Below are 110,339 nucleotides of genomic sequence, written 5' to 3'. Positions count from 1 at the left end.
TTAGTCTTAGTAGCATCAAAGCTTGGATTGTGGTATAATTGGGTTGGTGACACTCCATCAGCATATGATTCAAAAATTAGGTAAGCAAAATTAGCAGACTCACAATGTTTGCTGCAATTGAAGCAATGTGTTGTGATTTGCATGCCTTGGAATGTTATTTTGTTGTTATGTACCACGACTACTACTAGTACTAACATGTGCTTTAAATGATTTCAACTTCAAAGAAAAAACTTATTATTGAATTTCTATCTTTTTATAACTAATTACTTTTTTTTTATTTTAAATCACTCGAATAAAAATTTATTATATTTTATAAAATTAAATTATTTAATTTTTATATCAAATAAAATATCATTCAACTCGTTAAGTTTTAATCAGAATATTTAAATTATATGAATATTTAAAATTATAAAATGTATAGTTAAAATATAAATTAAACAGAAAAAATATTGGGATTAAATTAATTATTTTTTCTATAAAATTTAATTTTATTTATAGTTTCATTCTTTCATTTAAAATTACTATGAGTTAACTCGATCAAATCTGATTCAATCTATAAATAAAAAATTCTTAGATAGTCTTAATTTATGTAAAGCTATGATAAATTAGGTATGGAGAGACCCATATATATGAAGAGTTTTGTATATACGTATGGTTAGATATTGTAACCATTAATCATGATGAATACTCCATAACTCTCATCATAATTAATATTTAATATTTAATTATTGGATATGTAATAATTATATTTAATAATATTTTTCTATATATATGTAGGATGATCATTTGATCGGTTTGATTTAAACTTATACCGAATTGAATATGCTAAAAATTAAAATTTAGGTATTTGTAAAAACCAAATGGAACCAAATTAGAAGAGAAATCAATATGAATCGCATCGGTGTAATTCAATTTAGTTTGGTCATTTGGGGTTTTTAATAAGCTTTCTATTTTTTACATATTTTTTAAAGTGTTTTAAGGTTCAATTGAAGTATTTCAATCTTAGTTAGGTCTAATCTCCCTATATTATCAAAACGATATAATATTGCTAACTAATCGTGTAATGATCCGGAAACCGGACTGCTATCGGTGCTAAGATCCAGATCGCCTTAAGGTCGCCGGGACCCGTAGCAAGCCTAACATACATCCTGTCATACCTGATAAATCCCATACATGATCAAACAATTACATAAAAACTTTAAACTTTTTCATACACCAAGCTTGACCTATGCATGCACCACAACTCTAAACATAAAACCCCGCACTAGAACCCTCATCAAATGCTCCAATTGAGTCAACATTTCATATGTCAAGCCTTGTTCAACATACCTTATCATTAAAACGTTTACATCAAGATCATGTACAACAGGGATTTACAATAAACACTAGAGCCAAGCACAATACTAATCCTCATTACATCACTTTACATTACATCATTTTACATTTCATTACATTACATGTCCACTAACACTCTATTACATGACATACCATGACCATTACCCTTGCTGACTCCCTGTGCTATCTCTGGTCCTGCAAACCTGGGGGTTAGGGAAAGAGGGGTGAGCTACTAAAGCCCAGTGAGCAGAACAGTAAAACAGTTAATTAAACACATACTTTCATGAAATGCATCACATCACAAACAATTCACATTACGGATGGACTTGTAATCAATAACCCTCTGCATATCGTAACATTTCCAACTGTGCCAGGGGCGATACAGCCACACCTGGTCTTCTCTTACATATACATATCATAACATTTCCAACTGTGCCAGGGGCGATACGGCCACACCTGGTCTTTCCATCTCATATCATATCACATCGAGGGCTAATGGATCATCCAATATCCATCCACATCAACAACATATTATACAATGCATCATATTCGTGAATTCTAATGCAAAAATAGCCTAGTACATATCATGGCATTCGTGATGCATGAACATGCTTAAAAGTTAATTTGCTTTAAAATAAAAGAGTTGTATTCTACTCACCTCTGGCTGACGCTTTACTGACTCTGTAGCAGCTAGCTCACTGCTGACCTCCTCGGTCTCTCAGGTCCGATCCTACGCAGGTGGACTCAAATGAGGGACCAAACATACTCTAACATAACTCTAAACATCTCCCCAAAAACCCTCTAAAACATCACAAAACATTCATAGAAAACATGCAAAGGAAGGCTGGACAGGACACTTTCGGGGGCAGGGCTCGGCGGCCGAAAGTCCTTCCAAAGACGAAAGTCACAACTTCGGCGGCAGGTTCGGCGGCCGAAACTCCCCTCCAGAGCCGAAAGTCCAAACTTTCGAGGCGAGTTTAGGCAGCCTAAAGCTGCCTCCAGGTAGGTTCGGCGGCCGAACCTGGGCTCTCCCAAAGGGCAGAACCCGAGCCTCACATGCACATCCAGCCACCCCAAAGCCTCTCAACTCATACCAACTCACACAAAAGCACGCATAAACATATTTTCAAGCATTTAGGGGCTTAAAACTAGCGTATACCTCAACAAACATCACATTAAGCATACATTTAACATAAAGGGTACATAAACCCTAACATTTTAGATCTACTCTAAACATGCATTAAAACCCTTAACCCCTTCTTAAAACTTACTTAAAACATGAAAGAAGAAGAGGATCTACACTTACCTCTTGAAGATCGAGAGGAGATGCGATCCCAAACTTGGAGATGTGGAGAAACGAATTCCGGAGGTCTCCAAGCTTCTAAAACCTTGATCTTAGCTTAAAATCTTCAAAACATGGTAAAAACTCATAAAAACTCTGGGAGATTTGAAGGAAGACATAAAATCAACCATGGAGGGTCAAGAACTCACCATTGCCCAAAAATGGAGAGAGAAAAACTCGTCCATTTTCGGACATAGGACCTTTTATAGGTGGCTGGCCAGACCACCTTCGGAGGCCAAAGGTGCTTCCACAACTCCACCATGTTCGACGGCCGAACTTGAGGTTCGGTGGCAGCAAAAGGGAGCCACCTTCGGCGGCCGAACCTGGCATTTCCCTTCAAAACTTTCTTTTCTTTCAAAACTCAATTTTCTTTCTTGATCAAACCATAAAAACATGTAAAAACATTTTAGAAAACATTTATTTTACCCTTCTAGAAGGCTTCCGACATCCGAGGAAATTCCAGATTCAAACGGAGATTCCGCTGGAAGATAGGAATTCCGATGCCGGGGTCTAGCCGGGTATTACAAATCGATTCGGTTGGTTTTATCAAATTTTTTCTAATCAAAACTAAATTGAACTGAAATTACTAACTTTTTTGAAAATTAAAACCAAATAGACTAAAAAAGAATATAAAACTAAACTGAATTCCAGAATTATTTCAATTTGATTGATTATTCGATTTGAACTAAATACTATTCACTTATATATATATATATATATATATGAAAGAATAACGATTAGTAAATAAAACGGAGCACAACAAGTATGAGTTAATGAAATGGTGCATACAAGGAAATGCACAAGGAAGAGCTCCAGCGCCTCTTCCCGAGACTATGCCGAACTAATACTAAACTGAAAAACACCAAACTGAAAACACCAAACTAATACTGAACTGGAAAACACTGAATTGATATTGAACTGAAAAGTCACACTTTCCACATGCAGCAAATTACAAAAGAGAATTTAAGTGGAAAACAAATAATTAGTTACAAAAGTAGTTAGCATTCTGTTGAGAAGAACTTCTTGATTGTTCTAGTAGTTTCCACTTTTATATATATAAATTAACACAAAGAAAACAATATACACGAGTTTCTTCTCTCCTCTATTTTATGTTCATGGTATCAGAGCTTAATGATCAAGCTTTTGTAGTAGTCATGGCCAGTATCAGAGACGTGATCCCAATTATAAACCAGAAGGGCTACCTCACTCTGCATAATTCTGATTCTCCAAGAGTAGTGTTGGTGAACGTACCACTTACTGGAGAAAACTACCTGACCTGGAGCATATCGATGCTGATCGCACTGCGAGCCAAGGATAAGGTTCACTTTGTCATGGAAAAACACAAGAAGCCTGAGAAAGACTCTAAGGATTTTGAGCAATGGCAGAAAGTCGACAACATGGTGTTTCTTGGATTCTTAACTCTATTTCCAGAGAAATCGTGGAGGCATTTCTATATACCACGACTTCTCATGAACTAGTGGAAGAATTGGCTCAACACTTTGAAGACAGCAATGGACCTCAGATCTCCTCCCTGACCCAGTGCGTTATAGAAGACTAGTGGGACGGCTTTTATACCTCAATCTTTTATGACCAGATATTACTTTTACCGTGCAACAATTAGGCCAATTTATACAGGTACCGCGTCAAATACTTTGGGATAGTACAATACATGTGCTACGTTATCTCAAAGGCACCACTGAGCAAGACATGTTTTATCCATCTCAGACATCACTTAATCTTCATGCATACTGTGATACTAACCGGGCCTTTTGCATTGATACTTGTCGATCCATATCCGGGTTTTGTATATTCATATGGCAAGCTCTCATTTCATGAAAAACAAAAAAACAGAGCATTGTCAGTTACTCCTCTACTGAAACCGAATATAGAAATATGGCCTTCACCGTCTGTGAGTTAAATAGCTCAACTATCTGTTACGCACTTTCTTTCTCCACCTTCGTAGACCAATATCACTACACTGTGATGATAAGGCAACCTTACAGATAGCAGCAAACTCGATCTTTCATGAACGGACGAAACACCTAGACATAGACTGCCATCTTGTTCGTGATCAAACCAGCAAAGGCTTCATTCAACCACTCCACATACCTTCTCATCTTCAGCTGGCGGATATCTTTACTAAATGCCTCAGATCTCCTCTGTTCTCTACCTTCGTCTCCAAACTGGGAATGGTTTCAATATCCCATTCTCAGCTTGAGAGAAAATAAAAGAATAGCCGTTAGTAAACAAAATGGAGTGCAACATGGGTTAATAAAACAGTGCGTATAAGGAAATGCACGGAAACAAGCTCCAATGTCTCTTTTTTTAGACTATACCGAACTGAAACTAAATTGAAAAACACTAAACTGATGCCGAACTAAAAAGTTATGCTTTTTATATGCAGCAGATTACGAAAGGAAATTTAAGTGGAAATTGAGTAATTAATTATAAAAGTAGTTAGTATTCTATTGAGAAAAACTTTTAAATTATTTTAATAATTTTTGCTATTATATATATATATATAAGTTAATACAAACTAAGTAATATACACGAATTTCTTCTCATCTCTATTATCGTTATTATTATTTATTTAATATTGATACTTTCTATTTAATATATATATAAAAGGTTTATCGTGAATAAAATTCAGTATTATATCTATTCAATGTGAAATAAATGGAATTTTAGTGTGCTTTTGAATATAGAAACCCGATAGGGCTAATAGCTACTAACGTCACTGGTTGGGTGAAGAAGCGATGGGGCTCGTGAATCGTGAGGGAGAAATTGGAATACGTACGACTTTTATTTTATCTATTTCTTATTTCTTATATTTTTTAATATTTAATTATTATACTAAAAGTAAAATATTAATAAAATTTTACATATTTATTTTTAAATTTCTTTAGGTGTTTTAAATTTTACATATTTATTTTTTTTACAATATTTAATTATTAAAATTAATGAAAAAAATTAATTATTAGACCTTTTAAAATATTAAAATATTTTAATATATTTTTTAAATATGGCAATATTTGTTAAATGAATCAGTTTCCAAGCGATCGGTGATTGGTATCAAACCCTACGCATATCAACATCATGAGTCCTTAACATTTAATTTTTCAAGTATTCTTACTCACCAGATATTCCATTACAAAGAACTATTTGATATGTTTGCGTTAAATGCGTCGGAATCCTCTATTGGTTTAGGTGGCAATATGTCAATGATTAGGAAGCTCCGACATTCAAATTTAACATCTGACGTGGAGCCTAGGACTTTCGTTACCAGAATATTCAATTACAACAATCTCTTACTTATTACAAAATAATTTTTCTAATTTCAATTATCACATAATTTTCTTTTATCTATTAGCATGTACAAATTAAATTTTTTTAAAAATATTAATTAATTAATTTTTTATAATATAAAAATAAATAAAAATATTAAATATCATTTACCATTTATATTTCATTCACTTATTTTAAATATTTATTTATTATCAAACTAATTATTTTAAAATATAAATTATTTTTATTTTTTTCGATCATCCAATCAATTCGATTTATTCAATTATAAACTAAATTACATGTTATAAAAATAGCTTATATTTAACTATGATTTGAATGTTAATGAGCCGGCGGTCATCATATTATATAATATTAATAAATTTAATTAAAATTATTATAATTTTAATTTATATTCATATATGTATATGTATTTAAAATTATAAAAAAGTATATTATGTGTTTAATTATTTAAAAATTAATATTAATAATTTGAAAATAAGTATAATTATTTAAATTAAATTTATTTTACTCTTAAGGATTTAATTTAGGTTATTTTCTTAATAATTTTGTTTAAACACAATTAGCAACACCCAGCAGTATTAATGAATGAGTAAATTAAATCCTAAGCAAGAGGAGGAAATATTTTTTAATTAAAGCAACTTTATTAAGATTGAGGTAAGTCAGTAATACGTGGCAGACTGGTTTCCATTAAAGGTTTAATAAAATTTAAGTCAACAATACTGGCAGACAGGTTTCCACGCAGACAGTTTAGCGCTGGTCACACCTTTTTTTTAAATTTTTTTTTTATTTTATATATATAATTATAAAAAATTATCTTTTGATTGAATTTATTTTTTTAAATAGAATTTTATAATTTAATTTATTATAAAAAGAATGATTTTATCTATTTTTTAGTTTAAAATTAGCTGATTTTGATAGTAAAAATTTAAATATTGGACAGTGAAATTAAAAAAATAATAATTAATTACCATTTTAGACATGGAATTAAATAAATTAAAGAAATAGTCTGTTGATCTAACTTACTTTTCATTTAATAGGTGTTCTTAAAATAAATCCCCAAATAAAATTCCCCCTTTCGCGGCTCACGTGATTAATAAATAAATAAATAAATAAAAACATTTGGACAAAGAAGCTTTAGATTTGGTATACCCAATTGATTGAAGAATTCTAGCAATTAGAAATTAGCTAATTATGGTGTGCTAAAAGAATTCTTCTAATGTGAAATTAGGGTAATTCCAAATTAATTATCTTATATTAAATTTTAATTACTTCAAATCACTAGCAAAATAGATTATGATTAAGTGCTACTAAAATCATTTTAAAATTATATATATATTAAAAAATTATTATCAGATCCTTGATTTTTTTAAAAATTACCAATTCATTAATAATTTCAGTATCAATCAATTAAAACATCTCCACACTTATAAAATCAAACTATTTAATCCTTTTATCAAAGAAATCATTTATTAATTTATTTTAAGATTGTTTAAAAAAATTTAGTATAAATATTTAAAATTATAGAAATTAAATAATATATATAATTAAAATTATATAAATTAAATTATATAAATATTTTAAAAGATTAATGGTTTTTGTAATAAAAGAATTAAAGAATTAAATTTTAATTAAATAATTTTAAAATAGAAATGAACTCATGAATTTTCTATTAATTTAAGAATTTATTAGTAATTCGATCATTCTTTCTCTTCTGTACTTTCTAGAAAACTCGACATTCAACATGGAGTTATTTGATGTTGAATGCAAGAGAACTGCACAAGAAATTCCCAAGCAGTACCGTTGCTGATAACCTTAAAATATTAATTAATTAAAAAGTTATTTATTTAGTTTTTATAATATAAAAAAATTTATTAATTAATATTTTAATTAAAAAAATAAAATTTTAAAAAATTTACTAATTAATTTTTTTATTAATTTTAACTATTAAATTTTACATAAAAATATTAATAAATTTTTTTATAAAATTAAAAAAAAAAGTAATTAATAAATTTTGTCATATTAAAAAAACTAAATATTAAATTTCACATAAGAAAATATTGATTACCATCTTAAAATTGTGATAATATTCATTATTATTCTTCCAAGTCTTTGGCCAGAAAATTGCTTGTTTAGGGATTGTGAAGCATGTCAATCAATCAAGTGCACAGTTGGCTGCCACTTCTCCGACCCCAACACACCAGGGTCAAGAAAAAACACAAAAAAAAAAAAAAAAAAAATCTATTTTTAAACCATTTCCTGTTATTTCATGCTTAAGGGTTTCATACTATTAAAGAGTAATTGGGAATTAGAAAGTCTTAACTATAATATTTTATGTATGACTAATCCAATTTCATTTGGATTTGTTAATTCCATACACATTCTACCTAAAACCACTACCCTACATTTTAGGGTTAGATCACAATACCTTAAGAGTGAATACAAAAATATTGCTTTAATAATGTTAAATCAACAATTTCGTTTAAAATCATTATAAATAAATTTTATTTTTTATTATATATAATAATATATTTTTAAAATTAAAAAATTAATTATTAAATTTTTACTTATCACAGAAATTAAATAATATATTAAAAAAAAGGATAATAACACTATAACAGTGTGAATCAAAGAGGGAGTGTAGTCAAATAGAGAAATGTGGAAACCTAAACTTAATTTAACAAATAAAGAAGATTAGAAACAAAGTTGGTCCAGCAATAGTTAGTTGATAAATGGGTACCCACAAAGATTTGTTAATTGCAAATTAAGAAATAATAAAGTCACCATATGATTGATAAACCCTAAAATGAAGATATGGAGAAAACAAAGCAAAGTAAAACTGGTAGGCACATTGGACACAATAATTGCATAATTGATTGAAATAATAAAGTCATCATTTATAAGTTTTAGTCTATCCACCAAATTAGTTTGCTTTACAGGGTCTAATTGGGTAGAAATATGAACATCAAGTCTTTTTCTTCTCCCAAAATCTCTTTCCATGAAGACTTTGAGATTAAAATTTCCATTTGCATAATTCAAATTTAAGCAAAATATCAAATGAGCAGAATTAGAAATCAATATACAAGGAAGGACAAAGTAAGAATTTTCAAAATTCAGGTAGTTTTTATGGACTTTACAGTGATTTCATAGAATAACATCACCTCTTCTTCAAACAATGCTCTGTTCTTTTCACTATTACAGTACCAGAAAAATCCTTATTCTCCTTCTTCAGGTTGTTCAAGGTGAAAGAACTTTACATTGCCAATAATAAGAAAACTGAACCTATTTGACAAAAGCAGACATCAAAGTAATTTCTGTTCAACTGAAGCAGCATTTAAACTCCATTCGTTTCCATGTGAAAAATAAAGAAATGTTTTCTAAAAAATCATTTATTTTCTATTATTTGTTGTAACATTTAAAAATAAATAATATTAATTAATTTATATATATATATAGATGTTAATAAGATTTCCAAATAAAAAAATTAAGAGCTATTTTAAAAAAAATAATAATTTAATTTGGTGGAACAAAACCATTGAAAGGGGAACTTAACAAAGCTACTAAATTACAGAAGACAAAAACACATACACACCCAAAAAAAAAGAAAGAAAAGAAACGGGAAAATCACAACTCTCTCTTTCAAAAAGTAACTAGCTATATATACAATATACAATATACAAACTGATTTATTAACTACATGAATAACAAATTCACAAAATTAAAAAAATCCTCTAAACAAGAAGGAATCACGAAATTACTCAAAAATTGGAAATCAATAAAATCACCTACCCATGATAATGAATCAAGACGTTCTGAATTTTGCATTTCCAAAAGCCTTTGCCACGACATCATAGCAGCCCTCCTCAACCAAACCCATACATGTAATTCCATGTGCTTCAACGTCACCACCCTCTGCATCAAAGTCATCAACCAAACCTCGAAACAGAGTCATCCACCAACATGCCCTGCTACCTTAAATTACAAAGCACGATAACCAAAGTGTATGGTGAAGGAAGGAGCAAAGAAAGGGAGGAGGGGTGCTTGAAGCTGCAAAAGGTGATCTGCAACAAAAAAGGGATAGAAGCATTGACGACAGCATCTTCAGAGACAAGGAGAAACTTGCAATCTTGAAATTCACCTATTGCTATGCGCTTTTCATTTTACACTTTTTTCTATGTCGTAATTATCCGAGTATTATTAGCTTTAGTAAAATATGATCAAAAGAGTAAAAGAAGGGAATTTTAAGATTTCAAAATTACTATTTTTCTAGCTTCTATTTGACTAATTCCGAAATTTAGTAAATTCTGCATGGCATAATCTCATTGTTGACAAAATTAAACTTTGCAGGATCAAATTATTACATTTTCAAACAGCAATGACCAACCTAAAATTTTGCTAAACCTCAAAGCTCATCCTCTAATTTGCCCTTATATAAACTTTCCAAACCTTGTTGTCCTTGCCCCTACTCCGTCGTGTGGAATACCCATTGACAAATAAAAAGAAGAAAAAAGCATCGCCTTTCTACAGAGAATATCCATCTCATATAGTACATTAATAACAAAACAAATCTAATTAAAATTTGTGGAAGGAAACGAAAGAAGGTCGCCAAACAGTGCAAAACAACATCAATAAGGAACCAATCCTCAGTAAAGCAGTTTGTTCTAATTCTTTTCTCTTTCCTTCCTACTCCTAGTTATGACATCTAGACATTATCTGAAGCAAGCATAATCAGTATTTGCTGATTTCCTCCCCCGCCTGCTATCATACAGTTCAATTATACAAAATAAATATAAATATAATGCAGCATAAACATTTATCACAATTTATGTACACACAGTCAGCATATGTGTCTTCTGGTCAATCAATGAATCAATAAATCAATTCAGAGACTGCAAAAGAACACACATAGCAATGCTGGAATGCCAGTTGGCCCACCCATAAAACAATTTGTAGAAAACATAATACAGTTGGTGAATTAAAAAGAAAAAATTTTACACCAATTCTTGTACGTGTTTTATGCTGCCCCAATGGCTTCAGTGGGTTGTACTTGTTACACATCATCATCATCCCCAAGTGCCTGATCTTGTAGATTTTCCTGGCACGAACTAAAGATTTTTTGACAAATGTGTCTGGAGTACTATATAGGAAAGTACCATTGTAAGAACCTGTGAAATAACATGCAAAAAAAAAAAATGTAGATTGCATGCATCATCACCTAAGTTATTTAAAAAAAGAAAAAAAAAAAAAAGGCACTCAAATTTACATGATGCAGGACCACTTGTTAAAGACTTTAAGCCCACATACCATTGAAGAGAAATTTAAGAAATAATTTACAATACATCACTATAAGAGCATGTGAATTAAAAATCCAAGAAAAGTAGATGCATACTTTCCCTGAGTTGCTAAAGAAAACACAGAAGCTGCTCAAATTTACATGGCGCGGGACCATTTGTTAGAGACTAGAAGCCTATACATTTCAGAGAGAAATTTAAGAAATAATTTAACATCAAATTTAAGGTATTTTTTATGACTAGGGCTAAGGTGGGTTGGGATTAGAATGCGACAGACTACTATATACAAGTATTATGAAGGGCTATTAACATTTGTTTTGATATCTTTTTTAAGATTGAGACCAAAATAAAATATTAGAGCATCATTTCTTACTTTTATGGTTCTACATCATTACATTGTCATAAATGACCAGGGGTGAGGTAGAAATCCTTAACATTTATCTGCATGGGGATTCTTCCCAGGGGGCTGTTTCAGGCATTGTTGATCGAGAGCTTGTTTCTTTTAGCTCCTTCATTCAGAATTTGTCAAGTGGACAACAAGATAGAAGAAGAGTTGTGAAGCCATCACTCCATTTAATACAAAATTTTCTGTTCACTGTTCCCATTTACATTGCTGCTTGTTCAATTTTCATTAGTGTGGGTTCCTAACTCTACCAAACCGACTGGTGTCATAAGGACCAACCTTGTCTTTCAACTGCAGAAGATTGCTTTCATGCCAAGAAAGTTTGAAGTTGACTATCAAAACCCATTCATTCGGGATCACCACATCGACAACATGCATAGTTACCTGTTAACTCAAAGGAAGTTAGGTATTTGGATATCCATATATGCATAAAATTGTCAACCAGAATATTTCGAATTTCTTAATAAAAAAGGCAATTTGTGCAAGATATCATATAGATGGTGATAAAATGTGTACCTCAACATTCTCGTTAGGTTCAAATCCCTATAAATAGTTGTGAAGGCAATGATGGGCTGTCTGAACCTATTCTAGGTCAAGAACAGCCAAAGAAAATTTCTCTATAATACAACAGCCTTGGATATGCTCTTTCCCCTCTTGATAAGTCCCTCCATTAAATTAATATAGGTAGATTTATGTAAAGTAATGCCCTTCTGTGTTGATTCTTGAAAAGTTTGCATTGCATCCTTGTACTTCCCTTGAGAACACAACTCATTAATCTGTTCTGAAAAGGTAATAGAATTAGGATCAGATTCTTCAGGAGTCTCACTGGTTCCCATATGTTGTCCTTTATTCAATGGTAATGTCTGGTCTTCCAATTTCCCCATTTCCACAATTTTGGACATGAACTCTTCAGCCTCTTTGATCCTACCTGCGTTAGCAAGTGCACCAATAATTGCATTATATGTATAGCAATCAGGCCCAAGCTTCTTCTTTTCCATTTCTGCAAGAATATCAAATGCTTCCTCAAATCTGCCATTTTTGCAAAGGCTTGATATTATTGTGTTGTATGTAACTGCATCAAGAGCTTTTCCTTTTGAAATCCATGTATTGAATAGCTTAAGAGCCTTTTCAAGCATGCCTTCTCTACAAAGCCCATGAAGAAGAATATTAAATGTAAATATATCTGGCTTAAAAGATTTCTCAACCATTTTGTTGTGGAATTGAAATGCTTTCTCAACTTGTCCCTCCCGGCAGTATCCATGAATAATTGTATTATAGGTTGTCTCATCTGGGACCAAGCCACTCTCCAAAAGCTCATTCAACTTGTCTATTGCTTGATCGGTTTTTCCTGATTGACATAACCCTCCAATCATAGAGTTATAGGTGATAATACTTGGAACAATCTCTTTCTCCTTCATCTCATCCCAAAGTTTTAATGCTTTAGCTGGCTTTTCATCTTTAAAATGTCCCATGATCAACGTGCCATAGCTGACCTCATCAACAAAATAGCCTCGCTTACTAGCAGTTTTTAGCAACTCATATGCCTCATCAAGTTTCTTCTCCCCACAAAGAGCATAAAGAATTGTATTAAGAGTCACACTATTCATCTTCAAACCTTTCCTCCCCATTTCATTCATCATCTTGATTGCTTCACCCAGCTTCCCCACTTTGCAATGCGCACTTATCAAAGTATTATAGGTAACACCGTCAGGTGAAAATCCACTTTCTTCCATCTCCCTAATGATTTTTCCTGCATCATCCATCTTCCCTTCCTTCACATACCACTTGACCATTATGTTGTATGTAACTGCATTGAGCTTCACTCCCTTCTTTTCCATCTCTTCAATCAATTCAAAGGCCTTTGGGCTATTACTACACTCAAAGCACCCATTAATCAATGTATTGCAAGTAACAACATCAGGAAACAACTTTAAATTTTCCATATCATCTCTCAATCTAAATGCTTCATCAATCCTACCTTCTTTACATAGCCCACCAATCAACACATTGTAAGTCCAAACATCTGGAAACACATTATTCCGGGTCATTAATTCAATTACTTGTGCTGCCTCCTTCAACCACCCCAACTTGCAATACCCAGAAACCAAAATATTATAAGTATTCCTATTCGGCAACAACCCCTTACCTTTCATATCCGACAACAAATCCCTAGCCTCATTCAACTTACCTTTCTTACACAAAACATCCAGAATCGTGTTGTAAGTAACGTTATCTGGGGAACAACCAAACTCTCCCATTTTACCAACAAGTCCAATTGCCTCCTCTAACTTGTTCTCCAAGCAATACCCATAAATCAAAACATTGAAAGTATTGGTATTAACCTGAGCACCGAGCTTAATGACATCCCTAAAAATGGCTTTAGACAAAAGAACAGAATGGGAAGAAGGGTACCTGACCAAAGCATTCAGAAGAGTATTACAAGTGAGCATATTAGGCTTGAGACGCAATCTCTTCATCTTGCTAAAAATCTGGGCAGCATAGTGGGGCCTACCAGAGGCAACATATGCCCCAATAGAGGTATCAAGAAGGGCCCTCAAGGTGCGACGGTGCTCAACCCCAGCAGGAGGATGAAGAATGTGACGGTGGAGCACATTGGCCTTGTCGGCGGCAATGAAGGAGGTAAGGAGGGACTTGGCATCGGAGAATTTGTGGTGTGACAGTAGAGGAGGGAGGAGATAAAGGAGAGGAAGTGGCGATTGAAAGAAGGAAGGAGGGAGGTGGCTCTGAGCCCATTTGAAGAAGGAGAGGAGAGTGGCAGGTCTATTAGATAGTGATTTGGAAGAAAGGAGAGAGACCAAGAGATTAGGGCTTGAGGAGAGGTGGGGAATGTAAGGATTGAGATTTTGAAGATGGAGTTTCTCTGAAGTTAGGATTTTTGTTAGGGTTTGAAGGATTTGCGATTCTGTTAGTGGTTGTTGATTTGGGATGATTTCTGGTATTCCTTCCATTGTTAATAGTATTAGGGTTTTGAAGGAAAATTGGCCTGAGAGTCGGACATGAGAGGAAAATTTGATTGAAACCGAGTCCCCAAAAAGAGAAAGAAAAAGAGAATTTGAGAGAGCGGAGGGTGAGCGCGGCATTTGCAAAGAGAATAAGACTATAACTTTAAAATAAATAAATAAAAATTACTATTTGATTCTTATATTATAAAAAATTTATTAATTAAATTTTTTATTTAAATTAAAATATTTTCAAAATTTTAAAAAATTTTATTAATTAGTGTGCTAGTTAATTTTTATTATTAAATATTATAAAAAAATTTAAAATACTTTAATATAAAATAATTAATTATTAAATTTTTTAATAAAACTGAAAATTTATTAATGAATTTTTTAAATTTTAAAAATTAAATAATAAAATATTTAATTATTATTCGCATAATAAACCACTAAAATTGTCTAGTCAAAGTCTAGATTGGCAATAATAATTTTAAAAAATAAAGATACAAATATATATTTAAATTTTTTTAATTGATTCAATTTAATATGTTTTAATAATAATTAAAACATAAAATAATAAAGATTTTAATTAGAATAAATTATGCTTTTATTTTTTTGAATTTTAACATAATAATGATTAACTCTTATATTTTTAAAATTAAAATTTCAAATTTTTTAATAATTAATTTTCCAAACTCCAATTCATATATTTTTTTATTTATTAAAACTAAAACACTTTTCTCCTTTATTTTACATTTGAAAAAACACTTAAATTATTAATAATTTTTGTGCATTCATATTTAATTATTTTTTAACACTTTATGATCTAATTTTTATTCATTAAAATAATTAAATACTTGATAATTTTAAAATTTTTAAAAATAACTTTTTATTTATTTTTTTAAAAAAATTAACTTTAATCATTTTTAAATATATTAAATAATTTTAAAAAATTTATATTTTTAAAAATTTAATTACCCACTAACTTTGAATTAACATTTATGATAAATAAAAAAAACTATAATTTTAGATTTAATAATTCAGTTTAAAATTATAGAAATTAATTCATTAATTATAATAAACTTTAAAAATTAAAATGCTTTTTATTTAATATGAATATCTTTTAAAATATTTTAAATATTTATTTTACACTTGATTTATAAAAATATTTAAGCGGTGAATATTAAAATATAAAAATTATTTTATTAATTATATAAAAATTTAAAAGTTAAAGTGTCCTTTTAACTATTTAAAATAGTATGCTACACCGAATAATTTGTCATACAAACGTGTATTATAGCCACGATATAGCTGCCCACCGCAACCAGCGGAGAACAAAAGGTGATAAAACGAAGAATTCCCGTTCTTTCTTATCTGCTTTCGTTGAAGAGAGATGGAAGTATCTGGGGAATCGAAGTCGACGCCGGCGACAATAAACCTGAAACCAATAGAAGCGACGCCGGAAAGCTTTCAAGAATTCGGTCAAGTCATAGAGCCATCCGCAGATGGCGAAGAGTTCGGTCCTCAAGATGCCCAGTTGGACCTTAGCCAAGGAATTCCTAGGTATATATTAGTTTCAAAAACATCTATCTTGATTATGGTTCTGAAACGATGACTATAACCTAATTGATTTTTGGAAATATCTACAGGTTTTATATTATGCATCTCGAAAACCGTCCGCTTAAGTTCTCGACGATTACTCATCACGCCAGTGTCACCCAATGCCTTGGATCCATTGGAGGCCATTTTTGGTATCTGGGTGTAGCCAAGCCATCGATTTTCGGTTCAGAGAAACCAGAAGGGGGAGTTGAGCTTGTGAAGTCACGTTGTGGGCATTTCTATGCGCCTCCTGCTCCGGATGAAGTGCGGGTTTTTAGGTTCTCTGGGCCTAAATTCGTTAAACTTCATCTTGGAACTTGGCATGCGGGGCCTCTGTTTAAGGGGGACTCCATGGATTTCTACAATCTGGAGTTGAGCAATACCAATGTGAGCTTAATTTTTCTCTCTTATGCATTTTCCATTTCATCACATCACTTCCCTCTAGAGGAACCTTAATGTGTTTAGCACAGATCATCTGAGTAAGCATTCGTTTGGGATCAGGCACATCAAAATTTCTTGCTTACTCTACACTAAGAAGAAACCGAACCCATGAAAGAAAATCAACATTTTTTGACTTACAAGGCTCTAGAAGAATGGTGTTAGCTTGTTTCTGAGGCTAGCTACTTGTGAAAATGGAGTTGTCTGCAAAATTGAACTGGTATTAGGAGCAGCAACTCCAGGCAAAAATTGCTGAAGGGAAAAATTGTAAAGATTCCGTTTTGGTAGATCGTAACTGGTTGATGGACTTTGCTCCGGAAATAGGATATAAAATGAAAGAACTTGGAACCTCAATTTAGCCTGATGATTCAAATTCTATATGCCAGAGGTTTGAATATTAGATGTGCATTTCCAAGGAAGATATGCTTCAGCAGAAAACTGAACTTCTGTTGGTCTTATATCATAAATCCCTGCTTTATAATAATGTCTCCTCTTGTTATCACCTGTCCTATGATTATTTAACTTGAACTACTATAAGAGTACTTGTGGTGAGCTTTAGTATTTGTTTTTCATTTTGCTCTCACCATTCTCAAATTTGGGGTTCTTCAAGGTCCAAAATTCAAATCAATATCATGATAAGCGTAGATGGTCTGGCTTCCAACTCAGCTTAGAGTATTTATATTTCAGGTTACGGACTTGAAATTTGTTTTTTCAAGTTTCAACTCATTTCATTATTTTCTCTACAAAACATTATTTTTTGCATTTCATATATACTTCTGAGAAAGGTTTCATCCATCTTTAAGGCCTTTAATGCTGCTCTATTAGTACCAGAATCCTGCTGGAAACACCTTCCACAATCTTTTCTTTGTTTAAAAATGAGAACATTTTCTAACTTTTAACTGTGTCTTAGCTTGGATTATGGAAACTACTTTGAAACTTGTCTCTTCTTGTTTGTAGGTAGTGGACCACACAACACATAACTTCAAGAATCGAGATGGAGTGGTATTTTCAGTAGAGGAGTAATTGTGCATGTTCTCTCAAGTTCTTTGTACAAATATGATGCATTGCTTATATGGATGGATTATGTATTACAATCAAGGAAATGTGTGTTCATACTGTCTCATTCTCCATTTATGTCTAATACCCTTTGTAGCTTCTCATCTACGATTAGATTGTCCGGGAAAAGTGAATAATACTTGGCGAAATGCATTGAAAATTTGTTGGACTGTTGTTTGCATCTTTCATATATCTCTGGAATTTATGCAGAAAAGTTGTAGTTGCAGATCAGGATGCTGTAAATACAGCAAGATGAGGTATTAATGAAAAATCAACTCCTTGAGTTTATGCATCCAACAATTTTATGTTATTGCCATCTTCTTTGGATATTTTCTGGTATGCTGATTAATAGGATATAGGATACATAGGGTTAGACTTAATAGTTATACCGATTTGACTGGTGTTACGTTTAGTTGATTTAATTTGGGGCACATAAATTATGTTTATAAAAAGTAATTTATATTTTCGTCCTTAAGTTATATGTAATTAACGGATCATTTTCTCTGTATTCTCAGAGTCAAGTGTTTAAATCTCTGAGTTTTGTTGTATTCTCAGAGTTAATTGTTTAAATCTGTGAGTTTTGTTGGATGCATAATAAATAAATAAAATTTAAAACTTTTACAATAATAATAATTATGAATAATAATAATTAATTTAGAGTTACCCCATTTCACCTCAAGCATAAGAAAAAGGAGTTTGCTGATACAAAATAATAGCAAAGCTAAAAGCAGAAAAACCCATGATTTGTTGATTTTTCTAAAGTAGAAAAATGAAAATGAATTGTGATGTGAAATTGAGGAAGATTGAAGTATTTATAGTAAAAAAAATTGAAATGAAATGGATAGATTTTGCAAAAAAATTTAATATTTATGATAATATATTTTTGTTAGTGTTTTGACGGCCCACAAATAAGTGATATTAATTGTAATAGCTTTACTAAATTGACAAAAATAAATTTTGATCTATTTTTTACCTTATTTAAAATAATTAATTATTAATTTTATAATTTTAATATATCTGCCATGTGTATAGAGTAAGCATTTCATCGAATCGACTTAAAATCAAATCAAACTGAATAAATCAAAATTTTAATATTTATAAAAATTGAATCAAATTAATTTTGATCAAAAACTGAATCAAATTGATCTGATTCAATTTAATTTGATTAAATTTAATTGGTTTAAATTTTTAATAATTTTTTTTACACTTTATTTTTAATATTTTAAAATTTAATTAAAATATATTAATATTAATATGATTTGATATGTTTATATTATTGAAATAATATACTATTATCATTAATCGATTCATTTTATATTTTTATTAAAATTAAATCAAATTAAAATAATAAAAAATTTTAAAATTAAAAATTAAATCGAACCAAACTAAAATAAATAAAAAATTAAAATAAAATTTTAAATTAATTCGATTTGATCGATTTTTTTATTTAAACTGAATATTGTTCGCGAATTTATGAATCTTCAAAAAGATATTGTGTAGAAGATATTGTGTAGAATTATACACTAATTAGTATTGGTTTAATATCCATATAATTTATTTATGTGTTGGTTTTTATTAAAATTTGAATTGATAAGTTAGTTAGTAGTATTATGAATGATTTTCATATTATTATTGGTAAAAACAATAACTTTTTAAAAATTTTAAGATAAGTAAAGATATGTTGTCTTATGTAAAATAAATCTACATGATTAAGCTAAAAAATTAATAATAATAATAATAAAAATTTTATTTTACATTATAATAAAAATATAATTTAATAAAATTAAATAATAATAATATAAACTCTCAACAATTATAGTTAATGCTAATATAAGTGTTTAACGATTTTAGTTTAAATAAAACACTAATATAATTATTTAATTAAATTAAAAATTTTAAATAAAAATAAATTTGTAAATATCTTATTGAGATATATAGAAGTATTTTTGGTAAAACAATTATTTTCCTTATTACTTTTAACATAGTATAGATAGCATAAATTATATATTAAATAAAAAATATTAAAAAACTATATTAATTTATTATGATAATAATTCTATTAAATTAATATTTACTTAGATAATTTTTTTTTATTTCTAAAAGTAATATATTATAAAATTTTAATTCTGAATACATTAAAATATTTTCCTTCTTCTTAGTATATTAAAACACATCACCTTTTATTAGCATTATATTAATACTTTTTACAAATCCATTTAATGAAAAAGAAAAAATGTTTTCTTAAAATTTTTTTAGAAATATTTATCCACATTTTTTTAAAAATTTTGAATTATAATAAAAATAATTATACAAATTTTAATAGAAAAAAATTTAAGAATTTAAAATTTATATAAACTCTACAATTAATTTAATTAATAAAATTTTAATAAATAATTAACTTTAAATGTTTTTTATAATAATATTATATCCCAAAATATAATTTAAGTATTTATTAATTTTCAAATATTTAAATTTATTTTTCAAGATAAAATTTTTTAATATCCATAAGCTATTATTATCTAAATAATTTTCAATTGAGAAAATTACCCAATAATTTAATTAAAATATAAAAAAATAAAACTTACCATTTAATTATTATGTTAGCAAAAACTCATTAATTAGTTTTTTATTTTTAAAAATATATTAAACTATTTTTTAAGTTAAAAAATTAATTAATTAATCATTTTATTATTAAAAAAATAATTAATTCTTTTATTAATTTTAACTATTAATTATTTTTTTATTTAATTTTAATAATTTAAAAAAAATCATTACTTTAACCTTTAATTTTATAAAATCAACTAATTAATTCATTTATTTTAAACATTTTAACAATCTTTCACATCTAAAATTAATAGGAAAATTAATTATTATATTTTTTAAAATTTTAAGAACATTTTAATACATATTCAAAAATTTGTGAGACGAATTAATGAATTTCCATGTACACAGGTACCAAATAGTATTTTACCAAAGGATAATTAGGCTGTCATTCTCGTTCTCCCGAAGCAGAAAACCCCCCACCCCTACCCCCTTACTTTGGCCCTGTGTCCCTACACCCGTCGCCGCTGCTGCTCCTCCTCCATCGCCGCTGATTCTGTCTAGCACGGTCACGACGCAGGTTTGTTTGAATAGTTGAGATTTGGTTTCTGTTTTGTTGCTGAAATTGGTGTCTCTCGACTCTTTGAATCGATTTGTATTCTGTCTACGAAATGCCGAGATTTGTATGTATGTATTGAGATTTGTTAAAGTTAGCATATATGTGATTTTCTGATCTTCAAGTCATTGCATTACACGGGGATACGGCATCAGAGAAGAATAAACAACCTAAATTATGAGGGATAGCATTTATCCATTTACAAGGAAGAAGAGCTAATTTTGCAGCCATATGTGATTTGATTTTTACATGTTATGCTCAAATGACAAGTAATTTTTCACATTGGCTTGTCTGAAGCTATTTCTATTTACTATTTGGTGTTCTTCTCCTTTGTTCATTGTGCTTCTACTTGGGTTCAGACTTGTGATTTTAAGTGTAGTTAATCGGGTTTGGGCATGTCGGGCAGGCAATGATAAACAGGTTTGGGATGTATTCAGATAGTCAAATATAATTTCTCACTGGGTTTGGGATGGATTCGTGATTCTGATCGTTTATTTTAAATTTCGCTGGTACCCTATCCGGTATCATTTCTAAGCAGGTCAGCTTCTGTGTAGCTCTAGATGTAGCAACCACCAACAAACAGTTTTTGCTATGTGGTCGCTATTTCTATTCTTTTCTCTAATTTATTTTGGATGGGTTTCAAGTTTTCCAATATAGGGATTTAAAGTGATGCATATACCCACGAAAGGTCCTGTTTGTTTCTTACTAATGGACATTAAGGATTGAGTCTTCTGAATTGGAGAAGGAAAAAATTATAATCAAAATGTAAAATTGAACAGAGTATCAAAGGCAAATTGAACTGCTCTTTCTTTATTATCATTTGTACTACTTGGTTGTGAAAGTTCTTTTTTGGAAGCTTGTATAGCTTGAGCAACATTGTCTTCTGGTATTCAATTGTAAATGTAAAATTTTAACAGATATTCTGGGTTCTGTGGTTTGCTTGTATGCATGACCAAATTTTTTGACACAGTCTGGAATTTTCCTCTCTCTCTCTCAACCATTTTGATAAGGTTGCAAAAGCAGTTCTACTCTTATAGACTCCCTTATGATGGAATTTTCCCCCTTAATAGCAGCTATAAGATTTAAAAAAAAAAAAAAAAAACTAAAATTGTGCCTCTGATGCAGAAGATTGAACAAGTAGTTTTGATAGTTATCTGTGGTGCTGTAAAATGAGTTCTGAGGCTTTACATGCTTTGAAGACGTATCGACAGCTTCTCAAAGCTATTAAGAAACACATTGGCAAGGAAGATTACAAGAAGCATTTCAGTGAATTCATAATGCTAGAATTCCAGAAGAACAGCAATCTGTCTGACCAATCATCCATTCAGCAGAAAATCAAGCTTGCACATGATTATACTTTTCTTCTTAATAGTGTGCACCATCACAAGGTACTGTTCTCTTTAATTGATCTAGCTGTCTCATATTACAGTTGCTTGGTTTTGAGTGGCATTGAAATTTGTTGTTATTAATATAATATCTGGCATATTAGGATTGTTTTCACTACACGAGAGTAACATAATCTAATTCTGCCACAAGGTTGATGGTGAAAAAAAAATTCCATCTCCATGTCCTCAACATAATGAAGAGACTCAGAAACACCATTAATGTTTGATGGTCTATTTCCCCCCCTGGTTTGTGGGTTCCGTAGTTTTTCCTGCTAGTAAACACCTAGTAGCTTTCCTTGTTCCTCCAGCACTATAATTTAGTAATGGAAGTCCTCTTGTTGTTAGAAATTCAATTCTGGAACTGTGTTAATGATTGTGCAGGATTTGTTGTTCTCTTACAACATTGCTGTGGACAGATCAGATGAAATGAAAAGAATACTAGGAAAATCAGCTGCAAGTGTAGGTCTTCAGCTTCCTGATGTTTATCAGTCCTGATATTCAAGAGATTTTGCTCTTCATCCTATTTGATTCAAGAAGTGCAGCTTTCAATGTACTTCAGAACCTGATTGGAGAAAATGTTCCTATTATTAGATTTCGATTGATAAGTTTTTTCTGACCAAACTCAGTTCAGTGACTTCTTGAGCCAGCTCTTGGACTTATTTTTGTCATTTTTTATGGCAAGATATGTTTCTGGTAATCTAGAAATAAAATAAAATAAAATCTTGTAGCTGTTTTTTCTCAAAGTTTGCTTTATGACTTGTCATCTTGTTAACAGTTAATTTCGTGTTCTATTCTACCGGACCACAAAGTGACAGCTGATCAACTCCATCAGATAGTTGTTTCCATATTATTTCTTTAAATCTAATGAGCTCTCGCTCTCTCCATGACCCCACTATTTACCAGAGGTTTTGAAGCTTTTACCATTTGCATGCCCATGGAGACAACCAAATCAATGAATACTTGGGACCATTGTAGAGTTGCTGGTGTGTTTGGTTTTAATTGCAAATAGTTTTCCTTAATCAGTCAGCAACAGTATAATTAAGGTTGAAAAATAATAAAATTAAGGTAAAAGATCAATTCTAGCCTCAATAGTTAATTAAATTTTAAATTTTTTTTTTCAATTAAATCCCTTGACTTTCAATTTTAGTCGAATAACTTATTAATTAATAGAGTCAATTTCAATTTTAGTCGAATAGTGTTAATTAATAGAGTCAATAAAATTAGTAAAGTAAATTTTTTTAATAAATAAAATATTAATTTTATATTTAAATAATTAAAATAAAAAATTAAATAAATTATTTATAAATAAAAAAGTATGAACACCTCAAAACCCTAAGAAAAAAAATTCCAATTTTACTTGAGCTCCATCTCTACCTTCATCATTAATATCCTCAAATCCCTAACAATCTCATTTTCTTTGCCATTATCGTCTACATACCTATCCAAAACACAAAACCCTCACCCTCTTGTTTGGAGGAATGACATCATTTATATGGTGGCAAAGAGATCCATAAGAGAAAACCTACTTCTAGGGCACAAAAGGAATTAATTGATGCTTTTTTTCTATCCAAGGTTCTATTACAACAATAAATACACCCAATTTTGTTGTTTGTTGAAGAGCACCTACTGAACTGAAAGTTTTCATTTTTTCCTTCCAATTTGATAGGACTTTCACTTAAAGAAGATAAGAGTCTTCTTGGAATATTATATTATTTTGAATCTCAATTTTTATTTTGTTCTTGGCTCTAATTCCCATTTTACTATTGAAGTTTGGTTCTTATTTTTGCTGTTGGTTTTACTCTAATTTTCGTTATTGAGTTCTTGGCTACTATGATTTCTTGTTGGATTCTTAGTCTTTCAGTTTTGTAAAATGGGATTTTTGAGATAAAAATGGAAGGTGTTCTTAATTTTTGAATTTTAAAAATTTTAAAATTTTTTAAAAGATGAATATTTTACAGAGTTGTTTGTCTATTATAGTCATGATAATAATTTCGACTTAATAGTACTAAAATTGAAAGTTAAGAGATTTAATTGAATTAAAAAAACTTTAAAGAGTTGATTGACTATTAGTTAATAGTTAAAAGGGTAAAACGAGCCTTTTACCTAAAATTTAAATTAAATAATTTAATTAAATAAATATATTCACGATCTCATGAATGTATTAAATAATGACAGAATTACTATAAGATTTTGAGTTTTTAAGAGTTTACTGATTTGTTCATATTTTAAAAATCATATAATTAAAAGGGCAATATAATCAAAAGAAGAAAAATTGTTAATAAACTTATTGTAATCTTGGTTGAAGAGCTAAATAATATAAATATTTAAAATTACAAGAGTTAAACGGTATTTTTATTTAATTCTCTTTTTTTAATTTTATTTATTGAAGTAAATGAGAAAATTGAATAAAAAAATAAAGTAAGATAGAGAGACGAAAAAAAAAAAAAAAGAGTTGGGACTTTATCTCCAACCTTGTCCCTTTTTCTCTCTTTATCTCTTTACGTGAATTTCTCTCTTTTCTCTGTTTCCCCTTCCTCTTTTTTTATTTTTTCCATGCATTTGTGAAAGTTTTATACTTTTAAAATTAAAGAGTGAAATTTTTTTATTTGCAATTCAAATACTTATATTTTTTAACTTACACTTAAATCATAAAATAAAAAATTAATAATGTGATGATAATATGTCAGACGTGAAGATTAAGTGAATATACCGTGGTGTTGACATCGATATATCACATCATCACATATAATATTATCGACCACTGTATTCTTAAAATTTTAACGGTGTGAAAATTTAGAATTTAAAATATAATAAAAATTACTTTAATTTTTAAAATGTAAAAACACAGAAATACATAGAACTAAAATATATTTTTCTTAAAAATATATCTCCCACCCAAATGTAAAGAAAATTTTCTTCCAAAAAAAGAAAAAAAAGAAAGAAGTAATTCTGAAAATAGCATGTATTTGTTGTGGACTTGTGGATGAGATCCACAACCTGCGCCATTATATGAAAGAAAAATTCATATTGAAGAACTACATTACAGCTAAAACATCTGAAATGTTCAAAGTTTCAGAGACGTGTCGTTCCTAAATCTCTTCTCCTCTGCGACATATTCCATCTTGGTTAGTTTCTTTAACTAAATATAGCAGCAGAACCAAAAGAAGAAGTTTCTCCCAAATTTAGTTAGCAGCAAACACAATCATCATCATAAAAAGGAAGAAGAAGATGGGCGCAGAAACTTTCGTAGAGGTGATTTTGGCCATCATCTTGCCTCCTATTGGTGTCTTCTTGCGTTATGGATGCGGAGTAATTATTTCTTCTCTTTAACTTAATTTCCAGTTCTAATTTGCACAATTCATTTTAAAAAAAAAAATTCAAATAAATAAAATAATTATATTAAATATTTACGAATTTCTAATTATCTAATTTGGATTATTGGGAATTAATGCAGATTGAGTTCTGGATAGATTTGTTGCTGACCTTTTTGGGATATCTTCCAGGGGTTGTATATGCCATTTATGTATTGGTTGTATAGTTAATTTTTGATATATATTTTTTATTTTTTTATTTTTTTTCTAGTTGTGGGAACATATTATTTTTCTGTTCACTATGATTGAACATATTATTTTTCTGTTTGGTTGATTTGTAATTAATGGAGGACTTGCTTGTTTTTAATTCCATTGTATTAAGACTTTCCTCTTGTTTCAAACCTTGTTTTTCTATATGCATTGTGATCTTTGTGCAATGGAAATTGTCATTTGCTTCTTGAATTTCACTCTATTATCCATATCCCAACTAAAGATTTGTTACATCTCCATCAACGAATGTTTATGGGTTGAATTTTTTATAAATACCTTATTCAATTTAAGGATATTATATAATCGAATTTGAGACTGTTTTAAATATTAAAAATAATATTTGGTAAATTTAAATAGAGGTATAAACGAATCAAACTATTTGTGAGTTATTCGATATTCGACTCGATAAAAGTTCGATCGGACTTTACTTGTTTTCTAAATAAGCGGAGTTCGAATTCACTTTTTAGACTCGTCTAATAAACGAGTTGAGTTTGAGTTTAGCATTATTCGATTCATTTAGACTCCCGAGTTCGGTTCGTTTTCAAGTTTATGAATAAGCTCGCGAGTTAACTCAGGCTCGTGAACAAGCTCATAAGTAGACTTATTCGCTAATACCAATCCTATATCCAAAATTGAAGGGATATGGAGGATCGTGGTTTCTCTATAAATGACAACTCTTCTACATTTTTTTATTAATTTTGAGATTGGGATATTTCAATTAAATTAAAAAAATTTAATTTAAAAATTTCTTAATTACATTATAATTTAAATTTTATTGTTAATTTAATTGTGTTTATAATTTAAATAAATTTGAATTATATTCGACTTGTTTATAATATAATCAAACTTAAATTTAAATTTTTTAAATAGAATTTGAGTTAGGCTCGTTAATATAATAAATAAACTTATTACGAATCGAGTTCGAATTGAATTTAAATTTAATATTTATTTTATAAATTGAGTTTAAATTTATAAATAAAATTCGAGTTGAGATTGAAGGTGAACTCGAACTTTTAAATTTATTTTCTAATCAAATCTGAACTTATTAAAATTCGACTCGACTCAGTTCGAGTACAGCTCTAAATTTGAATTATATTTTAAATTCTATTTGTTAGTTATATATTACACTGCATTTTTTTATATAGATAATTAATATATGTATTTTATATTTTTTATAATAATATTTATTTTATATATTAAATAAATAAAATTTATATATTTTATTTTTAATAGTTGCAGTTTTGAAATATAAATTAATCTTTTAACTTATATTTTATGTAAATTATTAAAATAAAAATTTTATAGATCTAAATAGGTTCGAGTATTTTTTAAATAATGATAATAATTAAATCTAAAATTGATTCATTGAATTTAAAATAAATTTTAATAGAATTTAATACAGGTTCAAATAATTAAATCAAAGGATTAAATATATGAACTTTTTTACTTATGCAAGTTGTTATTGCATTAAAAAAAACCCATTCAGCTAGAGAACACAACTCATAAAAATAGTGGCGAAATCACTTTAACACTTTGATATGATTTATTTAAAAAAATATAAATTTAAATATATTTTTATAAGATTTAAAAAAATAAATAAAAAATTATTTTATTTTATTTTAAATAAAAAATTATTTAAAAAAATAATTGAATTAAATTATTTGGAAGTTCTAGCGAAACATCAATTTCAAACGAAGTGCATGAGAAGTGGTCCGCCTTCTCTTTTCTATTTTAAAAATTTTATTTGTTTTTTTAATTTTATAATTTAAAATTAATATTTTCCCTATTTCTTTCTAAAAAATTTCAAAAAATCTTGTCTTTTTTTTTTTTTTCATTAAAAATGAAGACTTGTATTATTATGAATTGAATTAAAAGTTTTTGAAACTAATTAGGATTAGTGAAATTACTAAAAAATAATAAAATGGTAAATAAGTATAGTTTATCTCTCTTAATTTATAAATTCATGACTTTGACTTTTGCTATTTATATTAATTAAAAAATCATTTGTTATTATATAAATACTCTATTCCTCCATAATTTTTATTTATTTTATTTTTTATATATATTAAAAATATATAATTTTTTATTAATTTTTCAATTATATCTATTTTAAATAAATTAATTTATTAAATATTAAAAAATATTTTAAAAATTTTCTTAAAAATAAAAAAAAATTAAATAAAATTATAATAATCGATTTATATGTTTTTGTAATAAGTGGATAATAATTTTAAAATAACAAAAAATGGAAAGATGAATAAAAATTATGAGTGGAACGGAGTAGTAAATAATTAATTATGTAATAAAATTAAATATTAATGATTTATTAAATATTATTTAGATATTTTTTATAATATTAACTATTAAATTATTATGTTAAGTTTTTGGATAGAAATTTGTAGAAGATATATATATATATATATATCAAATTACTAAAATAGTTTTACTAAATGAATTTTATTTTTTACCACATTTTTAGTAAATTAATAAACAAATTATATTTAAAAAAATAAAGTGTCTTATAATAGACAAAAATTAAAATAAATTTATATTAATAAAACAAAAAGAGTATTAAAGTTTGTCTAACTCCAAAAGCCCAAACCACCTAACTCCAAATCCGTATCCATGGGACCTCCGGCCACTGTTGCCATCTTCATTGCAGCCACAATCGGAGAAGGAGAGGAAGAAACCCGAAATCATTGCATGCCCATAAAAGTAATTCATAAACAAACACAATCGAGCAAAGACAATTCCCTCAAGTCCAAAAACGGCAACGTAACAACCGATACAAGCAGAAACCAAAATCCAAAATAGAACATTGCCTGTAAACTTGCCACTTACACTTAGAAAAGCAATTCAAAACATAAATAGCGACAAACCTCATGGCTTCTCAAAAATCTGCGAGAGCGACGATTGCTGGACATAGTGGTTATTCTCGAATTGTTATCGTCAAGTAAGCAGAAATCTTCTTTTCAGTAAACGAAAAGAAGGCTATGAGACTGAAGCTTGCGCTCCATTGCCCACCAACAAAACTTCTTGGTCTCACTCTTATTACTCTTTTTCTTTCTAAAACCTAAAACTTCTCCCCAAAAATGTGCATTTCTTCTAAATTACACTGAATATATGAATTCAATTACAAAATTATTTCATCAAGGAAATTAAAAAAATATGAATATCCAAACTTTAACAAGAGAGAACAAATGAGTGAAAAGGAAATAATATAAGAAAAAATAAAGAGAAAAAAGAGAAAGCAAAGGATCAAAAGCTACAGCCATAACAGAGATAGAAGAAGCAGACAGTAGAAACAAGAACAACAGATTCAACAACATACAGAACATTAAACATTAAATTATCAATAATATTCAACTGAAAATCAAGACGTGTCCACAGAGAAGAGATTGAGATTCTCCATGGCCATTGCTGATTCTTGTAAATTCCTCCATTATTCAAGAACCAACCGTTGTTAGCCATCACTGGTGCTTTCCTTCTTTTGGCTATCTATCTCTCGTTTTGATGGGTTGAGATTACATATATAGAGAACAAAGGTCTAAATAAACTAAATTAATTAACGGTACAATAATTGAAAAAAATGTAAAATTAATGGAGAAATAATAATTTAGTTTCTATTGTTAAAAATGAAAAAAATGTGCAATGTTTATATGATAATGCTATGAAAACGAGTGATTGAATACAAGATCAGAGATGTTATTGGGTATCAAAAAACTAGACCAAGCCGAACCAGTAGGTTTGTTGGACTCTACGGTTTGAATCATTTTGGTTTAAAAATGGTTACAATTTTAAAATGATTTCTCTAGTTCTAATAAAGAAGGCCGGTAACTTGCTGCTTAATAAATAAGGATCACAATAAATTGGATATTTTCGCGAATTGAATCATAATAAAATAGATTTTAATGTTATAATTAAATTTGAGATAAATTCAAATTTAAAAAAATAATATCAGTTGCGGATTTAAATTTTATTTATTAAGTATCACCGGCCGAATCTATTTATATAAATAATTAATTTAATATAAAAATATATATTTTATAATAATATTATAAATTTTTTAATATATTTTTATTTTTTATCAAAGAGAATCGAGAATTGAAAGAGTAGAATAGAGAGATGTACTTTACTACCAGGTTAAAGTCTATGAGTACTTATATATTTTTATTTAAAAATTAAAATTAATTTTTTATAAAAATATTAAAATTTTTAAATGATATCTATTAATAAAAAATATTTTTTATATAAATTATTAATTAAAATATATAAATTAAATGCGTTTAAATAATACTAATTAAATTTAAAATGAATTCAAATCGTTTAAATTAATTATTGAATTCAAAACGTGTTAAAGTATTACCGATATAAATAGAATTTAAATAATTTAATTTTCGCTCATATTCTAGTCATAAACTATAGCAGTTCATAAACTAAAACCATTTGATTAGTTTCGATCCCGATCACAGATTGAACGGTCCAATTCTAATATGGTTCACAATTTGATTTAGATCATGGTTAGGATTGTCAGAAAACAAAATAAATGTATTTTTTAATTGATATATTAATTAAAATACTAATTTTTTTAATATTTTAAATTTTAAAAAATATTTTATTATTAAAAAAATATATTATATTAAATTGATATTTATGGAGCCAAAATAATTGAATTAACTTTATTTAATTTTAGAATAAAAAATTCAGAGTCTTAATTAGACTTAGTTTTAATTTTTATTTATTTAATATTTTTCATATTTTTAATATTTAAAGTATTTTAAAAAATTGGTTAAATCATTTTACATATTAAAACTTTTTTTTCTTAAATAATGAAAAATAAACTGTTTTGTTAAAAATATTTTTAATTGAATACATTTTCCATAAAGAATCTTCTGGATATAAATATTTTTCTAATATAATTTATTTACACTAATTTGTTTGATTTTCGTTTCGAGGGGTAACAAATTGGGTTTGATTCAATTTACCTCGCTTAAAATTTGATTTGTTTAGTGTTTTGGAATTTCCAAACCGATCCGATTAAGAAGGACAGAACCGTAAATGCGAAAAAACTAACTTTAGCTCAGAACCACGCCAACAAATATATAGCTCAAAGCACAGAAAGGAAATTAGGGTTCTTCTCCCTTGCGCAGCTTCTTCATCTGTACATCGACCTCTCTTCATCACTTTTCATCTTCTCTCTCTCAGAGCCAAAATGGGGTTAGATTATCTTCTATTTTATCTTTTATTTGTTATTTTCTATGTTCTTTTTATTCGTTTTTAATTGATTTTTGCATATGCGTATGGCGTATTTGGTGTATTCTTTACAAACTTCTTTCTTTTGATCTCTTTACTTATGTTTGGTTTCTGGGAAAACTGCGGAAAACAGAAGAAAAACACAGTTGCAAACAGCTTGAGTCGTTTAAATTGATTAATATTTGCTATTATATCAATGTCAGTGTGGTTTTAGGCGATTATCCTTCCTAGAAATTAGTCATTTTCGTCCATAGATTTTGATTACTTAATAGTATCCTTCATAGATTTTTTATTTTCATGGCAAATTACATATTCAGTTGAATAAGCTTTGTGGTTTACCTTTTTTGTTGTCTCGTTATTTACTATGGGCAAGTAGAGTCTCATGATATGTGCATTTAATTGCAGGAAAACTCGTGGAATGGGAGCTGCTCGTAAGCTGAAGTCCCACCGCAGGAGGCAGCGGTGGGCTGACAAAGCTTACAAGAAATCCCATCTTGGGAATGAGTGGAAGAAACCTTTTGCTGGGTCATCCCATGCCAAAGGCATTGTTCTAGAAAAAATGTGAGAATTACTTTCTCCCTTTGTATTGCTTAGATTGTGGCCTCATTCATAATGCTACAAATATTCATTGACTTGTGCAGTGGAATTGAAGCCAAGCAGCCAAACTCTGCTATCAGAAAATGTGCTCGTGTTCAGCTGATCAAGAATGGGAAGAAGATTGCTGCCTTTGTACCAAACGATGGTTGCTTAAACTACATCGAGGAAAATGTAAGCTTTCAATGTCTGAAAGGGGTAGAAAGTTTATACAGGAACAAAGTGAAAAATTTTAATTACACATTGAACATCTTAACAATGTCACGTTCTAAATTTTCAGTTGTTCTGGGGAGGAGAATCTAGATACCTTATGCATTATTCCCTGTTCAATTTTAGTACCATTAGTGTGGCGGATTTTTCTTTTCCCTATGTTTTTACTTTAATTGCATGTGCACGGGTTTGAATCCTGCTAGATTATTGTTGTGTTTCCCTTTCGTGCTATCCTGATGAACGTTGATTGGTACAGGATGAAGTATTGATTGCTGGATTTGGACGGAAGGGGCATGCAGTTGGAGATATTCCTGGAGTTAGGTTCAAGGTTGTGAAGGTTTCTGGTGTCTCTCTTCTGGCATTGTTCAAAGAGAAGAAGGAAAAGCCTAGGTCATAGGTTTTATTGAAGAGTTTTCCAATCCATGGTGCTCTTATAGTGAGCATCATGTAATGCAGAATTATGTGAACATCTTACCTCTTAAGTTAGAAGTTGAGCCTGTTTTGCTTGAGAATTCAAAATTTTGGAATAGTAAGTAGTTTACGAGGTGATACTATGTTGGTTTTTGTGTGAGCCAGCTGCAAGTGGTTATTGTGTATGCCTTGGCTGTCTTATTGTTGCTTTGCGTTCTCCATTATGTTCATCTCTAACTTGAGCAAAACTCGAGCATAAAACCACTGAAGAGTTTTACATCCCTAAATAATGCTGACATATTGGTTCATGTTATTCGTTCAATGCTAACTTGTTTCAAAGTCTTTCAAGAATGCACAGTATTACAGGGCTATTAAACAATACTAATCGTTTTAGCGGCTAATGGCTAAATGTTGAAGGGAATAGCATTTAATAATCAACTATTTAATCACTCTTGATAGTGTTTGATTAAATTGATAAATTCTAAACACTAGTTTAGAAGTTGTTGCCCAACTGGACACGTGGTATTGAAGAACAGAAACCGCAAATTTGTGTAGACTTGTGATGTTAAGGCATATTTTGAAGACATCCATGCTAAGATGCCCTGATTATCATCCTGTGTATTCCAGCAAAAGGCTAGAGAGAAAGAGGATGAAGCCCAAGTGAAATCACTAGCTTTTTTTCAGGGCACAGGGATCTTGTTTCAAGAATACCTGATCACCAGGAAACATGTTTGAAAAGGATAAAGTGTTCAACCGATTCTGTAATTTGCGAAAAAAGGATAAAGAGTTCAACCGATTCTGTAATTTGCAAAAAAAGTTGAATTTTTACATAATTAACAGATTGATTTTTGTATTTTTAAAGCTTAAATCTTCTTTTCAAATTAAAGTCTCTCCATTCATTTTTATTATTAAAAGTGTGGAAATATTTTTATAAATGAATAAATCATATACTTGAGATCTTATATTTTAATATAATTAATAAATTAATTTTTATATTTTTTAAAAATATATTTAAATTCCTTTAAAATCACTCCATTCTCATCTATTATAATTAAATATTTTATTTTTTTTTAAAAATACTTAAATTCTCGTTAACTTTTGTCTATACTATTTTATTTAACTAATTTTTAATATTTTTTATTTTTTAATTTCTATTCATTAAAATATTTCAATACTTATAATTTCAAAACTTTCAAAAAATATTTACAATTTAAATTGGTATTAAATAACAAGTAGGTTGTAAATTTTTATAAAGAGTTTTAAAAAGAAACTGTACATTCAGACTAGTTTTGAACATAATATTTATAATACAGTGAACAATATAATTTTAAACGGATTAAATATAGAAATATTTAAAAATTTAGTTTTAAAAATACAAAAATTAATCTATCAATTATACTAAAATTTAAAAATAAAAATATAGACTACACAATATAAAATTATCACCTATATTAAAAAAAATTTAAGTGTTCATAAAAATATTTTAGGTATTTATAAATAGAAAGAATTCTAATTAGAACAAAATGATTATATCAGGATTTAAATATTCGATTTTAAAAATACAGAGGCCGATCTGTTAATTATATTAAAATTCAAGAATTAAAATGTAATTTATTCTAAAAATTATGTCCAGATTTAACATTTATTAGCAAGTTCTGTCAAATAAATTATTATTTATCTTCATGCACAATTCGCACTATAATCATTTGTTGAGATCATCAATAAAAGATAGTTCAATAATACAAAATTATCTTACCAATTTACAGCATATTCACTCAACAGCTGCCACTTCATGCAAGAAATCATATGTACAAATTGGCACAGCTTTTATAATTTCTCTTGTTGATCTCCTATTAAAGAATGAAACATTGCTTCTTCTGCCATGTCAAATAACCCACTTCAGTAGGAGCTGTAAGCTTTTGACAGTCATTCAAGCCCTCGCTCTTGTGCTACATATAATCACCATACTCAAAGAAAGCTTTAAAAACCAAATAATTTTGCAAATTTTCTAATCAATCCTCACACTTCAAAAAGATGAAGATACCAGTGCAACATACTTGAAAATATTCTAGATTCTAAACTATGAACAGGGGCCCTTACTTACTTTGGATGCTGTAATCAAATCTCAGCTAAAATCAATGGCTCCCATACGTTGACTGAGATCATCAACTTGATTTGCCAAACTACCTATATTTTCTTTGTTATTTTCACCAAGTCTATGCACATTATTTTCAGGGCATATCACTCTCATATCTTCACGCTCTTTCAAAGGTTGCTTCTTCTCACATGAGTAGATCTTCCCCTCATTCTCAGCACCCGTTTTACTCAAAGGTCCTGTCGAGGTTCCTGCCAAGCGATGCTTGCCATATCTTGTTCTATTTGCTGATCCACTGGCATTGTTAATACCAATTCCACTTTTGGATGAAGTTTCCTGTACACCAGACTGAAATTTCAGACCTCCATCTTGTGCTAAAACAGCAGAATTTTCCTGTAAATAGAAAATTTCTTCACACAATTACAGCTGTTGATTGATAAAGAATATGCATTCCTACTTATCAGGAAAAAGAAATATACATTCCTACTTATCAGGAAAAAGATCATAAATATATAACTAACCGCATCAAAAAATCCTATCTTTGGCGATGGCATTCGAAGACCTGAAGGTGTTGGTTTTCTTGAAACGTTTGGAGAACCAGTACTTGTACACATTAAGACATTGTTGAACTGAATATCCATGAGCTTGGTTTCATGAATTTCATGGCCCAAGGTTTTACCATACCTAGGCCTTTCAGAATCTGATGCTTTAGAGGAACTAAAGTCAAAAGAAATCTCTCTCAATGGAGTATTTACAAGACTAGCAGCAGAACTTTTTGATCTCTGATTGATAGATGTTGATGATGATTCTGAGGACCAACCATCAATGGAACTGGCAGGTGATATATAAGAGGACAACTTGGGTGTGGACGGTAAACAAATAGAATCACTAGAACTCACCAACTTGGTTTTATTTTTAACCAAGTATTTTAACGGAGCTCTAACGCTTGAGCCGCAAGCAGCCAACCGAGAATCAGTTGTTCTCCTTCGAGGGTTTGAAGGAGATTTACCAGTGAAATCACCTGAAGCATAACAAAACCCCATAAACTCATTTTTTGCAGCAGGCAAAACTGAAGAAGGTGATTTAGTGGATGGCTTTGAACTAGAAATAATATTGCAAGACTCCCGTAAACACATTTTCTTTGACATGGCGATACCTTCCCCTGTAACAATCAAACAGAGGTTGTCACTTATGACAGTTAATCTACTTTCCATTCTATTGGGAAGGAAAAAAGAAAAACGAAAAAGAAGAAGCAACTTTCTGTGGACAAGAAATCTGAACTTTTAAGATCTTTACCGCAGGTAGAATTTGTAGCCTTATTATCCAGTTTAACGTGATTTGTACCCAAAGAAGCCCTTTTGCTGGGAATTATTGATGAAGGGTTAGCACGAGCAGATACCTTTGGAGGCTTAACAGAAGAGGATTTGGATTCTCCACTTGAACCAGCATACTTTGGTGGCTTAACAGAAGAAGGTTTGTAATTGATGTTAATTCAGACATGCTCAAAACTATTCCTTCCATTGTATAATAACACTGGCTACTCACCTATGCATCAACTTGGTTTATGGCTATAACACAAATATTGCGAGTTTCAATCATGAGCAATTCCAGAGATGCATAGGCGAGTCCCCCATAAAAAGTGACACAGCAGATATGAACCATAACAAATTAAAGACAATCATGTCGAGAACTTACTTTTAATCTAGATGAAGAATCTGGTGTTTTCGAAGCTGAAGAAAATATCAAATCAGTACATGAAACCAAGAGCAAATGATCAACACATATACCATAAAGAAGTGAATACAGCTCTTTAAAACAAGCAGTTGACATAACACAGATAACAGAAGTAAATGGACAAGTAAAACAAATTGTAGTAATGGGATCAACTGCCAAAAACATGGATGGTAAACATAGAAAATGGGATGCACAGATCAAATTTTGTCGGTAGACCGAATAAAAAATGTCATAACTCGTTTTCAAATGGGAGACATTTTTTCCCTTTCACTCACTCTTAATGAATACAATTACTTAAAGAGAAGCGTCTCACCATGGCCATTTTGTGTTCCTTTTTCTCTTTTCAGTTTGCAAGTTGAAGTTGCCCTATTGGATGAAGCATCTCGTGACTTGTGAATGGATGCTTTTATATCATCAAAAAGATCAATCTCAAGGCTTGCAAGAGAGTAACAATCACTATTTATAGTAGAATTTGATTCTGTAGACCTCCAAATTTCCTCTTCAAACTTAGGAAAAGGAAGTGTTTCTGGCCTTTTTAATCCTCCATTTATTATAGACAACTCCTCAGCATCCAGAACTCCTAAGGAAAGAGAAAAGAGCTCAAACAGTACAACAATACATTAAATGAATGTAAAATCCCCCGAACACAGATGAAACATGAAATGGTACTTCTTAAACATGGATACCTGCACTTGTAAAAAAGGCACTATCCCAAGCTAAACTTTTTCGCAAATTACCAATTCCATTTGTTGGTGTTAATGTTGATTCAAAAGGTATAGACTTTGGTTCCATGTGGCCAGTCATATCTGAACCATTTTCCCCCATTTTACAATTAAGAGTCTCAAGCAACTCTTCTGGATCCAATACTCCTGAGTCGGTAGAGAACACATCATGGAAAAATTTTAATATTCAGAACATTTGAAGAATTTAAATTAATAAATGCACTCAGCAGGCAAGTTTCTTCAACTATAAATCGAACCTGGACTTGTGAAAAAGGCACTATCCCATGCTAAACTCTTGCGCAAATCACAACCCGATGAAGTTTGTGTAGTATCTCTATCCCTAGTATAGAGTACAGTGGAAGCATCCATATTTTGGTGATTCAGAGTCTGAATAAACCGAATGTCAACCTTACTTCTATCATCTGAAAATTCTGTGAAATTGAAGCATAGGAAAATTAATTTTGGCAACAAGAAAGAGATTGAAAGAAGGGACTCGGTTTAAAAGACAGATGCAAATAACAACTATTGCATTCATATCTACAATCTCCATGGTAAGCAGTGAAAAGCCCACGAATCAGATAAATTTTCAACAATAAATTTGATTTGTGTTTATCTTTGTGATTTCTGGAGGTTAAACTAACACTTGAACTAAAATCAACTTCCTTTTTCACGTGAGAATTGTATCAAACAGTCACAGGACAAGACCCATCACTTGTTTGGCCGTTAGATAAGAATTCATTGAATTAATCCAGAATTCAACTACCAAGACCAAGAAAGTATACATGTTAGTAACATTCATGAAACAATTCATAAAGAAGAAAAAGAAAAGAAAGATACAAGGTTAATTCACGAAAGATTCATTACCTTTGGTTCTTGGTTTAGAGAGAATACCTGAGAATTGAAATTCCTGGAAATCAATTTTGGAGGACATTTTGATGAATTGGAGGTTTCTTTCTTTGAGTTGGAATTTAATAGAATAATCAGAGAGAAAGAGAGAGGGAAAATTCAAAAAATTGAGAGAAATGAAAGAGAATTAAAGAAGGTAATTATTAGTAATTAGTGAAGGATAACTGAAGGAGCGGTATTAGCAGATTCCCTTTTTCTTCTTTTTCAAAATGGAAATATTAATAAATATAAAAAATTATTATTATTTATTAATAATATAATATAATAAAATATTATTTTAATATAAATTAAATTCCGGAAAAGCCAAAAATGAAGGAAATTCAGGCTTAACTTCTTTTTACGTAACTTTTTTTTTTTTTTTTATTTTAAATAGCGGTGCTAAAGTGATTGATTTTGTAGGTTTCTTTTGTCTTTTACTTTCCTTTTTATCATTGATCCATAAAATCTCTATAAAATTTATAAGATTAAGGCATATTTGATGTCAATATTGAGTCGGTTCAGTTTAAAATCGAATTGAATTTAATAAATTAAAAATTAAAATTTTAGTATTTATAAAAATTAAATTAAATCGATTTTGATTAGAAATTAAATTGAATCGAATCGGTCTGATTCGATTCAATTCAATTTGATTTGATCGATTTAAATTTTTAATAAATTTTTTTTATTTTTTTATATTTTATTTTTAATATTTTAAAATTTAATTAAAATATTTTAATTTTAATATGATCTAATCTCATTATATTATTAAAAATAATATACTATTATCCTTAATCGATTTGGTTCGATTTTTTTCAATTAAAATTGAACTGAATTGAAATAATTAAAATTTTTAAAATTAAAAATTAAATCAAAATAAAATAAATAAAAAAATTAAACTAAAATTTTAAATTAATTCAATTCGATCGATTTTTTCATTTTGAACGAATGCACAACTTAAGCATCATTGCGCTCTTCAAACTAATATCTAAATGTTATGAAATTTAAATTTTAGTATTAGTAAAATGAAAAATTAAAGTTAAATTAGGTATTTAATTTAATTTATTTTAAATTTTTTATTATTTAAATTAATTTTAGAATTTATATAAATTTACCATCCTTAGTCCTATTTATATTTAAATTTTAGTTTACTTGTAATTCTAAATAAAGTTATATATCTATATATAAAATGAATAGTCATTGAAAATTATAAATTACTTTTTAAAAAAATTAATTCTTTAAAATTAAAATCGGTTTTTTAAATAATTGTAAAAACCAGGAAAACCCACCTTTTTAAATAAAAATCGATCATTTGTATAAAAAAGATTAACACAAAATTTTTTTGCCTATCTTCCTCTCTGCATTTAGAAAAAAAAAAATTATAATCAACGATAAAATTTATTAATTATTTACTACTCATTAAATGAATTCACAAGATATATTTAGAAATCGTTTGTCGATCAAAATTTAATTCTTCTATTTTATTTTAAATATTTGTCGATAAAAAAATATCACTCAATTATTTAAAATTAATCTACTACTTCTCCTTCACAGTAAATTCTATTTTATTTTTTAGTTGCTAGGAAATAGTTAATGTTTCTTTCAAATTATTAATTATTTAATTTTTATTATTAACTATAGAAATTAAATAATTTTTATTTTGAAATTAGAGATCAAATAGTTAATATTTTGAAATTCTAAGAAGTAAATAATCGTACTTTTGAAATTATAATATTAAATAGTTATATTTTAAATTATGTTAAACAGTATTTGATTTAAATAAAAGAAGTGGCTCAATCAAATTAATTTATAAATTTAGTTTGATTTTTTATTTTTTTATTCAGTTTTTAATTTTAAAAATTTTAATTATATTTATTCGATTTAATTTTTATAAAATAATATATTATTTTTGATAATATAAAGAGATTAGACTATAATCAAAATGCAATATTTTAATTAAATTTTAAAATATTAAAAATAAAATTTAAAAAATAAAAAATTTATTAAAAAACTTAACTGATTAAATCGAACTGAATCAAATCGAATCAGACTAATTTAATTCAATTTAATTTTTATCTAAAATTAGATCGATATAATTTTTACGAATATTAAAATTTTAATTTTTAATTTATTTAATTCGATTTAATTTTAAACTTAACATTTTTATTATTAAGAGCTGAAATAAACATATGACTTATAATTATATTTTTAAAAATGGATTATTAAATATTTTGATTATAGTTGACGGTTCTAAAAAGAATGGATTATTAAATATTTTTTAAAAAATATGGAAATTAAATAATTAATTTTACTAAATTAATCACCCTCAAAGGTGGTAGACTCCTTCAATTGTGGAAATTTTTAATCTAAACAATTTAATTTTGATTAAATTAATTTTTCAAGTTATTGTTGACATTATCAAAGACATGGTTTAGAGAATAATTTATTAATTATATTTTATTTTAAAAATATTTTATGAATAATGTTAACACGTCGTATACTTCATTCACTAATTTTTAAAACTAATATTATAAAACCTGAGCTTTTTTAATATTATTTGATTTATTATAAAATTAAATGAAATATAAAATAAAATAAAATAAAAAACATCTTTATCCCCAAAAACAAAGAAAAACGAAAAATAACATTAAAAAAAAAACTATGAGATCAAGAAGAAAATAAAAATCCAAAATCAAAGAAGCAACAAAGAGAATATATGATCCAAGCCCTTCTTTCCTTTCCCTAATCCCTCTCCTCTCCTTTTCTCTTTCTCTTGACTTTTTCGTTCTTCCTTTCTCGTCTTCCCTTAAATATTCAATTCGCTAAATTATTTAGATTGTAACGACCCGAAAATCGGATCGCTACCGGCGCTAGAATTCAGATAGCAAACCTAACATACATCCTATCACCTGATCAAATCTCATACATGATCAAAATATTAACATAAAAACTTAAACATCTGATGTATATACCGAAGTTAACCTGTTTGCTACATAACTGGAAACACATTTTACTCCTCTAAACGACTCTGGCATTATCAAAATTCTAGATTTCAACGGAGATTCCGTCGAAAGGTAGAGATTCTGATACCGAAATCTATCCGGATATTACATAAATAGAATCAAACTGTATTAAATAAAAATTTTTAATTTAATTTGACTTTTCGTATAACGTTCTAAAAATTTCGATCATGAATGATGTCATTCTAAAAAGTAAATAATACCACTCAAAAAGCACTCGATACTTTTTATATCCATGAATACTACTATTTAAATAATTAATAAGAAATTAAAATATGTCCATGAGTATGGTGAGAAACTCAAATGAAAAATCAATTTATAGACTTATTTAGTATTATTGAAAAAATTGAAATTAAAGTGAAATATACTATAGTTTGACTTTGGTTAAAATTGGCATGGAAAAGTAATTAAATAAGCGGAGAAAATGTCTAAATATGAAAAAATTGTGAGGATAATGTCCAATTAGGGGAAATTTTGGCTAAAATGCACTTATTGATATATTTTTATTAAGAATTAATATGGATTCTTAGATTAATTAACACACATCCAATCCTAGCCATTCAAAAAGTAAAAAAGAAATTCTAGAAAAATAAAGAAAAACCATCTTCTTCCTCATTTCTTCAAGTGGCCAAACCAAGAGGAGAAATTCTTCTCCATCTTCTTCTTCTTTCCTACACTAACTCTCACCCACTTTTGACCTAAAATCAATTCTCTATCCATCCAAGTCCTTTTTGCTAGCCCCAAATCCAAGACAATGAGAGAAATAAGGAGGAAATTAAGAAAAAAAATTGTGTGAATAGTAATCAAATGTAGATATTTTAAAGGTATGTTAAGAGTTTTTTTTTATATAGAATATTTATGAATATTTCTTATAATTTTTATATGAATATTTATGGAGAATATTAAATTAATATGATTTATTTGATTATATTTTAAGAAAAATTTAAAGGAAAGAGCGAAAATTCTAAAGGGAAAGAAAAGGAAGAATAAAAAATTAAAATTTGTGGATGTTTTTGGAAGTTTAAGGTTAGTGTTCAATTTTTCTTGAATAAATTTAAGAATTTATCAATTATGTTGAATTTGAAAATTTACTATCTTGATAGAATTAAATCAAATGAATAACATTTGAGTTATATTGCATGTTTAAAGTTTGAATAAATAATAAAATTAATAAAAAGAAAATTTTGATATTAATTTATAATTTGACCAAAATTCAAGCTATGGACCAAGATGAAATTTTACTACTTTTCTTCACAGGATTGTAATTTGACTAAGATATCGTGATAATAAGAATTTATTAGACTAAGAGAAATTAGACAGAGAAAAATTAGTTTGCTCAAAATTAAGAAGATATCGTGATAATAAGAATTTATTAGATTAAGAGAAATTAGACAGAGAAAAATTAGTTTGCTCAAAATTAAGATTGAACTAAATAGGAAATATTGCTTCATATGTGTTAAATGTTGTAATTGGGTTAAATTAGGGTTAAAAGAAGTCTATTTCGGCTAAAAATGAAATTTCTTATTGGATTAAATATTTAACTAAAAATTTATTAAGGGCTAAATTGAAAATAAGCTTGTGTAATTTAAATTGTTAGTATTGAGAATTCGGATGAAAGTGACATTCAAATTTTATAGTAAAATTGACAACTTTTATTATTATTTTTGTTAATATGCTGCTTTTTCTAAATTAGCCATTTATAAAAATTATAAACAAATCTCTTCATGTTAGAAATTATTTTAAATAAAGAATAATTTTTGTCTTATTTTTACCTTTTACGTAAGTTGCTCTTACTTTGTAAATAAGTGTACCAATTTCGCACAATAGATATTTAAATTTAATTCTAAAAAATGTTTTATTTATTATTTTTCACATATAAACTATTTATTTATTAAATTTTTTTGAAGTGACATTTAAATTTATTAATAGAGAGATTAATTTATAAATATAAAAATTTACTAATAATTATAATATTTAGAGATTAATTTATAAAAATATAAGAATTAATTTTAATTAAAAATATAAAATTTAAATTAAAAAATTATTTTATTAATTAAACAACATTTGAAGGATTAAAATTAAAAAAAAAAAACTAAAATGTAGCTTTACTAAATATTAAAAAATAAATTTTAATTTATTAATAACTTTTAACGCTATTAGAATAAAAGGCTCACTTGATTATTACAGAATAATATAAGAGTGCTTCGGAGTTGGAATTATCCCCTGCAACAAATAAGCTTATCATGGCATTTTCAAGAATAACAAAACATCCCCAGCAACTCTGCAAAACGATTTCGCCCATCAATCCAAATTCTGTCTCCATCAGAAATCTCTCCACCGATCCCGAGGACTTCACCGGAACTATCAATTACTTCATATCTATCTTCACCAAGCAGCCATTTTGCCCAGACAGCCCTGAGTTGAAGAGTCTTGCTCCAATGCTAAATCCCAGAGTCGTTGAATATGTCTTGAATTCTTTCAAAAGCTGGAGAATTGCTTACTCTTTCTTCAACTGGGCCTCAAACCAATATGGATATAAGCATAATATCTATACGTATAATGCAATGGCCTCAATCCTATCACATGCTCGAGAAAATGCCCCGCTGAGAGCTCTGTCTTCTGCTATACTGAATTCTCGTTGTTCAATGACTCCTGGTGCTCTAGGTTTCTTTATTAGATGTTTGGGTAGTGTTGGCTTGGCTGATGAAGCTAATGTGTTGTTTGATCAAGTAAAAATGATGGGTCTTTGTATGCCGAATAGTTATAGCTATAATTGTTTATTAGAGGCTATCTCTAGATCTAAGTGTAGGTCTACTTCTGTTATTTTGGTTGAGACGAGACTCCAAGAAATGCGTAATCAAGGTTGGGAGTTTGATAAGTACACATTGACGCCAGTGTTGCAGGTGTATTGTAATGCGGGGAAGTTTAATGAAGCTTTGGGTGTTTTTAATAAAATTTGTGATCGTGGTTGGGTGGATGAGCACATATTATCTATTTTGGTGCTTTGTTTTAGCAAGTGTAGTGAGGTGGACAAGGCGTTTGAACTAATAGAAAAAATGGAAGATCAAAATGTTAGATTAAATGAGAAAACGTTTTGCATTTTGATTCATGGATTTGTAAAACTATCTAGAGTGGATAAAGCCCTGCAATTGTTTGATAAGATGCAGAAGTATGGTTTCACTCCTGATCTAGCACTTTTTGATGTGTTAATTGGAGGGCTCTGCAAAAGTAATGAGCTTGAGAAAGCTTTGTCTTTGTATGCACAAATGAAATTGTTCAAAATCCTACCTGATGTTGGAATATTCACCAAGCTCATATCTTCTTTTTCTGAAGAAGGAGAATTAACCTACGTACTTGACAAAATCCATGAGGATATGGATTTAGAAGGTCTGACTATGCTTTGCAATTCTTGTTTGAATTCTCTTGTTAACAGTGGCTTGATAGATAAAGCTCATTGTCTTCTTCAGGGTATGATGGGAAAGGCATATGGTGATAATGTCGAGTTACATAAGCTTTTCCAAGATAAAAAGGTATTTGCTCCTAATACAGCTAGTTTTGCTATTGTCATTAAGGCTTTGGTCCCAGCCGGCAAGTTGGACTTGGCCCTTTCCCTCTTTCAAGATATGGCTCAAATTGGTTGCAGCCGTAATTTAGTGATTTATAATAACTTGATTGATGGACTATGCAAGTCTGATAGATTGGAGGAAAGTTATGAGATTCTGAGAGAAATGAAGGAGTCAGGAATTGAACCAACACAATTTACTCACAATGCTATGTTTGGGTGCCTTTGCAGGAGAGGGGATGCTTCTGGAGCCCTTGATCTGGTAAAAAAGATGCGTATTCATGGCCATGAGCCTTGGATCAAACATTATACCTTTCTAGTAAGAAAAATGTGCAAAAATGGGAAGGCAACACAAGCCTGCAAATTTCTTGCTGATATGGTTCAAGAAGGCTTCCTACCTGATATAATTGCCTATTCTGCATCACTAAGTGGTTTGATTGAAATTCAAGAAGTTGATCAAGCGCTGAAGCTATTCCGTGACATTTGTGCTCGTGGGCATTGCCCTGATGTAGTTGCATACAACATACTAATAAGTGGGCTCTTTAAGACCCAAAGAATTACAGAAGCTCATACTATATTTGAAGAGATGGTGATGAAGGGCCTTGTCCCCTCTGTTGTCACATATAACTTGCTTATTGATGGGTGGTGCAAAAGTGGTTGCATTGATGAGGCCCTGCATTGTCTTTCCCGTATGTCTGCCAATGAAAGGGAACCTAATGTCATTACATACACTACTTTAATAGGTGGGCTGTGTAATGCTGGAAGACCTGATGATGCTGTAATGCTATGGACTGAAATGAGGAGAAGAGGTTGCACCCCTAATAGAGTTGCTTTCATGGCATTTATTCATGGTCTTTGCCAGTGTGGTAGGCCAAATGCTGCTCTGGTTCATTTACGTGAAATGGAAGACAACGAAATGGAACCTGACTCTTTTATCTATGTAGCCTTAGTAAGTGCTTTTCTTGCCGATGTAAAGCTCCCTCTGGCTTTTGAAGTATTAAAAGAGATGGTTGACAAGGGAAAATTTCCGGATCTGCTTGATAAGAACTATATAATTGTAAGAGATGCAATACTTAAGTTGTCTAAAGATGCCAGGACTTCCTCTAGTGTTAGAAGTCTTATATCCAATGGCAGCATTCCAAGTATAACTCTCTGAGATTTTGTAGCTGAAGGTGGAGGTACAGGAGATCAGTAAAAGAGTTTTATGCTCAAAGAAATTGTATAACTGCATGCTAAAGATTGGCTGCTCAGAAGATATCTTGTGTGGTTCATATGATTTCACTAATTCTTTCCTTGTCATTGAGGTACATATGTCGATATTTTTGTTACTAATGCTTATTCTATATAACCTTGTGGGAATGTCACTTGTTAGAGCATTGGAGTCGGTTCAAACCATTCCTTTACATAAATATATTTGTCTAGAACATGTTATCTATTAAATATAACTAAATTGAATTTATAAGGTTTTTCCATATGAAAGTAGAAGCATGATACGTTTAGTAAGTTGGTTTTTCTCAATTGAGCTAATATATTATTAAACTACTATGTGCCATGCGTTGTCCCTATTTTGATGAAAAAAATGGCCCCTTGATTCTCATTAAACTGGCAATCATATTGTTTTTTCTTCACTATCAATTAAAACAGCAACGTAAAACTATGAACAATAGCAATCTTTCAGTTTGCCTACCACCAAACGTTTACCTTGAAAACAATCTCAGGAAGAGTTGTTTACCGCAGATCTGTCACCAGATTTCTTCTCAGGGGCTGCTCTGTTGGAGTTCATAGCAAAGCCAGGTATGCATTTGCATCCCCAATGTCAGTTTTGGTTGCAATTTCTTCACAAGGCCAATTTAAAATTTGTGTCTTCCTGGTTAAATTAGATTGCTTTTTCCTATTTAAAATTGTCTTGTTTGAACCTGATAAACACACTTGCATCTTGTGGAGAATTTTACTTTTAGCATTTGTCATACACCTTGCAATTATGAGTAAAAAAACATAATAAAAAAAATAAAGCTCTGCAAGAATCCCTTGTTTGATCAATAAACATTTGGCAGAGATTGTGAAACAATTCAACATCAAACATAGAGAATCTAGGCTGTTTTACAAGCCTTGCACACAACTCTAATCCCAATTACTCTGATCTGACAGAATACTCAATGTGCAACTAAGGACTAACCCCATATTGAATGTGAACCTATCCCAATTTTGATTGTTTTCTTTTCATTTCTCAGTAAAATAGAATTTATCTCTGCAACCAGAGTATTACTGTTGTAAACTTTACAAGAATCAGAGAAGTAACAGCAAGATCTAAGGTTGCTCGCTAAGAAATTGAGTCTCGTTTTCTTCAGAAAATGATGGAATTGCTGCACACTGAAAAGGAGATATTCTTTTTGAGCTTTCTCCTTGATGAACTAGCTAAGGGTGTTTGTTTGTAAGTACCATGGCAAAAAACTGAAAAAAAAAAAAGAGACTTTTTTTTTATATAGTTGTAGAGTTTTTATATAATTGTCATGTTGGGGATAGACATAATCTTGGAAGTTCAGGACCACACATGATTCTTTTCCTTTGGAAGTTCAGGGAGAAACCATCAGCTTGGAAGAAGAGATTGCCAATATCAACTTCAAAGTAGGTATCAGGTTCTCCTTGATATTCTTCCCAAGGATGTTTAATTCTACACGATAAAAGGACTCAGAGGCCATTCCCTATAGCACTAGGAAGGGGTACCCTATGCCACCTCAGGAATAGCCATCAAAGGACACCTGAGAAGCGCTAAAATCAGTAGATCCGTATACAATATTAAACATGATTCATAAGCCTGGAGTGATGTGATTTCACCCTTTCCAAGCAGCTAGACATCTTAATAGGTATCCAGGGATGTATCCTCATGTTTCCTGGGAAGTAAGTTCTTAGGATAGATAAAGGTAACATGGCACCAAGGTTGGGTTGAAGAAGGAAATATGGCACCGAGATTATCCTCAAAAGCAGGAGCTTCACTGACAGATTTAAATCTGTCCGAAATTATTTAATGTTCCAACGTGCTTTTCAACAGGTTCGAGGTGGGGTGATTTGAAGTGAACAGAGACATGTTTGCAACAAATTACCAATGGTGTTGGTGATAGATCTTAGGTTGTCAGTAAATCCATTGGAAATTTCAATTTCAAAAAATAAATCTCTGAATTTTATTCAATTGCCCAGTGGATTTTGCTTCCCATCAGCAGCCTTCCTCTCCCAACATTCTCTCCCTCCCAGCCTTGCTCGTTTGTTATAACAAATCCTCTGTTCGTGTCTCCGTCCCCATTTCCATTTTCCTTCTTTCCCCCTTTTCCTTAGTTTTGGGTTTTCTGTGATTTGATGTGCTTGTTGAATGTCAAACCAACTTTTGGATGTGTACCTCATGCTGGTTAAGAGGCTGAACGCTCATTTTTCTGATTATTATATATATATATGTTACAGGATATTCACACGTTCACGAATATTAATTTCTCATTTCATGTAATTCAGTGTTCTTCCTACAAGCTGGATGGTTGTAGTATTAGCAGGCACCATAGAGGATGCAATTATCATATAAAAGACTATTAATTGGCAGCCCACTATGGTCTCAATTCAAAAAAGAGCTTATAGGTTATGTAAGTTATGAGCCTATAACAAAAATCAGATGTTAAACAGTTTGATACTATAGTTAGTTGGTCTATATTTTCAGTAATTGCAGCTATAATTGCCAATTTCCATTGAATGAGTCATCCAACACATGGCCCGTGAGAACTTATGAGTTGCTTATTTTGGAAAATTATGAAGAACATTCTGCATTTTCATTTTGCATCCTTTTTTTTTTAAAATCTTTTTTTTTAAAACTAAGCTATATTTGTAGTATGAAATTAGTGCTGTGATCGAGTATGAAGTGATCAAGGGTAGTAATTAAGCGATTAGTGCTAATTGAAACAATTGCTTGACATGAATCATTGTGACTGATAACACATTTTTCTTCACTTTCCCCATTTTCTTTTTCACCTATCAGCCAAAAACATATTTTCCACTGCTAAGGTCTTCTAGTCCAATTTCAACCATCAGAATGGCAAGCTATGGAGAGGTTAGTTACCTATTTCTCATCCTTGTTCAGTATATGCTTAATTAAGGTACACTAATTTTAAGGGTCAACCATGATATGTTTTCTAAACTCTTTTTACTTGCCTAGATGAAAAAAAAATATCAATTCAATATCAAATTTAATCAACTAAGACCAAATTTGGGTTTTTTGTATGAACTCCACTGTATAAATGGAGGCATATGATATGATTATTCCTGGAAATGAAGAGCTCTTTTATTTGCTGGTAAATTTTGTATGAAAAGTAAAAGGAAAAATTACTTTTTCACCCCTAAGTTATGCCAAAGTTAGTTATGGCCCTCAATCTTTAGAACTCAACAGTTTAGTTCATATATTTTTGCTCTATCAAATTAAACGTTTTTCCAATCCAATTGTGTGAGAAATTACTAAAATGCTTTTAAAAGTATACTACTTTTCCTCTTTAGAATATGTTAAAATTAACCCTTATGTCTTTTGATTTTCTAAAAAAAATCTACGTTGTTTATATTAATATAGACAGAGGAGGGACTTCTTCAATTTGATGGAAACATTAAAAAAAAAGAAAAGATTAAAGTATTAAATTTTAAAAATAGGGCATATGTGTTAATTTTGATATATTTCATAATAAAAGATCAATTTATCCAAAGTAAAAATAAAGACATAATAATTAATTTTGACTGGTTTTTCATTATTTTGATTATGCTCAAAGAAGAATGTCAAACTAGAATGAGGGCAGAGGTAGTTAAAAAGTTGTATATTGGGAGTCAATTTGCAAAAATCTTAATTTTTCTGTTTGGAATCAACAGTAAGAATTGAATTCTGTTGTTGTAGAATTCTTATTTGGAATAAAAGTTCAAAATTTTATGACTTGAAAATTTTCATCATATATGAAAATAGAATTATAAATGATTTTACAAGAATTTATTTAATTTTTTTTATAAAATTATTTATACCATTTATGTGAAATAATACTAATTTTTCAATGTTTTGTTTATATTTATATGTGCGAAATAATAATAGTTTTTATAGATGTAATCATATTTTAATTTACTTTTCGAAAATACTACGTCCTTCATATTAATTAAATAATATATACATTTTAATTATATTAATTAAAAATGATATTCGCAGACTTAACTTACTTTAAGAATTTTCAGGTTTAATACTCCAATCCCCACCTTATAAAAAAAAATTCAAATGCAGGATGTTGTAATTATTGTATTATATTTGTTTTTAAATTGTTTTTGATAAATTTATAGAAATAGTAGAAGAAAAATTTTAAAAATAAATAAACGAGGGCGTTTTAACTAAGATGGAGATAACCGAGGGGGTTGAGGTTTTTCACTCACCAGAAACTAATTCTTTTTACACAATTTGGGGATTCTGTACCTTTTTTTTTTTTAATACAGTTGATCCATTAAAGAGTAAAACACTTCAGCAAATATTCCATTCAGCTCAATTTCACTTTTAAGTTGGTATTCACTTAAAAGAAGAATTGGGATTCTTGATTAGACACGAGCAGTTTCGTAGTAGTAAGACACGATTGATTTGAAAAACAATTCAATATATATATATATATATATATATATCAGAAATAGAGCTTCTAAAGAACTGGGATGATGCAATAGAAGATAAAATCACTACTCCATATCAGAAAACAAAATTAAGAGAGACAACCAGAAGAATTAGCAATCTGATACTTTCTTCAGCATCCCATTAACGTAAGCACGTGTAAGAGCATCGCAAGTAGAGTAGAAGCCGCAGTTCTTCAACATCTGCTCTCCCCTCTCCTGTCCACAAAACAAATTTTAATTATATTATAATATACCAAACAGATAATGAACTAAAATAAATTAGATTAAGAGTCGAATCTCCCAGAACAAGTTTAACACTTTCATACATCACATGCCAAAATTAACAAGAGAATAGCTAATTCGCGAAAATATGGTAAAGGCATGCAGGCAGGCCGGCCGATCCCAAAACAGCTCCAACAACCAGCTGGATTTATTCATTTACCCTTTGTAGGTAATGAAAGATTTTTCAAGGTTTAAAAACCTTAAAACTGTGTTTGGGATAAAGTTGAGGTTTTTAAAGAGTGTGGTTTTTGGGAGTTCTAGACCTCGAAAAACCTTCAAATTTCAACCCACTAAATAGGTGGGTTGAAAAAGATGTTCTCTTGAAAACCTTTAAATACCTTAAAAAAACCTTCTCCTCTTTCCAAAAAATAAAAAATTATTAAGGTTTAAAATCATAAAAACTTTATCTCATAAAACCATACTTTAGAACATCTTACTTTACTCCATCTCTTTCCAAACAGATTGTTAACAAAATAAGTATGTTTCAGTGACAATTTTGTTTCATAACTTCCAAATGGGGAGCTAGGGGCTCTGGGCTGTGGATAAGGTTTTCACGCATTACCAAGTGTAAATGTCCACAAAAGAAAACCACATATACACACACCTAGTTAACTGCTCCAGAGACTTGCTATTCCAAACCCATAATGCAGGAGATCTCATGCAAAGGGATAAAGTTAAACTACTCCCCAGTGATCCAGTGATCTACAAGCAGCCATCTATTCAAAACAAATATATAAATAAACAAGAAAATCAAAAGCAGTAAGTTGCAAATTTTCTACCAAATGGAAAAAAAAAACCTTACCTAAATTTTTATATCAAATCTGCTTCTTCAAAACTCCAGAAAAAGTGTTGCATCTTCCTCACCATGGAGTGTGATCATTGGTTGACTTTTGAATGGTACAGATACAGTATAGTTGAGCTGGTAATTTACAAGTATTGAACCAAAAATGTTGAACTTTGGAGCACTACCATATGCAGCTTCTGCATCAGAACACTTCTTAAAAACAACTCTGGCACGATTTGTATCCTTATCTACTTCTGTTTCTAACTCTTTTAAAGGCCCAAACCGTCTAAACATCTTATTCAGGCTTGTTTCTGCAGGAACACAATCCACCACAGGAAAATGCATAACAAGTTCTGCTGGTGCATTCTCATCTATATAACCCACTGGTTTCTCTGCTGATAGGTCATGATTGCCATCAGAATACCGCTTTCTAGAGTTTGACATATTAAGAGCCTTATCCTGATTAGCAAGCACAAGTTGATTATCTCGTTTTCGGCTTTTACGTGGTTGCTCTTCAGAACCATTTTGAATAACCCGGTCAGTCCAATAAGTGTCGCTCATATCCTCAAATTCGAATGTTTCAGACAAACCACCAATTGAATGAGATGCTTGTTTCCTTTTACCACCTACTTTCTCATGCTGCTCCACAATTACCGAGTTCCTAAAATCAGAGAAAAAACTAACAATGATGGTCAAGAAACTATATCCTTTAAAGGGATCTTGTGCTGCCAAGTGAAGCTGTGATAGCAATTCATCCAAGGATGAGTATTCTGTGGGAACAATTGTTCTGCTCATCTCAGCATCCTCAGAATGTTGGAATAAAGCATCAGATCCATCCCCAATAAGTCGATCACTGCTTCCGTCTTGCTTCATGTTATTAGACTTCAGTATGGAGGTAGACCCAGTCATCTGGCTAGCGACTCTACGGATGCATTCACCAATCTTGAATGAAGGCTTAGATGCAGTAGTCGAGACATTTGCAAGAGAGATAGTCTTTCTCCCTTCCGCTGTAGCCGAGTCATCAGGAAAGGAATCATAGACCTTCCGCTTCCTCCCAGAAGATGGTGAAACTAACTTATTGTTAGCTTTCCCATCAGGACCAAATTCATCATCTACACAATCCCATGAATCACCCATTAATTCAGACAAACTTCTTTCTTTCTTCCTGGGATAGACAGTATCCTTCAAATTATGCTTGCGCTTGTGATAAGAACTTCTTAGAGCATGTGAAAACTCCTGATCAGATGATATTTGTCCATCATCCTTATAAACAGGATATGTATGCTCAATCACTTCATCTGCAAATTCTAAAGTGCCCGCATTCTCCAACAAACCTCCACAAACCTGGAATTCAGGCAACTGAGAATAACCCTTTAAGCGATAAAAGGCCAGTAATTGGGACCTGGCAATGACAAGTTCCAAACGATCAGCTCCACCAGCTGGGCATTGTGCTAATGCTTTCATATACTCCATTAATTTACCAGGTTCAAATAAATCAGCAGGCAAGGATTTGTCTGCACCATCTCTTACACTTGCTTCTTCTCGAATTCCAGTGTTCTCTACTATTTGAAATTTAATTTCATCGTAAGTCTCCTTTGGTATGCATGAGCAGGCCAGCCCAAACTCTACACGCCTTGAAACTTCTTCCAGAGCACAATCAACAGCATTCTGGAATGCTTCAGAATTGCTCTGCTTCTCAACCAGGGAGAAATGTGACCTGAAAGGCTTTAGCAGAGATGCCTCGTTCCACGCAAATGTACGATCCCCAAAATATGCTACCAGAAAACAGTCCTTTTTATGATACTTCATTGCTTTCTCAGAGGCATCAGAAGGATAAAAAATCTGTCCAGGCCACCACGGATGGCTCCTCACTTTGCCCCAGACCAAATCGGATACAGTGAACTCACCTTCATCATCTGGTGGTAGCTGATAACAAGCTTGATATTCTATTACAGTGCTTCCAGAATTTGGAGCTTCTTGTTTAGCAAATTTCTCTTCAGAGGTATTTGGCTGTTCAAAGTCAGTATCCTGTCCTTCAGCTTCCATTTCTTGCCTTTCTTGCAAGCCAACCTGATCAAGACAAGCATCATGCTCTTCAACCACTGTTTCTGTTGCTGCACTTGATCCAATCTCAGAAACATCCTGACCTGCACTTGCATCCAAGTCTTCTTTAACTGTCAGAGTCTGATCCCCATCAGGTGGCCCCTGAAGTCCAGTATCGGGTCCATTAATTAATAGGGTATCTGTTTCTCTGCTTCCACAAACTGTTCCGGCCTCTGAGTTCAGTTCTACTACCTCTGTTTCTTCTTTTCCAAGCTGTTCAAAATGAGTAACCTGTTCTTGAGCATCCATCAGCTGCCCTATGTTTGGATTACTCTGATCAGAATCACAAGCTTCACTCTTGTCTATGTGTTCTTTCACCTTCACCTCCGGGTCTTTTTCAGCAGGATCTGAAACGTTGGCAGTTGAATGAACCTTATCCTTGTTAGTTGAAGCAGTGTGAGTATCTATTTCCATAGAGTCCACCTCAGTCTTTACATGCTGTTCATTTCCTGATGATGATAACATTCCATCCAAATGCATAACTACCTGACCCTCGAAATTAGTATCTGAATCAATCTTATTATTCATTTCTACAACTTCATCACCAACAAGTGCAGGTGCAGACTGATGAGACGACACCAAATCTAAACCTTTCGGGCTGTGAATTTCAGTGCTCACAATTGCATTTGCGGTCTCTACCTTACCTGGATCTTTCTGCATACTAGCTTGCTCAGAACCAGTAACTTGTTCATCAACTCCCATCTCTGGATCTACGGTTGACTGAGCCAGAGCAAAATCACGAGGCATCATCTGGTCTGAGGACTCTTCAATTATTAATTTCCTTTCATTTTCAGAATTCTTATGCACCTTGTTCTCAGTTGCCGCAACTTCACCTCCAACAACTACTTGAGTTGGCTGTTGTGAAGATTGCAAATCTGCAAATGCATCACAGTGATTTTCAGTGCTTCCATTGGGTGTCTCAACCACAGCCTGCAGTTCTTCCACTGAAAAACAAAAATTTTCATTAAAAGCGTCAGTGTCCATACCTTCAATGTTAGGACAAGCAATCTCCTCATTTGATGAAATTTTGCCATCAACAGCAACTTGTGTTTGTCCATCCAAGGATTTGGAGGTTGGATTGGTAATGGCATCTTTTTCTAAATCTTTCTCAGAACTGGATACAACCCCCTCCACAGGATCAGTCCTATGTGTCCCATCCAAAACTGTTTCAACTTTGGGATCTAAATTTCCAATATCAGCTGTCACGGCAGCTTCCTCCTCAATATGTTGGGCCTTTAAGCTTGAACCTTCCTTGATGGTTGAAGAAGGTGCACCTGCAGTTTTGATTCCTGGATTCCATGCCTCAACATCCGTTGATGACATTTTCCCATCAACAGCAACTTGTGTTTGTCCATCCAAGCATTTGGAGGTTGGATTGGTAATGGCATCTTTTTCTATTGAAACCAAATCTTTCTCAGAACTGGATACAACCCCCTCCACAGAATCAGTACCATGTGTCCCCTCCAAAACTGTTTCAACTTTGGGATCTAAATTTCCAATATCAGCCATCACGGCAGCTTCCTCCTCAATACAGTGAGTCTTTAAGCATGAACCTTCCTTGATGGTTGAAGAAGGTGCACCTGCAGTTCTTATTCCAGGATTCCATTCCTCAACATCCAAAGCACCAACCTTTTCTGGTTCTGAATTTTGAAGCACAGCTCCCTCATTGTCATGTGTTTCCTTAGCCTGATCCATAACCTCCTCAACCAATTCAGATTTCTCTGCAGCAATATCTTGGGCTTCAACTACTGAAGAACCCAAACCTGCAGAGGAATCTTCAAAATTTTCAACTCCTCGATTCGATGCTTCATTCTCTGAATCCCTAACTTCCTGAGAAATCATGTCCTTAACAAAATGCATCTCAACTTTCTCAACACACTCCTTCCCCAATCCTCCCTCCAAACTTTCCTTCCCAGCACCCACTGCTTCTTTCTCAACTACATTTTTGGTTTCCCCTACACTGGATCCTTCAAGAAGAGAAGAATCTTCAACTGCACTTTTGATTCCCACATTCTGAGGATTCCCAGCATCAATTTCATGCAAAGTAATACCATCAGCAACACAACACCCATCAGCACCAGTGATCTCTCTAACTCTTGCCACACCCTCCACCAATACACCTTCTTCTTTAGATTCTGCAACTCCAGAACACTTAATCTCACAGCCAGTTGCTAAATTGACACCCCTAACTCTTGTATCACCCTCCACCATTTCTCCTTCTTCTTTAGATTCTGCAAGCTCAGAAGAAGTTCCAACCTCAGTTTCTGAATCTGACCTCAAGTCTACCTCCCTAACACTTGCCGCATTCTCCACTAATTCTCCTTCTTCTTTAGATTCAGCAACTCCAGAAGAATTTCCAACCTCAATCTCCAGTCCCAGTTTTTCCTCCCAAACTCTTGCCCCATCCTCCACCAACTCTCCTTCTTTAGAATCAGCAAACACAGAAGACTTCTCAACCTCACTCTCGGTTCCCAAATTTGATGCTTCCTCACTTGGATCCTCATCGACCTTAGAATTAGAATCACCACACCCACCACCTACAGCTTTTACATCTCCCTCTGAGGCCAACTCCCTTGACTGACCATGACTTTTAGTTGCTTCTTCACTCAAATTTTCCCCGCCAGAATTACGTGTGCAAACACCATCAACGTATATATCAGAACCCATAACCCCAGCCACTGTATCCGCCCCATTACAAGAGCCGCCTTTCTCCGTCACCACCCCTTCAGCTGAGGATCCCTTACTCACACCCTGACCTTGAAACTGATCGTCACTAGCAACTGCCTCAACGACTCGGGTTTCCGCACTATCTCCACTAGCTACGCGATCACTTACAGTCTCTTTAGACGATTCCAAAACAGTACTACCAGAAACATCCTTATCAATGTGTTCGCCCATCGAAAATAGTGTCTGGGTAAATTTCAGAATCCAGAAAAGATGATATCTTTATAACCAAAAGACCAAGAAAGGAGAAAAATACAAAGAGACTGATAAACCCTAAAAACAAAAACAGTAAACAAAAAAAATCCAAGTTCATAATAAATAAATGGAAAGTCAAGCACTGAATGTGCAGAATGATAGACAAGAAAAAGTAAATTATACCATTAATCTTAAAGAAAATGGATGAAGATAGTGCATGTACCTTGTAGATCTTGCAGAAGAAGGAAGCCAAGGGTTTGTTGTTGTTTTTTTTTTAATTTTTCAGAAGGTGGGGGAGGGGGGGCGGTTAGAGAGAGAAGAGAAAAGAAAAAGGTTTAGTCATCAGATTCAATATTGGATTAAAGAAAAAATAAAAAAGGGCGAACATAATGGATTCTTGTCTTGTTACTCTTTTCAGTGAAGAGTCAGCACCAGCAGCCTTTGTTTCCTTGTATTTTTATTATTAAAAAAGAAAAAATTGGATTCAATGGAAAGCCCTTAGCTAAGAACTTGCTTCTTCCGCCTTTCCTTTGAAGAGAAGAGGAGAGTTTAAGTGAGAATTTGCATTTGCTAACGGTATTTTAGTATTTTTATTTATTAGATATTTTAATATTAATAATAATATTATAAATATTTAAAAATAATATTTTTTAAATTCTATACATTTATTATATCACAGTTAAAATTAAAGTGTTTAATAACATCTACTCCATTTGTATTGTAAAAAACATAAAAGAAAATGGAGGATGCGTAATTAGGGGTGAGCCATATTTGGTTCAAACTGAAAAAGTCGATCGAATTGAATTAATTTAAAAATTCAGTTTAATTTTTTATTCAATTCGGTTTGGTTTGATTTTTAATTTTAAAAATTTCGATTATTTCGGTTCGGTTCGATTTTAATAAAAAAAATCAAAAAAACTGAACCGAACCGATTAATAATAATAATATATTATTTTCAATAATATAAAGAAATTAAATTATATTAAAATTAAAATATTTTAATTAAATTTTAAAATATTAAAAATAAAGCGTAAAAAATAAAAAATTATTAAAAATCAAAACCGATCAAACCGAATTGAATCAAACCGAATCAGACCGATTCAGTTTGATTTAGTTTCTGACTAAAATTAGTTCAATTTGATTTTTGCAAACACTAAAATTTCAATTTTTGATTTATTCGATTCAATTCAATTTTAAATCAAACCGATTGGATGATCAGCCGTGTGTGTAATTCTAATGGAGTGAAATCTTTATTGATGTTGCTTTGACTTTTCTAGTGAGTATGAGATAAAAATGGCGGGCAATTGGTCATAGGCAAATGTCCTATTATTGCTCATAAAGATTAGAGTTCTTTTCTCTATGGAAATTTATTTTAGTCCTAACTTTTTAAATTTTATTGAAAGTCTCTTTTTATTAAATTTTTTTGTTATAGAACTAGAAAGTTAGCTATATAGAAATAATTTAAGTGTCGTGTAATACCCAGCTAGACTCTGACGTCAAAATTTCAACCTTCCGACGGAATCTCTATTGGAATCCGGAATCTCGAATGTCGGGACCTCTAGAAGGGTAAAACATGTTTTTACAAAATGTTTTTCATGATTTTAATGGTTAGTTTTGAGTTAAAGTTTTAAAGAAGAAAAGAAAAGAGATTGAGGAAAGGGTCCAGGTTCGGCCGCCGAACATGGGGCGGATACGGAGGCACCTTTGGCCCCCGAATGTGGTCTGGCCAGCCACCTATAAAAGGCCCCCTGTCCGAAAATGGACAAGTTTTCTCTCTCCATTTCCGGACAAGGTGAGTCTCCGCCACCCCTTGTCGATCTTATGCTTTTCATTCAAGTCTCTCATGATTTTTATGAGTTTCTATCTTGTTTTTGAAGATTTTAAGCTTAATCCAAAGTTTTGAAACTTGGAGACCTCCGGAACCCGTTTCCTCCTCATCTCCAAGTTTGGGTCGCATCTACCTTTGGTCTTCAAGAGGTAAGTGTAGATCCTCATCTTCTCTTGTGTTTTTAAGTAAGTTTTATGAAGGGTTAAGGGGTAGTGATGCATGTTTTGGTTAGATCTAAAATGTTAGGGTTTATGTTAGTTTAATGATAAATGTGATGCTATGTTGATGTTTGTAGGGGTTTAGGCTAGTTTTATACCCCTTATGCAGGAATGAATGTATATGCATGTTTTAGAATAGTTGGATGCGTGTTTTGGATGTTTTGGTGGCTGGATGAGCAAGGTAGAACCGGGTTTTGCCATTCGGAAGAACCCAGGTTCGGCCGCCGAACCTGCCTGTGGAGGCAGCCTTTGGCCGCCTAAACTCGCCCCTGAAAGATGGACTTTCGGCTCTGGAGGGGAGTTTCGACTGCCGAACCTGCCCCCGAAGGTTAGTGATTTTCGGATCTGTGAAGGCTTTCGGCCGCCGAACCTTGCCCCCGAAAGTGCCTGACTTTCGAATCTGTAGGGACCTTCGGCCGCCGAACCTGCCGCCGAAAGTCCCCTGTCCAACCTTCCCTTGCCTGTTTTGCATGCATGTTTTATGGTGTTTTTGGGGGTTTTTGGGGAGATGTTTAGAGTTCTTATAGTGTATGTTTGGTCCCTCATTTGAGTCCACCTGTGTAGGATCGAACCTGAGGAACCGAGGTGATCAGCAGTGAGTTAGTTGTTTCAGTTTCAGCCAGATGTGTGTAATACCCGGCTAGACTTCGGTATCGAAATTCCTACCGTCCGGTGGAATCTCGGATGTCGGAAGCCTCTAGTAGGGTAAAACCATGTTTTTATGAAATGTTTTAATGTGTTTTATGTTTTAAGCATGAAAGAAAATGAGTTTTTGCATGAAAATAGCATTGGAGGAAAACTCAGGTTCGGCCGTCGAACCTCAAGTTCGGCCGCCGAACATGCATGCGTTGCGGGTGTGCTTTAGGCCCCCGAAAGCATAAGTGAGGGAAGTCCAGGTTCGGCCGCCGAACCCCAAGTTCGGCCGCCGAACATGGCATGCATGCGGAGGCACATTCGGCCCCCGAACGTGGTCTGGCCAGCCACTATAAAAGGGTCCCTTAGCCGAAAACAGGCGAGCTTTTTCCCCATTTTCGGCCAAGGTGAGTCTCCGCCGTCCCTCACCCATCTTTGACGCCTTTCCTCTAAATCTTTCAAGATTTTCATTTGTTTTAACTTTGTTTTGAAGATTAAAGCTTTTGAGCAAAGTTTTGGAGCTTGGAGGTTCAAGAACCCAATCTCTCCCAATTTCGAGTTTAAGTCGTCTCTCTCTTGATCTTCAAGAGGTAAGAGCCGATCTTAAGCTCATTGCATGTTTTAAGTAAGTTTTAAGTATATCTATGGGATAGAATGCATGTTTAGATTATGGTTATGTTTTTGGAGTTTATGGGTATAAATGTATGTTCATGAACAATGTGAGTTTCGTGATGTGTTGTAGATGGGGCTTATGTTGGTTTGAGGCCCCTGGGAACATGTATGCTTGTGTTTGTGTGTTGTAGAATAGGTTTGATGCATGTTTGATAAGTTTGGAGGCGAAATGTGCAAAGGGAGCCAAGTTTCTGCCCTTTGGCAGAAACCAGGTTCGGCAGCCGAAGGATTTTCGGCCGCCGAACATGGCTGGGGAGGCAGCCTTTCGGCTGCCGAAGCTTGCCCCAGAAAGGGGAGACTTTCGTCTCTGTCTGGCAGTTTCGGCCGCCGAAAGTGCTGCCGAACATGCATGAGTTTCGTCTCTGTTTGGGAGTTTCGGCCGCCGAAGGTGCCGCCGAACCTGCCTGACTTTCGGCTCTGGAAGGACTTTCGGCCGCCGAACCTGCCGCCGAAAGTGCCCTCTCCAGGCCTCCTTTGCATGATTTTGTATGGTTGTTTCATGATGTTTTAGGGGGTTTTTGGGGAGTAGTTTATAGTTATGTTCAGGTGTGTTTGGTCCCTCATTTGAGTCCACCTGTGTAGGTTCGGACCCGAGGAACCGAGGACCCCAGCAGTGAGTTCAGCTGCTTCGGTGTTGTCAGAGTCAGCCAGAGGTGAGTGGAACTAAACTTAATTTTTTTAAATTAAATGTTTTATCATGTTTCATGCATCATGATTATGCAATAGGATGATTGCATTAGCTTCACGAATATGCCGCATTGCATCGATTGTTGTTGATGTGGGTGAATGTTGGATGACCCAATTAGTCCATGACAGGAAGACCAGGACCTCATTCTACGGCCTGGCACAATGTAAGGAAAGACCAGGACCCCATTCTACGGCCTGGCACGGTTATGGGACTCGAAGACCAGGAACCCAGAGGAGGCCCTGGGGCAATGGTAAGTAATGTATGTTATGACAGGAAGACCAGGACCCCATGCTACGGCCTGGCACAATGTTAGCTTGGACTAATTGGTGACAAGTTCACCCAACCCTTATGTGAATTGTCTGTGATATGATGCATTTCATTGGAGCATAGTGTTAATATGTTTTATAGTTCTACTCACTGGGCTTTTAGCTCACCCCTCTCCCTTTACCCCCAGGTTTGCAGGTACAGGATAGAGTAGGAGTCCGGATAGAGTAAAGAAGTCATGTTTATGTAACAGTTAGTAATGGACATGATCATATTGTATTGTAATGTTTTAATCAGTATAGATGATGTTTATGGATACTAGAGGTGTGTTTGACCATAGATTGTTGTATCCCTTTTTTAATACATGATCTTGGACTTTTATGATGTTTATGTAACCAACTCAACATATGCTATGCCACCCATTGGGGGCACTGATGAGATCTCACAGAGGGATCAATGCTTATGATTGATGTTATATACAGTGCATGTACAGGTTGAGTTTGGTTGATGTTCATATAAAGAAAAGTTTTAATTTTTATGTATGTTGTTGATCATGTATGGGATTGTACAGGTTTACAGGTTAGATGTCAGGCTTGCTACGGGTCCCGGCGGCCTTAAGCCGATCTGGATCCTAGCGCCGGTAGCGGTCCGATTTTCGGGTCGTTACAATGTGAGTAGAACAGAACTACTTATTATTTTTTAAAATAACTAAACTTTCGAGCATGTTCATGCATCACGATTGCCATGTTTATAGGTTATTGCATTAGAATTCACAAATATGATTCATTGCATAATTTGCTGTTGATGTGGATGGATATTGGATGACCCACTAGCCCTCGAGCAGGTTATGATATGATACGGATATGGAAGTGTAACGACCCGGAAACTGGACCGCTACCGGCGTTAGGATCCAAATCGACTTAAGGTCGCCGGGACCCGTAGCAAGTCTAACCTGCAACCTGTATACCTGATAAAATCCCATACATGATCAAACATTTACATAAAAAAAAAAAAATTAAACTTTTCCATATACCAAGCCTGTCTCACATACATAATACCTGTAACAAATAAACCCCATACTAGAGCCCTCATCAAATACTCTAGTTGGGTCAATCTCTCTTAAGACGAGCTTGGTTCAACATCAATATCATTAAAACCTTAATAAAAACAGATCATGTATAAAAAGGATTACAACAGACCATAGGGCCAAGCACAATACTATACTCATATCTTTACATTACATTACACTTTATAACATTTACAAATCATATCCACACTAAACTATTACATTAACTACCTCTTTACCCTTGCTCACTTCCTGATCTGACTCTGACCTGCAAGCCTAGAGGTTAAGGGAGGGGGTGAGCTAAAAAGCCCAGTGAGCAGAACAATAAAATATTATATAAAACATGCTTCATGGAATGCGTCACAACACAATTAATTCACATCACGGATGGACTGATCCAAAATTCCCTCCACTCTGTGCCCGGCCCTCGAAGGAGCTCCTCAGGACTTCTGTTACATACAATAAGCTCTGTGCCCGGCCCTCGGTGGGGCTCCTCAGGACTTCTGTTACATACAATAAAAATCTGGAGGGCTAGTGAGTCGTCCTGTTGTCCATCCACACCCACAATGAATAATGCAATGCGTCATATTCGTGAGTTCTAATGCAATCAACCTATTATATATCATGATGCATGAATCATGCTTGAAACATTTAATTTCTTGAAATAAGAGATTAGTTAGTTCTACTCACCTCTGGCTGAATCATGCGTCATCTCACTGCTGGGGTCCTCGGTTCCTCGGGTCCGAATCTACACAGGTGGACTCAAATGAGGGACCAAACATACACTAACATAACTCTATACATCTCCCCAAAAACCCCCTAAAACATCACAAAAACATTCATAGAAAACATGCAAAGGAAGGCTGAACAGGGCACTTTCGGCGGCCGAAAGTCCCTCCAGAGCCGAAAGTCATGCACCTTCGGCGGCACCTTCGGCGGCCAAAACTGCCCTCCAGAGCCGAAAGTCTAAACTTTCGGGGGCAAGCTTAGGCGGCCAAAAGTGCCACCATAGGCAGGTTCGGCGGCCGAACATGCCTTCGGCTGCCGAATCTGAGTTCTTCCAGAAATGGCAAAACTCAGCCCTCACATGCACAAATGCCTCCCTAAACCTTCCAAACATACATTTAGCTATTCTACAATATGCATAAACTCATTCTCAAGCATATAGGGGCATAAAACTAGCCTAAACCCCAACAAACAACAACATAACATCACATTACATACATTTATCCTCAAATCTACATAAACCCTAACATTTTTTACAACTAGCTTAAACATGCATTTCTACCCCATAAACCTTCATAAAACTTATTTAAAACATCAAAGACGATGAGGATCGACGCTTACCTCTTGAAGATCGAGAGAAGGCGTGACCCAAACTTGGAGATTGAGAGGATTTGAGCTATGGGGTCTCCAAGCTTTTCAACTTCGATTTTGAACTTAAAATCTTCAAAACCAAGATAAAACTTGTTAAAAACTTGAAAGGATTAAAGGAAAACCTCAAAACCAACCATGGAAGGGCATGAATTCACCTTTGCCCGAAAATGGAGGAGAAAACTCGCCCATTTTCGGACATGGGGCATTTTATAGGTGGCTAGCCAGACCACCTTCGGAAGCCAAAGGTGACTCCAAAACTCCACCAAGTTCGGCAGCTGAACATGAGGTTCGGCGGCCGAACCTGGATTTTCCTCCATGGTGTTTTTCTTTCAAAACTCAATTTTTTTTCATACTTAAAACCTTGAAAACATGCAAAAACATTTTAGAAAAACATATTCTTACCCTTCTAGAGAGTTTCAACATCCGAGATTCCGCCGGACGGTAGGAATTCCGATGCCGGAGTCTAGCCGGGTACTACAGGAAGACCAGGGCTGCCCATTCTACGCGTCCTGGCACTATGTAAGGGAAAGACCAGGGTTGCCCAGTCTACGCCCCTGGCACAGTTGGATATGTTATGTTATGATTAAGCGAAAGACTTGAGGAGCTCCCGTTGTGGGCCGGGCACTTGGATATGCAGAGGGTTACTGGTGACAAGTCTTTTCGTGATGTGAATTGTTTGTGTTGTGATGCATTTCATAAAAGCATATGTTTATAAATTGTTTTATTGTTCTGCTCATTGGGCTTTAGTAGCTCACCCCTTTCCCCTAACCCCCAGGTTTGCAGGAGCACAGGTAGCTGTGGGAGAGTCATCAGATTTTTGGTATAGCATGATGTAATAGATTAGTAGTGGACATGTAATGTATTGTGGATAGTATTGTGCTTGGCCCTATTGATAGATTATAATCCATTTTGTACATGATCTTTATGTAAATATTTTTAATGATGAGATGTGTTGAACCAAGCTTGATGTATGAGATGTTGACCCTACTAGAGCATTTGATGAGGGCTCTAGTATGGGGTTTTCATGTTTACAGTGGGGTTTTCATGTTTACAGTTATGATGCATGCACAAGTCAAGCTTGGTATATGAAAAGTTTAAGTTTTTATGAAAATGTATGATCATGTATGGGATTACATCAGGTATAACAGGATGTATGTTAGGCTTGCTACGGGTTTCGGCGACCTTAAGTCGATCTAAATCCTAGCGCCGATAGCGGTCCGATTTCCGAGTCGTTACATGTCGATTTAATGGAAATTCGATGTCGAATTATTTGTTGAATTCTATATTGGTTTGACACTTAACACTGAAGCCTTTATGGTGTTAAATTTTAGGTGGATTCAATACAGAGTGTTAAATCTCGTGTGGATCTTGACACTGAAGTGTCGAGTCCATATTGAATTTGGCACTTAACACCGAAACCTTTGTCGTGCCAAATTTTAAATAGATTCAATGTAGAGTGTCAAATCTATTTTTTGTGGATCTTACATGTCAAAACCACTTAGGATTGAACTTCATATAGGTTTTGATATTAAAGTGCCGAATTCACACTGAATTTAATACTTTAACACTCGATCCACATTGAATTCGATACTAAATGTGGAATTTCTCAATGAATTCGACATTTATTGGCGAATTCTTTTGTGAATTCTACGCTGACATTGAATATCTTGAACTTTTACCTTGAAGCCATTATCAAGTGCAAATTTTATTACATAAAATTCTACTTGAGCTATATTATTTATATAATATTTTTAAAGATGAGCAACTTTTATACAAAAATGTTAGAGATAATGGTTTTATGCTAACAAATTAAAGATGAAATAAGGAAATGTAACAAACTTTAAAGTTGAGGGATTAAAAGTATAAATTACCCTCCAATCCTTATACAATAAATTAATTAAAATTTATTTTTAATTAATATTAATATATATTTATAAGTCTCAAATTATTATCTAATGATAATAATTAATAAACTAATAATAATAATCAATACTTAATACATAAATTTTAAAACTAAAATTCATCTTATATTTTTACATTGAAAGAATGTGGCATTGTCAAGAATTGCAAAACATATCCAGCACCTCTGCAAATCAATTTCACCCATTAATCGAAAGTTTGTCTCCATGAGAAATCTCTCCATTGAACCCGCAGACTTCACCGGAACTACCAATTGCCTCATATCCATCTTCACTAGGCAGCCATTTTGCCCAGACAGCCCTGAGTTGAAGAGTCTAGCTCCAATGCTAAATACCAAAGTCGTTGAATCTGTCAAATTCTTTCAAAAGCTGGAGAAACTCTTCAATTGGACCTCAGACCAATACGGACATAAGCATAATATCTACACGTATAATACAATGGCCTCAATCCTATCACATGCTCGAGAAAATGCCCCGCTGAGAGCTCTGTCTTTTGCTATCCTGAATTCTCGTTGTTCAATGACTCGTGGTGCTCTAGATTTTTTTTATTAGCGTTTGGGTACTGTGCGGTTGGCTGATGAAGCTAATGTGTTTTTTGATCAATTAAAAAATTGATGGGTCTTTGGGCGCCGAATAGTTATAGCTATAATTGTTTGTCAGAGGCTATCTCTAGATCGAAGTACAGGTCTACTTCTGTTAGTTTGGTTGAGACCAGACTCCAACAAATGCGTGATCAAGGTTGGGAGTTTGACAAGTACACTTTGATGCCAGTGTTGCAGGTGTATCGTGATGCGGGGAAGTTTGGTGAAGCTTTTGGCGTTTTTATGAAAATGTGTGATTGTGGTTGGGTTGATGAGCACATATCATCAATTTTGCTGTTTTCTTTTAGCAAGTGTACTGAGGCGGACTAGGCGTTTGAATTTATAGAAAAAATGGAAAATCAAACTGTTAAATTGGTGGGATTTTGCATTTTGCTTCATGGATCCATAAATAAAGCCCTCCAATTGTTTGATAAGATGAAGAAGTATGGTTTCACTCCTTATCTAGGACTTTTTGATTTGCTAATTAGAGGGCTCTGCAGTAGTAATGAGCTTGAGAAAGGTTTGTCGTTCTGTTCACAAACGAAGTTATTCAAAATCCGATCTGATGTTGGAATATTTACTAAGCTCATGTCTTTTTTTTCTGAAGAAGAAGAATTAACCCACATACTTTGGAAAAATCCATGAGGATATGGATTTAGAAGGTCTGACTTTCCTTTGCAATGCTTGTTTGAATTTACTTGTTAACGGTAGCTTGATAGATAAAGCTTATTGTCTTCTTCAGGGTATGATGGGAAAAGCATACGGTGATAATGTCAAGTTACATAAGCTTTTCCAGGATAAAAAAGGTATTTGCTCCTAATACAGCAAGTTTTACTATTGTAATTAAGGGTTTGGTCCCAACCAGCAAGTTGGACGTGGCTCTTTCCCTCTTTCAAGATATGGCTCGAATTGGTTGCAGTCATAATTTAGTGATTTATAATAACCTGACTGATGGACTATGCAATTCTGATATGTTGGAGAAAGTTATGGGCTTCTGAGAGAAATGAAAGAGTCAGGAATTAAACCAACACAATTTACTCACAATGGTTCGGGTGACTTTGCAGGAGAGGGGATCCTTCTGGAGCCCTTGATGTTAATAAAAAAGATGTGTATTCATGGCCATGAGCCTTGGATCAAACATTATACCTTGCTAGTAAGAAAAACGTGCCAAAATGGGAAGGCAACACAAGCCTGTAAATTTCTTGCTGATACGATTCAAGAAGCTTCCTACCTGATATAATTGCCTATTCTGCATCACTAAGTGCTTTGGTTGAAATTCAAGAAGTTGATCAAGCGATGAAGCTATTCTGCGACATTTGTGCTGGTGGGCATTGCTCTCATGCTGTTGCTTACAACATACTAATAAGTGGGCTCCCTAAGGCTCAAAGAATTACAGAAGCTCATAATATATTTGAAGAGATGGTGATGAAGGGCCTTGTCCCCTCTTTTGTCACATTTAACTTGCTTATAGATGGGTGGTGCAGAAGTGGTTGTATTCATGAGGCCCGACGTTGTCTTCCAGTATGTCTGCAAATGAAAGGGAACCTTATATCATTGCATACACTACTTTAATAGATGGGCTATGTAATGCTGGAAGACCTGATGATGCTGAAATGCTATGGACTGAAATGAGGGGAAGAGGTTGCACTCCTAATAGTGTTGCTTTCGTGGCATTTATTCATGGTCTTTGCAAGTGTGCTAGGCCAAATGCTGCTCTGATCCATTTACGTGAAATGGTAGAGAAAGGAGTGGAAGCTGGCACTTTTTATCTATGTAGCCCTATTAAGTGCTTTTCTTGCCGATGTAAAGCTCCCTTTGGCTTTTAATATATTAAAAGAGATGGTCAACAAGGGAAAATTTTCCAGATCTGCTTGATAAGACCTATATAATTGTTAGAAATGCAATACTTAAGTTCTTTGAAGATGCCAAGACTTCCTCTAGTGTTAAAAGTCTTATAGCCAATGGCAGCTTTCCAACAATAACTCTCTCAGATTTTGTGACTGAAGGTGGAGGTACAGGAGATCAATGAAAGAGGTTTAACTGTATGCTAAAGATTGGCATTAAAGAAGATATCTCGTGTGGTTCATATGATTTCACTAATTCTTTCCTTCTTAATGAGGTACATACGGCAATATTTTGTTTACTAATGCTTATTCTATATGACATTGTTGGAACGTTACTTGTTAGCAGCATTCGAGTCTGTTCAAACCATTCCTTTTGCATAAATATATTTATCTAGAACATGTTTCTACTAAGTATAATAAATTGAATTTGGAAGGCGTTTTCCATATGGAAGTAGAAGCACGATATGTTTAGTAAGTTGGTTTTCTCAATTGTGCTAATATATGAGCTGTATTAAACTACTATGTGCCATGTGTCGTACCTATTTTGATGAAAAAATGGCCTCCTAATTTTTCATTAACTTGCACATCATAATGTTCTTTTCTGGACTATCAATTAGAACAGCCACATAATAATATGAATGATAACAATCTCTCAGTCAGAGTTTTTCTTTCTGCATACAAACTCCACTGGATCTGTTTATGTGCCTACCACCAACTTTTACCTTGAAAAACAATCTCAGGAAGAGTTTTTTACCACAGCTCTGTCACCAGGTTTCTTCTCAGAGGCTGCTCTGTTTGAGAAGATAGCAAAGCCATATATGCATTTGCATCCCCAATTCCCCGTTGTCAGTTTTGGTTGCATTTTCTTCAGAAGGCCAATTTGGAACTTGTGTCTTCCTGGTTAAATTAGATTGCCTTTTCCTATTTAAATTCGTGTCTTGTTTGAATCTCTGGTTTGATCAATGAACATTTGGGAAGAGATCATGAAACAATTCAATGTTAAACATAGAGAATATAGGTTGTTTTACAAACAAAACTCTAATCCCAATTACTCAGATATGACAGAATACTCGATATGCAACTAAGGAGTAACCCCATATTGAATGTGAACACATCCCAATTTTGATTGTGTTCTTTTCCTTTCTCAGGAAAATGGAAATTATTTCTGCAACCACAGTATTACCGTTGTAAACTTTATAAGCCTCAAGAGGAGTAACACCCAAGATCTAATGTTGATAGCATATTATTACGTGCTGGTGGGCACGTACCCATAACCAAGATCTATGGTTATGTCCTTAGAGTATGTTCTTAGTTGTAACCCCTAACCTAAATAGTGCAAATTATTTATTTATTTATTTTGTTATTGATTGATTCAGAATGTTGGTGGTAGTGGAGATAACAGAGGTTTTCCTCTCAGCAGAAAAACTAGCGGTGACAGTCCAATGATCCCGTTGCTCAGCCACTTTTTACACAGAATTTGGGGATTCTGTTCGTAGGTTGGTATTCACTTAAAAGAAGAATTGGGATTCTTCATTGGAATCAAACAACAATTTCATAGTAGGAAAGGCACGTTTGATTTGTATATGTTAGAAAAATCAGGGGTATGTGTCTGCACAAAAAATTCATAAGCGCCAAACTCCAGGTGAAGAGATGAAGTAATGCATGGAGCCCATTTAAGGGTATATATTTACACACTACACAGAAAATACACATCATAATCAGACAATAAAATAACAAAGAATCAGTTCCATTGCAAAGTAACAGCTCCATAATGCTAAACTAAGTTTCATCATATTGGCCATGAACCCATCTTCAACACTTACCTGCCAACACAGAAGAAGAAGAAGCATCCTCACACGAACAGAGAAAATCATTTGGATGGAACCTGAGCACCACTTGCAGCATTAAACAGGTGGTTCCACCATGTCCATGAGAGGTTCTCCATTTGTTTTAGTAACACGATGTAATGCTCAGACGGGCATAACCACAGAATATCAGATATAGAGCTTCTAAAGAACTGGGGTGATGCAACAGAAGATATCTCTACTCCCATATCAGAAAACAAAATTATGAGAGGCAAAAGGGAAAATTCTAAGGTTTCTTTGTTTTTAACGAATTAAATCCTTCTTTATAAGTAATTACAATTGCATACTCACCACCATTGCAGCAATTCAGTTTCCAATACATACCAAAGATCAACAGTTTGTTGAGTTCTTAATATATATTCTGACTATTTAAGCATGCCAAGCCTGCTATAGTTACTCATTCTCTCTGCAATGCTATTTGCAAAGTTCCACAACTCAAAATGCGATAACATATATCCCAAAAAAAAAAAAAAATCGATGAGAGAAAATGACTACACAAGGCAGACAGAAGAGGCACGATATGCGATACAAACCTTAGAAAAAGACATTGCTTGAATGATATGCTTCAATATTGCCAAGGCTAAACTGTGGGTGACTTTCAGCATATGGACAAAAAGCATTCTACCTCTATTGTGATTTACAGAAAGAAATTCATTATATGCATAAATGATAATAAACAAGCAACTGAGGTTCTGTAACTGAACCTCATACTTCTCAAGGATAGCAACTACAAGGGTCAGCTAAAACTACGGCTATATAATGTACTAACCGAACCTACTTAGATTAAGAACAACCTCAACCCTCTGCATCTTGCCCCAAATCATGCCAAAATCATCCACGAAAGATGCAGCAGACAACCAGAAGTATTAGCAATATACTGTTCTTCAGTGTCCCATTAACATAAGCACGTATAAGAGCATCAGGAGTAGAAGCTGTGCTGCATCTGCTGCAGTTCTTCAACATCTGCTATCTCCTGTCAAGAAAATTTAATTAGTAGATAATATACCGAACAGATAATGAAGTAAAATAAATTAGATGAAGAGTCAAATCTCCCAAAAAAGACAACAGTGTCATAGATCACATGCCAAGATTTACAAGCTCAATAATGAAGAGAATTTTCAGAATCTGACTGTGCAGCAACAGAGGGCATATCAAGTTTCGGGATAGTTATTTCAAGAAAATAAATTATACTAAACGAAAGGTTAATGAAATGTGCATGTTTCGGTATCAATTCCAGGTGGGGTGAGCACTCACACATTACCAAGTGAAATGTCCACAAAAGAAAACCACATATTGATTTAGAGGAACTAGTCTTGGACTTTACGGCAGATTTGGACCGGGCCTAACTTTTGCTGCCAACATCCGATAGAGACCCACGATAACTTTTTGAAAAGGAAATTTCGAGATGCACGACTTTCAAAAGTGTGACGAGAGCTACAGGCCTATCACAAAGTTCGATATGGAAATTTCATCATTTAGAGGGTTAATTTTGCATTTTAATTATTTTTTTGGATATTTTGAGTATTTTTATAATTTTGCATACTAAGGTTTTGTTTCTATTATAAATAGCCTCTCTTGGCTATTAGAAACTCCCTTCTTAATCTTTGAGAAATTTCAATAAGACTTTTCGTCTTTTAGCCTATCTTTTCTCTTATTTCGTCTTAGCCAAGCGATATTGGTTAAAACTACTAACGGAGTCTAAATAGTCCTTTGTCATATTGGTATTAGAGTAAAGTTCGACCATGACAGATAACCAAGAGGCATGACTTGCTGCGATTGAGGCATCTTTGGCAGAATTGAGAGAGATGATCGGACAGCTGACCCTGCAGTAGGGAATCCACCAACCCGCCGCCGTCACACACCCCCAGCCAGTCGCCAATTCTGTGCCTACAAATCCCCAACAGAATTATTAGGAAGGTTACAAGATCAAGATAGACCTTCAAAACTTTTCTGGTTCGTTGGATGTGGAATCTGTTCTTGATTGGCTGGCAAAGGCTGAACGTTTCTTCGAAATTATGAATGTGGAAGAAGATCACAAAGTTCCGATTGTAGCCTATAAGTTAAAAGGGGGTAGCTGGTGGAATTCGATTCAAAACGAATGCTATCAGAGGAGGCTGGAACCCATACGAAACTGAGTGTTGATGAAGCAGATGATTGAACAACAGTTCTTGCCTAGCAATCACGTTCAGGTTTTGTATAACCGATATCATGACTGTGTACAGGGAAACCGAAAGGTGGATGAATATAAGGTGTGAAAACTGTGAAAACAAAGCCCAGCAGGTTGCTTATTATCAGAGGCGCCTGAATCACGAAATTCGTTGTATGATGGGAGTAGTTGCGATTTTCACCTTGGCAAACGCTATTGAGATGGCAAAAAGGGCAGAAACTCCCTTTTCAATCTTTGAGAAATTTCAATAAGACTTTTCGTCTTCTAGCCTATCTTTTCTCTTATTTCGTCTTAACCAAGCGATATTGGTTAAAACTCCTGACGAAGTCTAAATAGTCCTTTATCATATTAGTATCAGAGCAAAGTTCGACAATGGCAGATAACCAAGAAGCGCGACTTGCTGCGATTGAGACATCTTTGGCAGAATTGAGGCAGATGATCGGACAGCTGACCCTGCAGCAGGGAATCCACCAACCCACCGCCGCACACCCCCAGCCAGTTGCCAGTCCTATGGATGCCAATCCTGTGCCTACAAATCCCCAACAGAACTATTAGGAAGGTTACAAGATCAAGATAGACCTTCAAAACTTTTCTGATTCGTTGGATGTGGAATCTGTTCTTGATTGGCTGGCAAAGGTTGAACGTTTCTTCGAAATTATGAATGTAGAAAAGGATCGCAAGGTTCCGATTGTGGCCTATAAGTTAAAAGGGGGTGCAGCAGCCTGGTGGAATTCAATTCAAAACGAATGCTATCAAAGGAGGCTGGAACCCATACAAAACTGGGTGTTAATGAAGCAGATGATTAAACAAAGGTTCTTGCCTAGTGATCACGTTCAGATTTTGTATAACCGGTATTATGACTGTGTACAGGGGAACCGAAGGGTGGATGAATATACCGAGGAGTTTTTGAGGTTGCAAGCGAGGTGTGAAAACTGTGAGAACGAAGCCCAGCAGGTTGCTCATTGTCAGAGAGGCCTGAATCACGAAATTCATTGTATGATGGGAGTAGCTGCGATTTTCACCTTGGCAGACGCTATTGAGATGGCAAAAAGGGCAGAAGAGCGTGTTAATTGGCAACCACGACAGTAGTACAACCGAAATTTAATTACAGAAATTCTGGTTCGACAGGAACACAGCAGTATAGAGGCAATTACAGCAGGCAATGCTGCCCATCTCCAAACTGATGGACAAACTGAAGTGGTAAATCCCACGCTTGGCAATTTTCTGCACTGCATCTGCAATAACAAGAAAACTGTTTGGGATCTTGCTTTTAACCAAGCAGAATTTGCTTACGACAATATTGTCCACAGCTCCACAGGGATGTCACCATTTGCTGTTGTATACAGGAAAGTTCCAGCGCATACAGTTGATCTTATTGCCCTTCCCACAGGTTCTCACAACAGTATTGCAACAATATTGCAGCAAGCAACTTGGCAAAGCAGCACACGTGGATGTTTTCAAACAGGTACAACAATGCCTTATAGAAGCCAATGACAAATATAAAGCTACAACCGATAAACATAGGCGTTTCAAGTCCTTCAATGTCGGTGATCAAGTTATGGTGTATTTACGCAAGAAGCGTGGTGGAGGACGGAAAAAACTTGACGCCAAGAAGATTGGTCCATTCCGGATCATTCAGAAGATCAATGACAATGCCTATGTTCTTGACCTACCACATGAGATGAAAATTTTCAAGGCGTTTAATGTGGCAAATCTATTTCAGTACTACCATGCTGATGACAATTCGAGGTCGAGTTCTTTACAAGTGGAAGGGAATGACATGGAGCAACTAGCCTTGGACTTTACGGCAGACTTGAACCGGGCTTAACTTTTACTGCTGACATCCGATAGAGACTCACGATAACTTTTTGAAAAAGAAATTTTGAGACGCACGACTTTCAAAAGTGTGACGAGGGTCGCAGGCCTGTCACAAAGTTCGATATGAAAATTCCACCGTTTAGAGGGTCAATTTTGTATTTTAATTAATTTTTGAATATTTTGGGTATTTTCATAATTTTGCACATTAGGGTTTTTATTTCTATTATAAATAGCCTCTCTTGGATATTAGAAACTCACTTTTCAATTTCTGAGAAATTCCAATAAGACTTTTCGTCTTCTAGCCTATTTTTTCTCTTATTTCGTTTTAACCAAACGATATTGGTTAAAACTCCGTCAGGATATATACACACAACTAGTTAACTGGTCCAAAGGCTTGCTATTCCAAATAAATAGAATATGGATCATCGGTCCCTTTTTCTCTAATCTCTCTCTAGCTTCTCCACATTTCCCTCCCATCTTTCACACATTCAACTATAACACTTCAAAAGCTAAAAAATAATTATGAAAACTAAACTAAATTGCACTTTTGACCTGCATTTGGCCTTCAGCCCATAATGCAGGAGACCTCATGCAAAGGGATAACGTTAAACTATTGAGCAGTGATCCAGTGAGCTACAAGCAGCCATCTATTAAAAATAAAAAAATAAACAAGAAAATCAGACGAAGTAAGTTGGAAAATTTCTTCCAAATGAAAAAAAAAATTACCCAAATTTTTATATCAAATCTGCTTCTTCAATACTGCAGAAAAAGTGTTGCATCTTCCTCACCATGGAATGTGATCATTGGTTGACTTTTAAATGGTACAGATATAGTATAGTTGAGCTGGTAATTTACAAGTATAGAACCAAAAATGTTGAACTTCGAAGCGCTACCATATGCAGCTTCTGCATCAGCACTCTTCTTGAAAACAACTCTGGCACGATTGGTATCCTTATCCACTTCTGTCTCCGGCTCTTTTAAAGGCCCAAACCGTCTGAACATCTTATTAAGCCTTATTTCCGAAGGAACACAATCCACCACAGGAAAATGCATAACAAGTTCTGCTGGTGCATTCTCATCTATATAACCCACTGGTTTCTCTGTTGATAGACTGCAATTGCCATCGGAATACCGCTTTCTAGAGTTTGACTTGTTAAGGGCCTTATCCTGATTCACAAGCCCAAGTTGATTATCCCGTTTTCTGCTTTTACGTGATGGTTGCTCTTCAGAACCATTTTGAATAACCCGGTCAGTCCAATAAGTATCACTCATATCCTCAAATTCGAATGTTTCAGATGAACCACCAATTGAATGAGATGCTTGTCTCCTTTTACCACCTAATTTCTCACGTTGCTCCATAATTACAGAGTTCCTAAAATCAGAGAAAAAACTAATAATGATAGTCAACAAACTATATCCCTTGAAGGGATCTTGTGCTGCCAAGTGAAGTTGTGATAGCAATTCATCCAATGATGAGTATTCTGCGGGATCAATTGTTCTGCTCATCTCGGCATCCTCAGAATGTTGGAACATAGCATCAGATCCATTCCCAATAACTCCCTCGCTGCTTCCATCTTGCTTCGTGTTATTAGACTTCAGTATGGAGGTAGACCCAGTCATCTGGCTAGCGACTCTACGGATACATTCACCAATCTTGAATGAAGGCTTAGGAAATGGAGGTGCGGTAGTTGAGACTTTTGCAAGAGAGAGAGTTTTTCTCCCTTCTGCTTTAGCCGAGTCATCAGGAAAATAATCAAAGACCTTTCGCTTCTTCCCAGAAGATGGTGAAACTAATTTATTGTTAGCTTTCCCATCAGTACCAAATTCATCATCTACACAATCCCATGAATCACCCATTAATTCAGACAAACTTCTTTCTTTCTTCCTAGGATAGACAGTATCCTTCAAATTATGTTTGCGCTTGCCGTAAGAACTTTGAGCATGTGAAAACTTCTGATTGGATGAAATTTGTTCATCATCCTTATAAACAGGATACGTATGCTCAATCACTTCATCTGCAAATTCTAAAGTGCCCGTATTCTCCAACAAACCTCCACAAACCTGGAAATCAGGCAACTGAGAATAACCCTTTAAGCGATAAAAGGCCAGTAATTGGGACCTGGCAATGACAAGTTCCAGACGATCAGCTCCACCAGCTGGGCATTGTGCTAATGCTTTCATATACTCCATTAATTTACCAGGTTCAAATAAATCAGCAGGCAAGGATTTGTCTGCACCATCTCTTACACTTGCTTCTTCTCGAATTCCAGTGTTCTCTACTATTTGAAATTTAATTTCATCGTAAGTCTCCTTTGGTATGCATGAGCAGGCCAGCCCAAACTCTACACGCCTTGAAACTTCTTCCAGAGCACAATCAACAGCATTCTGGAATGCTTCAGAATTGCTCTGCTTCTCAACCAGGGAGAAATGTGACCTGAAAGGCTTTAGCAGAGATGCCTCGTTCCACGCAAATGTACGATCCCCAAAATATGCTACCAGAAAACAGTCCTTTTTATGATACTTCATTGCTTTCTCAGAGGCATCAGAAGGACAAAAAATCTGTCCAGGCCACCACGGATGGCTCCTCACTTTGCCCCAGACCAAATCGGATACAGTGAACTCACCTTCATCATCTGGTGGTAGCTGATAACAAGCTTGATATCCTATTACAGTGCTTCCAGAGGTATTTGGCTGTTCAAAGTCAGTATCCTGTCCTTCAGCTTCCATTTCTTGCCTTTCTTGCAAGCCAACCTGATAAAGATAAGCATCATGCTCTTCAACCACTGTTTCTGTTGCTACACTTGATTCAATCTCAGAAACATCCTGACCTGCACTCTCATCCAAGTCTTCTTCAACCGTCTGAATCTGATCCCCTTCAGGTGGCCCCTCAAGTCCAGTACCGGGATTCAATGTCACGTCATTGTCTGATATAGCAGTTTTCTCTCCATTAATTAACATGGTATCTGTTTCTCTGCTTGCACAAACTGGTTCAGCCTCTGAGTTCTGTTCTACTACTTCTGTCTCTTCTTTTTGATGCTGTTCAAAATGAGTAACCTGTTCTTGAACAGCCATCAGCTGCCCTATGTTTGGATTACCCTGATCAGAATCACAAGATTCACTCTCGTCTATGCTTTCTTTCACCTTTACCTCCTGGTCTTTTTCAGCAGGATCAGAAACATTGGCAGTTGAATTAACCTTATGCTTATCAGTTGAAGCAGTGTGAGTATCTGTCTCCATAGGGTCCACATCAGTCTTTATATGCTGTTCATTTCCTGATGATGTTAACATCTGGTCCAAATGCATAACTACCTGACCCTTGAAATTAGGGTCTGAATCAATCTTATCATCCATTTCTACAACTTCAACACCAACAAGTGAGGGTACAGAGTGATGAGACGATGTCAAATCTAAACCTTTCAGGTTGTGAATTTCAGTGCTCTCATTTGTGGTCTCTACCTTACTTGAATCTTTCTGCATAGTAGCTTGTTCAGCATCAGTAACTGGTTCATCAACTCCCATCTCTGAATCTACAGTTGAATGAACCTGAGCAAAATCACGAGGCATAATCTGGCTCGAGCACTCTTCAGTTACTAATATCTCTTCATTTTCAGAATTCATATGCACCTCGTTCTCAGTTGCTACAACTTCACCTCCAACAACTACTTGAGTTGGCTGTTGTGAAGATTGCAAATCTGCAAATGCATCATAATGATTTTCAGTGCTTCCATTGGGTGTCTCAACCATAGCCTGCAGTTCTTCCACTGAAAAACAAAAATTTTCATTAAAAGCGTCAGTGTCCATACCTTCAATATTAGGACATGCAATCTCCTCATTGTTCATTGATGAAATTTTCCCATCAATAGCAAGCTGCGTTTGTCCATCCAAGCATTTGGAGGTTGGATTGGTAATGGCATCTTTTTCTGTTGAAACTGAATCTTTCTCAGAACTGGATACAGCCCCCTCCACAGAATCAGTACCATGTGTCTGCTCCAAAACTGTTTCAACTTTAGCATCTAAATTTCCATTATCATCCATCACGACGGTTTCCTCCTCAATACCTTGGGTTTTTAAACTTGAACCTTCCTTAATGGTTGATGAAGGTGCACCTGCAGTCCTTATTCCAGGATTCCATGCCTCAACATCCAAAACACCAACTTTTTCTGGTTCTGAATTTTGAAGTGCTGCTCCCTCATTGTCATGTGTTTCCTTAGCCTGATCCGTAGCCTCCTCCACCAATTTAGATTTCTCTGCAGTAATATATTGGACTTCAACTACTGAAGAACCCAAACCTGCAGAGGAACCTCCAACATTTTCAACTCCTTGATTCCGTGCTTCATTCTCTGAATCCCTAGCTTCCTGAGAAATCATATCCTTAACGACATGCATCCCAACTTTCTCAATACGCTCCTTCCCCAATCCTTCCTCCAAACTTTCCTTCCCTGTACCTGATGCTACTTTATCAACTACAATCTGGGTTTCCCCTCCACTGGATCCTTTAAGAAGAGAAGAATTTTCAACTAAACTCTTGATTCCCACATTCTGAGGATTCCCAACACCAATTTCCTGTGAAGTAATATCATCAGCAACACAACCCCCATCAGCCTCGGTGATCTTTCCAACTCTTGCCACACACCCCACCAATACACCTTCTTCCTTAGATTCTGCAACCCCAAAACGCTTACCAATCTCACAGTCAGTTGCCAAAATTACCCCCCTAACTCTCGTATCGCCCTCCACCAGTTCTCCTTCTTCTTTAGTTTCAGCAACCCCAGAAGATCTTCCAACCTTAGTTTCTGACTCTGACCTCAAGTTTACCTCCCCAAAACTTGCCACATTCTCCACCAATTCTCCTCCTTCTTTAGATTCAGCAACTCCAGAAGAATTTCCAACCTCAATCTCCAATCCTAATTTTTCCTCCCCAACTGTTGCCCCATCCTCCACCAATTCTCCTTCTTTAGATTCAGCAAACACAGAAGACTTTTCAACCTCACTCTGGGTTACCAAATTTGATGCTTCCACACTTGGATCCTTATTGGGCTTAGAATTAGAATCACCACCCCCACCACCTACAACTTTTACATCTCCCTCTGAGGCCAACTCCCTTGACTGACCATGACTTTTAGTTGCTTCCTCACTCAAATTTCCTCCGCCACCATCACCAGAATCACGTATGCAAACACCATCAGCGTAAATATCAGAACCCCTCAACCCAACCATTATATTCGCCCCATTACAAAAGCCGCCTTCCTCTGTCACCACCCCTTGTGCTGAGGATTCCTTGGTCACACCCTGGCCTTGAAACTGAGCGTCACTAGCAACTGACTCAACGACTCGGGTTTCCGCGCTATCTCCACTAGCTACGCCATCACTTACAGTCTCTTTAGACGATTCCAAAACAGTACTACCAGAAACACCCTTATCAACGTGTTCGCTCATCGAAGATAGTGTCTGGGTAAATTTCAGAATCCAGAAAAGATGATGTCTTTATAACCAAAATACCAAGAAAAGAGAAAAATCACTAAGAGAGTGATAAACCCTAGAAACAAAAACAGAAAAGAAAAAAGATCGAAGTCCATAATTAACAAACGGAAAATCAAGAACTGAATGTGCAAGATGATAGACAAGAAAAAATAAATTCTACCGTTAATTTTAAAGTAAAAAAGAGTGATGGATGAAGATAGTGTGTATACCATGTAGATCTTGAGCCAAGGGTTTGTTGCAAACCAAGGGTTTGTTGTTTTTCTCTTTTTTCTCAGGGGGGGTTTTGAGAGAGAAAAGAAAAGAAAAAGGTTTAGTCATAAGATTCAATACTGGATTAAGGGAAAAATAAAAGAAAGGGCGAATTTAATGGATTCTTTGTTCTGTTAAACTTTTCAGTGAAGAGTCAGTACCAGCAGCCTTCTGCCTTTGCTTCCATGTATTTTTATTATTAAAAATAAATAAATTAAAAAAGAAAAAATGACTTCAACATAAAGCCCTTAACAGGGAACAAGTACAAATGAACCATTAGGAGTGATGTGAGAATCAATCAACCGCATTGAAGGTGTAACTCTAGTATACTGCTGCTACTTCTCTCTAATTTTTTGAGAGTGAAACTTTCTTTGGGACTCTTTGATTACTGGTTCTAGAGTTTTTAGCCTCTTTTTACCATCTCATTTGTCTTTTTCTGCCCTTTCGAATAAAGAAATATAGGCCTTCCCCTCTCGATTGAATTTTTACTCTTCCTACTTCTCGAGAGTTCCTACATATTTTTGTTCGGATGTTGTGTATTTTTAAAATAGTTTTAAATTTTTTGAGAGATTGATCGTCTTTTCTTTTTTTTTTTCTTTTGTTTTCTCTATATTTCATGTGTATATTTTTCTTTTGGTTCTCACAGAGAAATCTCAACTTAGAGATTTAAAACTTTAATATATAATTTTTTTGTATTTTTGGTTGACTCCGTTTGAAAAGGAAAACTCATATTTGAGTCTCTACTGGTCTTTAACTTGGTGAGATGGTAGTTTACTCAATTATCAGAAATGGCTCATGGAATTATGGTTGCAAATAGACTATTTGAAAAATACGAGTGAATTTACTAAAGAGTTCATTTTCTTGTCAATTCTCTGTATATTTTATAAATTATAGAGACTCTTTAAATGATCAAGAGAGTGAGAGTATGCTCTCATAAAATACCCTTTATATTCAAACTCTAATTTTCAGTTCATCAAAAAATTCACTTATACAACTATTGAGTAATCTATAAATATAAATTATTTTGTATATAAATTTCTCAACGGATCAGTCCAATGTACTTACTTCTAAAACAAACATTATATATTAATTCTACGAGATCTTATTTCTAACTATTCTTCGATTATAATAAAAATTAGTCGAATATTTTTCAGATATTATTTAAATAAAATAAAAATCTTATAATTATAATTACATTATAACTTTTTTACATAATAATATAATTTTATAGATTTTATCTTTATTCAAAATTTAATTAAATTAAAACTAAAATAAATAACAATTTTTATATAATATATTTAAATATTTAATATATAAAAAAAATATTAAACTTCAACCAACAGATTGTACAGTATTTTACTAACGCTCCGCTCGGTGATAGTATTAATTTGAATCTCTTTTCTTACCTTACTCTTTACATTTTTTTTTAGTGTTGGCATCTATACTTTGATATTCAAGATCTTTTTTTCCTAAAATTTTAGCTCATTTTCTTTTATCAAAAACATGTTTGGAGGTGCCCTTCAATTTACGTATGCGGTGAGCTTTTTGTTGAGGCAACGATTCTACTGCTAGACTTTGTTTTGCCGGATCACACATATGATTTAACCTACCCGATCTAAACAGTTAGCTTTTGAAGCTAGAATCTTATATTTAGCGTTAAGTTCTAGATTTTGAAATTTTATATTGTCTAAATCTATGTACTTTGCTTTTAAATATTAATGAATCTTTTATATCCGATAAAAAGAGTGCAACTCTTTGAGGAAAAAAAAGTGTAACTTTATTACATTAACGTATTCAATGCCGCGTTTGTTATTATCTTAGATAATTTTTACCATACGATCCTTCAAGTTTAAAAATTGTTCATTTTAGTCTCTTATTTTTAATTTATTATTACAGAATCTTTCATTTTTAAAAATATTACATAAAAGGTAAACTATAATTTAGTCCCTTTAATTTAATGAAATATAATCTTTCGTCCCTTTATTTTAAAAAATCGTCAATTTAGCCACTATGATTTTTAAAAACTATGTCATTGGTCCCTCCCATTAGATTTTCAGTTAAGTCACCGTTAGTATTCAATTTATAAATTGGTCAATAGAAAGTTAAATAGAAAATTCCTAGAATGCCCTTTAACTAGCGGGAGAGATGGATATTTTTCTCTCTAATTACAAAAAGGGGCTATTTAAAAATGAGGAAAAACTAATGCATAGACAAATTAACCCAGGATATCAGTCACCGGTTGCTCACCCAATACCAGCGGCAGATGGTATTGGAGAACACATAGAGTTATCAAAGAGCCATAGAAAGGGAGTATGAGAAGGAGGCTGTCTCTGAGGAATAGGAGAGAAAGGTAAAAGATTAAGCTGAATAGGAGGACCCAATGAAACTCCGGTGGCAGCAGCTTCACCATGAAGGATAGTATCAACAACTTTATCATGAGATCTCGGAGATGCAGTAAATCCAGTTGGTAATCCCATGCAAAATCCTAGATCTTCGGTAGAAACCTTAGGGGTGTGGTGAAGAAACTCGAAGGGCTTAGATAAATCACCAAGCCTTAAAGCAAGCTCCATTCTATACAGAAGAAGAGAAGAGGAACAAATCTAAGAGAGCAGAAGAAGAAGAAAAAGCAATAAAGAAAAAGAGAAAGCAGAAGAAAAAGCAGCAAAGAGAAAGAGAAAGCAGAGAGTTAGCAGATTAGAGAATGATTTTAATAATGGGTATTTTAGTTTTTTAACTAAGACTAACAGTGACTTAACTGAAAATCTAACGGGAGGGACCAATAGCATAGTTTTTAAAAATTACAGTGATTAAATTGACGATTTTTTAAAATAGATGGACGAAAGGTTATATTTCACTAAACTAGAGGGACTAAACTGCAGTTTATCCTACATAAAAATTACTTAAACTATTTTCTGATCCTTTATTTGATAGAACTGGTGTATAACAAGAAATTTAAAAAAAAATGTCACACAAAATATTAATAACATTATCTCCGATCACTTTATTTTTTCGATAATATTTTTTACGTATTAATTTTAATGATTAAATAAATAAAAATGGTCTGATGAATTTTCATGGAAGATTTATAAAAGGGAGATTTACAATTTAGTCTCTGAGTATTACCATTATTAACAAATCAATCCCTGTATTTTTAGAAACCTATTAAAATGTCCTTATCTTTTCTCTCCGTCAATAAAATAGTCATTCCGTCTATTTTTGCCGTTAAAAATATAGTAAAAGATTAAATTACCCCCATTATTTTCCTCCTCCTCCTCTTCTTCCTCCTCTTCCTTCGTTTTCTTCTTCATCAATTCTTCCTCCTTCTTCTGCTTCTTCTTCTGCTTATGCTTCTCCTTCTGCTTCTGCTTCTTTTTCTTCTCCTTCTTTTCCTCCTTCTTCTTCTTCTTTTTCTTCTTCTTCTTCTTCTCCTTCTTCTTCTTCTTCTTCTTCTTCTTCTTCTTCTTCTTCTTTTTCTTCTTTTTTTTTTCTTCTTTTTCTTCTTTTTCTTCTTTTTCTTCTTCTTCTTCTCCTTCTTCTCCTTCTTCTTCTTTTTCTTCTTTTTTTTCTTCTTTTTCTTCTTTTTTTTCTTCTTTTTGTTCTTTCTCTTCTTCTTCTTCTCCTTCTTCTTCTCCTCCTCCTCCTTCTTCTTCTTTTTCAAAGAAGGAGGAGGAGGAGGAGGAAAGAAAAGATAGGGACTATTTAGTTGATAAAAAGAAACGATAAGGACATTTTAATAGATGTGAGAAAAGATAGGGACTGTTTTGTTGACAAATAAAAATGATAAGGACGTTTTAATAGATTTTTAAAAACATAAGGAGGGACGATTTCGTTGATGGAAAGAAACGATGAGAAAGGACTATTTCGTTGATGGAAAGAAATGATAAGGACGTTTTAATAGATATGAGAAAAGATAGGGACTTTTTTATTGACGAAAAGAAATGACAAGGATATTTTAATAGATATGGAAAAAGATAAAAACGTTTTAATAGATTTTTGAAAATGTAAGAACTAATTTGTTAATAATAACAATATCCAAGAACTAAATAAATTATTTTATTTGAGGGTAAAATTGGATTTTAAAATTTTTTCTCTCTCCTCCTTTATCTAATTTTAACGGAAAATATGACGGAAGGACTATTTTATTGACGGAAAGAAAATATAAGGATATTTTAATAGGTTTCTAAAAATATAGGGACTGACTTGTTAATAATGGCAATACCCAAGAACTAAATTATAAATCTTTCTTTATAAAAATAAGGAATTTCTATATAATATTTTTAAAAATAATATTTTTATGTAACACTTCTAAAAATAATTGATTTTATAATAACAAAATAAAAGCGTAACTAATGATTATTAATTAAATTAAATTAAAATATATATAGCAAATGCAAGAATTTATATTCAAGTATTTAATTTAATGATTATTAATTAAGTTCATCATCATATGGGCCCATCCTCTTTGTAACCTTTTAACCTTTTATAAAAATTATAATTGTTTAATTTAAATATATATATATATTTATATTTCTGAATTTTACTAAAAAAAACTTTGTGATAATTTAAACTTCAAAGACGTCTCGTAGAGTAACACATCAGAACTGTTTAAAAGTACCAGTTTTTATTCAATATGCTTTACACATTTTGATAATCTTATAGTATTTGTGATTTATTATTTTTAAATTTTTATAATTTTTTATAAATTATAATATATTTTATCATACTATAATTTTTATCTACCTTACTTTTTTATATATATTATAATTTTTTATTAATTTTATAAATAAATTTGTTTTAAATATATTAAATATTAAGAGATATTTTAAATGTTTATTTAAAAAAATAATAATTAATGATAAATTATTTTAAAATTAAAATAAAATTAAATAGGATACAACAGTTAATTTATATGCACAAAGAAAAAAAGGTGGTGTGACTACATTACTGCTTAAAAGAAATAATAATCACTTTTTTAAAAATGAAAATAAACAAATAAAAGAAATTAAAATAAAATAAAAGACCAATTAATTTTGACGCTTTATTTTTGTGTCTTTGCCTATTTTTCATAAAAATTCTAACTTTGTTTGAAAACTAGCTCCAAGTAAATTTATAATTAAATCGAATTGAACTAAATTTTAATAAACGTACATTCGATTAAAAAATAAATTTAAAAGATTGAATTAATTCGAACTTTATTTATAAACTCAAACTCAATTTATAAAATAAATATTAAATTTGAATTCGATTCGAACTCGATTCATAATAAATTTATTTATTATATTAACTAGTCAACGCACTCAAACTTTATTTATAAACTCGAATTTAATTTATAAAATAAATATTAAATTTGAATTTGATTCGAACTCGATTCATAATAAACTTATTTATTACATTAACTAGCCAACCCAAACTACACTAAAAAATCTCAAATTTGAGTTCATTTAAACTAAATTTGAGTTCGATTATATTATAAATAAGCTTAATATAATTTAAATTTATTTAAATTATAAATAAATTTAAATTATAAAATCATTAAAAGATTTTTAAATTAAATTTTTTTATTTAATTGAAATCTCTAACTAAAACTAAGTAAAAAGATTATCTTTTTATAGAAAAGAGAAAATTACTTTTTAGTCTCTAAAGTTTAATGTAATTAACACTTATGTCTCTCTATTTTGGCGACCCAACACTTAAGTCTCTCACTTTCTTTTCCGTCCAAATTCATAGTCCTTCTGTCTAAAATAGGTGTTTGGGACACGTGAATTGACAAAATTGGCCCACAGTAAAAGTCTCTCTATTTCAAAATTACGAAATCCAAACTCAATTCGTGATTCTTCTTCTTCTTTCTCATACTATTTCTCCAACACTCCATCTATTCAAAATCACGAAACCAAAACCCAATACCTCTTCACTGTATATTCTTCTTCTTCCCACTTCTTCTTTCTCATAATTTGAGTTTTGGCCCATGATATTAATGTTTTTAAGAATTCCAGATGCAGGAGAGGATAAGAAATTCCTGGGGAGGATCCTATGGTGGCTTGTGCTATTAAGTATGTCAAGGGTTTTCAAGGTGGGAATTGGAAGATTGGAGGTGGTAGTGCTGATTGGAGAAGTGGTGGTGGATTTAGAGAGAGAAAGGTGTTGAGAGAAGTTCATAATGGGCTTTGTTGCAAACATTTTACTTCTTATAATTTGGAAAAATAAGACAATTTTAGTAAATATTCCTTCAATGCTATGGTAAACATCCATTCTCTTAGAATCTTTTAATCCACTTCATAAATTTTAGAAAATTTATGAGAAAATCAATAAAGTTAAAAGAAAATTGAGAAGATATGAAGGATAAGAAAAATTAAAAAGAGAAAAAAAAAGGGGGGAGAATCAACAATGGGTAAAAGGAAATAGAGAAATGGGTAAAAGGAAATAGAGAAAATATGAAAGAGAATGAAGATAGAGGGATTTCACGTTAAGAGGGTTTTAACAAGTTCATTAAGGGCACTTTTGGAAAAAATTCTCACCTCTCACTTTTGACTCTTTGACTAAACGTCTATTTTGGACAGAAGGATTATGAATTTGGACAGAAGGACTATGAATTTGGACAGAAGGACTATGAATTTGGACAGAAGGACTATGAATTTGGACGGAAGAGAAAATGAGGGACTTAAGTGTTTGGTCGCTAAAATAGAAGGATAGAAGTGTTAATTACGTTAAATCTCATGGACTAAAAATTAATTTTTTCTATAGAAAAATCACAATCATCCATTTCCCTTCAACTTTCGATGTGTGGGATTGGTGTTGAACAAACATGTTCACGAGCTTATTCGCGAGCCTGCTCACGAGCTTATTCGCAAGTCTATTCACGAGTCAGCTCGCGAATCTAAATGAGTCGACTACTAACTCAAGTTCGGCTCATTTATTAAACGAGTTTAAAAAGTGAGCTCGAATTCGACTCGTTTAGAAAATGAGTCGAGCTCTATCAAGTCGAATTTCGAATAGTTTACAAATAATTTATTTCGTTTATACCCAGGTTCAGGCCACTTATTCAACTACTTATTGGTATATCAAATAATAAAATTCATGGGATAAGAAGTTAGACAAAATAGTATTTAAAATAAGAATATTCTCTTATTTTAAGCAATAACTTCATAATTTAATTATAAAATATATATATTAATATGGATAAGAATATAAATTTAACCAATTTTTTTAATATAAAAATTTCAATAAATAAAATTATTATCTTATTTTTATTTGAGGACACTTAATTTACTATTTATTTATAATAGTATTGAAATATATTCACCATAAACTCTTAAACAATGCAATAAATATGCTTTAGATTTAATTTTTGTATAAATGTAGAAGAAATATAATGATCAACTTTATTTATAAAAAATCTAAAATATGACAATGAATTTTAATTAGAATACATTTATTTTACATAAAATATTTTTTATTTTACATAATTTCTGATATTTAGAGTATTTAGAAAAATTTATTAATGAATTTTTTTTGTTAAAAAGAAAATTAAGTTTTTTTAAAAAAATTATTATTTAATTTTTAATATTATTATTATTAACAAGTTAGTCCTTTAATTTTTAAAAATTTATTAAAATATTTTTAAATTTTTCATTCAATTCCGTCTTTTTTTATTGTTAAAAATATAATAAAAAAATTCTCTTATTTTTTTTACTTCTTTATTTTCTTTTTTTTTAAGTGTTTTTTATTCTTCTCCTCTGTCTTCTTATGTTTAAAAAAGAAGAAAAATAGACTATTTTATTGACAAACAAAATAAATAAAAATGATGTTTTAATAAATTTTAAAAAATATAAGTACTAACTTATTAATAATGATAATATACTGAAACTAAATAAAATGATTTATTGAAGGTAAAAATGGATTTTCATTTTTTTTTTCATATATTTTTAATAAAAAAATAATGGAATGACTATTTTATCGATGAAAAGAAAAAAATAAGAACAGTTTAATAAATTTTTAAAAATATAAGAACTGATTTATTAATAATAATAATATTCAGAAATTAAATATTAAATTTATTTATTTTTAAATAACTTCATCTTAAGTAACTATGAAATGTTTTTTATAAAAATATTTTTCATCAAAATTATTTTTTAAATATAAATTATTTTCATAAATAAATAGAATCTTAATATTAACTATCCTAATTCATTATGCTTCTGGGTCCTTAAAAGGCAAAGTATTTCTCTATATGTAATCTCCTTTAAAGCTAAACTTGGGTTTTTTTATGCAAGGAGTTTACTTAAGAGGTTGTTCACATGTAGAAAAATTAATATAAGTAGCTCCGACGGAAGGCTGTTTAGTTGCATAGGTACACTGCTAGAGCTGCCCATGGATTAAAATATTTTTAAACCAATAATAATTTGAATTGAGGAATTAAATTATTAAAAATATTATTATTGATTATCGATAAATACTAAATTATTTTGCATATTCATAGTTTGGAGACATACCTACTAATTAGGGTGAGTATTCGATCGGTTCAGTTCAAAATCTAACTGAATCGGATAAATCGAAAATCAAAATTTTTAATATTTATAAAAATCAAATCGAATTTTTTTTATCAGAAATTAAATCGAATCGAACCGATCTGATTCAATTCAATTTAAATTTTTAATAAATTTTTTATTTTTCACACTTTAATTTTAATATTTTAAAATTTAATAAAAATATTTTAACTATAATTTAATCTCTCTATATTATTAAAAATAATATATTATTATTATTATTCATCAGTTGAGTTTGATTTTTTTTAATTTTTTATTAAAATTAAATTAAATCAAAATAATTAAAACTTTTAAAATTAAAATTAAATCGAATTAAAATAAATAATAAAATTAAATAAAAATTTAAATTAATTAAATTCAATTAATTTTTTCAGTTTTAACCAAATAAAATGGACCCTCCTACCAGCCACATCACTGCTGAAAAGAAATTATATGAAGTTTTCATTTCTCCAATGGGTGCAGCCCAAGGACTGCAATAAAAATTCCTTTGGGCTTAAAATCTCATTGTAGAGACATGGACTGACCCATGATACACTTGTTATTTTGTTGAGTTTTTATTTTACTAACTAAATTTAAAAACAGTTGGAATCAAAATCCCTTTCCTAAATTAAAATTAATAAAAATCCAAATTAAATTAATTTTTTCAGATTAAAAAAATATTGTATAAATTTAAAAACACTTATTTTCTTGTTCAATAAATAAAGTGGATACTCTTTCTATTCCATTTCAAATATTATTTTTTTAAATTTCTTTATCACTTTATTTAAATTTTAGAAAATTAAGACTTTTATTCCTAATATATTTCTCTCTTAATCAAGTATTAATGTTTATCTCACAGAAAATAAAAAAAATAAAAATTAATTATTTTTTGTAACAATCTTTTAAAAGTATTTGAAATGAGACGGCATAAGCATTATTTACTATGGAAAACAATACAATTTTTTAACTAATTATTAAATTATTATCTTTTTAAAATAAAAATTAGGAGAATAAAACTGAAATCTCTAGAATTTACTTAAATATATTTATTAGCAGACTAAATCTGTAATTGTATTAAATTATATTACCATTTTTTTAAGTGATATTTTTATTGATTATATCATAAAAACAAGTTAAAATATTAAATAAAAATATGAAATAATTTGATATTAATAAATTTATAAGAATCTATTTTAATTGATTTATTTTTTAATAATTTTTTATTTAAATTGAAAAAATTTAATTTTTTTTATTATAAATAAAATTGAAATTTTATATGATATTATAAGAATTTATTTAAAAATTTAAATAAAAAATTTGAATAAATTCATCAAAAAGTGACATTAAGATGTGGTACAGCTTCCCTATTAAATAACAATCCTTATTTAAATATAACCAACCAACTTTTATGATCAAATTGTATCCTCCATCATTAATATTAAATGCTTTTCAGATCAAGACATAGTTTATGAGTCAGGTATGAATTTTCCTCTTTCCATATATAATAATTTAGTCGTGAATTATTATTAGATATTTGAATTTTTTAAAAATTTAATAATTTATTTCAATTTAAAAATTATTTTAATTAAAATATTTTTATATTTTTTAAAAATTTAATTATTAATTTATTTTAATTCTAAGAAAAATTATTAGAGAAATTCACCGAAAATATTTTAAAAAGTCTACTAATTAATTTTTTTTTAATTTTTTCATTAAATATTTTAATATTTAATCTCTATAGTTTTATAAAATTTATTAATTACTCTCTCATATATTTTTATAAAATTTATTAATTAATTCCTTCGTGTTAAAAGTATTTAACGGTTGAAATTATCGTAGATACTAATTAATAAAATTTTTTAAAATTGAATTTAATTAGTAAATTTTTTCGTATTATATAAATTAAGTAATAATTTTCTCTACTATTTAATTTTTATAATTTTAAATATTTATATTATTTAGTATATTTTATTAATATTAAAATAAATTAATAAAGAATAATAAATTTCCATATAATTAATTAACCCTAAGATCTATGAATAAGGAATTATAAAATATGTATAAAGTGTGAGCCACCTAAGTGAGATATGACATATGAACTAACCTAATCCAACTCCTAATTATGTTTATTATACTTTAATTCTATATTAATAAATCTTTTCTTCTTTAAGACACTGTTAAACTGCCAATGAGATAATCAATTTGTTTCTCCGTTTTACATGTGTTGTCCCACTTCATCATTCCCAACAACATCAACCTACCATTCAATATTCTATGTCTCGTAACACCTTTCTCTTTTTTCTTTTTTTTTTCTATTGACTCTAAAATTTTAATTTTTAAATGAAAATAAATTATATATAAATTTTGTCATCATTTTAATAAAATATAACAATTTTGTAGTAATTTACACACTTTAGAAGAGTTTATTGATAACCACTATATATTAACACACAATTATATATACATAAACTAAATCCATATCTTCATATGTAATCTCATATTCAATTGTGGATAGAACACATCATTGGAAGATGCAGGCTTTAATGCAGCAAAGTTCAGAAAGGAACCCATAAGATATGGGTAAACATTACATGACTGCAGACTTCTGTTACATTTTTTTTTCCTCTAGTAGTTCAGTTAGATCATAAGAGATAGAGCACAAGAGAATGAAAGAATCTTATCAAACACCTAAGAATCATAATAGTAACTTTTTTTTTTTAATAAAAAAAGAAAGAAAAGAAGAGCCACAACAGAAAATATAATAATGTTGTTCTGCAGCAGCTGCCTGCCATCCTCTCTTTCCTTCATATTGCCATTACCCAATCTTTTTAAAGCTTTCCCCTTTGCCAACTTCACCTATTCCACGGCCATGCAAACTGTCTCTGTAATATCAGTTCACATTTTTTTTCCAATAAAATATATGTGTAAAATACTTAATTTTAGGAGATATCATAAGTAAATTTTCTAGCATTCTTTTGCAATCTAATCCTGATCAGTCTTAGATTATCAAATAACAGAATACTCATGTCACAATTCAATTGGTTCATTTAGAAGTAAACTATATTGACTTGAATTAAAAATACACTAGTAAATTAGACTTCATAAAATTTCCCAGCGAAATTAAATAATTACTACTAAATTGCTATGAGAACTGTGACGCTAAAAAATTTTAGTGTTAGATTTAATTTGTTGCAGTGATAGGAAAGAAAAATGTATATCTGGAGCTGCGGGAGGAAACTAAATCAATAATATTTAGTAATGATAGTGAAAATAAGTTGTTAGGGTCCACTGAAAAATACAACACAAGCTGGCAGTGAATAGAAACACACAAGGTGGCAGAGACAAGGAATGGAACAAAGGATATATATAAACCAGCATTAATCAACCAGCTAATACATGCACACTGCACGCACCTGCTAAAAGGGAAATTTGGTCTTTCTAAGTCACGTTAGTCTCTAAGGTGCCAGTTGGCAGTGGACCCAACTCAATCACGAAGGCACTTGACACAATTATTCTTATTCACATTGTCTAGGTTGAGGTCAAGGTTGAGCATATGCTCCCATGTGTTGTCGCCACACAAAAGCCATTTTACAGTTACCATTATTTATCATGGAGAGAAATAAACTTATTTAACTTATAGTTTTAACGCTTTTAATATTCTAGGCTTAATAAACTTCTTATTATAAATTAGGATTTATATGTTAATAGTGCAAATCACAAATACAAATTTATAATAATAATAAAGAAAATTATCCTCATATACCAAAGTTTGCTTTTGCCTTGGATATATTACCTGGGCTAGGAGCTAGTGATGGGGGTTTGGACATTATGGTGGGTACTGTGGCCACGCTGGTGTTGGTGGGAACCGGAAAGATATGGGCAGGTAGGCCCATTGTTTGTGATTGATGGAAGTGATAAAGCGGGTACACTGGCATCATTGCATTGGCACCCATAATAGGCTGCCCTGGGTACACCTGAGAGAAATGCCCGTTCATGTAGGACCCGCCTGTGTAGCTCAGCTTCTGCGGACCCCATCACACCATTTACCCAAAATTTTACATATTTTTAAAAATAACACCAATAATTTTTTTAAAAAAATACTAATTGCATATTAATCACTCACATGATTGTAACTGATATCAGTTGGAACATAAGTTGGGGTGTACCTGCACAACAAAAGTAGAATACCAAAAGACAATTCCATTAATTTCTATGAAGTATAAGGCTAAAGAAGAGATTAACAGAAATTGTTTTGTTTTACCCATAAAAGGGAATGGCCTGATGCTGCTGATGATGAAATGGGGATGCAGGTGAACCCGCAGGATAATACCACTGCGCGTGATTTGCTAGTGCCGATGATGCGGACCTCGGTCCAACTTTGGATCCTTAAATTTATGATTAAAAATCATATCATTATTTTTCTTTCAAGATTTAAAGATCATAAATATACACACACACACACTAACAAGCAATTACTTTTATTTTCTACCGATATATGATTTAAATAAAAAAATATCAAGAAATATAGCTGCTTAATAAATAAATATCTTTGAAGCTTTCTTTTTAGTGCTAAAGATAGCAAGGACCCAATCCATTATCCACAATTTCATGGATTTTCACTTGAAAAGAATGTTGACTTTAAATTGACTGAAAAAAAAAAGAAAATAACGAAAATTTTTATTTCTTTAAAACAAACGGAATATATTTGAAGTGTGAATTGTATTGTATTGCGGTGTACCTTGTTGAGTCGCCGCTGGAGCAGCAGACCTCGGGCGTCGAGCACCAAGCGAAGCCAGATTGCAGTTGGCTCGGCGGCCATTGATGATGGGAGTAGGGTCCTCGCAAGCCTTCTTTGCTGCTTCAGCATCCTTAAACGTCACCTAATATTAAAAAATAAAACAAAATCAAATAATACTAATTCCATTGCTATTATACAACCATGCTATAGAGTTCAATAGAAACACTTACAAATCCATAGCCCTTGGATCTACCGGTGACCTTATCAGAGATAATCACAGCTTCCAAGATCTCACCATACTTATCAAAATGTTCTTTCATGGCTTCCTTAGGAGTCTCCCATGCTAATCCTCCAACGAAAACTTTGGTCAGTGTAGTATCTCCAAAAGGCCCAATATTGCCGCTCATCGTCATCCTCCTCCTTCTCCCTTTTCCTTATCCTCAATTCCTTTCACCAAAAAAGAAAAAAAAAGTTCAGAAACCCCTTGGCATCGCCATTTGCATGAAGTAGAGGTGGGAGAGAAGAGGAAGAGAGGGAGGGTTTGGAGGGGAAGAAGGAAGAAGAAGGAGAGAGATATAAGGAGAAGAAGAGGGAATAAAAAAATATGGAGAAAACAGAGAGACAGAGAGGCAGACAGATCATAGACTTGCGCTTAATTCATCGACCAACGTGATCTCACGTACTCATATATATACACGTATGCATACTAACATCTACTCTGAGGGATCATCGTCTCGTGGTGTAATCAGATCGCTGTTACTTCTCTTGGCTTTACACGCCGGCCTTAACGATTAAGAATTTGAAAATTTTACTATTTAATCCCTATTAATTAATAAAACTAACTGACTAATCCCTTTATTTTAAAAAATAAATTAATAGTATTTATATTTCTTTATTTTAGGTTTATAACTTCTAAAAGTATCGGAGGAAATTATTTTTTTTTTATTTTAGTACTTATAAATTAATTTGACTAAATAAAAAATAATATATTATAATATATTTATTTAATTTTAAAATTTACTATATGTTTTTTTATAGTTATTTAATAATTTTAATAATAAATATATTTATAAGTCGCTCTATTATTAAATATGTTAACTATTTATAAGCACGTATAAGCATTTTAAACAAAATTCTTGATTGATTAAAATTTTAAATATTTTATAAATTCTGATCATTTATAAATTAATTTTCATAAATTAAGTGAAACCAACCTTAGTTTTTTTTTTCTATTTAAATAGTATGGGTGAATTTATTAAAATATTTTTATTTTTAATTAGTATCTATAATTTGAAATATAATTATTTAATTTTTATAATTTTAAAATAATAAATATTTAGTTCTTTCAATTAACAGAAGGGATAAAGACTAAATAATTAATGGACTGAAAAAATATGGACAATTTTTTTTTACATAGAGTGACTAAATTATTATTTTTACTAAACTATAGGGACTAAATATTAATTTTGTTTAAAGAATTCAAGAGTTGTGAAGTTAATAGTAATTCCATTTTCACGCGGTAAGCATGCGTGTCCACCAGGGATTTAATTTTGCATGTGAAAAGTCCAGAACGCCCATGTCCTATGGCTATTTTCAGTTCCATTTTCCGTTTGCTTCTTCGGTAATTTTCACACCGCGACGTAACTGATATTTTAATTAAAATTATAGTATATCTTTTATTAAATTTTAAATTAATAAATTCTATTAGAATATATAAATTAAGATAGATTTAAAATTTTTTTCTGCATTTTATATTCCATATTTCTTTTTATTATTTTATTATTTACATAAATAAATTTAAAAACGAATAACTAATAACATATAAAATTTAAATTGGAAATGTGCATTATTTTTTAAATTAAAAATTCATTATAAAATTCCATGTTACTTCACCAAGATTGACACTGACAATTATTCAATATATTCTCTCCCTTAGCATTAATTCTTAATCCAATTGTGTTTTCTTTCTTATTAATTAATTGTGGATCATAATTTTGTGAAAAACAACGAGTTTGGTGGGATAATCATGTCATTTCTGCTCTTCTTTTTGTCTTATTATCTATGTTTGATTTATTTTTTGGAAAATATTATTTATATTTTTTGACTTAAGCATACTCAAAAAATTAATAAATAAAAAATATTTTTATAATTAAATAAAAAATTTAAATTATTTTAAAAAAACTTTCACCTTTAAAAAAATTATTTATATTTTTTGAAAATACTGATGATTATCGGACCTCATCTATTTTGAATTACGGCATATTCAAAAGAATAATATTGACCCAAAACTCATAAAGTTTTCATTTAATTGACCAATCCAATGTATTAAATCTCAGCACAAATACACGGAGAGCAGCGAACCTGATAATGTGATGTGAAGGGGACTTCATAATTTTATCTCCATACGCGCTAAAATAAATTTAATAGTTGTCTGGTATGAAGAGAAAATATGACAAGTCACTTCACAATCTTATCCGTATGCGCGCATGAAAAAATTAAATGATCATTTGGCGTGGAGAGGAAATATGACACATCTGTACGTACGGATCGGGATGACAAACACAAATGACACTCACCAGGAGGTAAAGAAAAAAAAAAGGACGAATATCATCTCCTCTTTCTAAACTTATACAAATACTATAAAACATATTCTCTTAATCTTAGAATATCAAATACTTTCTATATAAATTTATTATTATATTTTATTTTTAAAATTAAAATTAAATAATAATAAATAAATTATTTTGTTAAAAAATATTTTATATGAAAAATATTTTGTAAACACTTTTTTTTTGCAAAGAAAACATAGTATTAATAAATGATTTCATAATAATATGGGATCTAAAATTCTGGAAAAAAAAAGGATGTTTCACATTCAACCATGTTTTATTATTTTAGGTCTTTTCACTATAAAATATATAAAATTTTGAAATTTATCTAAAAGTAATTATTAATTAAATAAATTTATTTCATAAAATAAAATTATAATAGGAACTCATGTATGATTTTTAAAATTCATTTGAATTATTTTTTTTTTCAAAATAAATTATTTCAGATGAAAGTGTTGTTATTTTTATTATTAAAGAAAATAATTAACAGCTATGACTAAACTCATAGTCTCATAAGGCGAACTAATAAATATTGGATGCAGTGTTAAAGTAATTTCTCTTACAAATGAAAATTTTAAAGTAATTTTATATAAATCATGGAGAAATATCATACTAAATCCAAAATAATCTAATAGCAAAGAGTTTATTTATTGAATTTCTCATTTAAAAAATATATTAAAATATTTTTGACATTTTAAAATATTCACTAATTAATTTTTTTATTAATTTTAATCATTAAATATTATAAAAAAATCTAAAATATTTCTGAAAAATTAATTAATAAACTTTTTAAAAATTTGAGAGTCTAACTAATAAATTTTTTAAAATTACAGAGATTAAATAGTAACGATAAAATTAATAAAAAAATTAATTAGTAAAGTTTTTAAAATGTCAGAAATTATTTAATATATTTTTTAAAATTAAAGGATTAACTAGTAAATTTTTTTATTTTATAATAATTAAATAATAATTTTTTCTATTAGAAAGATAATTTTTTTATTAAATTTTTAATTATATTCATGTTAAATTTTATTAAATAGTAACATATATTTAGAAAAAAATTTTAAAAATTAAATAGAATTATAATAATCGATTTATATATTATTATAATTTAAAAAAGTTTATAATAATTTTGCAATAATTAAAAAAGTGTAAAAAATTATAAGATGAAAGGAATAAAATTAATTATTTTTTTAATTATTTAATATATTTATTATTAACTTAAATTTAATATAAAATTAGTTATGGAAAGCTAATATTCTAGATTCATGAATGTAAGGTTTAATTATTTTGTCAAATAAAATCCATAGATAAAATGAACAAAATATGAAGATTAACTTTGTCCTTTTTTTTTGGTAGAATAAGTCTAACTTTGTCTTAATTCAATGGTATGATTTTTTTAATGTTGAATTTCTCCTTTATATATTAATTGATAATTTTTAAATTTTTTGATTTTCAATTTTCATTAAAATTAATTTGCACATTTAAGTTTAATATTTAATTTCTCTAAAAAAAAGTTTAATATTTAATTTAACCAAAAATTAAAAAATTCGCTTCTTATTTTTTAACTAAGTTTGGATTAAAAAATAAAAATTAAGCTTCATTATTTTTATCTAAATTAAAAAGTTTGAAAGGAAGTGATTGGTGACTTGGCATCACATGATTGGCCACTACTAACCAAAATTGCCTGTTATAGTTTTATTATGCAAGATTTTGTAACCAACGAAATGGTCAAACTTTTGTTATACCTCTAATGTGCATCATCCTCAATGTGACCAACTCTTTTGTTGCTGGATCACATGGACCCACCATCATATCTACGTGGTGAGTTGTGATGTGATCTCCATTTTTAATTTTGTTTATTTCTTAAGATTTATTATTATTATTATTAGGGTAAACAACAATTTAGTCCCTCTGGTTTAGTAAAATACAACCTTTCGTCCCTCTGTTTTAAAAAATCTTCAATTTAATCCTTCACATTTAAAAAAACTGCAAAATAGTCCCTACCGTCAAATTTTCAATTAACGTTCTGTTTATTTTAATGAAAATGACTAAACTACCCTTTAAGTAAAAAAACTCAACCAAACAGTATTCACTCTATCCCAACACAGGAGAAGGAGAAGGAGGAGGAGGAGGAGAAAGGATCGGGAGAAGAAGAAGAAGAAGAAGAAGAAGAAGAAGAAGAAGGAGGAGGAGGAGGACGAGGACGAGGACGAGGACGAGGACGAGGACGAGGACGAGGACGAGGACGAGGACGAGGATGAGGAGAAAAGGAAGAAGAGAATCGGGAGGAGGAGGAGAAGGAGAAGGAGGAGAAAGGATCAAGAAAAGAAGGAGAAGGAGAAGAAGAAAAAGAAGAAGAAGAAGGAGGAGGAGGAGGAGAAAAGAAAGAAGAGGATCGGGAAAAGAAGGAGAAGGATGAGGAGAAAAGGGTAGTTTAGTCATTTTTATTAAAATAAATGGAATGTTAACTGAAAATTTGATGGTAGAAACTATTTTATAGTTTTTTTAAATGTGAATGATTAAATTGAAGGTTTTTTAAAACAGAAAGACGAAAGATTGTATTTTACTAAATCAAAGAGACTAAATTGCAGTTTACCCGTATTATTATTTCCAATTCTCAAATTTTATGCACGGTCGACACATGGACGTGGTAACATGCTTGTTAGGATCGTAAAAAACTAAATTAAACCATTTGAGTTTCATCAAAGTCTGGTTGGATTGAGTTTGATTTTTTTAATGGCTTAAATTTGAATTTAATTTTTAAATTTATTTAATAAATAAATTAAATTTAAATTTATAAATATTTATTTTATTAAAATTTAAGAGTTTAATTATTTAATAAATTTATGAGTAAGCGTGTGAATATATTTTTTTCATTTAAATTATTTTTAATTTAAAATTTATTGATATTATAAATGAATTAAGTTATTTTTAAACTCTTTTTTTGATTTAATAAAAATTTGATTTATATTGACAATTATTTAAATAAAATTAAATTTAAATTTATTAATATTTAATTTAAAAAATAAATTAAATTTAAATTTATTAATATTCGATTTAAATTTAATTTAAGCTCAAAAAGGTTTTAATAAGTCAATTATTAAAATCTCACCCAGATTCAATTCGTTTAACTATTTTTGGCATTAAAATTTTTGTAAAAACTCAATTTCTTTTCTAATAAAATTTTATTTAATTTTTAATTTAAAAAATTTTTATTTTAAAATAAATAAAAGTTTTATATAGTTTTAATAAAATTTATTTAAATTTTTTTCTAACAAATTGAATGAGATTAATCGGAACTCGTGGATGACATGGTAGACCTTTAATGAAGATGAACCTCAAGTGAAATTGCTTCTATTTACAAAATTACCGGTGCTTATTTAATGAAATTATGAGCTAGTATTTTTATTTACAAATCCGACCTGAGATGGTCATCCATCTTGAGAAGTGGTCCGATTTGATCTAATGGAGTAATTGTCTGACATGATCTTCTAAAAAGATCATCCGACCGTTGTTTGATTTGCATCATTTTGCTATCTGTTAAGTACTATCAGACCTCCCTCAAGATTGAGATGAGGACAGATCTCAAAGTCCCATCTTGAACAAATGCTCATAAAAGAAAATAGAAGTCAAAGGTTTAGTGAGGAGGTCAGCAAATTGGTGTCTGGAAGGAACATGCAAGGTAGAAATAAATTCTTTTGTGAGTTATTCTCGAACCACATAACAGTCAATTTCAAGATGCTTTGTTCGTTCATAGAAAACATGATTCGCTACAATGTGCTCGGTCGCTTGATTATCACAGAAGAGATGGACAAGAAGAGATATTTATAGATCAAAATCTCGAAGAAAGTAACTTATCCATTTTAATTCGCATACTGTTATTGCCATGCTCCTGTATTCTGCTTCGACAGAAGATTTGCTAACTATGCATTGTTTCTTTGCTTTCTAGCAAATTAAGGATGATCCAAGAAATATACAGTAGTCTGTGATGAATTTTCGTAATACTGGACAAGAAGCCCAATTAGAGTCACAGAAAGCTCGGAGGTGCATGCATTTGGAAGCAGAAAGGAATAAACTTTTCGGTAGACACCCTTTTAGATAACGAAGGACATAAATTGCCGCATCCCAATGAGGCTTTCTTGGAGATTGCATAAACTGACTGAACTGTTGCGTGACAAAAGTAACATCAGGCCTAGTAAGACCTAGGTATAACAATCTTTCCATGAGTCTTCTGTATTATTTTGGGTGTTCAATGAGCTCTCCAATCTCATTATTCAGTTTGATGCTTCTTGGTAGTGGATAAAATGTTGCTTTCAAGTTTGTCAGATCAGTGTACTGGAGAATGTCCAAAATGTATTTTTGTTGATTTAAAACATTCCTTCTTGAGATTGGCTGATCTCCATTCTTAGGAAAATTTTGGCATATCCAAGATCTCTTATTGTGAATTATTGATGAAGGAAATGTTTGACATGCAAAATCTATTGATCATTCGAACCTGTAATTAATTGATCATCTACATAGACAGTTAGTGTTGTAAACTCAATTTCTGCTTATTTTATAAATAAACAATAATCAGATGAGAACTGTTTGAACCTATAATCTTGTAACTTTATTGTGAGTTCCTTATTTCAATGCCTACCCACTTGTTTCAATCCATAGAGACTTTTAATTAACTTGCATACTTGTCCCTCTTTAGCCTTTATATATCCCTGTGGTGGGCACATGTAGACTTCTTCTAGGTACCCATGTAAATATGCATTGTTTACATCTAACTGATAGACAAACTACTCAAATTTTGTGGCAATGGCTAGAAAAAGTCTGATAGTTACCATTTTTACCACTGGAGAAAAACTTTCATGATAATCGATTCCGACCAATTGATTGTAGCTTTTAGCGACCAGATTGGCTTTATACTTGTCTATGCTTCTATCTTGTTTGTACTTTACTTTATAGACCCATTTTGATGAAATTGTCTTTTTGCCTTTAGATAGTGTGGCCATTTTGATGAAATTGTCTTTTTGCCTTTAGATAGTGTAGTATCCATGTTTGATTTCTCTATAGTGCCTCTATCTCTTGTTGCATGGCATGAACCTAGTTACTATTCTCCCTAGCTTGATGGTGGACAATAGGTATATGGACAGTAGACACATTTTTCATAAATAATGTGTGTAAAAGACTGTAAGTGAGAGATAGGTTAGACATATCTTAGATGTTATCTTGGCTCGGACCAGCTTCTGTTGAAGTGTTGACTAAGGAATCAACAAGTGAAGAATTATTTACCACATAATCATTTAACTAGCTCAGTTTAGAGGGGACTATAGCTCTTCTCCTTGGCTAAGTATTGTGGTGTTTAGAATAGGCTCTTCTGAAATTGTTTGAAGGACAGGTTTAATTTTCAGGTTATTTGAGTGCTTTGAGAGTGGCTCAAGAATGAGGAAGTCGGTATTCAGGTCCAAATGGGGAGGTCGGTGCATGTCGGAATTGTCAATAATAGGTAATGAATTATTATTCAGGTCGAAATAGGGAGGTCAGTACAGATCGAAATTGTTGAGGATAGGTATTGGCATTGTAGTATTAAGTGTTGAAGTGTTTCCACTTACAAAAGGAAAACATGTTTCATTAAAAATCACATCTCTTGAAATTATTATTTTCTTATGATGTAAATTGTATGCTTCGAAACCTGAAGCATATCCAATGAAAACACATTTAAAAGCCTTTTGTTCAAATTTATCCTTTTTAGACCTTGTATTTGTAGCAAAACATAAACAGTCAAAAAACTTTAAATGTTTGTAGGTCAACATTCACCAAAAAAGTATTTGATAAGGGATTTTTCAATCCAAAACAGAACTTGACAATCTGCTTATGATATAAATAGCTATTAATATACTTTTTGCCCAAAAAAGTTTGGAAAGCTTAGACTCAAACATTATAGCCCTTGCACTTGCAATAAATGTTTATGTTTTTGCTCCACAATGCCATTTTGTTGTAGAGTGTATGAACATGTTTTTTTTATGTAAAATTTCTTTTGATTTAAAAAGAGTTTCACATTATTTATTTATAAATTATGTTCCATTTTTTGACCTTATTAATTTGATATTTTTGTGAAATTGAATTTGTATCATACTGATGAAATCATGAAATATGTTATGCATATTAAATTTATCATACAAAAACTATGTCCAAGTGACTCTTGAAAAATCATCCACTATAGTCAAAATGTATTTTGCATTTCAGATTGAATGAGTTAAATACGGGTCCCATAAATCAATATGAATTAGTTCAAAAATAGTTTCCGTTGTTATTTTGCTTTTCTTAAAACTTAAATTTTATTGTTTTGTAAGTGAACATATTTCACACACTTGATTTTTCTTATTTTCTAGTTGAATGGCTAAGATACGAGTAAATTTTATGTGATGTATGACCAAGTCTTGAATACCATAATTTATAGGAATTTTGACAAGAGTATAAATGAAAAACTTCATTTCTTTCATGCATGGGGTTTAATTTGGAAGCTGAAATACAATTAGTGCTAGAATCACAAACAACACCATAGCAAGTAAGAGTTTTATTTACTAGAATATAGAGTCCTCCTTACTATTTCCCTTCAGCCAATACCTCTTCAGTCACTAGGTCCTGTATAAAGCAAGTTTTAGAAGAGAATTTTGTTGTTAGCTTAAAGAATTTAGAAAGGCTATCGACTAAAAATAAGTTGTATTTAAAATGAGAAACATACAAAGCATTGTATAGAATTATTTTAGGTAAAAGTCTAATAGTTCCATAATAGTGAACATACTTGGATATTTCATCAGGTAGAGTTATGGTGCTTTTATTTGATATTGCAGAAATGATATGAAATAAAGATAGGTCACTACATATATGAATTGATGTACCTAAATCTATTATCCATACATAATTTTTACCATGTCTGCTAGTAGGGTAGCCCCCAGTATCCTTACCTGCAAATCCTGAGAAATTGACATAACTTGCCTCATTGTAAATTTCATCCAACTGTTTGGATACACCATATTTAGATATTGGTAAGGGCTTTAAATAGGTTAATTCATCCCACAATGATAGAGGTATTAGCCTGAGTGAGGGAATTTATCTCATGCTTGATCTGATAAAAGAGGTCCATTACTCTATCCGAATCTTTCCTTAATTTCTTTCCAGAGTATTTGAGAAGATGGTGCATATATATATATGCATCAATTAGTTTCTTTGACAGTGAGCTTAATATCTATGTGGTGACCATACTGTCCACCTTCCTCCATTTCTCTAAGTTTTGAGACCTAGCAGATGGCATTTCGAAAGTGTCATCAATAAAATCAAGTTATCCTTGACCCTTAGAGCAATCATCATGGATATGCTCCATGACAGATAATTTTTCCCAATAAGAGGAGCACTAACCAGTTGCATCCCTTGATTATCTGAATTTTGAAGTATGAGGAAATCACTCTCATTATCTTTTTCAGTTTTGTTTTGTTTCACTGTTTCTGAAATTGTTTTTCTAGGTAATTCTTCCACCATTTGAGTGACAAAGAAAGAAAAGAAAAAGCATGATTAGAAATGAAATATAACACAGGATACTCTGATACCATGTACCAAAAAGGACTCAATCGGGATAGAGAGGCTGGGGCAATACTCGTACAATTTTTATTTTTGAGAAGAATTTGTTTATATACAACTCTATTAACTATTTTGAAAAGATACACGTCATAATATACAATTATTGTTATGACAGAAAACATGTAAACTAGGAGAGAAAAAATATTCTTCTACTATATTTGTGTAGCTGGCACAAAGATGAAAATAAGTCTTCTGGAACGTCCGTTCGACTTGATATTCTAGAATAGTCATCTAATTCAGTCACTTGAAATAGTCGTCTAACCTGATCTGCTAGAGCGGTCGTTTAACCTGGGTTTATCATCCAATTTTTGAAGTCATCTGACTTGATTTATTGGACCAGTGTTCGACATAGAGTGGTTGTTTGTTCTGAGAAGTCGTCCGATCTTATTTATTGGAGTGATTGTCCAACCTAATCTTCTAAAAAGATCGTTCGATTATTGTTCGATCTGCACCGTTTTACTATCTGTTAAGTACTATTAATAGCCATTCCCTGTTCTATAATTTTTATCAATCTCTTTTTAATTATTTTAAAACTATTATATATTTTTTATATTATACAAACATATAAATTGACTATTATAATATTATTTTATTTTATTTTAATTTCAAAACATCTCTAATATTTAATAAAATTAAATATTTTTAAGAGATATATAATTAAAAAATTAATAAAAAATTTATCCAAAGAAGTATTATTTTTGTAATAGTAATTATTAAATTAATTTTCCTATAAACTATAGCTTATAATAACTGCATTTACCATAAAATATATATATGTGAGGATTTAATTGGTAGACACAAAAATTAAATGCTAATAATAAATAAAAAGAAAATCTAAATATGATTTAGCCGGAATTTTCCTAGATACAATAAAATATTCTTTTTTTAGAAATGAAATATTTTACAAAGCAATTATAATCATTTAAATTGATTCTTCCATGAAATTTTCATGTTTAGTCATTAAAATGTGATATTATAAAGAGAGATTATGATCTAAATTGATTATTCCATTGAAATTTTCATATCTTAGTCATTATTTAAATTAATTATTTATTTTCTTCAACCTTACTCTCACATCTTACCAAAAGAAATTGTCATTTTATAAATATTCACTATTACATTTTAGATATTGACATTTCAATAGCCATTCTGAAATTACTTCGTTAATACTATAAAATAACAGTTGAAATTAATTTAAAATTATTATAAAAAATTTTAAAATTTTGTTATATATATAATATATTTTAATAAATAGTTTATTTTATAAAAGTAAATGTATGCTTTTCAGATATTTTCATTGATTTATGATTATAATTTAAATATATGATATAGTAATTTATTTTGACTAATGAAAAAATATATATAAATTTTTATTGCGAAAGATTTTTATTATTAATTTTAATTTAAAATTATTATGATGTAAAATATAACATCTTATCTTAGTCTGATAGTAAATATATTTAATTAAATCTAAAAGATTTTATGTTAAAAACCATTCGAATTTTTTTTTTAAACGTGTGGAATACTTCATTATCTTATCGCTTAGTATTCGAATATTGACTCAAAATATTTTCTCTGCTTTTTTATCTAAAAAAGTAAGATACAATTCATCTTTGAACCAATAACTATTTAAAAGTAAAAGTAATAAAATTATTTGAACACGCTTTAATTATTTCATCCTATTGAATATAAAAAATTAAAATAATATATAATTTTATAAAAAATTATTTAAATATTTTTTTTAAAAAATAAATATTTTCAAATGAAGCTAGTGATGAAAATATAAAATAACAAGTTGTTCATGAGCTCAAATAATATATATCTATCAAATTTCTATTAAATTTATGCAAACACATTATTATAAAAAAGTTTAGATAACGATAATAAATTATTATTTTATATATTTTAATAAAATAATTATAAAAAAATTATTTTGTGATTTAACGCATTTTAAAATATAATTTTATATTTTAATTTATAATAAAAATAATTATGTACTTTCATATCGTTAGCAAAATAAATTTTTGCTCTAACATTATTAAGTATCATTTACTCTCTCGTATTTAATGAAAACTATATTTTCGTCTCTATAACATTACGTTTTGTTTGATCAATAAAATAATTTTTTAATTTAAACTTTATTTTTTTAATTAAAATTAATTTCTATGTTTTTATAGATTAGTCTTTAAATATTGTAATTACTAATAAATTTTTATATTTATAAGTTAATCTCTCTTTATTAAATTTTTATATCTTACCTATGAAAAATAATAAAATAAAAATAAGATAAGAGAAAATCTCATATCTTCTTTTTATTCTAATTAATAAAAAAATCATTAAGAAGGAAAAAGTTAAACTTCAAATAACTCTTTAAACTTGAATTTAGATATATATTGTACCAAAATTCTTAATTTAATTTTTATTTTATTAATATATTTTAAGATATTAAATTTAATAAATATGTGAAATTAATTTAAAATATAAATAAATAAGAACTTATTTATAAATAGTTATAATATTTAGGGATTAATTTATAGGAATATAAAAATAAATTATAATCAAAAGGATTAATTTATAGGAATATAAAATAAATAATAACCCTTTCATAATAAAAAAAATATTATAATATTTTTATAACTGAAATTAACTAATTATTCTGAAAATATTTAAAATTAGTTATATTATCAGAAAATAAATTATTAGTACGTAGGAAAAAAATAAAAGTAAATATAATTAAGTTTTAAACAATTTTTTTTAAAAAATATTTGTTAATTATGAAACTTATGAGTATTTTTTATATTATTTTAAATTTGAATGTGATTTTTTATTATTCACAGGTGAATATATATTTCATAAAAAATAAAAAATTTTAATTTCTTAAAAGTGAAAAATAAAAAATAGAAAATTATTTTCTATAAGTAAATAGATCCACAGGTTCTTTATTTTTTATTCTCTTTTCTTTATGCAAATATTTTAATGGCCGCTCTCATTTCATGACGTGTCATTAACATATAAGCAAATTTACAAGATTAAGATACGATAAAGAAAAAAATAAATTAAATCTATAATTTAACTTCTAATTTTTTTTATAAAAAATCATTTAACACTTAATTTTTTTGTTATTAATTTTTTTAAAAATATAAATATAATTAAATAAATTAAATAAAATAGGGAAAATTACTTTGTAGTCCCTCAGGTTTAACGTAATTAACACTTCTGTCCCTCTATTTTGGCGACCCAACACTTAAGTCCCTCACTTTCTCTTCCGTCCAAATTCGCAGTCCTTCCGTTCAAAATAGCCGTTTGGGACACGTGAATTGACAAAATTAACCCTCTTCTTCTTCTTCTTCTTCTTCTTCTTCTTCTTCTTCTTCTTCTTCTTCTTCTTCAGCAACTTCTTCTTCTTCTTCTTCTTCTTCTTCTTCTTTCTTCTTCTTCTTCTTCTTCTTTCTTCTTCTTCTTCTTCTTCTTCTTCTTCCACCTACCCAGCAACTTTTTCTTCTTCTTCTTCTTCCTACCCAGCAAATCTTTCTTCTTCTTCTTCTTCTTCTTCTTCTTCCTACCCAGCAACTTTTTCTTCTTCTTCCTACCCAGCAACTTCTTCTTCTTCTTCTTCTTCTTCTTCTTCTTCTTCTTCTTCTTCTTCTTCTTCTTCAACGGGAGAAAGCATGAAAGAGAAAAAAAAAAAAGGAATTTCACATTAAGAGAAGGGTATTTCTGGAAAAAATTATCACCTCTCACTTTTGACTCTTTGACCAAACGGTTTAAATGAACGGAAGGACTACGAAATTGGACGGAAGAGAAAGTGAGGGACTTAAGTGTTGGGTCGCCAAAATAGAGGGACAGAAGTGTTAATTACGTTAAACCTGAGGGACTAAGAAGTAATTTTCCCAATAAAATATAATTTATGCTTTTAAACAATAAAAAACAATGACTTTATTTAATTTTTTTAATAATAATTTAGACGTTATGATATGAGATCCATAAAATAGGGTTTTATAAGGGTGGAGTAAGTTTGATTCGAGAGGAGAATGTTTTCCCCTTTTTATTCTTTTCCTTTATCTGTCAGTAACGTGTAATTCACTGCCATTGGATCATCTGTCTCTGCCATACGGATATGAACGTATGAAAATATCAGATATCTGCTCCATGCATAACAGTCATTTAATTTTCTCTTGGCACGCATGCGGATGGATCCACCAGGCGTATAGACTGGCTACTTCTTTTCCTCTAGACTGAGTTAGAAGATGAGGTTAGAATTGAAATTCAAGAGAGATCTGATCTTAAGATCGAACGGACTAGGCCGGTCCAATTAAAAAGTTTAGAGAGAGTCTGGTTTTAAGGTCGAATGGGCTGAGCCTGCTTTATTAGAGAGGCTCAAAATCCCTCAAGTAAAGTGTTGTCGTCATAGATCAGGTTTCAAACTGGAGTGATGAGATCCAACGGTCATGAAAAGGTAAGTTTAAATTCGATTATTCATTTGCTCAAATTGGAACCATGTTCTAACGTTAATGGGTTTTATTATGGTCCATGTCATCGTCATATGGGTCCCACAAAATTAGGAGAATTAATGTGATTACGATAAGAAGGTTTGAATTTTATTTTATTTTATTTTTTAATTTGATGATATTGACTTCCTTTGTTAGGTGAATCTAATCCAAGAACCGTCAAATTGATTGGATGCACGTATTAACCTTTTTTTTTTTTTTTTTCTTTTAATTGCTAGAAGCTACTTTCTTCACCGCATACGTGATTAACGGGTGCTTTTTATAAATAATTTTGGCGTTAGTTATGGAAAACGTTGATATTATTTTTCTTTTTTACCTCAAATAAATCTTGCATTACATGGTTGTTTCCGACAGCTTAAACAAACGTCTTACAAAATAGATACTAATACTATCAATCTGTCATAATGTTAGAATATTATATTATTTTTAAAATAGATCAAATGGCTTATAGTAACGGATTTTAAAAAAGTCAACAGAAATAATCGCTTATTTTAAAATTTTAATTTTTTAAATGTGTAGAGTTTTAATTGAGTTTGTTTATAGTAGGTTGTTATTTTTAGCATCTTAGATTTTTAAAATAAAAAAAATAAAAGGTTAATTTTTTATTAGTATAATTAATTAAAAGTTAATGAATTTAAATTTAATACATTTAGAATATATTTTTAAATAAAATCTAATCCTAATTAAATTAGGATTATTGTAGAATAATTATGTTCAATTTAAGGAAAATTTACTATTTAATTTATGGATATTATTATTATTAACGAATCAAGTTTTTATATTTTTAAAAACTCATTAAAATATTTTTATTTTTTCTCTCCGCCAATAAAATAGTTTTTTCATTTATTTCTATCATTAAAAATCTATTAAAATATTTTTATCTTTTATTTCTATTAATAAAATAATCATTTCATTTATTTCTGTCATTAAAAATATATTAAAATATTTTTATTTTTTATTTTCGTTAATAAAATAATTTTTTATTTATTTTTGATGTTAAAAATATAGTATAAGAGAAAATTACACCCTTCTTCTTCTTTTTCTTCTAGACTCCTACCCCTCCTCTTCTTCTTTTTCTTCTAGACGCCTCTTTCATTTTTTTTTTTTAAGAGAAGGAATGACTATTTTGTTGATGAAGAGAAAAGACGAAAATATTTTAATAAATTTAAAAAAAGATAAGAAAGTTTTAATATATTTCTGAAAATATAGGGATTGATTTGTTAATAATAGTAATACCTAAATATTGAATAAATTGTTTTATTTAAGGATAATATTGAATTTTAAAAATTTTTTATTTCATTTTTTATTTATTTTTAACAAAAAAAAAGTGAAAGGACTATTTATTGATAAAAAAAGATATTTTAATAAATTTTTAAAAATGTAGCGATAGATTTATTAAAAATAAAATATTCAAAAATTAAATAATAAATTTCTTTAAATTTAAATGTATTAAATATAAGCTTTTGTTTTTCTCAATATTAATCCTGTTATTAAAAATTTAGCCAATCAAATATAAATTTAAAAGTGTAAATCTTGAATTTATTTCCGTTTAACTACACAAATTTGAATTAAAAATTAAAGATTTAATACTTGATAAAAAATAATTTTTATGTCACATAAATATATTTTTTTTAAATTAGAAAAACGTTAAATTTAAATTCAAGTATATTAAACGAATTATATAATTTTAATCATTTAACCAACTCAAATTATGCAAATTCAAGAGTAATATATATATATATATATATAATGCATAATATATGTGAAGTGGCAATAATGAAATGAAAAAGAAAAAGAAAAAGAAAAAGAAAAAAAGAAAATGATAATATTGTTTCCAAATGAAACAGAGTGAGTGTGTCCATTAATGACAGAAGATGAAGAGCGTGCAATCGAATCACATGAGCCCACGTGAGGGTTGCCAGGTGGAACTTCATGTTCTCATTTTTTTCTGAGACTATAACGTGGCCAGCTGTAGAGCAAAAGTACAAAATTACATCTTAAAAAAACAAAAATTTCTCAAATATTTAATTAATTACTTAAAGGACCCAACAACAACGGGTGTGAATTGAGAAAGTGGTGTTAGCTGGACATTCTCAGTGTCTGAGTTGGCGTTGCAGAAATTTGCTCCTTATTTTTCTTTTTGTATTAAATTTATTACTTTCTGCTAAAAATAATGATTATACTATTGTTACTAATCCCTCCCCTCCTCCCCTCTCTCCTCTCTCACCCTAGATTCCACGTAAATGCTTTCTCCTCAATCTCGTTCTGCACAACTCCCTCTTAGTCTAGAACTCTTCTCCCTTAGCCTCTCTCTCTTTTTTTTTTTTTTTTTTTCAGAAAGGTGAAAACATGGGTATAAAATTAAGAACATAATCATTCTGCACCATCACATTAAGAATTAGAGATTTTTTTCAATTCATGCATAATTAAAAATAATTTATCTTCACGCATAATTTGAAAATATTTTTAAATTATGTGTGAAATAAACATATACTCAAATATATTTATTCGACATTATTTGTATTGAACTTTCATCGAAACACATTATTCGACACCATTGATGTCGAATTATAAAATTCCTACCATGGGAACATTTTTAGAATGCTCCCATGGCAGCATATGTGGCATATTCGGCGCTTATAGTGCTGAACATGCCTCTCCAGTACTTAAACAAGTCATCTTAGAAGTGCAAAGATTTTTTATATTTTCTGTACCCTATGGCATATTCGGTATCTTGAGTACCAATAATATTGTACAAATGACTTAGTTTGGCAATTAAAACTAGCTGACGGCTAATTCAAGACTCAAAATGCGGAATTACACTATCCCCCATGGCTACATTCACACCTGCCCACACTCACCGCTATTCCCAATGGGTATACTCACACCCGCCCACACTCACAACTACCCCTACCGACTACACCCACATCTCTATAAATTACCCCAAGACTACATCCATATCTCTATAAATTGCACTCTATAAACTGCACTCTATAACCATATCGGTCGTGCTTTGCTCAGAAGGCTAGAGAGTGTGCAACCATGTTATGCTAACCTCGGACATGGTGGAAAGACACTTGCTGGCAATCCACTTTTAAAAGATCAATATCTCTGATAATGCCCAAAATAACTGAAGGAGGGTTTCAACTTGATAGCTTGAATAACTTGTAGAGAATCTCCCTCAATGATGATTGAATTTAAGCCTCTGTCTACAGCTAGACATAGTGCTTGTCTGCAAGTAAGGGATTCCAAAACAAGAGGGTCTACAACCCGTGGGAAGGCTTTACAAAACCAAAACAAAATGTTTGCAGAATCTCTTGCTATAACAGCTATAACTCCATGGTTTCTATGAGTATCCACTGCTCCATCAAAATTAAGCTTAATCACATTGTTCGGAGGTGGCAACCAAGAGCTTTGTGAGCTTGTGTGCATTCAGGGAGCAGAAAGGCCTTGGTCTGGAAGATCCTAAGCTACAAGAAAATCTTCCAAATATGAAATACCTGTTGCTATAGATGTCTCTCCCCAGTTCCCATTTGCAACATACACCTTGAATAATGATGTCTCTCCCCCACATGATGCTTTGCCAA

At 31.3% G+C, this 110,339-nt stretch overlaps 10 protein-coding genes and 1 pseudogene across 31 annotated transcripts; 6 read left to right on the top strand and 5 right to left on the bottom strand.

Annotated features, from left to right (window-relative positions):
• Positions 1-9,601: 9,601 nt before the first annotated feature.
• On the bottom strand, positions 9,602-14,786 carry LOC110624844 (pentatricopeptide repeat-containing protein At2g16880). Of its 5 annotated transcripts, none has more exons than XM_021770240.2 (3): positions 12,191-14,786; positions 11,954-12,058; positions 9,602-10,041 (listed from the first exon to the last, which is right to left on the bottom strand). In XM_021770240.2, exon 1 carries the CDS (start codon positions 14,773-14,775, stop codon positions 12,292-12,294), a length of 2,484 nt encoding a protein of 827 aa, XP_021625932.1. In that variant the 5' UTR covers positions 14,776-14,786; the 3' UTR covers positions 9,602-10,041; positions 11,954-12,058; positions 12,191-12,291. The 5 variants fall into 5 exon arrangements, with proteins under 5 accessions (XP_021625932.1, XP_021625925.1, XP_021625930.1 ...); XM_021770233.2 differs by lacking the exon at positions 9,602-10,041 and adding an exon at positions 10,503-11,145 and having other exon boundaries at positions 11,667-12,058; XM_021770238.2 differs by lacking the exon at positions 9,602-10,041 and adding an exon at positions 10,503-11,145.
• Positions 14,787-15,915: 1,129 nt separating this feature from the next.
• On the top strand, positions 15,916-17,897 carry LOC110624066. The gene is made up of 3 exons (XM_021769141.2): positions 15,916-16,197; positions 16,284-16,620; positions 17,629-17,897. The coding sequence occupies exons 1-3, from the start codon at positions 16,028-16,030 to the stop codon at positions 17,692-17,694; spliced, it is 573 nt and encodes a 190-aa protein (XP_021624833.1). The 5' UTR covers positions 15,916-16,027; the 3' UTR covers positions 17,695-17,897.
• Positions 17,898-20,693: 2,796 nt separating this feature from the next.
• LOC110624137 lies at positions 20,694-23,012 on the top strand. 2 transcript variants are annotated; one of them, XM_021769243.2, is made up of 3 exons: positions 20,694-20,848; positions 22,010-22,272; positions 22,651-23,012. In XM_021769243.2, exons 2-3 carry the CDS (start codon positions 22,054-22,056, stop codon positions 22,762-22,764), a joined length of 333 nt encoding a protein of 110 aa, XP_021624935.1. In that variant the 5' UTR covers positions 20,694-20,848; positions 22,010-22,053; the 3' UTR covers positions 22,765-23,012. The 2 variants fall into 2 exon arrangements, with proteins under 2 accessions (XP_021624935.1, XP_021624936.1); XM_021769244.2 differs by having other exon boundaries at positions 20,705-20,848; positions 22,013-22,272.
• Positions 23,013-25,497: 2,485 nt separating this feature from the next.
• LOC122724920 (low temperature-induced protein lt101.2-like) lies at positions 25,498-25,807 on the top strand. Its single transcript, XM_043961149.1, has 2 exons — positions 25,498-25,578; positions 25,724-25,807. Exons 1-2 carry the CDS (start codon positions 25,498-25,500, stop codon positions 25,805-25,807), a joined length of 165 nt encoding a protein of 54 aa, XP_043817084.1.
• A 5,103-nt stretch (positions 25,808-30,910) lies between these two features.
• LOC110624085 (40S ribosomal protein S23) lies at positions 30,911-32,503 on the top strand. Its single transcript, XM_021769161.2, has 4 exons — positions 30,911-31,067; positions 31,509-31,664; positions 31,745-31,871; positions 32,164-32,503. Exons 1-4 carry the CDS (start codon positions 31,063-31,065, stop codon positions 32,302-32,304), a joined length of 429 nt encoding a protein of 142 aa, XP_021624853.1. The 5' UTR covers positions 30,911-31,062; the 3' UTR covers positions 32,305-32,503.
• Positions 32,504-34,047: 1,544 nt separating this feature from the next.
• Positions 34,048-37,953, bottom strand: LOC110624109. Of its 7 annotated transcripts, none has more exons than XM_021769206.2 (8): positions 37,734-37,953; positions 37,127-37,300; positions 36,834-37,016; positions 36,461-36,727; positions 36,109-36,143; positions 35,695-35,872; positions 34,935-35,575; positions 34,048-34,749 (listed from the first exon to the last, which is right to left on the bottom strand). In XM_021769206.2, the coding sequence occupies exons 1-8, from the start codon at positions 37,798-37,800 to the stop codon at positions 34,444-34,446; spliced, it is 1,851 nt and encodes a 616-aa protein (XP_021624898.1). In that variant the 5' UTR covers positions 37,801-37,953; the 3' UTR covers positions 34,048-34,443. The 7 variants fall into 7 exon arrangements, with proteins under 7 accessions (XP_021624898.1, XP_021624891.1, XP_021624892.1 ...); XM_021769199.2 differs by having other exon boundaries at positions 34,048-34,806; positions 37,734-37,949; XM_021769200.2 differs by having other exon boundaries at positions 34,048-34,806; positions 35,695-35,863; positions 37,734-37,949.
• A 5,008-nt stretch (positions 37,954-42,961) lies between these two features.
• Positions 42,962-48,521, top strand: LOC110624385 (putative pentatricopeptide repeat-containing protein At5g08310, mitochondrial). 2 transcript variants are annotated; one of them, XM_021769482.2, is made up of 3 exons: positions 42,962-45,637; positions 46,071-46,127; positions 46,565-48,521. In XM_021769482.2, the coding sequence occupies exon 1, from the start codon at positions 43,015-43,017 to the stop codon at positions 45,487-45,489; it is 2,475 nt and encodes an 824-aa protein (XP_021625174.1). In that variant the 5' UTR covers positions 42,962-43,014; the 3' UTR covers positions 45,490-45,637; positions 46,071-46,127; positions 46,565-48,521. The 2 variants fall into 2 exon arrangements, with proteins under 2 accessions (XP_021625174.1, XP_043816483.1); XM_043960548.1 differs by having other exon boundaries at positions 46,071-48,521.
• Positions 48,522-50,015: 1,494 nt separating this feature from the next.
• Positions 50,016-56,540, bottom strand: LOC110624856. 6 transcript variants are annotated; one of them, XM_021770264.2, is made up of 5 exons: positions 56,300-56,538; positions 54,144-56,154; positions 51,073-54,032; positions 50,875-50,986; positions 50,016-50,204 (listed from the first exon to the last, which is right to left on the bottom strand). In XM_021770264.2, exons 2-3 carry the CDS (start codon positions 56,053-56,055, stop codon positions 51,100-51,102), a joined length of 4,845 nt encoding a protein of 1,614 aa, XP_021625956.1. In that variant the 5' UTR covers positions 56,056-56,154; positions 56,300-56,538; the 3' UTR covers positions 50,016-50,204; positions 50,875-50,986; positions 51,073-51,099. The 6 variants fall into 6 exon arrangements, with proteins under 6 accessions (XP_021625956.1, XP_021625955.1, XP_021625950.1 ...); XM_021770263.2 differs by having other exon boundaries at positions 51,073-54,582; positions 54,643-56,154; positions 56,300-56,536; XM_021770258.2 differs by having other exon boundaries at positions 51,073-56,154; positions 56,300-56,539.
• An 8,280-nt stretch (positions 56,541-64,820) lies between these two features.
• LOC110624858 lies at positions 64,821-67,511 on the top strand (annotated as a pseudogene).
• A 2,067-nt stretch (positions 67,512-69,578) lies between these two features.
• Positions 69,579-78,998, bottom strand: LOC110624857. 3 transcript variants are annotated; one of them, XM_021770268.2, is made up of 4 exons: positions 78,707-78,990; positions 76,820-78,464; positions 73,743-76,708; positions 69,579-70,004 (listed from the first exon to the last, which is right to left on the bottom strand). In XM_021770268.2, the coding sequence occupies exons 1-3, from the start codon at positions 78,707-78,709 to the stop codon at positions 73,770-73,772; spliced, it is 4,587 nt and encodes a 1,528-aa protein (XP_021625960.1). In that variant the 5' UTR covers positions 78,710-78,990; the 3' UTR covers positions 69,579-70,004; positions 73,743-73,769. The 3 variants fall into 3 exon arrangements, with proteins under 3 accessions (XP_021625960.1, XP_021625959.1, XP_021625957.1); XM_021770267.2 differs by having other exon boundaries at positions 73,743-78,498; positions 78,707-78,998; XM_021770265.2 differs by having other exon boundaries at positions 73,743-78,464; positions 78,707-78,998.
• Positions 78,999-89,789: 10,791 nt separating this feature from the next.
• LOC110624495 (probable RNA-binding protein ARP1) lies at positions 89,790-92,691 on the bottom strand. 3 transcript variants are annotated; one of them, XM_021769674.2, is made up of 6 exons: positions 92,237-92,691; positions 92,007-92,148; positions 91,530-91,653; positions 91,392-91,434; positions 91,062-91,290; positions 89,790-90,124 (listed from the first exon to the last, which is right to left on the bottom strand). In XM_021769674.2, exons 1-6 carry the CDS (start codon positions 92,417-92,419, stop codon positions 90,084-90,086), a joined length of 762 nt encoding a protein of 253 aa, XP_021625366.1. In that variant the 5' UTR covers positions 92,420-92,691; the 3' UTR covers positions 89,790-90,083. The 3 variants fall into 3 exon arrangements, with proteins under 3 accessions (XP_021625366.1, XP_021625367.1, XP_021625368.1); XM_021769675.2 differs by having other exon boundaries at positions 89,790-90,150; positions 92,237-92,690; XM_021769676.2 differs by having other exon boundaries at positions 89,790-90,144; positions 92,237-92,688.
• Between the last annotated feature and the right edge of the window lie 17,648 nt (positions 92,692-110,339).

The sequence above is a fragment of the Manihot esculenta genome, chromosome 10 (genome assembly GCF_001659605.2).
Source record: "Manihot esculenta cultivar AM560-2 chromosome 10, M.esculenta_v8, whole genome shotgun sequence".
In the NCBI taxonomy this organism is placed as follows: Eukaryota; Viridiplantae; Streptophyta; class Magnoliopsida; order Malpighiales; family Euphorbiaceae; genus Manihot; species Manihot esculenta.
This window is presented reverse-complemented; position numbering and strand designations above follow the sequence as displayed.

Coding starts and splice junctions, on each gene's coding strand:
- LOC110624495 (XM_021769674.2), bottom strand. CDS start 92,419: ATGACGATGAGCGGCAATATTGGGCCTTTTGGAGATACTACACTGACC. Junction 91,435..91,529: donor CAGGCCATTCCCTTTTATGG/GTAAAACAAAAC, acceptor TTTGTTGTGCAG/GTACACCCCAACTTATGTTC. Junction 91,291..91,391: donor CTGATATCAGTTACAATCAT/GTGAGTGATTAA, acceptor TGGGGTCCGCAG/AAGCTGAGCTACACAGGCGG.
- LOC110624085 (XM_021769161.2), top strand. Junction 31,665..31,744: donor GGCATTGTTCTAGAAAAAAT/GTGAGAATTACT, acceptor TGACTTGTGCAG/TGGAATTGAAGCCAAGCAGC. Junction 31,872..32,163: donor TAAACTACATCGAGGAAAAT/GTAAGCTTTCAA, acceptor TGATTGGTACAG/GATGAAGTATTGATTGCTGG.
- LOC110624066 (XM_021769141.2), top strand. CDS start 16,028: ATGGAAGTATCTGGGGAATCGAAGTCGACGCCGGCGACAATAAACCTG. Junction 16,198..16,283: donor CTTAGCCAAGGAATTCCTAG/GTATATATTAGT, acceptor AAATATCTACAG/GTTTTATATTATGCATCTCG. Junction 16,621..17,628: donor TGGAGTTGAGCAATACCAAT/GTGAGCTTAATT, acceptor TCTTGTTTGTAG/GTAGTGGACCACACAACACA.
- LOC110624109 (XM_021769199.2), bottom strand. CDS start 37,800: ATGTCCTCCAAAATTGATTTCCAGGAATTTCAATTCTCAGGTATTCTC. Junction 35,873..36,108: donor ATTCTTCATCTAGATTAAAA/GTAAGTTCTCGA, acceptor TCTTCTGTTAAG/CCACCAAAGTATGCTGGTTC. Junction 34,807..34,934: donor AGATAGGATTTTTTGATGCG/GTTAGTTATATA, acceptor TTCTATTTACAG/GAAAATTCTGCTGTTTTAGC.
- LOC110624844 (XM_021770240.2), bottom strand. CDS start 14,775: ATGCCGCGCTCACCCTCCGCTCTCTCAAATTCTCTTTTTCTTTCTCTT.
- LOC122724920 (XM_043961149.1), top strand. CDS start 25,498: ATGGGCGCAGAAACTTTCGTAGAGGTGATTTTGGCCATCATCTTGCCT. Junction 25,579..25,723: donor TCTTGCGTTATGGATGCGGA/GTAATTATTTCT, acceptor GAATTAATGCAG/ATTGAGTTCTGGATAGATTT.
- LOC110624137 (XM_021769243.2), top strand. CDS start 22,054: ATGAGTTCTGAGGCTTTACATGCTTTGAAGACGTATCGACAGCTTCTC. Junction 22,273..22,650: donor ATAGTGTGCACCATCACAAG/GTACTGTTCTCT, acceptor ATGATTGTGCAG/GATTTGTTGTTCTCTTACAA.
- LOC110624385 (XM_021769482.2), top strand. CDS start 43,015: ATGGCATTTTCAAGAATAACAAAACATCCCCAGCAACTCTGCAAAACG.
- LOC110624856 (XM_021770261.2), bottom strand. CDS start 56,055: ATGGGCGAACACATTGATAAGGATGTTTCTGGTAGTACTGTTTTGGAA.